Below are 125,666 nucleotides of genomic sequence, written 5' to 3' on the forward strand. Positions count from 1 at the left end.
GAATACAATAGATTTGGTTATAGTATTGTGCCTTCGGGTTAATAATAAAAAGTTATTAGTCTCCTTTTTTTTTCTTCTCCGAGTTGAGTGCACCATAGACGAATCACACAGGAGGGAAGTCACAACTTCTCCAAAGATATTTCCATATGTGAATGGATGCCTTTAACAATTCACCAGAAACAGGAAGGTCGGCTCTTGCAGGACGGAGATGCCGCCGACCTCTCATCACACCCTGCAACTCACAACATATTCTAAAATGCATTAACCCTTCGATTGTCTACACCCGTCTGAAATAAGCGGGTCACAACCACATGATGCCTTTTGGACAATCAGGAAAGAGATACTTCGTTCTACACAGCCCACATGGGGTCTTATGTCCCCCTAATTGGGACCACCCGGTATCGGGTCATCTGCACCAGATAATGCCTTTCCGTGAGAAGGAAATAAGAATGTGTCACCCCTGTGATCCATGGTTAAAAATTGGTGTTCATTTTCCCAGCAGCGCCCCTACAGGCGAAAGGAGGCATGACACAATGGCCATGAAAATCAGCTGCCTATGAAATGGATACACATGCTGAGTCATTTTAAGGGTTCATGTTGTCAGCCTTTAAAAAGGGATTGAACCGAGGGGTAGTTTTGCTTACTTAAAGGAACGTTCCACTTTTATTTGGTAAAGCAGTTCTGAAGATACAGGGCTATTTAAAGGGGGGTGTATGATGAAGACCACCCCTGTCTATATGCCCTATTAGGCATGTGAACATGATAGAGGGGGACCCCAACGTAAGACCTCCCTGAGCCATAAACTATCCTGTAATTACAGGGACATGGATTCATCTGAATGGTTGACAGATATCCGCAGGATAGATGATGACTGCTAGATCCGTAAGGGTCCGACCGCTGGGGTCCATCTCCAGGGCAGGGTCCTGCCTATTTGAGAATCTATGGGATTAATATAAACTGAATGGAGTGCATCAATCATTGGTGGTCCCAGCGGTCGGACCCCTCCATTCTAGCTATTATTACTAAACCATGTGGATAGATAATAACTTGTTATAGCCGGAATCCCCCTTTAAAGAGTTTGTATTACATTAGAAATAGGAATAGTATTTTCTTCAGCAACAGCGCCACTCTGGTCCGTGGCCTTGTCTGGTATTGCAGCCAATCCCTATTCACTTGAATATTGCAAATAACAGAACAGACGCGAGCGCCGCCGGTCAGAGAGGGAGCGTTTCTCTAAAACTGAAGAATGTATTGGCTGAATGACAAGTGAAAGGTCCTCGTGCGCCCCAAGCGAAGAGTCACAACGTAACAATGGCCTCTGGCATCCTCTGTCCTTAATGGGAGGAGGGGGGGGCTTTAAATTTCGCACATATCTGTGAACCCTGATTAGAGAGGATTCAGGAGCACAAGGCCGGCGACCTTCACTATAGACTGCGCCGATTGTTCTCTCCAGATACATCTGTCTATGATTTGCCCTTCCCCCATCTGTGAATCACAGGGAAGATATCGTGTTATCGTCTATTATGGAATCCAGAACGGCTCCGTCATCGCCCCAGCACCTGTTCACACCGGGCGTTTGTCACCATCGACCCATAATCATGTGATCGCCTGTATAGAGCTTCCATTTTTATCTTCTGCATCATTTTCTTCATTGTTGACCATTTTCTCCTTCTTGTATCACTCTCCGCATTCCGTTCTTACATTTAAAGGGCAAGGCCGCCATTTTTTTTCGGCATGTGAATGCCTACTTTTTCACAGCACCCATGATGTTTTGCAGCGACGAGGAAGCCTTGCCCAGGTGAAACTTTTCTCTACAGACCATTTACTTTGGTCCCTTTCTCCGACAATGATGCGGCAGCTAGATATCATCATTAGGTCCTCTTTGACCCCCGTGTCTGGAGGTATGAGATGTTGGTTGCTTCCCCACTTGTAAATACATAACATTACCGTATACTATGATCTCGATTTACGGTCTGGACTATAGACCGGAGCTGCATTATAATACTGCAACCTTCAGAGCAGCACCCTCTCAGGACTCCTTAGGGGCTCTGGCTCGAGAGGGAGCAGATCCGTTTTTTTCTAACTCTGGACAATATATTGGTTCAGTGCCGTCATGTGAAAGGTCCCGGAGCCAAGAGTCGGAGCGATGCCGTGACCGAACGCGCGCCGCCTGCAATCTGCTAATCCCGCTGGATTATATTGTTTGGCTCTTGCACTGGAGCGGCAGGTTTGAGAATATGGATAAACCTGAAGATTCATCGCCTGTCGCAGTTTTCCATGGTGATAAATCAACATATTTATTCAATGTTAAAGGGACAGTGCGCCTAAATTCTATGTCCTCACCAATGGTAGCATTATTAGCTGCATGTATTGTTCCCCGTTATCAGCCAGACAGACATTAAACTCTGTTATTCCCACTTGTAGCGTGTTTTCTAGCACTCTCTGTTATCTGAAGTCTGTTATCTCTACCTTATAGCGTTTTTTAGCTGCAGTCTATTGCTCTCTGTTGTCAGCCAGACTGGGAAATAGCAGAATATAACGCTCTTTAACCTCGATTTGATATTTTCTGTACCAATTCCTCAGTTGTCACAGTCCCATCTTGCGGTCCTCGGCCCTGGTGGAGCGGTGCGCGGCGTGGCATGGGACGGGTACTAGCGCCGGGTGCTTGTGAGGCGGTATTCTATACTGGCACGGTCCAGGAATGGCAGAGGCGCGCTCCAGCGAGGCTCATATACAGGGCCCAGGCGTGCCACGGGGCCCTGCCAGTTGCTTTATCACCATTCCATGGCAGGGGTGTAATTAACATGACGGTGCCATTACCGCACACATTCTACAGGCCGGATTCACGAGGACCCATTTCCTCGGCTTCCATTGCAGTGAGTGTGCGGCGCAGACCTGCCTCGTCAGAGCGTCCTAAGATCGGATATTAAAGGGGGCATCCTTGGGACGTCATGGACGCGGATAAGGGAAACAAACTGTTGCAGATTGGTAGGGAGCAGGCTACTGGGACCCCAATTCATTCCTATTGCCCCCAGTGTAACATCAAGCCCCCAATGTATAAGCTCCGGCCCCCCGCCATGCCGTCTGCCTGTACTAGCATGTGACAGAACGGCCACTGATACCAGAGGGGTCCTGTATTGGGGGAACAAGTCCGTGCATGACATTTCTTCCTCCTGAATCTTCCACCATCACCTCTGAGTGATATTATTGAGAAGTGGATGGAACCGCAGCCACGAAATGGAGACCCCACAACATTACGGAGCAGAGGGCACAAAAGTCACCAACGCCCTGCTGACCTCATAACTGAAGAGTCCAGACCTCCTCTGGTATAACATCAGCACAGACACTGCGCCCTGCCGGGAGCTTAATGGTTGAGTAGATTCATACAGCCGTACATCACCAAGCACAATGCCGAGCGTCGGCTGGAGTGGTGTAAAGCCGCCACCATTGGACTCTGGAGGAAACGTGTTCTGTGCAGTGACGGATCACACGTCTCTATCTGATGGAGGAGGCTGGCTTTGGTGACACCAGGGGGACGTTACCCATCAGTGAATGAAATACCCGCCCTGATCCCATAACTGCAGAGTCCAGACCTCTTCTAGTATATCAGCACAGACACTGTGCCCCGCCGGGAGCTTCATGGTTGAGTAGATTCATACAGCCGTACATCACCAAGCACAATGCCGAGCGTCGGCTGGAGTGGTGTAAAGCCGCCACCATTGGACTCTGGAGGAAACGTGTTCTGTGCAGTGACGGATCACACGTCTCTATCTGATGGAGGAGGCTGGCTTTGGTGACACCAGGGGGACGTTACCCATCAGTAAATTAAATACCCGCCCTGATCCCACCGCTACAAGAATCCGTAGTCTTCACCCTCTCAATGTTTTCTTTCCCTCCTCTGACTACAAGCAAATTTCTTGAACAATGTGAGCCCGACACAGCGCATCCAATCCGCAGAAATGTCCGTGATACATTTACAAACCTCCTTCCCTTCGGTGACGAAATGAATGAACGCGGACGGACTTTTCATTTTATTTTTTTTTTATCCAAAACTGTATTTGTAAAACTAATCGTTAATCTATTTCGCTCTGTTCAAACCAAAACGATGCAAAATACAGTGGAATTTATTTGTACAAATTAATTGAAAAGCAGAGATCCTTTTTTTTTTTTTTTTTTCAAGTCTCTCAAGGTCACAGCATATTTCTGTCTCCAGGTCAAAAATGCAGGAAATACTGCAAAACATACACTTTATAAATATATATTTAGATATAAAACTATAACCAGTAGTCGCTCATGTCAGGATGGGGGAAGGGCGCGCTCTGCTCTCCCAGTGCTACAAGTATTGCTTTGCTCGGTCTGCGGCGGATTTCGGAGCGGATGGTCCTTGATTGTCACATGGAGGGGGGCAGTAAAGTGACGGTGGGAATCTATGGAGTAAGGCACTATTGACTGTAAGGGACACGTCTAATGACCCCCAAAGAGATACAGTAATTAATACAATGACAGGGAGGCAGGCATTTCTAGAGTTAATCTATATTAATCACTTTTTTTTTTACTATCCCATTGCCAGGACATATATTTGCAGAGAGCCTGCAGTACCACTTGTGGCCACTACAGCACCTATGGCGCTGTTGCATTTCTTCTGCACAACAATGCACTGATCGGTGGGAGTGTGAAGCGGTGAGCTGTAATACCAGGCACGACCACTACTAAAAGCATGGCGCTGTAAACAATGAAAGGTACACACTGGATCGTCACAACCCCCTACAGCCAAGCTCATCAACGGGAAAGGGGGGGCCGCCAAGAATCACACCACCACCCTAAAGTCCCAGAAAATCCCTTTAAGCCTTTGTATACTTTGTAACACTAGTTTTTAAACCACTGATTTGCTCCAAAGTGTCAAAAAATAAAAATAACGCAACTTTGCATAGTGCATCATAAAAATGATCTGACCGGTATACGTCTGCAGCGGCTATACAGACCTCTGTCACCATGGTTACAGACTACAAACAAACCCTTTGTAGTCAGAGAGCGACATTCCGTCCACTCCGGTCTGTTCTACTGTCTGTAGGATAGCCAGTGATGAACACAGGTCTGCATAGGAGCTGTATACACAAAACGGTATTGGAACTTCTTTTTTTTAAAGTCTCCTTATACTTTGGATGCATGATAAAATAAAAAAATAAAAACATACAAAGCCTTAAAAGGTGGGACTATTGGACTGGGATCTATTGGGGCTGGCAGAGAAGGGAAATGGGCGGCCGGGGTGGATTCCTTCCAGTCTATACCCCGATAGCGCTCATCCACCGTATCTCCGCAGTAATGGCGTATACGTCCTGCCGTGCAGAAAGGGCAAGTTATTAGGGAATTGTCCAACACTAGATGTCACCTAGGAAGAGGATATTCTCCTCCAGCACAGGGGGCCCCGTCTCCCCTAACCGTGAGGGTCTTTAGGGCGCAGTATCCATGTGCGGTCACATCCTATCCCTTCTACGTAGTGGTATGTTATATGTAGTGTTCTTTGGCGTGGTCCCGTGTCCTTCGTTGTATGAAGAGTTAGGAGACGTAGGAGGAAAGGAAGGGAAGCGTCACGCCTGCGGTATATGGCGAGAGTTCTGTCTAGTAGGTCATGGATGGCTCGTGGTCATCACTACATCATGAACGGCAATGGATTCTGGGGTCTTACCATCCACATTGCACTTCACGTAGTTGGGGGGGGGGGGGGTCTAAGATCTGGGATCCTCCCCCAAAAAATAAAAAAGGGGTTACTCTGCTACTACAGCTCTCTGCTGTGGTTCCCCTGCACTGTGGGGGGCCAGGGGGCCGCAGTGCGGTGAAAAACGTAAGGTCACCACTGCCCATAGACTATTTGATGCCACTGTAGAAGAAATCCACCATGACAACAAGCACATAAATCTGCAGATGAGGAAGAGGGGCAGCTTTACATCACCTACGCATTCAGGATCGATGGGGGTTCCACCGATAATAAAGTGGTATAAGATAGGAATACCCTTTAGTGGGGTCTGGGCGCCGTTCATAGACACATCGCCACTGCTCTGCCTCCGCGGCTTCTGAACGTACCCTGAACTGTGCAAACTACAGAGAAATGCAATGAAGCAAGTGGGGCAGTCACGTTGTCGGACCCTCGCCTTCTCCGGCCCCTTGAGAAACGCCAAAATGCTTACAAATGGCCTGAATGAGATGGGGGCAGGCGATGGGTTTGATTCCGCGGTCTGCCGGTCACACATCACATGTCCCGGCCTCGGCCCACCCTACGTTATTCCAGTTTTCTCCGACCACAGTCTGTTTTCCAGTGTTACGTCCCAGGTAATGAGTGCGGGGCCATCTTGTGCCTGTCCAAGTGCTTACTGGTGGTCCCAGAAGAACACAGCAGGTTACCCGGTCCCCCCAGCTTCCTTCTGGACTGCTCCCCGCTTCTCAAGGTCCCGTTACATATAAACTACCTGAGCAGTCCGAGGCCGGCGAGATGATGGCAGAAGAGTGCAGAGACAGGAGCCTTCAGGGGATCCGGGAGAGGGTCAGTAGTTTCTATCCAGGGACCCTGGTCCAATACTGAACAGATGGCAGAGATGCCACCTTCATGTCCTCGCTCCTCCAGGTTAGGTCAGTCTTTGGTGGGCTTTGTGAAGGGATAAGCAAGACCCCCTTGTCCGTAGCTCATCTCATGCGGTTCTGCCTCATCAGCGGTACAATGCACGATGGCGGCCCAGCCTTGGTCAGGAAGGGGTGTTTCAGCAGCTCGCTAGCAGTGGCTCGTTGGCTCGGGTCTCGCACCAGAAGCCGGTCAATGAATCCCTTTAATAGGGGAGATACCTGAAAGACAGATGCAGATCAGGTCAGGAATCGCCCACCAGTCCCCATGTCATCACCATCTTACAGCCATTAGAGACTTGCTTTACAGCAGCCAAAACCAGCGACTGATCTGCTCTAGGGGTGTGAGAGACATCGTTGTGCAGGAGTTATCAGTCATTGTACAGGAGGGGGAGGAGGTGAGCTGTGATATCACCTATTGTGAATGGTGGATCCTGTTATCTACTGTATATAGAGGTGTTATCAGTCATCGTACAGGAGGAGGTGAGCTGTGATATCACCTATTGTGAATGGTGGATCCTGTTATCTACGGTATATAGAGGTGTTATCAGTCATTGTACAGGAGGAGGAGGTGAGCTGTGATATCACCTATTGTGAATGGTGGATCCTGTGTTATCTACTGTATATAGAGGTGTTATCAGTCATTGTACAGGAGGAGGAGGAGGTGGGCTGTAACATCACCTAATGTGAATGGTGGATCCTGTGTTATCTACTGTATATAGAGGTGTAATCAGTCATTGTACAGGAGGAGGAGGTAAGCTGTGACATCCTCTATTGTGAATGGTGGATCCTGTGTTATCTGCTGTATATAGAGGTGTTATCAGTCATTGTACAGGAGGAGGAGGTGAGCTGTGACATCACCTATTGTGAATGGTGGATCCTGTGTGATCTACTGTATATAGAGGTGTTATCAGTCATTGTACAGGAGGGGGAGGTGAGCTATGATATCACCTATTGTGAATGGTGGATCCTGTGTTATCTGCTGTATATAGAGGTGTTATCAGTCATTGTACAGGAGGAGGAGGTGAGCTGTGATATCACCTATTGTGAATGGTGGATCCTGTGTTATCTGCTGTATATAGAGGTGTTATCAGTCATTGTACAGGAGGAGGAGGTGAGCTGTGATATCACCTATTGTGAATGGTGGATCCTGTGTTTTCAGTCAGTGTGATCCTGCCTGTGGTGATGAGATAACTGTGGAGGAGTGGAGTGATCTCTTCCTACCAGGATTATGCAGTTACCGTTCCATAGAAGAGATGTGATCGGTATGTGATGGTGAGTGTAATCCTGTGGATCTGATGGTGGATCTTGTACTATGTAATAACACATGATTCATGTTCTCCATTAGAGATGATGAACCGGTTGGACTACAATGGTCGCTATTCAGCATACAAGCTCCTGTGATCAGCAATGACATGTAAGCGCAGGGAAGAGGCAGCTATAAGCCCTGGTGGGCACCGAGCCCCCGCCGCCCTGTATTACACAGCTACGTACAGTACATGGAGCCGTGATGGATGGGAGCCTGCAAGTTAGGGGATGAGATGGGCCGGATTCTGACGATTCAGAGAACTTGTAGCCTCGCGCTTGCTTATTGCTTTTCCATAAAGGATGCAATTCTGGTTATAAATATATATTTGAGAAATGGTAATAACTCTTAAAATATTATTGTAGTTTTTCCGATTCCTTTGAGCAGGCCATCAATGTCACATTGGCGACAGTCGGTCTCTCGGCACAGACTGGCAGATTAAAGGGCTCTGGCGCGTCCCTTTCATTGTTCTCTAGGAATAGCGCCACACCTTTCATAGTGGCTGTGCATGGAATTACAGCTCAATCTAATGAATGGGATGATGAGCTGCAATACCTGGCATAGCCACTAGTAGACGTCCGTTTCTGGTACAGCGCCATATACTATGTGACCTAATTACGTCTCGTTGAACCGGTTTCTGTATCCAGCATGGATGTGAATGGTGATGCAATGGATGTGGTGCCTGCAGTGTCATAAACCACATGTGATCACGTGTGCAGGCACAGATCTGCTCCTGGACGCCGGGCAGCTGCCCATGAAATCATCTCTGACTCACATCCTGCATATTTTATTTATCAGGACAGCAGCTCAGAAAAGTTGATGGAAATGGACCAAAAATGTAAAAAAAAAAAAAAGACAGCAAAGGCGGCTGCAAAAACCCCAAATCACAGGGTGACAAGTCCTACACATGTCAGTGTGGGGTCACCCAATAATTGTCTCTCTAGCGCCACCTACAGGAGACATGAGGCATGCGCTTACTGATGGCCGACTCTGGTTTCCTGTCACTACTTTTGGGGCCACCAACATGTCCTTAGGTCACTGGGGTTTTGGGGTCTGAACCTGCCCCATAGTTATCAGTGTTATAAATCTGATGCTAGTTATCCTCAGCTATGAGTTGGCTTACTCTATGCCTGAAATTTGCACCAAATATTGGCACATTCTTGGCACATCGTGCTCCATTTAGGAAAATGTGAGACCCCCAGAAGTACGCAGGAAATTTACCTACAGATGCAAGGTTCTTAATAAATGTGAGGCCTGTTATGGCAGTGTGCAGAGGGTTAATGACTCAGTATATACCTATGGTATCGCCAATCACTGCTCTTACCTTTTGCACATTTTTCAGTTTTGGTGGCAAATTGTCCCTAATCATCTTCATGGCCTTCAGCGGAGGCTCGTTAAAATAGGGCGGCTCTCCGTCCACCATCTCTATCACCATGATTCCCAGGGACCAGATATCCACCTGAGATGGGAGAATACAAGAGGGCAATCACACAGGGAAGTCGCTAGAATTAAAACCCTGAGCCCGCAAGAATTATTCCTCACCTCCGGACCATAGGGTAACCTTGAGATGAGCTCTGGAGCCATCCAGTAAGGAGTTCCTACCAGGGACTTACGACGAGGGACGTCTCTGTTTACCTGGGCACAGAAGCCAAAGTCTGAGAGCTTCACCTGCAAACACAAAAAGGTGTCCAACGCTATGGAATATAGTCACGATTACACAGGTTTTGTTCTAAATGGCCCGTTGTCGACACACCTGACCCGAGGCGGACATCGTCGATCCACCTGACCCAAGCCGGACGTCGTCGACCCACCTGACCCGAGGCGGACGTCGTCGACCCACCTGACCCGAGGCGGACGTCGTCGACCCACCTGACCCGAGGCGGACGTCGTCGACCCACCTGACCAGAGGCGGACGTCGTCGACCCACCTGACCAGAGGCGGACGTCGTCGACCCACCTGACCAGAGGCGGACGTCGTCGACCCACCTGACCGGAGGCGGACGTCGTCGACCCACCTGACCGGAGGCGGACGTCGTCGACCCACCTGACCAGAGGCGGACGTCGTCGACCCACCTGACCAGAGGCGGACGTCGTCGACCCACCTGACCAGAGGCGGACGTCGTCGACCCACCTGACCAGAGGCGGACGTCGTCGACCCACCTGACCAGAGGCGGACGTCGTCGACCCACCTGACCAGAGGCGGACGTCGTCGACCCACCTGACCAGAGGCGGACGTCGTCGACCCACCTGACCAGAGGCGGACGTCGTCGACCCACCTGACCAGAGGCGGACGTCGTCGACCCACCTGACCCGAGGCAGACGTCGTCGATCCACCTGACCCAAGGCGGACGTCGTCACCCCAACACACCCAGAGGCGGACGTCGTCGACCCACCTGACCCAGAGGCGGACGTCGTCAACCCGCCTGACCAGAGGTGGACATCGTCGACCCATCAGACCAAGAGGCAGACGTCGTTAACCCACTGGAGGCTGACGTCGTCGACCCACAAGACCCAAATCAAGATGGTTTGATAGATACCCCAGATCTTGCACTACATTTATTACAACAGATGATTACCCGTCCATCGTGGGTCAGCAGTATGGAGTCGCTCTTGATGTCCCGGTGAATGACCCCCTGGACGTGAAGCACAGACAGCGCTTTCAGTACGGAGACGCACACAGCAGCAATCTGCTCCTCATTCATCCTGAAAGCAAACAACACAAAGTCATCAGTGACAAGTCCGGAGACGAGGATAAATGGAAACAGTCACAGATCTCCTGATAAATGTGAGTAATAACGGGAAGACAAGAAAAACGACTGGAACTTAAAAAACAGCAGAGAACGTGATGGAGAACACGAATCTCTGACCGACAAATCGGCTAAAATGTGATGTGTACGGCGCAGCTTCACTCAGACCAATAATTTATTTCCCATCATTTATAAGAGTTGTAAGAAGAAAACAACGTGACAATTCACCATGGGAAAAAAAAGGTCATAATTTCCAAGCGCACGGCTGCCGCATGGGACACGGGCTATAACGTAGCTAGAGATTATTATATTGGTTGTCAGCAGAGTCGGTGCCAATCAGTGGCTGGAGCGGGTCCATTGGGCACGTCTGTAATCTGCTGGACAGGAGCCTTGAGAACTTCCGACCTCCCGGCCTCTGCAGCTCTTCTAATCTTAGCGCCATTGTACGTGATGTCACTCAAAGAGAAGAGTCGCGGATGGCGAGAGGTAAGAGGCGGCACCGAATAATGACGTGACCGATGGACCCGGCCCGGCAAATCAATTCTCACCAACCCTATGTATCAGATCTGTCTCTCACCAAGCTAAAAAAAAAAAAAAAAAAAAATCACAATAAAATGGCAATAAGGACTTAAAAATAAAAGACGGAAGAACGTACCTGGTGTGCGTCACAATGTCCGTTAGGGCCCCTCCTTCCAGAAACTCCATCACAACCCACAGTTCATCTCCGACCAAGTAACTGTTGTACATCTCCACCACGTTCTCGTGCTGGTAATCCCTCATGATCACCACCTGCCGAGCACAGAAAGCGTCAGCCACCCGAGACCCTACAGATCGGGGCCCCGGGAGGCACAAGAACGGTTATGGGGTCACTATGGGACATGCAGAGAATACTCGGCTGTAGTACCCGACTCCAGCACTAGAGGTCACTGTTTCCAGGGGAGTGAACTGGTTTATGCTGTATATTAACCAACTAGGTTTCTTCTGTTTTGTTTTTTTTTCCACTCCCTGTTCCAAAAGCCGGAATTTTTAGTTTTTTTCCCCAGCGACAAAACCACATGGGGACGAGTTGTATTTTTGACTGACGCCATTCACTTTTATATAAAGTACTGAATATAAAGGGGGGTGGGGGGATTAAAAATGCAGCAAAATTTGCGAGAAAAAAAAAAATAATAATAATGTAATTCCACCATTGTTTTTACATTGTTCACGGAGTGGTAAATAATGACCTGGAAACATGATTCTTCAGATCAGTAAGATCACTGCAATATCCAACGTGTATAGTATTTTTATGGTGTGGCAAAAAAAAAAAAAAAAAAATTATGTTAAAAAAAATGTATATTTTATAAATATATAATACATATTATTAAACGGCACACTAATGCCAGAAATAAATAAAAAAAAAAGGATACAGACCAAGTAAATAAATATATATATTTTTTATTATTTATTTATTTATATATTATTTATATTTACTTGGTCTGTATCTTTTTTTTTTTTTTTGGCATTAATGTGCAGTTGTGCAGCTAAATAATTTTATATTATGACAGGCTGGACTTATTTGGACACAATACCAATTTTTTTTTTATTAACAAGTGGTGATTTAAAAAACTTTTAAACATTTTTAATTTTTTTTTTTAATATTATTTTAAAAACATTTTTTCTTTTATCTTTAATTTTTTTTAGTCCACTTGAGCCGGCTATCATTGGATCCCTTATACTTTATACTGTAATTCCATAGTATGGCAGTACATAGTTATAAGGACCCGCCCCCAGAGAATAATATGTGCCCCGCCCCCTTGACAAAAACCATAGAAATTACCAGTAAGTAAAGAGGAGCATATCTCTTGAGACATACAGGTCCTTCTCAAAAAATTAGCATATAGTGTTAAATTTCATTATTTACCATAATGTAATGATTACAATTAAACTTTCATATATTATAGATTCATTATCCACCAACTGAAATTTGTCAGGTCTTTTATTGTTTTAATACTGATGATTTTGGCATACAACTCCTGATAACCCAAAAAACCTGTCTCAATAAATTAGCATATTTCACCCATCCAATCAAATAAAAGTGTTTTTTAATAACAAACAAAAAAACCAACAAATAATAATGTTCAGTTATGCACTCAATACTTGGTCGGGAATCCTTTGGCAGAAATGACTGCTTCAATGCGGCGTGGCATGGAGGCAATCAGCCTGTGACACTGCTGAGATGTTATGGAGGCCCAGGATGCTTCAATAGCGGCCTTAAGCTCATCCAGAGTGTTGGGTCTTGCGTCTCTCAACTTTCTCTTCACAATATCCCACAGATTCTCTATGGGGTTCAGGTCAGGAGAGTTGGCAGGCCAATTGAGCACAGTAATACCATGGTCAGTAAACCATTTACCAGTGGTTTTGGCACTGTGAGCAGGTGCCAGGTCGTGCTGAAAATGAAATCTTCATCTCCATAAAGCATTTCAGCCGATGGAAGCATGAAGTGCTCCAAAATCTCCTGATAGCTAGCTGCATTGACCCTGCCCTTGATGAAACACAGTGGACCAACACCAGCAGCTGACATGGCACCCCACACCATCACTGACTGTGGGTACTTGACACTGGACTTCAGGCATTTTGGCATTTCCTTCTCCCCAGTCTTCCTCCAGACTCTGGCACCTTGATTTCCGAATGACATGCAAAATTTGCTTTCATCAGAAAAAAGTACTTGGGACCACTTAGCAACAGTCCAGTGCTGCTTCTCTGTAGCCCAGGTCAGGCGCCTCTGCCGCTGTTTATGGTTCAAAAGTGGCTTTACCTGGGGAATGCGGCACCTGTAGCCCATTTCCTGCACACGCCTGTGCACGGTGGCTCTGGATGTTTCCACACCAGACTCAGTCCACTGCTTCCTCAGGTTCCCCAAGGTCTGGAATCGGTCCTTCTCCACAATCTTCCTCAGGGTCCGGTCTCCTCTTCTCGTTGTACAGCGTTTTCTGCCACATTGTTTCCTTCCAACAGACTTACCATTGAGGTGCCTTGATACAGCACTCTGGGAACAGCCTATTTGTTGAGAAATTTCTTTCTGGGTCTTACCCTCTTGCTTGAGGGTGTCAATGATGGCCTTCTTGACATCTGTCAGGTCGCTAGTCTTACCCATGATGGGGGTTTTGAGTAATGAACCAGGCAGGGAGTTTATAAAAGCCTCAGGTATCTTTTGCATGTGTTTAGAGTTAATTAGTTGATTCAGAAGATTAGGGTAATAGGTCGTTTAGAGAACCTTTTCTTGATATGCTAATTTATTGAGACAGGTTTTTTGGGTTATCAGGAGTTGTATGCCAAAATCATCAGTATTAAAACAATAAAAGACCTGACAAATTTCAGTTGGTGGATAATGAATCTATAATATATGAAAGTTTAATTGTAATCATTACATTATGGTAAATAATGAAATTTAACACTATATGCTAATTTTTTGAGAAGGACCTGTATGGCGGCAGCAGCAGGAATAAAATAAAATTTTTTAAACAAATTGGACACTTAATCTTCTTCAACAACTTAAATGGTTAATCTGCAGCGATCTGAGCAAGCTCCGGTTGCTGCACTTGCTGGCAGATGTAGATTTACCATAAAAAGTGTTGAAAATCGGGGGAAAAAAACCCCAACAATTCCAAGCGATGTGAAGCTGTGAAGGAAAACACAATTCCGCCATTGATTTGGGGTTTTATTTCGACAGCGTTAGTTGTGCAGTAAAGAGAACCTGGTGAGTTGATTTTTATTTAAGTGGTTAAAAATAAATACATTTAAAATGTTTAAAAACTGAAAATAAATCAAATAAATCTTGTGATCTGCTTTGTGTCACCGTGGTAAGTGATCCATAATGATTTCCCTTTTCAGCACGGCGAGCTTTAGTTTTTATCGATACTATTATGAGGAGCGTATGACATTTCAATCACTATGTTGAATTTTTTGAGGGACGTAATAAAAATAAAAAACAGCAATTCTGGCATTTTTTTTTTTTATTTTTTTTTTACATTTTTCTTTATGCCATTACCGTATAGATTGAATCATTTTATACTTGGACGGATCAGATTTTTACGCACCTGGCGGTACCGAATTGATTTTATTTCTTTATTTTAAAGGGGGAAAAGATTTAGACTTTTACATATTTGGGGGTCATTTTTGTTATTTATCATTTTTGTAATCTCCTTTACGGTCTGGGATCGTCTGATCGCTTGTTTTAGGCGGGACCTCCGTATATGAGTAGAGGGGGTCCGTCCTTACCTCGTTGAACAGAAGCTCCCTCCTCTGCTGTTTGCGGAGATCCATCTTTTTCACGGCGACCAGTTTCCCGGAACTCTTGATGGTAGCGATGCACACGATCCCAGTAGATCCCTCTCCGATCTTGATGAAATTATCCAGGTAGGATCTGGGGTCGCCGGGATCCACCACCATCTGCAGAGCCGCCCTGAACTGCTCGTGTGACACCCGCTGAGGCTCTCTCTGCGGGGACCGCGGCTGGGGAGGCTGTGGGGTCTGTGATGGGCGAGAGAGCTGGGGGTCCGAGCTGTGCTGGGAGAGGATGGCAGGAGATGGCTTTTCTGGAAGTTTAGGTTTGGGATGGGGCGGCGGCGGAGGCCGAGAACTGCTTTTGCTTGAAGGATTTTTGGGGGTGAGAGGGTTGGCTGAACGGGAATCCGGTACCTGGAATAAAAATAAATTTAGAATTCCTGCTGTTACAGTAAAGAATCCGTAACAAAGGTTCTAATACTCTGCCCACCTGGTGAGGAGCCCCCCTGCCGGGGTCAGTGTCTGCTCGGGGGTAGGTATTGAACGGTCGCCCCGTCTGCTGTGTTGGCTTTACTGCTCCCTCGGCTGCCGGATTAGCTGGTGTACGGATATTGGGCCCGGAGAGTGGCCTCTTCTCTCGAGGTGACTGTGGGCTCCCCTGTCCTCCGGTGTAGGCCGATTTTGGCCTTTTGTCTTCCTTTTCTCTCCGGACCACCCTATCAGCAGGCTCGCTGTAGTCCCCATCCGTCACGGGATGGTCTCGCCTTCCATCTGTTCTCTCATGAGAGCGCGTGGACTTGTTTTCCGATGACTTGGGGTAATCAGGGGGTGGAAGTCGCTGTTTGCTGCCGGGCTCTTGCCCCCGTGGTTGTTGGGGGGCTGCTCTTTGATCTTCTCTTGGCCGGTCCCTTCCAGGCTCTGCCCTGCTCCTCTCCGGGACCCTACTTCCATCTTCACGGATTTTCCGGAGGCGGCCGTCGCTCACACCGTTTTCCATAGGGACCTTCTGCTCTCTCGGGGGACATGGTGGGCTCTCTCTACGCAGCGAGTTGGAGCGACAGACGGACATGTTCTCAAACTCATCCAGGAGCCACGTCAGCGAGCCGTCTCGTGACATCTTGTTGCCACGTACAATGGTCTACGGTGGAGAAAAATGCAGAAATTAATGTGAAATAAATCTGTGGGAAACACTGGCCCAAGCAGCTTAGATGAGTAAGGAATATCCCCCCATATACTGAACGATGCGGCCCACCCTGTGCTGCCAGGGACAGAGATGCACCGTTCTCTTCCCCCACGTTACATGGATGTGCCCAGATGGGAGCACCCCACTGAGAAGCCACAGACCACCTTGTCCCATAGTATCAGCCACAATACAGGGCGGTTTCCTAATTATTACTGCTCCTACAAATGAAGGATGACGACAAATATGTCACCCAGGATTCCCAACGTGTCTGGATGATGGCGCCTCTCAGAACGGCTACAGGAGCAATGATGGGGGTTCTACTTTCTGATTATTATAGGGAAAAGTCACTGCGATATTAAAAGGGTTGTACAAGATTCAAGAACAAGGGTTGTGTCTTCTGTGTAACGGTTGTATCTGTCATTGCAAGTACCACACACAACCTGAGGAGGAAGGGGGCAGAGCTGCAGCACCACACACAACCTGAGGAGGAAGGGGGCAGAGCTGCAGTACCGCACACAACCTGAGGAGGAAGGGGGCAGAGCTGCAGTACCGCACACAACCTGAGGAGGAAGGGGGCAGAGCTGCAGTACCGCACACAACCTGAGGAGGAAGGGGGCAGAGCTGCAGTACCGCACACAACCTGAGGAGGAAGGGGGCAGAGCTGCAGCACCGCACACAACCTGAGGAGGAAGGGGGCAGAGCTGCAGTACCGCACACAACCTGAGGAGGAAGGGGGCAGAGCTGCAGCACCGCACACAACCTGAGGAGGAAGGGGGCAGAGCTGCAGCACCACACACAACCTGAGGAGGAAGGGGGCAGAGCTGCAGCACCGCACACAACCTGAGGAGGAAGGGGGCAGAGCTGCAGCACCGCACACAACCTGAGGAGGAAGGGGGCAGAGCTGCAGCACCGCACACAACCTGAGGAGGAAGGGGGCAGAGCTGCAGCACCGCACACAACCTGAGGAGGAAGGGGGCAGAGCTGCAGAACCGCACACAACCTGAGGAGGAAGGGGGCAGAGCTGCAGTACCACACACAACCTGAGGAGGAAGGGGGCAGAGCTGCAGTACCGCACACAACCTGAAAAGGAAGGGGGCAGAGCTGCAGTACCGCACACAACCTGAGGAGGAAGGGGGCAGAGCTGCAGCACCGCACACAACCTGAGGAGGAAGGGGGCAGAGCTGCAGTACCGCACACAACCTGAAAAGGAAGGGGGCAGAGCTGCAGTACCGCACACAACCTGAGGAGGAAGGGGGCAGAGCTGCAGTACAGCACACAACCTGAGGAGGAAGGGGGCAGAGCTGCAGTACCGCACACAACCTGAGGAGGAAGGGGGCAGAGCTGCAGCACCGCACACAACCTGAGGAGGAAGGGGGCAGAGCTGCAGCACCGCACACAACCTGAGGAGGAAGGGGGCAGAGCTGCAGCACCGCACACAACCTGAGGAGGAAGGGGGCAGAGCTGCAGTACCACACACAACCTGAGGAGGAAGGGGGCAGAGCTGCAGAACCGCACACAACCTGAGGAGGAAGGGGGCAGAGCTGCAGCACCGCACACAACCTGAGGAGGAAGGGGGCAGAGCTGCAGTACCGCACACAACCTGAAAAGGAAGGGGGCAGAGCTGCAGTACTGCACACAACCTGAGGAGGAAGGGGGCAGAGCTGCAGTACAGCACACAACCTGAGGAGGAAGGGGGCAGAGCTGCAGTACCGCACACAACCTGAGGAGGAAGGGGGCAGAGCTGCAGCACCGCACACAACCTGAGGAGGAAGGGGGCAGAGCTGCAGCACCGCACACAACCTGAGGAGGAAGGGGGCAGAGCTGCAGCACCGCACACAACCTGAGGAGGAAGGGGGCAGAGCTGCAGTACCGCACACAACCTGAAAAGGAAGGGGGCAGAGCTGCAGTACAGCACACAACCTGAGGAGGAAGGGGGCAGAGCTGCAGTACCGCACACAACCTGAGGAGGAAGGGGACAGAGCTGCAGTACCGCACACAACCTGAGGAGGAAGGGGGCAGAGCTGCAGTACCACACACAACCTGAGGAGGAAGGAGGCAGAGCTGCAGCACCGCACACAACCTGAAAAGGAAGGGGGCAGAGCTGCAGTACCGCACACAACCTGAGGAGGAAGGGGGCAGAGCTGCAGTACCGCACACAACCTGAGGAGGAAGGGGGCAGAGCTGCATTACCGCACACAACCTGTGGGTGGAGGGGGGTCAGTACCGCACACAACCTGTGGGTGGAGGAGGGGGGGGGGGGTCAGTACCGCACACAACCTGTGGGTGGAGGAGGGGGGGGGTCAGTACCGCACACAACCTGTGGGTGGAGGAGGGGGGGGGTCAGTACCGCACACAACCTGTGGGTGGAGGAGGGGGGGGTCAGTACCGCACACAACCTGTGGGTGGAGGAGGGGGGTCAGTACCGCACACAACCTGTGGGTGGAGGAGGGGGGGTCAGTACCGCACACAACCTGTGGGTGGAGGAGGGGGGGTCGGTACCGCACACAACCTGTGGGTGGAGGAGGGGGGGGGGGGGGGGTCAGTACCGCACACAACCTGTGGGTGGAGGAGGGGGGTCAGTACCGCACACAACCTGTGGGTGGAGGAGGGGGGTTAGTACCGCACACAACCTGTGGATGGAGGAGGGGGGGTCGGTACCGCACACAACCTGTGGGTGGAGGAGGGGGGGGTCAGTACCGCACACAACCTGTGGGTGGAGGAGGGGGGGTCAGTACCGCACACAACCTGTGGGTGGAGGAGGGGGGTCAGTACCGCACACAACCTGTGGGTGGAGGAGGAGGGTCAGTACCGCACACAACCTGTGGGTGGAGGAGGGGGGGGGGTCAGTACCGCACACAACCTGTGGGTGGAGGAGGGGGGTCAGTACCGCACACAACCTGTGGGTGGAGGAGGGGGTAAGTACCGCACACAACCTGTGGATGGAGGAGGGGGGGGTCGGTACCGCACACAACCTGTGGGTGGAGGAGGGGGGGTCAGTACCGCACACAACCTGTGGGTGGAGGAGGGGGGGTCAGTACCGCACACAACGGTCAGTACCGCACACAACCTGTGGGTGGAGGAGGGGGGGTCAGTACTGCACACAACCTGTGGGTGGAGGAGGAGGGGTCGGTACCGCACACAATCTGTGGATAGAGGAGGGGGGGGGTCGGTACCGCACACAACCTGTGGATGGAGGAGGGGGGGGTCAGTACCGCACACAACCTGTGGGTGGAGGAGGGGGGTCAGTACCGCACACAACCTGTGGGTGGAGGAGGGGGGGTCAGTACCGCACACAACCTGTGGGTGGAGGAGGGGGGGGGGGTCAGTACCGCACACAACCTGTGGGTGGAGGAGGGGGGTCAGTACCGCACACAACCTGTGGGTGGAGGAGGGGGGGTCAGTACCGCACACAACCTGTGGGTGGAGGAGGGGGGGGGGGGTCAGTACCGCACACAACCTGTGGGTGGAGGAGGGGGGTCAGTACCGCACACAACCTGTGGGTGGAGGAGGGGGGGTCAGTACTGCACACAACCTGTGGGTGGAGGAGGGGGGGGGGTCAGTACCGCACACAACCTGTGGGTGGAGGAGGGGGGTCAGTACCGCACACAACCTGTGGGTGGAGGAGGGGGGTCAGTACCGCACACAACCTGTGGGTGGAGGAGGGGGGTCAGTACCGCACACAACCTGTGGGTGGAGGAGGGGGGGGGGGGTCAGTACCGCACACAACCTGTGGGTGGAGGAGGGGGGGGGGGTCAGTACCGCACACAACCTGTGGGTGGAGGAGGGGGGTCAGTACCGCACACAACCTGTGGGTGGAGGAGGGGGGTCAGTACCGCACACAACCTGTGGGTGGAGGAGGGGGGGGTCAGTACCGCACACAACCTGTGGGTGGAGGAGGGGGGGTCAGTAGCGCACACAACCTGTGGGTGGAGGAGGGGGGGTCAGTACCGCACACAACCTGTGGGTGGAGGAGGGGGGGTCAGTACCGCACACAACCTGTGGGTGGGGGAGCAGAGCAGCCACGTTTTCTAATCCTGTACGGTCCCTTTAATTAACAATGCCACCACTTGTAAAATGTCTCATCTTTCAGAAGACGATGTGCGGAGGGGCCCAGGGGCCTCATGTAACCACCACCCCTTTGGTGAGGACCCAGAGTCCTGGCAGCGGGGCACAGCCGTCTTGTGAGTCTTTTGATCTGTGGATGTAAATAACTGCTGGAGGCCACAAATCATTCTGACAGCCGCTCATCACTTGCAGAGTTCAGCTATGAGCTCTAAGGCTATGTTCACACTCTGCGGATTTTGCTGCGGATTTTTCCGCAGCGGAATTCCAAAATCCGTAGTGAAAACCCGTTGCGGTTTTTACTGCGGATTTATCGCGGTTTTTACTGCGGTTTCTTATGCGGATTTTCATCTGCAGTTTCCTATTGGAGCAGGTGAAAATCCGCAGAAAAGAAGTGACATGCTGCGGAATGTAATCCGCAGAAAAGAAGTGACATGCTGCGGAATGTAATCCGCAGAAAAGAAGTGACATGCTGCGGAATGTAATCCGCAGAAAAGAAGTGACATGCTGCGGAATGTAATCCGCAGAAAAGAAGTGACATGCTGCGGAATGTAATCCGCAGCGTTTCCGCGCGTTTTTTTCCGCAGCATGTGCACAGCGTTTTTTGTTTCCCATAGGTTTACATTGTACTGTAAACTCATGGGAAACTGCTGCGGATCCGCAGCGGTCAAATCCGCTGCGGATCCGCAGCAAAATCCGCAAAGTGTGAACATAGCCTTAAAGGGGCTTTCTACTTAAAAGATACTGATCGCCCATCTCTCAGGTGACCCACACCCGGCAGCCCCAGGAGCACTTGATACCGGCTCCAGTGTACAGGCCAGACCTGGACAGATGTATTGTATACGCTGATGATCAGCTGCTCCTACCGATGTGAGTAGGGCCTGATCTGCTGTACCCGGCAGTGGCCGCTACACAGGGTACGGAGCTGTGCTGTACTGGCTCTGTATACAGCCAGAGTGGGAGACAGCTGATCGGGGTGTGGGGGGGTTGCAGATATGTCATCAAAGTTATGGAGAACCCCTTTAATTTTTGAAGAAGGCTCCTGTAATCTAGCGTTGTGCCGGTTGCAGGTCCCGAGGGCCGGGCATAAGAGCCATACTATTGGGGGTCCCATCAGGTCGTGATCAGAGCTTTCCCTCTCCTGTAGTCATGTCTGCCCCTATACAGCAGCATCCAGTGACCCTGGAGGTGAAGAGGACGGACACAGGGGCTTTTCTTCCTGTTATCGCCCCCATTGCTGTGAACGGTCACCTTCAGTGGGGGAGAGGGTCTCCTATCACTATGGCTGCGCATTACCTTGTTTATCCTCTTCCATACAGTGCCCCCTCGCGGGCCGGTTACTCACCTTTTGCAGCCCGTGCCCGATGGTGGTAATACATCCCGGGTCCACCAGCGGCTTGGGCCTCTTGGCGGACTCTTCTATGAGGCTCTGCCATTGTCGCGGGAGCCCTGTGAACTTTTGTTCTTGCTCGTCGTAGCCGGTGTGCACCCGATGTTCAAAGTTAGACGGGGCGGAGATCTCGACGCGCTTCTTCTTCTTACTGAACATGGCAGCTAGCTGACCTGGGGGAGAAGCGGGGACAGTGAGTAAGGAGGGGGCGACACATATGGATCGGTAATGTCCGCCTACAGCTCATTGGGCCGTGATCGGCCCTCGTTCCTGGGTCTATTGATGCCCTAATGATGCAGTGAGCAGCTTCCCACAAAGAGTTTATTTCATATAAAGAGGAAGCGCGGCCGTTGCCATGGTGACCGCACGCTCGCTCGAGCATCCGCTAAATATAACCAACGCCCCAGATCAAAAGGAGACGAGCGCTCTCTAATTTGGGCGCATTGGTCACAGCCCGATACACGGTGCACTGACGACAGCGAACCCCCTACTGTGAGCCAAGCAATCACTCGCCCCTCAAGTTAAGGGGGTTCTCCGACATATAAACTGATAATACACAGGCAAAGCGCACCCCCATCCATCACTTATCCTGTGTAGAGGGGATAGTAGAGGGAGAACCCCTTTAATCAGCATTTGGGGGTCCGACATCTGGGGATATCACCTACCTTCAAATAAGGCTCATTTCAAGTCAAGGCCACCTGCAGACCCTTAGGGTAGGTCACCAGTATTGGTTTTGTTACCATCTGGCACCCCCACTGACCACCCCCCACTGTCAGTGGCTGAAAGTACAGTATAAGCCCCCAACTCCACAGCGCTATACACCGTGCAGTGGCCGTATTCAGGTACTGCAACTCAGCTCCTATTGAAGTGACTGGGCTGCAATACCTGAGAACGGCCACTACACAGGGTATGGCACTGCAGAGTCACAACTCCAGTGTGTGCATCAAGCATCAGCAGTTCATGGGGGTCCCTGGGGTCGACCCACCACCAATCTGATACTGGACACCTGCCCTAAGGATCATTATCTTCTTTCAGATGTTGTGACACTTTCATTTTACTAACTACCAGTATTCTTCATTAATGTTGGGGAGTCTTTTCTGAGAAATTGGTATTGTGTTCCTCCTGGCAGTGCCGGGTGTTACCGCGCTACTATGCTCCTATAAATTAAGATCTGAATGAACAGTGGAAGGACGCAACGGGGATCGAGTCGGCTGATAAATGTTTGGTTGGTGAGACCTTCAGACTGGATTCAGAAGTTGCCTGATACGACTGGAATATTCCTTCAAGCGATACTACTCCTTTTTACAATATGTGACAGTGCTGGGAAAAGACATGACACAGGAAAGCTAATAACTTATCCCTCCACCCATAATAAATATTCTGAAGGACGGCACAACAAGGCAATGTCTGATCTCATATGTGAGGTTGAAAATAATTTCCATGCAAAAAAGTGAAAAAGTTATATACCACACACGATCTTTAATAAAAAGAAAGAAAAATGACATCTTGCAATTTTCACACAGAGTTTTTTTTCGGCTCTTACTTCCTATCCTTCCAGAGTTTTCAGCAGCCTCCTTATCAGCAGAGGCAGGATTACACTGACTGATATCACCTCTATATACAGTAGATAACACAGGATCCACCATCAACAATAGGTGATGTCACAGCTCACCTCCTCCTCCTGTACAATGACTGATAACACCTCTATATACAGTAGATAACAAAGGATCCACCATTCACAATAGGTGATGTCACAGCTCACCTTCTCCTCCTATACAATGACTGATAACACCTCTATATACAGTAGATAACACAGGATCCACCATTCACAATAGGTGATGTCACAGCTCACCTCCTCCTCCTCCTGTACAATGACTGATAACACCTCTATATACAGCAGATAACACAGGATCCACCATTCACAATAGGTGATATCACAGCTCACCTCCTCCTGTACAATGACTGATAACTCCTCTATATACAGTAGATAACAGTATCCACCATTCACAATAGGTGATATCACAGCTCACCTCCTCCCCCTCCTGTACAATGACTGATAACACCTCTATATACAGTAGATAACACAGGATCCACTATACACAATAGGTGATGTCACAGCTCACCTCCTCCTCCTGTACAATGACTGATAACACCTCTATATACAGTAGATAACACAGGATCCACCATCAACAATAGGTGATGTCACAGCTCACCTCCTCCTCCTGTACAATGACTGATAACACCTCTATATACAGTAGATAACAAAGGATCCACCATTCACAATAGGTGATGTCACAGCTCACCTTCTCCTCCTGTACAATGACTGATAACACCTCTATATACAGTAGATAACACAGGATCCACCATTCACAATAGGTGATGTCACAGCTCACCTCCTCCTCCTCCTGTACAATGACTGATAACACCTCTATATACAGCAGATAACACAGGATCCACCATTCACAATAGGTGATATCACAGCTCACCTCCTCCTGTACAATGACTGATAACTCCTCTATATACAGTAGATAACAGTATCCACCATTCACAATAGGTGATATCACAGCTCACCTCCTCCTCCTCCTGTACAATGACTGATAACACCTCTATATACAGTAGATAATACAGGATCCACTATACACAATAGGTGATGTCACAGCTCACCTCCTCCTCCTCCTGTACAATTACTGGCTATGTAATGAATGCTCCCGGACACTTTCCCTGCACGTCTCTCACCAGTCAGCAGACTGGGCTTTGTGAATTCACACCATACTCATAGATAGGAACTGAAGCCAGGAGGATCGGCTCTCATCAGACCGTACACAGCTCCTGGTAATGCAGCGCACGCTGTTCGCCCACTTGCCGTCACATGACAGATACACACGGGCGATACACTGGTTATTCCAGATTACTAGTCTATAGATCCGTCACTCACAAAGTCACACCCCAGACGCAGGGCGACAGCGAAAGTCTGCCAAATATACACATCTGACGGTCACAGTACAGGGGAAAGCAATGAGACAAAAGGAAACGATCAGAGTTAGTAGCCATGTGCAGAGCCGAGTGGGCAGAGTAATGTCACAAGTGTTTATATCACTCTCACAGCACACGAAGGTCTCAGAAAAGAGAGCCCGAAGCATACTACAATCCTATCCATAGTCCCGGAGCGTCACATTTGCCTTCTGCAGAAGTTCCCAATATTTTTTTACATATATACACACACTATTAGAGCCATGAAGGTACAGCGAGAAATCCTCCTGAACCGTGGCAGGACGGCGCCCTTTACCTATTCGGCATTGCACGGCTGCCTAGTACAGAGCAGGACACGGAGGAAAGCCCCAGAAATATGGAGGCTTCGATTTCATGTTAAAAAAATAAATAAAATAAAGTGCATGTGTGCCCGAGGCCCTGGTGATATTACTGCGCTCACTTCCTGATAAACACAAGCTGGAAGTTCAATCATCTCAGTGTGTTGTAATTCAAAGGGAATGTCAGGAACTTTAACCCTCGGCCATGTGTAAAGTGTGTACCGGGCAGTGATGATTTCACTGTCTCTCTAAACATTACACAAGTGAAATCTATAAGTAAGACTAATAGGATCTTAGATAACGGTAACAGTCCAATAGTCAGAGGCTGTACCTATCCATAGGATAGCAGATAACTTGCTGATCTGTGAGGGTCCGGCCATGGGGTCCCTACCCACCCCAAGAAAGTGGCTCTGGAATGCTCTGCCTGACTACAACCTCACTTCTTTCATTTTCTCTGTTACAGTCTTTCCAGCAGTGCCATAAAGAATAAACGTAGAAACGTAGAGGTGAGCGTGCCTGCGCACCACTGCAACCAAGTAAGGCTCTGCAGAGCCCCGTTCTCAGGATACCTGGGTGTCCTAGTAGTCAGACCCCTTAGCTTATGAAGTTATTACCTATAGCACGGACAGGAGCTAACTTACAAAGGGGGAATAATCTGAAAGGCACACCACAAATGCTGACCAATGAAAAAAAAATAAACACCAGAATAAAAGCCAAACTAAAATCAGCATTGAAAAAAATCCACAACCCCCCAAACATTGTATATAGGATGTTTTACATTGTGCTACTGACGTTATAGAGATTTTCAGGAGCGTCCAGCTCTCGATTCCTGTGCGGGTGTACTGTGGACGCTGCGTATACAGTACCAGCAAAGTGAATGTGATTTCTGAAATCTCACGCACACGCTGCCTATTTTTTCCATGCGCAAGTGAACCATTAAATCTTTCTTTCAGATCTGCAGCGTCAATTCTTTCACCCATTCTAATAAAAATGCAGGCAAGAAACATGGCAAAAAAGCAAGTATTTTACGCAGTGTTTTACCTTCCAACACACTGGCTTTTGCTGTAGAAAAAAAAAACATGCTGCAAAAACAGCGTGTGTGAACGTACTCGTACAGTGCTCGGCTCTATCAGCGGTCCCATAGATAATAAATGGAGCGGACGCTATTCCATTCTAACGGAGCTTCAGTGCCCAGTTCTGGGGATCGGTGGGGAATAAACAGCAGTACGGGGGGAAGGCAACCAACACAACGCTCAGCGCACCCACAAAGCCGGGAGAACGTAAAATGATAATATCACAAGGGTGGAGACGGCAAATAACAGGTTACAAGGCAGTCCCCGCTACGGCTCATCATAGGGAACCTTAGCTGCTCCCCGTCTGGTACCTCCAGGCGAGGTCGGATGGACCTGCGGCTGCTGTGAGAACAGAGGCAGAGCCCCCCACACTCCCCCGCACAGCGGCTGCTCTCCTCCTAATTAGTAACTCATTACCCCAGACCAGCCATGCGGAACTGAGCAGCTCCCTCACAGCCATGGACATTCATTACATGGAAAGCTCCATCCTGAGGGCTCCGTTCACACATGGAAGGTTTGTAGATGAAATCTCTCACGCTGAAGATCCCTTCCCTGCATGGTTTCCGCAGCGCGGGCATGGAGACCAATGCTGGAGACTGTGCGCTGCCCAGTCTACATGCCGCACGTCCACACTCACTGACCCTATAGTGATGGCAGAGACCCCACAGTTGGTAAGTATCGGTAAGTATCAGTGATTGAGCTCCAGATCTGCTAGAGATGGCGGTCCCATCAATCATCAACTTCTCCTGAATATCCCCCATCCTCTGGCATTCCACGCCTCAACACGTCCAATTATCCACCACCCTCGGAACCTGAAAACCCATCTCTTCAGAAAAGCCTACAGCCTGAGTAACCATTCTGCCGCCTCACCACCACCAGAGCTGCCGCCTCACCACCACCACCAGAGCTGCCGCCTCACCAACCACCACCAGAGCTGCCGCCTCACCAACCACCAGAGCTGCCGCCTCACCACCACCAGAGCTGCCGCCTCACCACCACCAGAGCTGCCGCCTCACCAACCACCACCAGAGCTGCCGCCTCACCAACCACCACCAGAGCTGCCGCCTCACCACCACCAGAGCTGCCGCCTCACCACCAGAGCTGCCGCCTCACCACCACCAGAGCTGCCGCCTCACCACCACCAGAGCTGCCGCCTCACCACCTGCCAGAACTGCCGCCTCACCAACTGCCAGAGCTGCCGCCTCACCAACTGCCAGAGCTGCCGCCTCACCAACCACCAGAGCTGCCGCCTCACCAACCACCAGACCTGCCACCTCACCACCACCAGAGCTGCCGCCTCACCACCACCACCACCAGAGCTGCCGCCTCACCAACTGCCAGAGCTGCCGCCTCACCAACCACCAGAGCTGCCGCCTCACCAACCACCAGAACTGCCGCCTCACCAACCACCAGAACTGCCGCCTCACCAACCGCCAGAGCTGCCGCCTCACCAACCGCCAGAGCTGCCGCCTCACCAACCACCAGTGCTGCCGCACCCCCGACCTTCTGTCTCTTCCCCATTATCCTGAAGAATGTAAGTGGCAAGGACAGGGTCCTCTCCCCTCTGTACCAGGCTGTCATTGTAAATTTGTTTACTGTAAGTGATATCTATAACCCTGTACGTAACCCCTTCTCATGTACAGCACCATGGAATTAATTGTGCTATATAAATATTATTATTATTATTATTAATCACCTAATCTGTGGATTGCTGCGGGACATGCTGGGAGTTGTAGTGAAGGTTGCAGACCATAACTCTAGTAAGCCTGCATGTAATGTGTCCCCCAGATAGGGACGCATTACTGGCGGTAGAAATGACGGAGGCAGTGTCTTAAGTGCTTGGCTTTCCTCCTGTTACTACAGGGGCCCCCGATCCCACACCCAGAAACCTCCTTGGATCTTTTATTTATTTGGTTACACAGAGAAAATAGAAAGTGATTCAGCCGAACAATCTTCACACACAGCGAGCAGCGCCGCTTCCTTCCTGAGGAGCGAGCCAGCGGCAAAACATGAGCTCAGCAGGATGCACGGAGGCGTCCACAGACTGCGGCTCTGTGCGTCTCCCCGCAGGCTCGGCTCCCAGCCATCTGTACCCCAGAAACATCGCCCGAGACTCGGACTTTTGCCACTTGATTGGAATTGGTCACCTACTGGCTCCAATTGTGAAAAAAAGGTTTATGCTGGTGCGTGCTCAGAATTTGGGGATCGCCATCACACGCAAGGGCCGGTAGAGCTGCGGCCAGTCCGTGTGCAGAAGGATCGGGACAGACGAGCCCTAAATCAGTTCCCCAATTATCAACCAAAAGTGCAAAAAAACAAACCCAAAAAACTGAAATTAATAAAGTGGCTACGAAAAATTCCTATAAACAAGAACCTGTTGCCAGTCTGATCCGATTATTTGGGATCTCTAAATATGAGAACCGCCACAGCCAGGTGCTCATCCTACAAAATCCCGCACCCGTCACATTAGGCATTAGGAGAATCTTACCGAAAATAAAAAATATTAATAGTAATAAAAGGACATAAAAAAGAAAGAAAATTAAAAAAAACAGCCATCTATAAAGATTAATCACTTGTGTCGTAAAAATCCTGATTTTACAAGATGGGAAAGAAGTTGTCAATAAAGAGCGTAACAAACTTTTTGCCTCTAGAGTCTTCCTTCTTTGCAGACCACCTCTGGGTGGGGGTACTGAAATATTGCTCCTATAATAAACGTTTGGTGCGTTTTTCCCTACTCTCTGCACTGATAGATGAGGATAGGACCACGACGCACGGCGTGGCGGCTCCGGTCATACAATGCCATCTGCTCCGATTGCTGGTCTCCTTCCTTGCGTGCGACGGTTGTCGTCCATCCCGGTGTAGTATTATGTCCAGGTTACGGGAGGCTACACGGCCGGTACGCCTCTCTCGGCATCATTAATAACACAGACATAGGAGGACATGCTCTGCATCAATAATTGGCTCCATTCAGAAAGTCACCCCCCCGGGTGGACACCAAAACCAGGGCAGTGCACCGGGCACACCAGCGTGGGGGGAGGAGGGAGTGTAGCCTCCATCTTCAGGAGGACATGACCCCGGCAGATACTTGATCGCCCATGTAGCCAAGACTAGATCCCCAGATGGTCTGGACCAATAATGACCATGTCACTGGCAGCCCCAGGAGCGGTGTGGTGCCACGGACACGATTTGCCCTGCAGTCGTGTCCTATCTCTACACTCTGTGCACCAGAGATGAGCACCTCCAGCCGTTGTGAAACTGTGGCTGTAAAGGAATGCTGAGAGTTGTAGTGTCACAACAGCTGGAACACTGAAGTTTGGGGAACGGAGAACAATTTCTAAGAACAGAAAAATTGTCCCCTCTGAATGGGGCTAAAAAGGGTCAATCAGGATCAACCTCCAGACCCCCCAAACAAGCAAAGCCCCCCCCCCCCAGTATATGTTCACTTTTGAGCGGGGGGGGGGGGGTTAATAAGGCAAAGGAGCGGTGCAACCCAATGCAGAGGAGACAATGGTCAGCCACTCTGCCCAGATTCACACGAAGCCCCCGAGTGACGGACTGTCACCACCGTAGGACTTTGCCACACGTGACGGACATCACTCTCCTCCGCAGGTGGCTCCGGTGTAACAATGGGTGAGGCACGATGGCACCAACGTCCGGGGCAGGGACGTGACACTACAATCCCCAACAGTCAGGACTCACCCTTGGCATCGCTCTGGGCTCCGGACACCATAGAGACCGAGGAGGAGAGGGCACAGGCTGCGGCAGAGAATTCCTGGAGCTGACTGATGGGAAGTTTCAGGCCCTCTCGCTGTCCCAGCTAGTTTCATGACGTGAAAGATCAGCTCCTCCCCGGCCCATGGGAGGAGGAAGGAGGAGAAGAAAAGACGGAGGGGTGCCAGGAGTGGTCGGGAACACAATGCACTGACATGACTGTGCTCTGTGATACTGGAGAAGCCTCAAAACTCACACCAAGGACTGTACATACGGAGGGCATGTAAGGCTGGCACCGCCACCACCCTGCGGCACCGCCACCGTCCTGAAGCACCGCCACCACCCTGCGGCACCGCCACCGTCCTGAAGCACCGCCACCGTCCTGAAGCACCACCACTAGCCTGCGGTACCGCCACCAGCCTGAAGCACCACCACCCTGCGGCACCGCCACATCCTGCGGCATTGCCACTAACCTAAGGCACCGCCACCACCCTGCGGCACCACCACTAGCCTGCGGCACCACTACCACCACCACCCTGCGGCACCGCCACCAGCTCTGCGGCACCGCCACTAGCCTGCGGCACCGCCACCAGCCTGCGGCACCGCCACTAACCTAGGGCACCGCCACCAGCCTGCGGCAACGCCACCAGCTCTGCGGCATCGCCACTAGCCTGCAGCACCGCCACCACCACCCTGCGGCATCGCCACTAGCCTGCGGCACCACCACCCTGCGGCACCGCCACCATCCTACGGCATCGCCACTAGCCTGCGGTACCGCCACCACCACCCTGCGGCACCACCATCCTACGGCATCGCCACTAACCTGCAGCACCGCCACCACCACCCTGCGGCATCGCCACTAGCCTGCGGCACCACCACCACCACCCTGCGGCACCGCCACCATCCTACGGCATCGCCACTAGCCTGCAGCACCGCCACCAGCCTGCGGCACCGCCACTAACCTAGGGCACCGCCACCAGCCTGCGGCAACGCCACCAGCTCTGCGGCATCGCCACTAGCCTGCAGCACCGCCACCACCACCCTGCGGCATCGCCACTAGCCTGCGGCACCACCACCCTGCGGCACCGCCACCATCCTACGGCATCGCCACTAGCCTGCGGTACCGCCACCACCACCCTGCGGCACCACCATCCTACGGCATCGCCACTAACCTGCAGCACCGCCACCACCACCCTGCGGCATCGCCACTAGCCTGCGGCACCACCACCACCACCCTGCGGCACCGCCACCATCCTACGGCATCGCCACTAGCCTGCAGCACCGCCACCACCACCCTGCGGCACCGCCACCATCCTACGGCATCACCACTAGCCTGCGGTACCGCCACCATCCTACGGCACCGCCACATCCTGCGGCATTGCCACTAGCCTGCGGTACCGCCACCATCCTACGGCACCGCCACATCCTGCGGCATTGCCACTAGCCTGCGGCACCGCCACGCTGCGGCACCGCCACCAGCCTGCGGCACCGCCACCACCCTGCGGCACCGCCACATCCTGCGGCATTGCCACTAACCTAAGGCACCGCCACCACCCTGCGGCACCACCACTAGCCTGCGGCACCACTACCACCACCACCCTGTGGCACCGCCACCAGCTCTGCGGCACCGCCACCAGCCTGAAGCACCACCACCACCCTGCGGCACCGCCACATCCTGCGGCATTGCCACTAACCTAAGGCACCGCCACCACCCTGCGGCACCACCACTAGCCTGCGGCACCGCTACCACCACCACCCTGCGGCACCGCCACCAGCTCTGCGGCACCGCCACTAGCCTGCGGCACCGCCACCAGCCTGCGGCACCGCCACTAACCTAGGGCACCGCCATCAGCCTGCGGCAACGCCACCAGCTCTGCGGCATCGCCACTAGCCTGCAGCACCGCCACCACCACCCTGCGGCATCGCCACTAGCCTGCGGCACCACCACCACCACCCTGCGGCACCGCCACCATCCTACGGCATCGCCACTAGCCTGCGGTACCGCCACCACCACCCTGCGGCACCACCACCACCACCCTGCGGCACCGTCACCATCCTACGGCATCGCCACTAACCTGCAGCACCGCCACCACCACCCTGCGGCATCGCCACTAGCCTGCGGCACCACCACCACCACCCTGCGGCACCGCCACCATCCTACGGCATCGCCACTAGCCTGCAGCACCGCCACCACCACCCTGCGGCACCACCACCCTGCGGCACCGCCACCATCCTACGGCATCGCCACTAGCCTGCGGTACCGCCACCATCCTACGGCACCGCCACATCCTGCGGCATTGCCACTAGCCTGTGGCACCGCCACCATCCTACGGCATCGCCACTAGCCTGCGGTACCGCCACCATCCTACGGCACCGCCACATCCTGCGGCACCGCCACATCCTGCGGCATTGCCACTAGCCTGCGGCACCACCACTCTGCGGCACCGCCACCAGCTCTGCGGCATCGCCACTAGCCTGCGGCACCGCCACGAGCCTGCGGGACCTCCACCATCCTGCGGCACCGCCACCAGCCTGCGGCATCGCCACTAGACTGCAGCACCGCCACCACCACCCTGCGGCATCGCCACTAGCCTGCAGCACCACCACCACCACCACCCTGCGGCACCGCCACCATCCTACGGCATCGCCACTAGCCTGCGGTACCGCCACCATCCTACGGCACCGCCACATCCTGCGGCATTGCCACTAGCCTGCGGCACCGCCACCACCCTGCGGCACCGCCACCAGCTCTGCGGCATCGCCACCAGCCTGCGGTACCGCCACTAGCCTGCGGCACCGCCATATCCTGCGGCATTGCCACTAACCTAGGGCACCGCCACCACCCTGCGGCACCGCTACCACCACCACCCTGCGGCACCGCCACCAGCTCTGTGGCATCACCACCAGCCTGCGGCACCGCCACCAGCCTGCGGCACCGCCACCAGCCTGCGGAAACGCCAACCAGACTGCGGCACCGCCACAATCCTGCGACACCGCCACCACCCTGCGGCACCGCCACCACCCTGCGGCAACGCCAATAGCCCGCGGCACCGCCACTATCCTGCAGCACCACCACTATCCTGCAGCACCACCACCGTCATGCATCCTGCTATTTGGGGATTTATCCTACAAGCCGGGTTTCAGGATAAAATACCCAATAAAGAATATGTCTCACCTATCCAACACTTTCAAGTACTTGTAATACTTTCCTCAATGGGCAGAAATACGGACAAAGTGCAAGTTTGTAATATACAGTAACCTCCTTCCCATAAGGGTCTGCAGAGGAGCTATTAGGGGCACTTCCTAAACATCGCACGATGCCCAGGTATGCGCAGCACCTATTCTATAACACAGGCGTCCTTGGATCCAGACGTCCAGGACTTGCTCTAATAAATCCCCATGGCTGCACCCCAGTAACACCCTCAATACATGGATGCAGCATTGGACTGGGGTCGTTCCTTGTGCACCGGCCGTGTGAAATCCTGAACTTTCTCAGCGGCATATTCTGGCCCAGAAGTGTCACCTAGCCTTCTAGAAATACAGGCGGAGCGAGTTTTGTCTGGCACCAGAGCCGCTCGGAGGTGCTGGTGGCGGGGGTGTTGTGCACATGTGAATGTGTATCAGCTTTCACTGCTTGTACGCACTAAGTATTAATAATGAGAGGTGGCGAGCTCCCGGGCGCTGTGACCCGGCTCCTCTGGCTGGTCACAAGCCGCACGGCCTGGGATTATATCACAAAACCGATCCAAGACTCTGCTCTCATCACATTTTAGGTGGTCGTCCATTATCAGAAAACTAAAAAAATATATATATATATAATTATTTGGCTGAGGGCGACATCGCTGCAGACAATCAGTGAGTTTTGCAGCTCTGCTTGTGTAGGCTGCTCATAGCTACTGATGTCAGCGACAGGCGGCAGCGTTGACCGTATGACGTCACTACTGCAGCCAATGAATGAAAATCGGGATAGGAACAGAAACTCAGCGCTGGACAATGGGAGTTTGTTTTTGCTTTTTTTAATGGGAGGGGGGGGTATCTACCCACAAAAATCAGACCATCTACAAGCAACATGCACAAAGAACTCCTATTAATTGATCGGTGTAATACTCCGGTCCACCTGCGGAGGCGCTGCAAAAACTCACTGCCTCTTACGCCCATAGGTGGTGCCAGCCTTGGTCAGCTCACTCCCGGCTACTTCTAACAATTCCTTTACCCTTTTTCCAAAGTAAAGGTGTCCACAATCTCACTAAGTATGGGTACAGCAGTGTTCTGGGGGCCCAAAATCACCGGTATGGGAAACCAGAACCCACAAGGCGCCTGTTGGATTCCTCTTCAGACTGTAACATTACAATCAAATCTGACCAGGAACAAACTAGGATGGAAACATGCAAAAATAAAAACACCCTGGAGGTGATGACAGCCAGGAAACGGCTTAGAATAATCCTGCAGAGAGGGATGTGAAGGATCGCAGATGAAAAGCAGGAGATAGTTTCATGACCAAGAGGTCAGAAGTCTTGACCTCCACGTGACTGCGGAGTCTCCAGAAGAAACAGACTCATGAACGTGGACATTGTCTGCAGGGCGCTTCCCACTTTATCCACATAATCCGATGCACAGCTACCAATGAGATTATTAATGGCCATCGGGAAAAATGTTCTGCAGCTCTGAATGTACTTGGGAAATCATCAAGAACCGTCGCTGGCAGCTTCCTTTGCAATTGCTGACCAATAGCATCCCAGATGTCCTTGATGGGCGACAAGTCCAGAGACGCTGCAGCCATGGTAGCATGTTTAGGTCGCAGGCTGCTCACAGTAACACGAGCAACATGAAGCCTGGTGGTGCCGTGTTTAAAAACGGCTCCTGGGACACGTTGGAGAAATGGCTGTACTACTGGTTATACCATGCAATCATTGTAATGCAGGGATGTCAGTGTACCTGGCACAGAGACTATAGGGGTCTGCCTACCAGACATTATGCCACCCAGCACCATGATCTCCAGGAGTAGGACTGGTGCAACGCTCCCTTATGAAGGCCTCCTCATGGTGCTGCCTTCATGGTCTTCTGATGGAAACCAGAAGTTTATCCTCTTAAGTGATGGTCCAACAATAGCTGGAGATGAGAGGAGCGGACCTCAACTTAACAGATTGGGGTTCGTACCGGACAGTTAGTATCCGATGCCACGCACCGTACACGGACTACTTCTGGAAGTCCTCTGTGATGTTCGGAGTTCCAGGGAAAGTCCTTTGAGGGAGTGAATGGGTGTGAGAATATTTTCCAACACAAAAGTTTGGGTCCCCATTGTTTTCAATGTGGTTCAGGTTCTGGATCAAGTTCGGGTACAGTTCTAGTGCCTGAACCGAACTTTGGAATAAAGTTTGGGTCCGATACCTGAACCCCAAATTCCATGGGTGGATGATCACTACTGGAGATTAGTCTGGAGACCATGAGCTGCCGCGGTCTTCAGCGTCTCTGGACCGGTCTCCCCTTCCTATTGATGGCATGCACAGCCCATAGTCACTGATGCCAATAACGGGCGACAGCGGACACATGACGCATGGATGGGACGTCACCACTTACAGTATCAGTCATGGTGGATCAAAGAGGTAAGTAATGCTTCATTATTTGGAGCGTTCCCTGCCCAACTTTGGAAAAAAAAAAAAACTTTCCAAGAGGGGCTACATTATTCGATATGGAGGGCGGGAATGACAAAGCTTTGTTATACCCGAGGAACCCCAACAACCAATGCTGTGGATCCTCGCAGCGAGCAACAGCTGTGCCCGTGGCCGGCATAAGCCATACACAAAGCTTGCCCTGTGCACATGGCAGGACATACTGCGGGAGGCCATGTACAGATTCTTAAGACGTGCTCGGGGTGAAGGGGTTACTGACAAGGGGGATGGGACAGCTATGTGAGGAATGTAGGAGACATGGAGACCATCTCCAGGCTGCCCCCCCTGAGCATCCAGACACATGCTTGGGTCTAGTGGGTAGTAAAGTAACACGACCCCTACAAATGACTATTCACATTACTGCCCCGCTGATGCCAATGGATCCTGCGCCCGTCCTGGTAAGCGCCTGTGTCACTAAGCTGTGCCCTGCATGTACAATATGGGCACGGCGTGGCATTATCCTTACACTTGTTACCAGAGACAGCTGCGACTTACAGTACACAACCACCAGCGAGACACATGCTGGGGGGGAAGCAGGCGATCAGACCGCAGAAAGCTCAGCAATCCAAATAATGCGAATGATGGGAGTTATCAGCGCCCAGGAATGGCACCTGGACAGCGTCCAATGCACCAGCCACCCCCGCCCGACCGATGCCTGTCCTCTGCCTTCCACCTACAGCTGTGATATAGGCCCCATTGCATACTGTCTTATGTCTCTATTACTGCAGTGCTTCCTTGTCCATCCAGAGCTACCTGCTTCATGAATAGAACAATGCATTCTCCGCCATTATTGGTAGGGGTCTGACCGCGGAGGCCTTCTCCGATCACAAGAACAGGGGTGGCTAGAGTGCTCGTATGACCACTGCTCCATTCACTGTCTACAGGGCTGGTGGTCCCTACTGCGCCAATCACATGAGGACGCTGTGATGGGTAGGGGGGCTCAGCAGCCCTATCCTACAGATATAGGTACTTAATAAATGTTTCTGGGAGCATCTCCCCATCTTATACACTGATGGAATATTGCTAGGATTTGCCACCACTTTATGATGGAGGACCACCACTATTCAGGAGACTTACCAGCCTAGTGATGCTGCAATGGTCACCCCTTTCTCAGGAAAGTGGCCCGCGCCCTCTGATCAGACAGGGATTGACTGTCCTAGCACTCAGGATGGGAGCGCCCCTCTAACCCTGAATGCCCCCTGCTTGTGGCCTATAGGTGCTCAGCTCCCCTGGTGTCTAAGTACAGCACCGCAGGCTCCTGCACGGTCTGTCCGGCACAGTATAGAGCGCCCCCTTAGGCTGGGAGGCTCGGCGTTCCCTGGCAGCCTCAGTGATGTTCAGCCGGGCAGAATGAAGGCCACAGACACATAGGAGCGTCCCACATGATTCATTAGCTCCAGCACATCGCCTTACATAATGTCTAAATTACATTTCTACTCTGTGCTCCTTCTAGTGGGCAATTAGATTTGCATAATTACAAGCCTCACACGATACATATGAAGACAAGAATGACATTTTTGGAAATGGGGAAACAACTAAATAATTTAAGCAAAGTTTCATATAAGGAGTATGCAGGAGCTTGGAGAGGGGGAGGAGGGCAAGGGTCTTACCCAAGAGCCTCCAGAATTAGGGAGGGGAGAGGACCTCTCCACAGAGTCTCCAGAACTAGGGTGGTGGGGTGGAGCAGGGGCCTCTCCCCAGAACTAGTTTGTTGGGGTGGAGCAGCCCCCTTTCATCAGAGCCTCCAGAACTAGGGTGGTGGGGTGGGAAGAGGACCTCTCCCCAGAGTCTCTAGAACTAGGGTGGAGGGATGGAGCAAGGGCCTCTCCCCAGAGTCTCCAGAACTAGGGTGGTGGGGTGGAGCAGAGGCCTCTCCCCAGAACTAGGTTGTTGGGGTAGAGCAGCCCCCTTTCATCAGAGCCTCCAGAACTAGGGTGGTGGGGTGGGAAGAGGACCTCTCCCCAGAGTCTCCAGAACTAGGGTGGTGGGATGGAGGATGGGCCTCTCCCCAGAGTCTCCAAACTAGGGTGGTGGGGTGGAGCAAGGGCCTCTCTCAAGAGTCTCCAGAACTAGGGTGGAGCAGGGGCCTCTCCCAAGAGTCTCCAGAACTAGGGTGGAGCAGGGGCCTCTCTGCAGAACCCTAGGGTGGGGAGAGGGCCTCTCTACAGAACCAGGGTAGAGCGGGTGAAGTGGTGACTTCTCCCCAGAGTCTCCAGATCTAGGGTAGTGGGGGCGGGTTGAGGGCCTCTCCCCAGAGTCTCCAGAACTAGGGAGGGGAGAGGACCTCTCCCCAGAGTCTCCAGAACTAGGGTGGTGGGGTGGAGCAGGGGCCTCTCCCCAGAGTCTTCAGAACTAGGTTGGTGGGGTGGAGCAGGGGCCTCTCCCCAGAATCTCCAGAACTAGGTTGGTGGGGTGGAGCAGGGGCCTCTCCCCAGAGTCTCCAGAACTAGGGAGGGGAGAGGACCTCTCCCCAGAGTCTCCAGAACTAAGGTAGTGGGGTGGAGCAGGGGCCTCTCCCCAGAGTCTCCAGAACTAGGTTGGTGGGGAGGAGCAGGGGCCTCTCCCCAGAGTCTCCAGAACTAGGTTGGTGGGGTGGAGCAGGGGCCTCTCCCCAGAGTCTCCAGAACTAGGGAGGGGAGAGGACCTCTCCCCAGAGTCTCCAGAACTAAGGTAGTGGGGTGGAGCAGGGGCCTCTCCCAAGAGTCTCCAGAACTAGGTTGGTGGGGAGGAGCAGGGGCCTCTCCCCAGAGTCTCCAGAACTAGGTTGGTGGGGTGGAGCAGGGGCCTCTCCACAGAGTCTCCAGAACTAGGTTGGTGGGGTGGAGCAGGGGCCTCTCCACAGAGTCTCCAGAACTAGGGTGGTGGGGTGGAGCAGGGGCCTCTCCCCAGAGTCTCCAGAACTAGGTTGGTGGGGTGGAGCAGGGGCCTCACCCCAGAGTCTCCAGAACTAGGTTGGTGGGGGTGGAGCAGGGGCCTCTCCCCAGAGTCTCCAGAACTGGGGTGGTGGGGCGGAGCAGGGGCCTCTCCACAGAGTCTCCAGAACTAGGGTGGTGGGGTGGAGCAGGGGCCTCTCCACAGAGTCTCCAGAACTAGGGTGGTGGGGCGGAGCAGGGGCCTCTCCCCAGAGTCTCCAGAACTGGGGTGGTGGGGCGGAGCAGGGGCCTCTCCACAGAGTCTCCAGAACTAGGGTGGTGGGGCGGAGCAGGGGCCTCTCCCCAGAGTCTCCAGAACTGGGGTGGTGGGGTGGAGTAGGGGCCTCTCCCCAGAATCTCCAGAACTAGGGAGGGAAGAGGACCTCTCTCCAGAGTCTCCAGAACTAGGTTGGTGGGGTGGAGCAGGGACCTCTCCCCAGAGTCTCCAGAACTAGGGTGGTGGGGCGGAGCAGGGGCCTCTCCCCAGAACCAGGGTAGAGGGGGTGAAGTGGGGACTTCTCCCCAGATCTAGAGTAGTGGGGGCGGGGCGAGGGCCTTTCCCCAGACTCTACAGAGATGGGGGGTGGGGGACAGGACGTCTCCACAGCAATATTCCCACCACAGCACATGCAGATATTGCTCATAGTGATCTGCAGATACATATGATTGAGGAGTAGGGTTTTGACTGCTGTGATTCTTGCCTAATACCAACCTTCTACAATACCATGCTGAGAACTGTAGTTCCCCATCTGCTGAGGACATGCCTTCTGTATGAAGATGAAGCCATCAGCAGCAGACGGAGGAGCTCTAGTAATGACGGGTGTGGAGGAGGATGCACTTGTTCTTGCAGCAGGTCACAGCTTGTCTGGTAGGGAAGGTGGATGACTGCTCACAGCGATACACCTGTCTCGTCCTGTCACTCAGCGCTGTCTGACTGCGCCTGGACAGTAGGGGGCACCATTTCACGACATCACATAACTACAGCCATGCAACAACTCACTTTTTGATCAAGTACAGCACACAATAATGCTTCCGGGGCGCAAGCAGAAAGCACCGGGGTCTAAGTGACGAGCTAAATCCGCACAAGCCATAAATGTGAAAGCCCCGGCACATTGTCCTGTTCACAGCACCGCACCCAATCCTTAAAGCAGCCGTCCTGTGCCAGTGGCAGAGCTGCCACACCTTTGTCCTGCCAGCGATTATTGCTGTAACCCTTCCCCGTCCAGGGTCAGTAAGTCACTGGGCAGAACAGGAATGTCCATAAGAAGCGAGAGGAAATAACAGCGAGGAGACTCGCCCAGCGCAGAGGCGCAGCACAATGGTGCAACACAGGCGGGAAGTTCATTGCTCCTGGTGAAAGTGCAGCGATCCGCACATGTATTACCTGAAATAATAAACATTTATTATGTGTTGTCAATAATCCAGGATGATAAATCATCTATATAAGGCTCCCCATTACTGTGGGCGACGCTGATGACGTATCTCATCGGGATATTCTTATCTTCTGATGCTATACTTTATAGTTACCATGTGTCAGCACTTTATGGTCAGTGGTGGTCAATGCCCTGCGAAAGAAGGGGCGCATCGTTATTTTACCGCTTCTTCCTGCAGAAGGCTCTCGATCCCCAAATGCCATGGTGGGTGAGAAGGCTCTCGATCCCCAAGGGTCGGGGGGCTATGGTGCCAATGCCATGTATATGCATTTAGCATTTGTAGCATATTTTTTGCTACAAAAACCAGTGTTGGCAGGAAAAAAGTGCATTTTGGTGCATTTGTTAGTTAGTCAATTGAATTAGGTGAAATATTCTGCCAAAAAAAAAACACTAAAAGAACTGACGCTGCAGATCTGAAAAACACAGGAGGTTGAAATTTTCAAGGAAAAAAAAAAACGAAAAAAAAAAACAACCAAAACAGCGTGTTCATGACATTTCAGAAATCTAATTCACTTTGGTGCGAATTTTCCGTAAGTTTCCAATGTGTGAACAAGCCCTTATTCGGACTCTTCATAGAGTAAGTCGGTAATAAAAGGGTTAATGCCAACACTAGCAGGAGCTGGGTGATAACTATGCGGGCTCTGAAATACGGGAATTGTGACCCATAAATAGAACAGACCTTGTAGTGTGGCAGAAATGTACACAGACCTCATAGATCCGGCTCCGAAATCCACAGCCAGGGAGGGAGCGGTCCGTTATCAGTGTGCACTGAGGGTCTCATGTCACAGCTGGGGGGGACAGGCCAGGACCCTTGTCGGTTGTGTGACATTGTTGTGCAGGGTAAGTCACAGAGAGGAGTAGTGATGGGGTCTAAAAGTTTGCACCTGACTTCTTTTCTGTGCCTCTTATCCCCCTTCAATATGGAAGCCCCCACAGTGATCAAGCGCAGGGCTCTTTTTTTGCTGGATTCTGCTGCGGATTTCACCATGTGCATTGCAAACTCTGCAAGAAAAGCAAAACCCGAGCCGTGTCTGCATCACAATCTGGATACACTGCAGCAGAAATATGCACCTCACGTCATTCTCCACAGCCACAGGGTTAGTAGTTTATCTTTAATGGTAGGCACTGGCCAAGTCTCAGGGTCAGGGCCGCCATCAGGGAATTACTGCCCATACTGGCGTATGGGGCCAGGTGAGCAGAGGGGGCCCGCAGCAGGAACCCTCTCTTTTGCTCACCGGGCCCCAGCGGTACAATGCTGCCGCTTCAGTAACTGATCGTGTGCCCTCAGAGGTACGATCAGCTAAAATCTGTTGCCGTCCGGGAGATGCCGCAATGGGAATACTACCACAGGGTGCGTTATACCGCTATTGGGGGGGCAACTTCAACTACAGACGTTACCACTGTGTTACCTGTACACTGACATTATATACCCTATACTATATGCAGAGCTCCTGTGTATAATGTCACCAGCGATCACTGTATTGTCTATACACTGACACTATATAAAGAGCAGAGCTCCTGTGTATAATGTCACTGGTGATCACTGTACTACCTGTACACTGACACTATATACAGAGCTCCTGTGCATAATGTCACTGGTGAGCACTGTATTACCTGTACACTGACACTATATACAGAGCTCCTGTGTATAATGTCACTGGTGATCTCTGTATTACCTGTACACTGACACTATATACAGAGCTCCTGTCTCCTGTGTATAATGTCACTGGTGATCACTATATTACCTGTACACTGACACTATATACAAAACTCCTGTGTATATGTCACTGGTGATCACTATATTACCTGTACACTGACACTATATACAAAGCTCCTGTGTATAATGTCACTGGTAATCACTATATTACCTGTTTACTGACACTATATACAGAGCTCCTGTGTATATGTCACTGGTGATCTCTGTATTACCTGTACACTGACACTATATACAGAGCTCCTGTCTCCTGTGTATAATGTCACTGGTGATCACTATATTACCTGTACACTGACACTATATACAGAGCTCCTGTGTATATGTCACTGGTGATCACTATATTACCTGTATACTGACACTATATACAGAGCTCCTGTGTATATGTCACTGGTGACCACTATATTACCTGTACACTGACACTATATACAGAGCTCCTGGGTATAATGTCACTGATGGTCACTGTATTACCTGTACACTATACACTATATACAGAGCTCCTGTGTATAATGTCACTGGCGATCACTGTATTACTTGTACACTATATACAGAGCTCCTGTGTATAATGTCACTGGCGATCACTGTATTACTTGTACACTATATACAGAGCTCCTGTGTATAATGTCACTGGCGATCACTGTATTACCTGTACACTGTATACAGAGCTCCTGTGTATAATGTCACTGGCGATCACTGTATTACAGTACATCGTAACATAGTTAGTAAGGCCGAAAAAAGACATTTGTCCATCCAGTTCAGCCTATATTCCATCATAATAAATCCCCAGATCTACGTCCTTCTACAGAACCTAATTGTATGATACAATATTGTTCTGCTCCAGGAAGACATCCAGGCCTCTCTTGAACCCCTCGACTGAGTTCGCCATCACCACCTCCTCAGGCAAGCAATTCCAGATTCTCACTGCCCTAACAGTGAGATGTCACTGATGATCACTGTATACCTGTACACTGACACTAAAAACTATGTACTTTATACAAAGCTTCTGTGTATAATGGCGCTTAGGGTAAACTTAGTATTTTTTTTTTATTAATGATCAGTATTGTAGTAATCAGTCACTATGTGGTTGTAATATGTGGTCTGGCCGTGGTGTGGCAGTACTTGTCCCTTGTATGTGATATTATTCGGTCACTATGTGGTCTGGTCATGGTGTGACGGTATTTGTCCCTTGTATGTGGTAATACTGTTCATTTTAAAAACTAAGTGACACATTCCGTTAAAGAAACACACCGGTAAATAAAAATCTAAACTAAAAAAAAGTATTGGATATTTTAACAAATATTTAATAGCTACCTTGTCATGGTGGTGGCTTAAAAAACAATATCTTTCTTTCAAATCAAAAGCTGCTGGCTATGTATGTGATCCGGTGTTAGATGGGAACTGGTAATCTGTGGTTGGTGAGGACGTGGCGCAGAAGTGGAGTTTTTCTATGAGTGAGCGGTGGGACTGTAAAAGGTTGGAGGGTTGGAGGCGGAGCTGGGGTGGAGACTGGGCAGAGCTTCAAGGGGGCCCGAAAATGTTGTCAGTATGGGGCCCTGAAATTCCTGGTGGCAGCCCTGCTCAGGGTAGACGGGGTACCTTAGTGACCAGATGCTAACTGTTACTGACATGTCACAGAGGTCGTCATTCAAAAAGGTCGTATTTTAGGACCATCCCGCATTGTGGCGGGGATCCTGCTCATCATAGGGAAAAAAAGAAGACATGCTTCAGCGCCATCATTCCAACATTGCCTATTTTGCAATAGAACGGACTTCAGATTTTCTACCCATAATGCACTGCAAGGAGGATCTACACCCCTGGCACCAGGACTGGCATCTTCACATGTAAAAGTAGGTAAACTATGCCTGCAGTCAGATTCCGGGACAGCGGCACCAAGGAGCCATTCTAACCCGAGCCTGCACTGCAATTATCCCCCGCATATACACAGATTGTGTAAGCTCTGCGTGTACAGAGGCGCCCGCGCAGCCGGCAGAGCGTTACTGCTCCGATCACAGCAGTTTAACCTCTTACACGCCGCTGTCAATCATGATAGCGGCACTTAGGTTGGAAATGGCGTCTTTTTAAGAATTGATCTCCCCACATGCTTGTGCCTTCCCAATGGCACGGTCACAGCAACTGGGAGCTCAGTGAAGGCCCTCGCCTCTGCCATGCTTGCCTCTCACCCGGCTCCTCCATGTCAGCTCCCCTTCTCCCAAATCATAGATGTAAATAATAAATGGAACTGTCGTGCGCCTTAAGTCCAGACTAATAAAATAACCCAATTTCTGTCTCGTATGGTGAATATTTGCAAAAAAAAAAAAAAAAAAAGTTTACTGTCACTTTGCCTCCTCCCCAAAAAAAATGGAATAAAAAGACCAATAAGCCAAAAGAACCCCAAACATGGTGCCAGTAACCACAGCTCGGGCTGCACAGCACACACCACCGGGACATGGAAGGATGGTACTTCTTGGAATGTGAGGAAGAAGAAATATGAAGGTGAAGAGGAGGCAGACGCCGCGCACGGCCCCCGGAAGAGGTGGCCCCGGGGCACCGCCACAGAGGAGGCGGACGCCCGCACACGGCCCCCGGAAGGGGCGGCCCCGGGGCACCTCCACAGAGGAGGCGGACGCCACGCACGGCCCCCGGAAGGGGCGGCCCCGGGGCACCGCCACAGAGGAGGCAGACGGCCCCCGCGCACCGCCCCCGTAAGAGGAGGCCGGCGGCCCCCGCGCACCGCCCCGGAGGAGGAGGCCGGCGGCCCCCGCGCACCGCCCCGGAGGAGGAGGCCGGCGGCCCCCGCGCACCGCCCCGGAGGAGGAGGCCGGCGGCCCCCGCGCACCGCCCCGGAGGAGGAGGCCGGCGGCCCCCGCGCACCGCCCCGGAGGAGGAGGCCGGCGGCCCCCGCGCACCGCCCCGGAGGAGGAGGCCGGCGGCCCCCGCGCACCGCCCCGGAGGAGGAGGCCGGCGGCCCCCGCGCACCGCCCCGGAGGAGGAGGCCGGCGGCCCCCGCGCACCGCCCCGGAGGAGGAGGCAGGCGGCCCCCGCGCACCGCCCCGGAGGAGGAGGCAGGCGGCCCCCGCGCACCGCCCCGGAGGAGGAGGCAGGCGGCCCCCGCGCACCGCCCCGGAGGAGGAGGCAGGCGGCCCCCGCGCACCGCCCCGGAGGAGGAGGCCGGCGGCCCCCGCGCACCGCCCCGGAGGAGGAGGCCGGCGGCCCCCGCGCACCGCCCCGGAGGAGGAGGCCGGCGGCCCCCGCCCACCGCCCCGGAGGAGGAGGCCGGCGGCCCCCGCGCACCGCCCCGGAGGAGGAGGCAGACGGCCCCCGCGCACCGCCCCGGAGGAGGAGGCAGACGGCCCCCGCGCACCGCCCCGGAGGAGGAGGCAGACGGCCCCCGCGCACCGCCCCGGAGGAGGTGGCCCCCGCGCACCGCCCCGGAGGAGGAGGCAGACGGCCCCCGCGCACCGCCCCGGAGGAGGAGGCCGGCGGCCCCCGCGCACCGCCCCGGAGGAGGAGGCAGACGGCCCCCGCGCACCGCCCCGGAGGAGGAGGCAGACGGCCCCCGCGCACCGCCCCGGAGGAGGAGGCAGACGGCCCCCGCGCACCGCCCCGGAGGAGGAGGCAGACGGCCCCCGCGCACCGCCCCGGAGGAGGTGGCCCCCGCGCACCGCCCCGGAGGAGGAGGCAGACGGCCCCCGCGCACCGCCCCGGAGGAGGTGGCCCCCGCGCACCGCCCCGGAGGAGGAGGCAGACGGCCCCCGCGCACCGCCCCGGAGGAGGTGGCCCCCGCGCACCGCCCCGGAGGAGGTGGCCCCCGCACACGACCCCAGAGAAAGAGGTCACAGAGCACCGCCCTGGAAGAGGCAGCCCACCAGTAATGGTGCCGCATATGGCTGGGTGCAGTGCTGGGTCCCACCTCCAGGGGGCAGCAGAGCAGTCAGCAGCCCTCACACCCTGGATTAAGGGGCACTTACAGTTTCCCCCACTGTCACGACGCCCTGTAACCGGCGCACACCTCTCTGACTGACAGCAGATACAATCTCACTCAAATCGGGCGATTTATATCGCACACTTCACAAGTCTGCATACATAGTAACGACTGAACCACCGATTACTATAAAGCCCCCAACAAAGTACTTTGTATGTGCCCCCGCCAGCTTCTCCGTCCTTACCGGGAGCCCAGGCTCTTCTCCCCTCACTGTCCTCCGGCCCCGGGCGCCATGTTGTCCTACGAGCTTCAACATCCGGGGACTCCTGGCTCCCACAGCGCCTGCTGCCCAGCAACGCCGTACGCCGTAAACGGCTCCGCCTACTGAATGAAGAGTCGCGTTCTCATTGGTGGGAACAGCTGTCACTCTGCATATTGGCGCTCCTTGATTGGGTGGCCTGACACTGTCAGTCATGTAGATGGAGATTGATGATTGGCTGAGGAAGGATTCGTAGCTCGCACGTTGCTTTGCCGTTCTCGGCTGTAGAGGGTGAAAGTAGAAGGTGAGTTCTGTCTGCAGCGCGGCGGACATGTTGGCGGAGCCTGTGCCCTCAGCAGGGCCTATGTGGGCCCTCTTTACTTTCCCTTTTACCCCGTCGTCTTCCAAGAGCTGTAGTTTTTTGTCTATACAGTGGTATGAAGGCTGCGGATTTTTAAAACTTATTTTTTTCATTTCATTATTTTGGGGGGAAGCAAAATGACCCTTTTGGTCCTGAAGAAAATGGTACTGGCAAAAGTGTCCCAATTTTTTACTAGAAAAAAGTAATCTGTAAATCCCGGGAGTTTTCCTGATTACACTGGTCAACGCAATTGTTCTGGCAAAAGGTTTTAAAACATATTTTAACCCCTTCATGACCTTGGGATTTTCCATTTTTCCGTGTTCGTTTTTCACTCCCCTCCTTCCCAGAGCCATAACTTTTTTATTTTTCCGTCAATTTGGCCATGTGAGGGCTTATTTTTTGCGGGACGAGTTGTACTTTTGAACGACATCATTGGTTTTAGCATGTCATGTACTAGAAAACAGGAAAAAAAATTCCAAGTGAAGTGAAATTGCAAAAAAAAGTGCAGTCCCACACTTGTTTTTTGTTTGGCTTTTTTGCTAGGTTCACTAAATGCTAAAACTGACCTGCCATTATGATTATCCAGGTCAGTACGAGTTCGTAGACACCTAACATGACTAGGTTATTTTTTACCTAAGTGGTGAAAAAAAATTCCAAACTTTTTGCTAAAAAAAAAAAAAAAAAAATTGCGCCATTTTCCGAAACTCGTAGCGTCTCCATTTTTCATGATCTGGGGTCGGTCGACAGCTTATTTTTTGTGTGCCGAGCTGGCGTTTTTAATGATTCCAATTAGGTGCAGATATGTTCATGTGATCGCCCGTTATTGCATTTTAATGCAATGTCGCGGCGACCAAAAAAACGTAATTCTGGCGTTTCGATTTTTTTTTCTCGTTACGCCGTTTAGCGATCAGGTTAATGCTTTTTTTTTATTGATAGATCGGGCGATTCTGAGCGCGGCGATACCAAATATGCGTAGGTTTGATTTTTTTTTTATTGATTTATTTTGATTGGGTCGAAAGGGGGGTGATTTAAACTTTTATATTTTTTTTATTTTTTTCACATTTTTTTTTACTTTTTTTTTTTTTACTTTTGCCATGCTTCAATAGCCTCCATGGGAGGCTAGAAGCAGGCACAGCACGATCGGCTCTGCTACATGGCAGCGATCTGCTGTTCGCTGCTATGTAGCAGAAAATCAGGTGTGCTGTGAGCGCCGACCACAAGGTGGCGCGCACAGCTACCGGCGATCAGTAACCATAGAGGTCTCAAAGACCTCTATGGTTACAATGGAGAAGCATCGCCGTACTCCGATCATGTGACGGGGGTCGGCGATGCGCTCATATCCGGCCGCCCGGACGGAAGCACCGGTTAAATGCTGCTGTCTGCGTTTGACAGCGGCATTTAACTAGTTAATAGCGGCGGGAGAATCGCGATTGCACCCACCGCTATTGCGGGCACATGTCAGCTGTTCAAAACAGCTGACATGTCCCGGCTTTGATGCGGGCTCACCGCGGAGCACTGCATGAAAGCCGGGGAGCTGACCTCGGACGCACTATCCCGTCCGAGGTCAGAAAGGGGTTAAGTCAATTGTTGCTGCTGATTACGAATATGAACTCCGTTTTTTGCTATCACATCAGGATTTCGAGATATTTTCAATTTTTGATGAAAATTACTCCTAATGTTTTATGATAAAAACATGATTTTTGGTACTACAATTTGTATATTTTTAATCAAGGAATAACGAAGATTACAAAGTCTATGTACAGCAAATCAAATATACTTACAGAATTAAACTACAGAATATAATAACACATAATATATGGCGCACAGATGAATGACAAATGGCCGTTATTTGCACTTTCTTTTCTTGGCTGATCTGTGATGTTCGGCTTCTGGGTTGTCTCTCATCAAACTCCAGCAATAGTCGCCATCATATGTGAGTCCCACCGGCCTTGATATCGTTATTCCATTGTTTTAATGTCCTGATGAAAACGCTCCCCTTGTTCCTCGCTCACATCCCCAAGGTTCTCTGGAAAAAAGTCCCATTGTCTGTGTAAATAGTGAATCTTGATCCTCATTCTCCATCCAAGATTTCGCAGACTCATTAGTAGCTCTTCCACAATCTCTTCATAGTTGTCTGCTTTCTTCTTCCCTAGAACATTCCGCACCACATTACAAAATGCCTCCAAGCTCTTTCTTCTGTCTCATTCATTGATGTGATAACATTTGGGTCTCTCATAATTGTTCTTATTTGAGGTCCATCAAATATTCCAGCCTTGTTCTTCTCTTCACTAAGACCAGGAAAAGTTGAACATGTATAGATAAAGCATTCTCCACTGTGATTGAGAGCTTTGACGAACTGCTTCATCAATGCAAGTTTTATGTGTAAGGGAGGAAAGACAATGTCCTTCCTGTCCACTAGAGGATCATGGATGACATTCTTATCGCCAGATGCCAAACTCGGTCGCTGAGGCCGTTCAGTTTTCACCCAATGCTCTGCTGTAGCTCTACTGTCCCAGTAGCACAGAAAACAAGGGTGTTATCAGAACAAATGGGAATTATGCATGTTCAAAGAAAACAAAGATATTCTCACATTTATTGGGAGACTAAATGAAAACTAAGTTTACCTTAGTGACATGTATAAACCGGCACTTTTCATACACTACTTATATTTATCATGGAATTCATGAAAATGGGTAATATACCTATAGCGCAAAAATGTGAAAGAAACTTGTTGCGAAACGCGGATTGGGGCGAGGTGGTACGCTCTGCTGACTGTAGGTAGATATTATTATAAAGTCTGGATTTTGTGCACTGGTATTTTGAATATTACAGGCAGCTGGAGGTGTACCGGACAATATGAGATTATGGAACTACTACCGTGCACTTGATGTTACTGAATGATGTACTACACTCAGCCTTCCACCTTATGTTAGGGTGCTTGGGCATTTTATGCATTTTAACAATTTTTCCAATAAAAGCTTTAATTCACTTTATTATGGATCTCTTCATTTTGGCTACATATATATTGCCAGGTCCGGCCCGAAGTCTCCGCGGCTCAGGGGTCTGTTATTGTCTGCAGCATCGCCGCCGCCGTGACATTGGTGGCGCTGCAGTCAATGACTGCGTTCAGTCATGTGCGGAGGCTGTAACACTCACACAATACCATTATAGGAGCAGAGTCGGGGGCGCTGGTGTTATTTATAAAAATCTGTGGAGCCGGATGTCGACTTTAAGGAACGTGTCATGAGAAAATTGCCTATCATAAAAATCAAGTTTTTGCAGTAAATTTATCTTTAATGGGGATAGGAAAGAATAGAAAAAAAATCTCAAATCGTACAATTTTTATACTGGCCTCATGCTAAACTTACAGTTTTTCTTCTGTACAGGTTACTTTTCAGCATCATCATTACAAAGAAGTTCACAGTCACTGATAACACAGGATCCACCATTCACAATAGCTAATGTTACAGCTCACCTCCTCCTCCTCCTCCTCCTCCTCCTGTACAATGACTGATAACATCTCTATATACAGTAGATAACACAGGATCCACCATTCACAATAGGTGATGTCACAGCTCACCTCCTCCTCCTGTACAATGGCTGATAACACCTCTATGTACAGTAGATAACACAGGATCCACCAATCACAATAGGTGATGTCACAGCTCACCTCCTCTTCCTGTACAATGACTGATAACACCTCTATATACAGTAGATAACACAGGATCCACCATTCACAATAGGTGATGTCACAGCTCACCCACCTCCTCCTGTACAATGGCCGATAACACCTCTATATACAGCAGATAACACAGGATCTACCATTCACAATAGGTGATATCACAGCTCACCGCCTCCTCCTGTACAATGACTAATAACTCCTCTATATACAGTAGATAACACAGGATCCACCATTCACAATAGATTTCACAGCTCACCTCCTCCTCCTGTACAATGACTAATAACACCTCTATATACAGTAGATAACACAGGATCCACCATTCACAATAGGTGATATCACAGCTCACCTCCTCCTCCTGTACAATGACTGATAACACCTCTATATACAGCAGATAACACAGGATCCACCACTCACAATAGGTGATGTCACAGCTCACCTCCTCCTCCTGTACAATGACTGATAACACCTCTATATACAGTAGATAACACAGGATCCACCATTCACAATAGGTGATGTCACAGCTCACCTCCTCCTCCTGTACCGATTAGATAACGCTATCATACACATTATATTAAGCCTAGAGGGCAGTAGAAAAATTGCAAAATGTGAATAGTTTTTTAATTAAACATCCAAATTGTGACATTTTAAATACATTTAACACAAAATCCTGCTGCAAACAATAAGTCCTTTTCTCCGGACACATTCCCTGTACGATGGCTCAGAAAGGACAATGGAGGGAGCATCACAGTTGTAAATAATAGAGCGAAATCAATTTTTAGGTTGAAATCTCCTTTAATATTGACACTTTCACCCCAGTCCGGGGGTCCCGCTTCTTACAAGTTTACTGTTGCCCCTTTAAGAGGAAAAAAAATAAGAATACGGTTTTGTGTTCTGGGTATAATTAATTGCTTATAGGGCAGAGTTGGATGTTGGGTGTCCGAGACCACCGGTGCTGGTCGGTTCCTCTGTGTTCTTCATGGGGCTCATTGTGTTCTGTGCAGGACTAGTCTCACGGATCCAACATGGACGGCGAGAGAAAGAAATCATCAGGTAGAAGTGTAGTACTACATGGCGGCAAATAACACGAGGACGACTCGAGTCCACCGCCACAGAGACCCCTACTACATAGCGGCTCAGGGGAAGCCGCAGACCCCCCTCTATGATATACATGTGCCCTAAAAGGGTTGACATCATGAGACATCCCCTTTAAGTGCTCATTCAGTGCAAGAGATCAGCAGAGTCAGAGGGATCACTCCAGACATACACAGAAGACTTCATTCCTGAGATCGAGAAAGAAGGACACAAATCCGGAGAAGATTCTGATTCCAAGTCATTAAATCTCATCCAGAAAAAAAAAGTATCTCAGTGTTCATCGCTCGTCTTTAATCAGCCAGATCTCATCCACGATCTCCCCGTCCTGTGGAAGGAAAGCCGATGTCACTATGTAGAATTTAATGTCTTCCTTATCAGCAATTTCCTACCGTTTTGTGTATACAGCTTTTATGCACGGCTATTTGTCTCTAAGCTTAGAAAAAATGCAACAAACCCCGCTGAGTCTGAACAGTCGTGAAAAAGCGGCCAAACACGTCACATAGCTGGAAGCGAACAGTTCTCTCTCCTGAACCTCTCATACACAGGCACGCCCTGCTCAACTGACTGTGCACTTGTATTGGTGAGGATGGAGTGAGCCAGGCGAGAAATAAGAGCCAGGCGCTGTCATTCATCAGTGAGAACTGTCAGTGCACCGGAATAATCAGGTAGTTGACATCAATGCCATTACCGTGGACCATTCCCTAGTTCTTAGATTTCATAAACTGCTCAGCTCTGCTATATCGTGGAAGTAGTCTGCCACAGTGCCGACCAGTCCTGCCTGGACACTGCCACAAAGCCAGGTCTACTGTATCACCTCTACAACACCACCTCTATATACAGTAGATAACACAGGATCCACCATTCACAACAGGTGATGTCACAGCTCACCTCCTCCTCCTGTACAATGACTGATAACACCTCTATATACAGTAGATAACACGGGATCCACCATTCACAACAGGTGATGTCACAGCTCACCTCCTCCTCCTGTACAATGACTGATAACACCTCTATATACAGTAGATAACACAGGATCCACCATACACAATAGGTGATGTCACAGCTCACCTCCTCCTCCTGTACAATGACTGATAACACCTCTATATACAGTAGATAACACGGGATCCACCATTCACAATAGGTGATGTCACAGCTCACCTCCTCCTCCTGTACAATGACTGATAACACCTCTATATACAGTAGATAACACAGGATCCACCATTCACAATAGGTGATGTCACAGCTCACCTCCTCCTCCTGTACAATGACTGATAACACCTATATATACAGTAGATAACACAGGATCCACCATTCACAATAGGGGATATCACAGCTCACCTCCTCCTGTACAATGACCGATAACACCTCTATATACAGTAGATAACACGGGATCCACCATCCACAATAGGTGATGTCACAGCTCACCTCCTCCTCCTGTACAATGACTGATAACACCTCTATATACAGTAGATAACACAGGATCCACCATTCACAATAGGTGATGTCACAGCTCACCTCCTCCTCCTGTACAATGACTGATAACACCTATATATACAGTAGATAACACAGGATCCACCATTCACAATAGGTGATATCACAGCTCACCTCCTCCTGTACAATGACCGATAACACCTCTATATACAGTAGATAACACAGGATCCACCATTCACAATAGGTGATGTCACAGCTCACCCCCTCCTGTACAATGACCGATAACACCTCTATAAACAGTAGATAACACAGGATCCACCATTCACAATACGTGATGTCACAGCTCACCTCCTCCTCCTGTACAATGACTGATAACACCTCTATATACAGTAGATCACACAGGATCCATCACTCACAATAGGTGATGTCACAGCTCACCTCCTCCTCCTGTACAATGACTGAGAACACCTCTATATACAGTAGATCACACAGGATCCATCACTCACAATAGGTGATGTCACAGCTCACCTCCTCCTCCTGTACAATGACTGATAACACCTCTATATACAGTAGATAGCACAGGATCCACCATTCACAATAGGTGATGTCACAGCTCACCTCCTCCTCCTGTACAATGACTGATAACACCTCTATATACAGTAGATCACACAGGATCCATCACTCACAATAGGTGACGTCACAGCTCACCTCCTCCCTTCCCTTCACAATGACCTCTGTCCAGTCATGTCCAGACTACACTTCCATGGAAACAATCTGGGTGCGAGTCTGTCTATTGCTGCCAATGTCCATGTGAGGTCAGGAAGTTGGGGTCTAGTATTCAGCCTGGTGGTCAGTAAGAAAATAGTATTTTTTTTTCTTTTCTTTTTTAAATAATAATATGAAAAATACAAATAAAACTTTAGGGAAAAAAAGTGGGCTGAAACCAGTGCTGGCCATGCGATGCTTACACAGGAGCGTGGCTGTCCCAGCCGTCAGGGCTTTGTCAGTAAGGAGTTGTGACAATCCCCTGTGAGTTATTACACCAGATGTCTGGCTGATAGAAGTTACCTGCACTGACACATTGTAACAAACAATGCGCTGAGGAGCGAGAAATCTGCAGCTGGTGCGTTTGGCTCACAGAGGATTGTCACTATGGAAAATAAAGTGTCCTACGAATGACTCCATGGACGTACGAGCCCCCGATACTCCCCATGTGTCAGTCATGAGACCCACGCGCTCCGTATATATATATATACATGCACTCACCCGGTCATCTGACACCTGCTGGATGTGTACGTGGGTCTTGTTTGCTATGTGGATCCGCGTGTAGCCGTAATCTTCTATCCTTACAGCGCTCCACTCCCGGTGCAGGGGGAAGAAAGGGTCCAGCCTCTCCCTACATCCCTGCCACAAATAATCATCATTCACATGAGGTTTCCTATAAAATCCCCCGCGTGCCTACATATCGCAGCCTGTCACTGTGCAGCCCAGGACTCTGCACTCACTGATTTCATGTCACCTTTATGGTGTTTGGAGCTTTGCTGTACTGATACACAGTGCCAAATCTGCTGCTTCTTATAAGTCATTGACTTAAAGGGAATCTATCAGCATATTTTTCTACGTAATCTGAGAACTGCATGATGTAGATGCAGAGACCCTGATTCCAGCGATGTGCCACTTACTGGGCTGCTTCCTGCAGTTTTGATAAAATCATTGCTTCATCAGCTGTAGATCTCGCAGTGCTCGGAATGCAGAGCTATGTATAACCCCGCCCACACCACTGATTGGCTGCTTTACATGTACACTGTGCATAGGCAGAAAGTTGCCAATCAGTGGTGGGAGTCGGAACTCAGAGCAGGAGGACTAAACTGGACAAGACACCTGGTCCTCTAGTGATAATCTTCTGCTGATAAAAGTGATTTTTACATACACTGCATCACACTGCTCTCAGAAAAGGCAGCAAAAATCTGCTGACAGATTCTCTTTAAGGCTATGTGCACACGTCTGGATTTCTTACAGAAATTTCCTGAACAAAACCTGACATTTTCTGCAAGAAATCCGCATACGTTTTTTGTGCTGTTTTTTTTTTGCGGATTTTTGGTGGATTTTTCCAGAGGTTCCAAATGCAATAATATAGTGGGAAATCCGCAAAATTAATGAACATGCAGCGGTTTTTACCGCGATGCGCTTTTTTTCGCGTAAAAAACGCAACATATGCACAAAAATTGTGGAATACATTCTAAATGATGGGATGCATATGTATGCGTTTTTTATGCGTTTCTTTAGCGAAAAAACGCAAAAAAAAACGAGAAAAAAGCAACGTGTGCACACAGCCTAAGGCTGCCGTCACACTAGCAGTATTTGGTCAGTATTTTACATCAGTATTTGTAGCCAAAACCAGGAGTGGAACAAATAGAGGAAAGTATAATAGAAACATATGCAAACTCGGCTTTGGGAAAATGGCCGCCGCGATCTCTAATGCGCACGCGCGGCATCCCGCGGCCATTTTCCTGAAGCCCCGTGCAGCAGAGCACTCGATCTGCGCACGCGCGGCCCCAGGAAGATGGCCGCCCCCACCGACGAAAGGGATGACAGCGCAGATCGCGCGCTGCTTGTTCACGTGCCCACAGTGGATTAGTCACCTCAACATGCGGACACCACTACGCCACCAACGTAAAGCTGAGGAAGAACCAGCGATGTCACCACGCCCACCTGACCTGACCAGCCTGATTGACAGGCGAAAACGGCGACTTTGGTAAGTTATTTCTCAGCATAGGTGGGGAATCGGGGTACACTACATACACTATTGTAACACCCAGCGCAGGCCCTATTTAACAGTATTTATATCGCAATCTCAAAAAACGGGGTGACAGGTTCCCTTTAAATGCCGCTGTCAGAAATTGGCAGTATCATTTAAGTGGTTACACAGCTGCAATTACTGCTGTTAGAGGCAGGTGCTGGCTGTATAACACAGCTGGTACCAGCCCTGCATGGAGGGGGCTCCACACACCCGCACCCTCCCCTATATGGAGGGGGCTCCACACTCCCGCACCCTCCCCTATATGGAGAAGGCTCCACACTCCCGCACCCTCCCCTATATGGAGAAGGCTCCACACTCCCGCACCCTCCCCTATATGGAGAAGGCTCCACACACCCGCACCCTCCCCTATATGGAGAAGGCTCCACACACCCGCACCCTCCCCTATATGGAGCAGGCTCCACACATCCGCACCCTCCCCTATATGGAGAAGGCTCCACACTCCCGCACCCTCCCCTATATGGAGAAGGCTCCACACTCCCGCACCCTCCCCTATATGGAGAAGACTCCACACTCCCGCACCCTCCCCTATATGGAGAAGGCTCCACACACCCGCACCCTCCCCTATATGGAGAAGGCTCCACACACCCGCACCCTCCCCTATATGGAGAAGGCTCCACACACCCGCACCCTCCCCTATATGGAGAAGGCTCCACACACCCGCACCCTCCCCTATATAGAGCAGGCTCCACACACCCGCACCCTCCCCTATATGGAGAAGGCTCCACACACCCGCACCCTCCCCTATATGGAGCAGGCTCCACACACCCGCACCCTCCCCTATATAGAGAAGGCTCCACACTCCCGCACCCTCCCCTATATGGAGAAGGCTCCACACACCCGCACCCTCCCCTATATAGAGAAGGCTCCACACACCCGCACCCTCCCCTATATGGAGAAGGCTCCACACTCCCGCACCCTCCCCTATATGGAGAAGGCTCCACACACCCGCACCCTCCCCTATATAGAGCAGGCTCCACACACCCGCACCCTCCCCTATATGGAGAAGGCTCCACACACCCGCACCCTCCCCTATATGGAGCAGGCTCCACACACCCGCACCCTCCCCTATATGGAGAAGGCTCCACACTCCCGCACCCTCCCCTATATGGAGAAGGCTCCACACTCCCGCACCCTCCCCTATATGGAGAAGGCTCCACACTCCCGCACCCTCCCCTATATGGAGAAGGCTCCACACACCCGCACCCTCCCCTATATGGAGAAGGCTCCACACTCCCGCACCCTCCCCTATATGGAGAAGGCTCCACACACCCGCACCCTCCCCTATATAGAGCAGGCTCCACACACCCGCACCCTCCCCTATATGGAGAAGGCTCCACACACCCGCACCCTCCCCTATATGGAGGGGGCTCCACACACCCGCACCCTCCCCTATATAGAGCAGGCTCCACACACCCGCACCCTCCCCTATATGGAGAAGGCTCCACACACCCGCACCCTCCCCTATATGGAGAAGGCTCCACACTCCCGCACCCTCCCCTATATGGAGAAGGCTCCACACACCCGCACCCTCCCCTATATGGAGAAGGCTCCACACACCCGCACCCTCCCCTATATGGAGAAGGCTCCACACTCCCGCACCCTCCCCTATATGGAGAAGGCTCCACACACCCGCACCCTCCCCTATATAGAGCAGGCTCCACACACCCGCACCCTCCCCTATATGGAGAAGGCTCCACACACCCGCACCCTCCCCTATATGGAGCAGGCTCCACACACCCGCACCCTCCCCTATATGGAGAAGGCTCCACACTCCCGCACCCTCCCCTATATGGAGAAGGCTCCACACTCCCGCACCCTCCCCTATATGGAGAAGGCTCCACACTCCCGCACCCTCCCCTATATGGAGAAGGCTCCACACACCCGCACCCTCCCCTATATGGAGAAGGCTCCACACTCCCGCACCCTCCCCTATATGGAGAAGGCTCCACACACCCGCACCCTCCCCTATATAGAGCAGGCTCCACACACCCGCACCCTCCCCTATATGGAGAAGGCTCCACACACCCGCACCCTCCCCTATATGGAGAAGGCTCCACACACCCGCACCCTCCCCTATATGGAGGGGGCTCCACACACCCGCACCCTCCCCTATATGGAGAAGGCTCCACACACCCACACCCTCCCCTATATGGAGAAGGCTCCACACACCCGCACCCTCCCCTATATGGAGGGGGCTCCATACACCCACACCCTCCCCTATATGGAGGAGGGGGCTCCACACACCCGCACCCTCCCCTATATGGAGCAGGCTCCACACACCCGCACCCTCCCCTATATAGAGAAGGCTCCACACACCCGCACCCTTCTTTATATAGAGAAGGCTCCACACACCCGCACCCTCCCCTATATGGAGCAGGCTCCACACACCCGCACCCTCCCCTATATGGAGGGGGCTCCACACACCCACACCCTCCCCTATATGGAGGAGGGGGCTCCACACTCCCGCACCCTCCCCTATATGGAGAAGGCTCCACACTCCCGCACCCTCCCCTATATGGAGAAGGCTCCACACTCCCGCACCCTCCCCTATATAGAGCAGGCTCCACACACCCGCACCCTCCCCTATATGGAGCAGGCTCCACACACCCGCACCCTCCCCTATATGGAGAAGGCTCCACACACCCGCACCCTCCCCTATATAGAGCAGGCTCCACACACCCGCACCCTCCCCTATATGGAGAAGGCTCCACACACCCGCACCCTCCCCTATATGGAGGGGGCTCCACACACCCGCACCCTCCCCTATATGGAGAAGGCTCCACACACCCGCACCCTCCCCTATATGGAGAAGGCTCCACACACCCGCACCCTCCCCTATATGGAGGGGGCTCCACACACCCACACCCTCCCCTATATGGAGGAGGGGGCTCCACACACCCGCACCCTCCCCTATATGGAGCAGGCTCCACACACCCGCACACTCCCCTATATAGAGAAGGCTCCACACACCCGCACCCTTCTTTATATAGAGAAGGCTCCACACACCCGCACCCTCCCCTATATGGAGGGGGCTCCACACACCCACACCCTCCCCTATATGGAGGAGGGGGCTCCACACACCCGCACCCTCCCCTATATGGAGCAGGCTCCACACACCCGCACCCTCCCCTATATGGAGCAGGCTCCACACACCCGCACCCTCCCCTATATAGAGAAGGCTCCACACACCCGCACCCTCCCCTATATGGAGCAGGCTCCACACTCCCGCACCCTCCCCTATATAGAGCAGGCTCCACACACCCACACCCTCCCCTATATGGAGCAGGCTCCACACACCCGCACCCTCCCCTATATGGAGGGGGCTCCACACACCCACACCCTCCCCTATATGGAGGAGGGGGCTCCACACACCCGCACCCTCCCCTATATAGAGAAGGCTCCACACACCCACACCCTCCCCTATATGGAGGAGGGGGCTCCACACACCCGCACCCTCCCCTATATAGAGAAGGCTCCACACACCAGCACCCTCCCCTATATGGAGCAGGCTCCACACTCCCGCACCCTCCCCTATATAGAGCAGGCTCCACACACCCACACCCTCCCCTATATGGAGCAGGCTCCACACACCCGCACCCTCCCCTATATGGAGGGGGCTCCACACACCCACACCCTCCCCTATATGGAGGAGGGGGCTCCACACACCCGCACCCTCCCCTATATAGAGAAGGCTCCACACACCCGCACACTCCCCTATATGGAGAAGGCTCCACACACCCACACCCTCCCCTATATGGAGCAGGCTCCACACACCCGCACCCTCCCCTATATAGAGCAGGCTCCACACACCCGCACCCTCCCCTATATAGAGAAGGCTCCACACACCCGCACTCTCCCCTATATGGAGCAGGCTCCACACACCCGCACCCTCCCCTATATGGAGCAGGCTCCACACTCCCGCACCCTCCCCTATATGGAGAAGGCTCCACACACGCGCACCCTCCCCTATATAGAGAAGGCTCCACACACCCGCACCCTCCCCTATATGGAGCAGGCTCCACACTCCCGCACCCTCCCCTATATGGAGAAGGCTCCACACACCCGCACCCTCCCCTATATAGAGAAGGCTCCACACACCCGCACCCTCCCCTATATGGAGCAGGCTCCACACTCCCGCACCCTCCCCTATATAGAGCAGGCTCCACACACCCGCACCCTCCCCTATATGGAGAACGCTCCACACACCCGCACCCTCCCCTATATGGAGAAGGCTCCACACACCCGCACCCTCCCCTATATGGAGAAGGCTCCACACTCCCGCACCCTCCCCTATATGGAGAAGGCTCCACACACCCGCACCATCCCCTATATGGAGCAGGCTCCACACTCCCGCACCCTCCCCTATATGGAGAAGGCTCCACACACCCGCACCCTCCCCTATATGGAGGGGGCTCCACACTCCCGCACCCTCCCCTATATAGAGCGGGCTCCAAACACCCGCACCCTCCCCTATATGGAGAAGGCTCCACAAACCCGCACCCTCCCCTATATGGAGAAGGCTCCACACACCCGCACCCACCCCTATATGGAGCAGGCTCCACACTCCCACACCCTCCCCTATATAGAGAAGGCTCCACACACCGACACCCTCCCCTATATGGAGAAGGCTCCACACACCCGCACCCTCCCCTATATGGAGAAGGCTCCACACACCCACACCCTCCCCTATATGGAGCAGGCTCCACACACCCGCACCCTCCCCTATATGGAGCAGGCTCCACACTCCCGCACCCTCCCCTATATAGAGCAGGCTCCACACACCCGCACCCTCCCCTATATGGAGCAGGCTCCACAAACCCACACCCTCCCCTATATGGAGAAGGCTCCACACACCCGCACCCTCCCCTATATGGAGCAGGCTCCACACACCCGCACCCTCCCCTATATAGAGCAGGCTCCACACACCCGCACCCTCCCCTATATGGAGCAGGCTCCACACACCCGCACCCTCCCCTATATGGAGCAGGCTCCACACACCCGCACCCTCCCCTATATGGAGAAGGCTCCACACACCCGCACCCTCCCCTATATGGAGCAGGCTCCACACACCCGCACCCTCCCCTATATGGAGCAGGCTCCACACACCCGCACCCTCCCCTATATGCAGGGGGCTCCACACACCCGCACCCTCCCCTATATGGAGCAGGCTCCACACACCCGCACCCTCCCCTATATGGAGGAGGGGGCTCCACACACCCGCACCCTCCCCTATATGGAGCAGGCTCCACACACCCGCACCCTCCCCTATATAGAGAAGGCTCCACACACCCGCACCCTCCCCTATATGGAGAAGGCTCCACACTCCCGCACCCTCCCCTATATGGAGAAGGCTCCACACACCCGCACCCTCCCCTATATAGAGCAGGCTCCACACACCCGCACCCTCCCCTATATGGAGAAGGCTCCACACACCCGCACCCTCCCCTATATGGAGCAGGCTCCACACACCCGCACCCTCCCCTATATGGAGAAGGCTCCACACTCCCGCACCCTCCCCTATATGGAGAAGGCTCCACACTCCCGCACCCTCCCCTATATGGAGAAGGCTCCACACTCCCGCACCCTCCCCTATATGGAGAAGGCTCCACACTCCCGCACCCTCCCCTATATGGAGAAGGCTCCACACACCCGCACCCTCCCCTATATAGAGCAGGCTCCACACACCCGCACCCTCCCCTATATGGAGAAGGCTCCACACACCCGCACCCTCCCCTATATGGAGGGGGCTCCACACACCCGCACCCTCCCCTATATAGAGCAGGCTCCACACACCCGCACCCTCCCCTATATGGAGAAGGCTCCACACACCCGCACCCTCCCCTATATGGAGAAGGCTCCACACACCCGCACCCTCCCCTATATGGAGAAGGCTCCACACACCCGCACCCTCCCCTATATGGAGAAGGCTCCACACACCCGCACCCTCCCCTATATGGAGGGGGCTCCACACACCCGCACCCTCCCCTATATGGAGAAGGCTCCACACACCCGCACCCTCCTCTATATGGAGAAGGCTCCAAATACCCGCACCCTCCCCTATATGGAGGGGGCTCCATACACCCACACCCTCCCCTATATGGAGGAGGGGGCTCCACACACCCGCACCCTCCCCTATATGGAGCAGGCTCCACACACCCGCACCCTCCCCTATATAGAGAAGGCTCCACACACCCGCACCCTTCTTTATATAGAGAAGGCTCAACACACCCGCACCCTCCCCTATATGGAGCAGGCTCCACACACCCGCACCCTCCCCTATATGGAGGGGGCTCCACACACCCACACCCTCCCCTATATGGAGGAGGGGGCTCCACACTCCCGCACCCTCCCCTATATGGAGAAGGCTCCACACTCCCGCACCCTCCCCTATATAGAGCAGGCTCCACACACCCGCACCCTCCCCTATATGGAGCAGGCTCCACACACCCGCACCCTCCCCTATATGGAGCAGGCTCCACACACCCGCACCCTCCCCTATATAGAGAAGGCTCCACACACCCGCACCCTCCCCTATATAGAGCAGGCTCCACACACCCACACCCTCCCCTATATGGAGCAGGCTCCACACACCCGCACCCTCCCCTATATGGAGGGGGCTCCACACACCCACACCATCCCCTATATGGAGGAGGGGGCTCCACACACCCGCACCCTCCCCTATATAGAGAAGGCTCCACACACCCACACCCTCCCCTATATGGAGCAGGCTCCACACACCTGCACCCTCCCCTATATGGAGAAGGCTCCACACACCCGCACCCTCCCCTATATGGAGCAGGCTCCACACACCCGCACCCTCCCCTATATAGAGCAGGCTCCACACACCCGCACCCTCCCCTATATAGAGAAGGCTCCACACACCCGCACCCTCCCCTATATGGAGGAGGGGGCTCCACACACCCGCACCCTCCCCTATATGGAGCAGGCTCCACACTCCCGCACCCTCCCCTATATGGAGAAGGCTCCACACACCCGCACCCTCCCCTACATAGAGAAGGCTCCACACACCCGCACCCTCCCCTATATGGACCAGGCTCCACACTCCCGCACCCTCCCCTATATGGAGAAGGCTCCACACACCCGCAACCTCCCCTATATAGAGAAGGCTCCACACACCCGCACCCTCCCCTATATGGAGCAGGCTCCACACTCCCGCACCCTCCCCTATATAGAGCAGGCTCCACACACCCGCACCCTCCCCTATATGGAGAAGGCTCCACACACCCGCACCCTCCCCTATATGGAGAAGGCTCCACACACCCGCACCCTCCCCTATATGGAGAAGGCTCCACACTCCCGCACCCTCCCCTATATGGAGAAGGCTCCACACACCCGCACCCTCCCCTATATGGAGCAGGCTCCACACTCCCGCACCCTCCCCTATATGGAGAAGGCTCCACACACCCGCACCCTCCCCTATATGGAGCAGGCTCCACACACCCGCACCCTCCCCTATATGGAGGGGGCTCCACACACCCGCACCCTCCCCTATATGGAGCAGGCTCCACACTCCCGCACCCTCCCCTATATGGAGAAGGCTCCACACACCCGCACCCTCCCCTATATGGAGCAGGCTCCACACACCCGCACCCTCCCCTATATAGAGCAGGCTCCACACACCCGCACCCTCCCCTATATAGAGAAGGCTCCACACACCCGCACCCTCCCCTATATGGAGGAGGGGGCTCCACACACCCGCACCCTCCCCTATATGGAGCAGGCTCCACACTCCCGCACCCTCCCCTATATGGAGAAGGCTCCACACACCCGCACCCTCCCCTATATAGAGAAGGCTCCACACACCCGCACCCTCCCCTATATGGAGCAGGCTCCACACTCCCGCACCCTCCCCTATATGGAGAAGGCTCCACACACCCGCACCCTCCCCTATATAGAGAAGGCTCCACACACCCGCACCCTCCCCTATATGGAGCAGGCTCCACACTCCCGCACCCTCCCCTATATAGAGGAGGCTCCACACACCCGCACCCTCCCCTATATGGAGAAGGCTCCACACACCCGCACCCTCCCCTATATGGAGAAGGCTCCACACACCCGCACCCTCCCCTATATGGAGAAGGCTCCACACTCCCGCACCCTCCCCTATATGGAGAAGGCTCCACACACCCGCACCCTCCCCTATATGGAGCAGGCTCCACACTCCCGCACCCTCCCCTATATGGAGAAGGCTCCACACACCCGCACCCTCCCCTATATGGAGCAGGCTCCACACACCCGCACCATCCCCTATATGGAGGGGGCTCCACACACCCGCACCCTCCCCTATATGGAGCAGGCTCCACACTCCCGCACCCTCCCCTATATGGAGAAGGCTCCACACACCCGCACCCTCCCCTATATGGAGCAGGCTCCACACACCCGCACCCTCCCCTATATGGAGAAGGCTCCACACTCCCGCACCCTCCCCTATATGGAGGGGGCTCCACACACCCACACCCTCCCCTATATGGAGGAGGGGGCTCCACACACCCGCACCCTCCCCTATATAGAGAAGGCTCCACACACCCGCACACTCCCCTATATGGAGAAGGCTACACACACCTGCACCCTCCCCTATATGGAGAAGGCTCCACACACCCACACCCTCCCCTATATGGAGCAGGCTCCACACACCCGCACCCTCCCCTATATAGAGCAGGCTCCACACACCCGCACCCTCCCCTATATAGAGAAGGCTCCACACACCCGCACTCTCCCCTATATGGAGCAGGCTCCACACACCCGCACCCTCCCCTATATGGAGCAGGCTCCACACTCCCGCACCCTCCCCTATATGGAGAAGGCTCCACACACGCGCACCCTCCCCTATATAGAGAAGGCTCCACACACCCGCACCCTCCCCTATATGGAGCAGGCTCCACACTCCCGCACCCTCCCCTATATGGAGAAGGCTCCACACACCCGCACCCTCCCCTATATAGAGAAGGCTCCACACACCCGCACCCTCCCCTATATGGAGCAGGCTCCACACTCCCGCACCCTCCCCTATATAGAGCAGGCTCCACACACCCGCACCCTCCCCTATATGGAGAAGGCTCCACACACCCGCACCCTCCCCTATATGGAGAAGGCTCCACACACCCGCACCCTCCCCTATATGGAGAAGGCTCCACACTCCCGCACCCTCCCCTATATGGAGAAGGCTCCACACACCCGCACCATCCCCTATATGGAGCAGGCTCCACACTCCCGCACCCTCCCCTATATGGAGAAGGCTCCACACACCCGCACCCTCCCCTATATGGAGGGGGCTCCACACTCCCGCACCCTCCCCTATATAGAGCGGGCTCCAAACACCCGCACCCTCCCCTATATGGAGAAGGCTCCACACACCCGCACCCTCCCCTATAAGGAGAAGGCTCCACACACCCGCACCCTCCCCTATATGGAGCAGGCTCCACACTCCCACACCCTCCCCTATATAGAGAAGGTTCCACACACCCACACCCTCCCCTATATGGAGAAGGCTCCACACACCCGCACCCTCCCCTATATGGAGAAGGCTCCACACACCCACACCCTCCCCTATATGGAGCAGGCTCCACACACCCGCACCCTCCCCTATATGGAGCAGGCTCCACACACCCGCACCCTCCCCTATATGGAGCAGGCTCCACACACCCGCACCCTCCCCTATATGGAGCAGGCTCCACACACCCGCACCCTCCCCTATATGGAGAAGGCTCCACACACCCGCACCCTCCCCTATATGGAGCAGGCTCCACACACCCGCACCCTCCCCTATATGGAGGGGGCTCCACACACCCGCACCCTCCCCTATATGGAGCAGGCTCCACACACCCGCACCCTCCCCTATATGGAGGAGGGGGCTCCACACACCCGCACCCTCCCCTATATGGAGAAGGCTCCACACTCCCGCACCCTCCCCTATATGGAGCAGGCTCCACACACCCGCACCCTCCCCTATATAGAGAAGGCTCCACACTCCCGCACCCTCCCCTATATGGAGAAGGCTCCACACACCCGCACCCTCCCCTATATAGAGAAGGCTCCACACACCCGCACCCTCCCCTATATGGAGAAGGCTCCACACTCCCGCACCCTCCCCTATATGGAGAAGGCTCCACACACCCGCACCCTCCCCTATATAGAGCAGGCTCCACACACCCGCACCCTCCCCTATATGGAGAAGGCTCCACACACCCGCACCCTCCCCTATATGGAGCAGGCTCCACACACCCGCACCCTCCCCTATATGGAGAAGGCTCCACACTCCCGCACCCTCCCCTATATGGAGAAGGCTCCACACTCCCGCACCCTCCCCTATATGGAGAAGGCTCCACACTCCCGCACCCTCCCCTATATGGAGAAGGCTCCACACACCCGCACCCTCCCCTATATGGAGAAGGCTCCACACTCCCGCACCCTCCCCTATATGGAGAAGGCTCCACACACCCGCACCCTCCCCTATATAGAGCAGGCTCCACACACCCGCACCCTCCCCTATATGGAGAAGGCTCCACACACCCGCACCCTCCCCTATATGGAGGGGGCTCCACACACCCGCACCCTCCCCTATATAGAGCTGGCTCCACACACCCGCACCCTCCCCTATATGGAGAAGGCTCCACACACCCGCACCCTCCCCTATATGGAGAAGGCTCCACACTCCCGCACCCTCCCCTATATGGAGAAGGCTCCACACACCCGCACCCTCCCCTATATGGAGAAGGCTCCACACACCCGCACCCTCCCCTATATGGAGAAGGCTCCACACTCCCGCACCCTCCCCTATATGGAGAAGGCTCCACACACCCGCACCCTCCCCTATATAGAGCAGGCTCCACACACCCGCACCCTCCCCTATATGGAGAAGGCTCCACACACCCGCACCCTCCCCTATATGGAGCAGGCTCCACACACCCGCACCCTCCCCTATATGGAGAAGGCTCCACACTCCCGCACCCTCCCCTATATGGAGAAGGCTCCACACTCCCGCACCCTCCCCTATATGGAGAAGGCTCCACACTCCCGCACCCTCCCCTATATGGAGAAGGCTCCACACACCCGCACCCTCCCCTATATGGAGAAGGCTCCACACTCCCGCACCCTCCCCTATATGGAGAAGGCTCCACACACCCGCACCCTCCCCTATATAGAGCAGGCTCCACACACCCGCACCCTCCCCTATATGGAGAAGGCTCCACACACCCGCACCCTCCCCTATATGGAGGGGGCTCCACACACCCGCACCCTCCCCTATATAGAGCAGGCTCCACACACCCGCACCCTCCCCTATATGGAGAAGGCTCCACACACCCGCACCCTCCCCTATATGGAGGGGGCTCCACACACCCGCACCCTCCCCTATATGGAGAAGGCTCCACACACCCGCACCCTCCTCTATTTGGAGAAGGCTCCAAACACCCGCACCCTCCCCTATATGGAGGGGGCTCCATACACCCACACCCTCCCCTATATGGAGGAGGGGGCTCCACACACCCGCACCCTCCCCTATATGGAGCAGGCTCCACACACCCGCACCCTCCCCTATATAGAGAAGGCTCCACACACCCGCACCCTTCTTTATATAGAGAAGGCTCCACACACCCGCACCCTCCCCTATATGGAGCAGGCTCCACACACCCGCACCCTCCCCTATATGGAGGGGGCTCCACACACCCACACCCTCCCCTATATGGAGGAGGGGGCTCCACACTCCCGCACCCTCCCCTATATGGAGAAGGCTCCACACTCCCGCACCCTCCCCTATATGGAGAAGGCTCCACACTCCCGCACCCTCCCCTATATAGAGCAGGCTCCACACACCCGCACCCTCCCCTATATGGAGCAGGCTCCACACACCCGCACCCTCCCCTATATGGAGCAGGCTCCACACACCCGCACCCTCCCCTATATAGAGAAGGCTCCACACACCCGCACCCTCCCCTATATAGAGCAGGCTCCACACACCCACACCCTCCCCTATATGGAGCAGGCTCCACACACCCGCACCCTCCCCTATATGGAGGGGGCTCCACACACCCACACCATCCCCTATATGGAGGAGGGGGCTCCACACACCCGCACCCTCCCCTATATAGAGAAGGCTCCACACACCCGCACACTCCCCTATATAGAGAAGGCTCCACACACCTGCACCCTCCCCTATATGGAGAAGGCTCCACACACGCGCACCCTCCCCTATATGGAGCAGGCTCCACACACCCGCACCCTCCCCTATATAGAGCAGGCTCCACACACCCGCACCCTCCCCTATATAGAGAAGGCTCCACACACCCGCACCCTCCCCTATATGGAGGAGGGGGCTCCACACACCCGCACCCTCCCCTATATGGAGCAGGCTCCACACTCCCGCACCCTCCCCTATATGGAGAAGGCTCCACACACCCGCACCCTCCCCTACATAGAGAAGGCTCCACACACCCGCACCCTCCCCTATATGGACCAGGCTCCACACTCCCGCACCCTCCCCTATATGGAGAAGGCTCCACACACCCGCACCCTCCCCTATATAGAGAAGGCTCCACACACCCGCACCCTCCCCTATATGGAGCAGGCTCCACACTCCCGCACCCTCCCCTATATAGAGCAGGCTCCACACACCCGCACCCTCCCCTATATGGAGAAGGCTCCACACACCCGCACCCTCCCCTATATGGAGAAGGCTCCACACTCCCGCACCCTCCCCTATATGGAGAAGGCTCCACACACCCGCACCCTCCCCTATATGGAGCAGGCTCCACACTCCCGCACCCTCCCCTATATAGAGCAGGCTCCACACACCCGCACCCTCCCCTATATAGAGAAGGCTCCACACACCCGCACCCTCCCCTATATGGAGGAGGGGGCTCCACACACCCGCACCCTCCCCTATATGGAGCAGGCTCCACACTCCCGCACCCTCCCCTATATGGAGAAGGCTCCACACACCCGCACCCTCCCCTATATAGAGAAGGCTCCACACACCCGCACCCTCCCCTATATGGAGCAGGCTCCACACTCCCGCACCCTCCCCTATATGGAGAAGGCTCCACACACCCGCACCCTCCCCTATATAGAGAAGGCTCCACACACCCGCACCCTCCCCTATATGGAGCAGGCTCCACACTCCCGCACCCTCCCCTATATAGAGCAGGCTCCACACACCCGCACCCTCCCCTATATGGAGAAGGCTCCACACACCCGCACCCTCCCCTATATGGAGAAGGCTCCACACACCCGCACCCTCCCCTATATGGAGAAGGCTCCACACTCCCGCACCCTCCCCTATATGGAGAAGGCTCCACACACCCGCACCCTCCCCTATATGGAGCAGGCTCCACACTCCCGCACCCTCCCCTATATGGAGAAGGCTCCACACACCCGCACCCTCCCCTATATGGAGCAGGCTCCACACACCCGCACCATCCCCTATATGGAGGGGGCTCCACACACCCGCACCCTCCCCTATATGGAGCAGGCTCCACACTTCCGCACCCTCCCCTATATGGAGAAGGCTCCACACACCCGCACCCTCCCCTATATGGAGCAGGCTCCACACACCCGCACCCTCCCCTATATGGAGAAGGCTCCACACTCCCGCACCCTCCCCTATATGGAGAAGGCTCCACACTCCCGCACCCTCCCCTATATGGAGAAGGCTCCACACTCCCGCACCCTCCCCTATATGGAGAAGGCTCCACACACCCGCACCCTCCCCTATATGGAGAAGGCTCCACACTCCCGCACCCTCCCCTATATGGAGAAGGCTCCACACTCCCGCACCCTCCCCTATATGGAGAAGGCTCCACACACCCGCACCCTCCCCTATATGGAGCGGGCTCCACACACCCGCACCCTCCCCTATATGGAGAAGGCTCCACACACCCGCACCCTCCCCTATATGGAGAAGGCTCCACACACCCGCACCCTCCCCTATATGGAGGGGGCTCCACACACCCACACCCTCCCCTATATGGAGGAGGGGGCTCCACACACCCGCACCCTCCCCTATATGGAGCAGGCTCCACACACCCGCACCCTCCCCTATATAGAGAAGGCTCCACACACCCGCACCCTTCTTTATATAGAGAAGGCTCCACACACCCGCACCCTCCCCTATATGGAGGGGGCTCCACACACCCACACCCTCCCCTATATGGAGGAGGGGGCTCCACACACCCGCACCCTCCCCTATATGGAGCAGGCTCCACACACCCGCACCCTCCCCTATATGGAGCAGGCTCCACACACCCGCACCCTCCCCTATATAGAGAAGGCTCCACACACCCGCACCCTCCCCTATATGGAGCAGGCTCCACACTCCCGCACCCTCCCCTATATAGAGCAGGCTCCACACACCCACACCCTCCCCTATATGGAGCAGGCTCCACACACCCGCACCCTCCCCTATATGGAGGGGGCTCCACACACCCACACCCTCCCCTATATGGAGGAGGGGGCTCCACACACCCGCACCCTCCCCTATATAGAGAAGGCTCCACACACCCGCACACTCCCCTATATGGAGAAGGCTACACACACCTGCACCCTCCCCTATATGGAGAAGGCTCCACACACCCGCACCCTCCCCTATATGGAGCAGGCTCCACACACCCGCACCCTCCCCTATATAGAGAAGGCTCCACACACACGCACCCTCCCCTATATGGAGCAGGCTCCACACACCCGCACCCTCCCCTATATGGAGCAGGCTCCACACTCCCGCACCCTCCCCTATATGGAGCAGGCTCCACACACACGCACCCTCCCCTATTTAGAGCAGGCTCCACACACCCGCACCCTCCCCTATATAGAGAAGGCTCCACACACACGCACCCTCCCCTATATGGAGCAGGCTCCACACACCCGCACCCTCCCCTATATGGAGCAGGCTCCACACTCCCGCACCCTCCCCTATATGGAGAAGGCTCCACACACGCGCACCCTCCCCTATATAGAGAAGGCTCCACACACCCGCACCCTCCCCTATATGGAGCAGGCTCCACACTCCCGCACCCTCCCCTATATGGAGAAGGCTCCACACACCCGCACCCTCCCCTATATAGAGAAGGCTCCACACACCCGCACCCTCCCCTATATGGAGCAGGCTCCACACTCCCGCACCCTCCCCTATATAGAGCAGGCTCCACACACCCGCACCCTCCCCTATATGGAGAAGGCTCCACACACCCGCACCCTCCCCTATATGGAGAAGGCTCCACACACCCGCACCCTCCCCTATATGGAGAAGGCTCCACACTCCCGCACCCTCCCCTATATGGAGAAGGCTCCACACACCCGCACCATCCCCTATATGGAGCAGGCTCCACACTCCCGCACCCTCCCCTATATGGAGAAGGCTCCACACACCCGCACCCTCCCCTATATGGAGGGGGCTCCACACTCCCGCACCCTCCCCTATATAGAGCGGGCTCCAAACACCCGCACCCTCCCCCATATGGAGAAGGCTCCACACACCCGCACCCTCCCCTATATGGAGAAGGCTCCACACACCCGCACCCTCCCCTATATGGAGCAGGCTCCACACTCCCACACCCTCCCCTATATAGAGAAGGCTCCACACACCCACACCCTCCCCTATATGGAGAAGGCTCCACACACCCGCACCCTCCCCTATATGGAGAAGGCTCCACACACCCACCCCCTCCCCTATATAGAGCAGGCTCCACACACCCGCACCCTCCCCTATATGGAGCAGGCTCCACACACCCACACCCTCCCCTATATGGAGAAGGCTCCACACACCCGCACCCTCCCCTATATGGAGCAGGCTCCACACACCCGCACCCTCCCCTATATAGAGCAGGCTCCACACACCCGCACCCTCCCCTATATGGAGCAGGCTCCACACACCCACACCCTCCCCTATATGGAGCAGGCTCCACACACCCGCACCCTCCCCTATATGGAGGGGGCTCCACACACCCACACCATCCCCTATATGGAGGAGGGGGCTCCACACACCCGCACCCTCCCCTATATAGAGAAGGCTCCACACACCCGCACACTCCCCTATATGGAGAAGGCTACACACACCTGCACCCTCCCCTATATGGAGAAGGCTCCACACACCCGCACCCTCCCCTATATGGAGCAGGCTCCACACACCCACACCCTCCCCTATATGGAGCAGGCTCCACACACCCGCACCCTCCCCTATATGGAGGGGGCTCCACACACCCACACCATCCCCTATATGGAGGAGGGGGCTCCACACACCCGCACCCTCCCCTATATAGAGAAGGCTCCACACACCCGCACACTCCCCTATATGGAGAAGGCTACACACACCTGCACCCTCCCCTATATGGAGAAGGCTCCACACACCCGCACCCTCCCCTATATGGAGCAGGCTCCACACACCCGCACCCTCCCCTTTATAGAGCAGGCTCCACACACCCGCACCCTCCCCTATATGGAGGAGGGGGCTCCACACACCCGCACCCTCCCATATATGGAGCAGGCTCCACACTCCCGCACCCTCCCCTATATGGAGAAGGCTCCACACACCCGCACCCTCCCCTATATAGAGAAGGCTCCACACACCCGCACCCTCCCCTATATGGAGCAGGCTCCACACTCCCGCACCCTCCCCTATATAGAGCAGGCTCCACACACCCGCACCCTCCCCTATATGGAGAAGGCTCCACACACCCGCACCCTCCCCTATATGGAGAAGGCTCCACACACCCGCACCCTTCCCTATATGGAGAAGGCTCCACACTCCCGCACCCTCCCCTATATGGAGAAGGCTCCACACACCCGCACCCTCCCCTATATGGAGCAGGCTCCACACTCCCGCACCCTCCCCTATATGGAGAAGGCTCCACACACCCGCACCCTCCCCTATATGGAGCAGGCTCCACACACCCGCACCCTCCCCTATATGGAGGGGGCTCCACACACCCGCACCCTCCCCTATATGGAGCAGGCTCCACACTCCCGCACCCTCCCCTATATGGAGAAGGCTCCACACACCCGCACCCTCCCCTATATGCAGCAGGCTCCACACACCCGCACCCTCCCCTATATGGAGAAGGCTCCACACTCCCGCACCCTCCCCTATATGGAGAAGGCTCCACACTCCCGCACCCTCCCCTATATGGAGAAGGCTCCACACTCCCGCACCCTCCCCTATATGGAGAAGGCTCCACACACCCGCACCCTCCCCTATATGGAGAAGGCTCCACACACCCGCACCCTCCCCTATATAGAGCAGGCTCCACACACCCGCACCCTCCCCTATATGGAGAAGGCTCCACACTCCCGCACCCTCCCCTATATGGAGAAGGCTCCACACACCCGCACCCTCCCCTATATAGAGCAGGCTCCACACACCCGCACCCTCCCCTATATGGAGAAGGCTCCACACACCCGCACCCTCCCCTATATGGAGGGGGCTCCACACACCCGCACCCTCCCCTATATGGAGAAGGCTCCACACACCCGCACCCTCCCCTATATGGAGAAGGCTCCACACACCCGCACCCTCCCCTATATGGAGGGGGCTCCACACACCCACACCCTCCCCTATATGGAGGAGGGGGCTCCACACACCCGCACCCTCCCCTATATGGAGCAGGCTCCACACACCCGCACCCTCCCCTATATGGAGCAGGCTCCACACACCCGCACCCTCCCCTATATAGAGAAGGCTCCACACACCCGAACCCTCCCCTATATGGAGCAGGCTCCACACTCCCGCACCCTCCCCTATATAGAGCAGGCTCCACACACCCACACCCTCCCCTATATGGAGCAGGCTCCACACACCCGCACCTTCCCCTATATGGAGGGGGCTCCACACACCCACACCCTCCCCTATATGGAGGAGGGGGCTCCACACACCCGCACCCTCCCCTATATAGAGAAGGCTCCACACACCCGCACACTCCCCTATATGGAGAAGGCTACACACACCTGCACCCTCCCCTATATGGAGAAGGCTCCACACACCCGCACCCTCCCCTATATGGAGCAGGCTCCACACACCCGCACCCTCCCCTATATAGAGCAGGCTCCACACACCCGCACCCTCCCCTATATAGAGAAGGCTCCACACACCCGCACCCTCCCCTATATGGAGCAGGCTCCACACACCCGCACCCTCCCCTATATGGAGCAGGCTCCACACTCCCGCACCCTCCCCTATATGGAGAAGGCTCCACACACGCGCACCCTCCCCTATATAGAGAAGGCTCCACACACCCGCACCCTCCCCTATATGGAGCAGGCTCCACACTCCCGCACCCTCCCCTATATGGAGAAGGCTCCACACACCCGCACCCTCCCCTATATGGAGGGGGCTCCACACACCCGCACCCTCCCCTATATAGAGAAGGCTCCACACACCCGCACCCTCCCCTATATGGAGCAGGCTTCACACTCCCGCACCCTCCCCTATATAGAGCAGGCTCCACACACCCGCACCCTCCCCTATATGGAGAAGGCTCCACACACCCGCAACCTCCCCTATATGGAGAAGGCTCCACACACCCGCACCCTCCCCTATATGGAGAAGGCTCCACACTCCCGCACCCTCCCTTATATGGAGAAGGCTCCACACACCCGCACCATCCCCTATATGGAGCAGGCTCCACACTCCCGCACCCTCCCCTATATGGAGAAGGCTCCACACACCCGCACCCTCCCCTATATGGAGGGGGCTCCACACTCCCGCACCCTCCCCTATATAGAGCGGGCTCCACACACCCGCACCCTCCCCTATATGGAGAAGGCTCCACACACCCGCACCCTCCCCTATATGGAGAAGGCTCCACACACCCGCACCCTCCCCTATATGGAGCAGGCTCCACACTCCCACACCCTCCCCTATATAGAGAAGGCTCCACACACCCACACCCTCCCCTATATGGAGAAGGCTCCACACACCCGCACCCTCCCCTATATGGAGAAGGCTCCACACACCCGCACCCTCCCCTATATGGAGCAGGCTCCACACACCCGCACCCTCCCCTATATGGAGCAGGCTCCACACACCCGCACCCTCCCCTATATAGAGCAGGCTCCACACACCCGCACCCTCCCCTATATGGAGCAGGCTCCACACACCCACACCCTCCCCTATATGGAGAAGGCTCCACACACCCGCACCCTCCCCTATATGGAGCAGGCTCCACACACCCGCACCCTCCCCTATATAGAGCAGGCTCCACACACCCGCACCCTCCCCTATATGGAGCAGGCTCCACACACCCGCACCCTCCCCTATATGGAGAAGGCTCCACACACCCGCACCCTCCCCTATATGGAGCAGGCTCCACACACCCGCACCCTCCCCTATATGGAGGGGGCTCCACACACCCGCACCCTCCCCTATATGGAGCAGGCTCCACACACCCGCACCCTCCCCTATATGGAGGAGAGGGCTCCACACACCCGCACCCTCACCTATATGGAGAAGGCTCCACACTCCCGCACCCTCCCCTATATGGAGAAGGCTCCACACTCCCGCACCCTCCCCTATATGGAGCAGGCTCCACACACCCGCACCCTCCCCTATATGGAGCAGGCTCCACACACCCGCACCCTCCCCTATATGGAGGAGGGGGCTCCACACACCCGCACCCTCCCCTATATGGAGGGGGCTCCACACACCCGCACCCTCCTCTATATGGAGAAGGCTCCACACACCCGCACCCTCCCCTATATGGAGCAGGCTCCACACTCCCGCACCCTCCCCTATATGGAGCAGACTCCACACACCCGCACCCTCCCCTATATAGAGCAGGCTCCACACACCCACACCCTCCCCTATATGGAGGAGGGGGCTCCACACACCCGCACCCTCCCCTATATGGAGAAGGCTCCACACTCCCGCACCCTCCCCTATATGGAGAAGGCTCCACACTCCCGCACCTTCCCCTATATGGAGCAGGCTCCACACTCCCGCACCCTCCCCTATATGGAGCAGGCTCCACACACCCGCACCCTCCCCTATATGGAGCAGGCTCCACACACCCGCACCCTCCCCTATATGGAGAAGGCTCCACACTCCCGCACCCTCCCCTATATGGAGGAGGGGGCTCCACACTCCCGCACCCTCCCCTATATGGAGAAGGCTCCACACTCCCGCACCCTCCCCTATATGGAGCAGGCTCCACACACCCGCACCCTCCCCTATATGGAGGAGGGGGCTCCACACACCCGCACCCTCCCCTATATGGAGCAGGCTCCACACACCCGCACCCTCCCCTATATAGAGCAGGCTCCACACACCCGCACCCTCCCCTATATGGAGAAGGCTCCACACACCCGCACCCTCCCCTATATGGAGGGGGCTCCACACACCCGCACCCTCCCCTATATGGAGCAGGCTCCACACACCCGCACCCTCCCCTATATAGAGCAGGCTCCACACACCCGCACCCTCCCCTATATGCAGTGGGCTCCACACACCCGCACCCTCCCCTATATGGAGAAGGCTCCACACACCCGCACCCTCCGCTATATAGAGCAGGCTCCACACACCCGCACCCTCCCCTATATAGAGCAGGCTCCACACACCCGCACCCTCCCCTATATGGAGGGGGCTCCACACACCCGCACCCTCCCCTATATGGAGGAGGGGGCTCCACACATCCGCACCCTCCCCTAAATGCAGCGGGCTCCACACACCGGCACCCTCTCCTATATGCAGCGGGCTCCACACACCCGCACTCTTCCCTATATGCAGCGGGCTCCACACACCAGCACCCTCCCCTATATGCAGCGGGCTCCACACACCCTCGCCATGATGTAGGATTAGGTGGGGGTCCAAGTCCTGACACCACCATCAATCAGCTGATTGTCCAGAAGTGTAACAGCGCCGTATACTGTATAGTGGCCATAAATGGTACTGCATGCTCACTCCTATTCACTTACAAAGGAGAGAACTTGCAGTACCAATCACAACCACTACACAGTGTATGGCGCTGTTCCAGCAGTCTGACTCCCATAGATATGATATTGATGATAGATCATCAACTATGACGTCCCAGAAAACCCTTTTAAAGCTTTCTGGACTTTAAAACAACATCTCTGTATAGACTATAACACATACCCAGACAGTGACTATATACATATCACAACTAGTCTCACATAATTATACGTGAGAAGAGATCCCGAATAACATTTTAAAAAAATATTTATTAATAAATATTAAAAATAACATGATTAAAAAGCAAAGAATACTGTAGGGGACACCTAAGTACAAGGAGATATATATGTACACACTCAATCAGATATATATTAGTTGGTACTGGAGAATAACTCCATTAGGAAAATGGCCACAAACACATAACAAATCAACATGGCACTGATTCCAAAAGGTAGCATCCACAACAAGGCAGTTTTGCATCAAATGGTCACATAATATGGCCGACAATCAATACCCTAATAACACTACTATGACCATAAAGAGGTAATTATGCGGCACAGTGGCCTCTATTTACTCTAGCAAATTGCTGATCAATAAACCTGTGATCCAAAACAACCACCTCTAGTGCACAAGTGTGGGAACATGATATCATAATACAGTAAACGAGTATATTACCTTGTGCTCGTAGTGTCCCCTCACCCCGACGTGCGTTTCGCCTTCTGCTTCTTCCGGGGCGTGCTGAGGTGAGGGGCAACCGTGCTTATACAGTGGGGCAAAAAAGTATTTAGTCAGTCAGCAATAGTGCAAGTTCCACCACTTAAAAAGATGAGAGGCGTCTGTAATTTACATCATAGGTAGACCTCAACTATGGGAGACAAACTGAGAAAAAAAAATCCAGAAAATCACATTGTCTGTTTTTTTAACATTTTATTTGCATATTATGGTGGAAAATAAGTATTTGGTCAGAAACAAAATTTCATCTCAATACTTTGTAATATATCCTTTGTTGGCAATGACAGAGGTCAAACGTTTTCTGTAAAGGTACCGTCACACTAGACGATATCGCTAGCGATCCGTGACGTTGCAGCGTCCTGGCTAGCGATATCGTCCAGTGTGACAGGCAGCAGCGATCAGGCCCCTGCTGTGCTGTCGCTGGTCGGGGAAGAAAGTCCAGAACTTTATTTGGTCGCTGGACTCCCCGCAGACATCGCTGAATCGGCGTGTGTGACACCGATTCAGCGATGTCTTCACTGGTAACCAGGGTAAACATCGGGTAACTAAGCGCAGGGCCGCGCTTAGTAACCCGATGTTTACCCTGGTTACCATCCTAAAAGTAAAAAAAACAAACACTACATACTTACCTACAGCCGTCTGTCCTCCAGCGCTGTGCTCTGCACTCCTCCTGTACTGGCTGTGAGCGTCGGTCAGCCGGAAAGCAGAGGGGTGACGTCACCGCTCTGCTTTCCGGCCGCTGTGCTCACAGCCAGTACAGGAGGAGTGCAGAGCACAGCGCTGGAGGACAGACGGCTGTAGGTAAGTATGTACTGTTTGCTTTTTTTACTTTTAGGATGGTAACCAGGGTAAACATCGGGTTACTAAGCGCGGCCCTGCGCTTAGTTACCCGATGTTTACCCTGGTTACCGGCATCGTCGGTCGCTGGAGAGCTGTCTGTGTGACAGCTCTCCAGCGACCAAACAGCGACGCTGCAGCGATCCGGATCGTTGTCGGTATCGCTGCAGCGTCGCTAAGTGTGACGGTACCTTAAGTCTTCACAAGGTTGCCACACACTGTTGTTGGTATGTTGGCCCATTCCTCCATGCAGATCTCCTCTAGAGCAGTGATGTTTTTGGCTTTTCGCTTGGCAACACGGACTTTCAACTCCCTCCAAAGGTTTTCTATAGGGTTGAGATCTGGAGACTGGCTAGGCCACTCCAGGACCTTGAAATGCTTCTTCGTTGCCCTGGCGGTGTGCTTTGGATCATTGTCATGTTGAAAGACCCAGCCACGTTTCATCTTCAATGCCCTTGCTGATGGAAGGAGGTTTGCACTCAAAATCTCACAATACATGGCCCCATTCATTCTTTCATGTACCCGGATCAGTCGTCCTGGCCCCTTTGCAGAGAAACAGCCCCAAAGCATGATGTTTCCACCACCATGCTTTACAGTAGGTATGGTGTTTGATGGATGCAACTCAGTATTCTTTTTCCTCCAAACACGACAAGTTGTGTTTCTACCAAACAGTTCCAGTTTGGTTTCATCAGACCATAGGACATTCTTCCAAAACTCCTCTGGATCATCCAAATGCTCTCTAGCAAACTTCAGACGGGCCCGGACATGTACTGGCTTAAGCAGTGCGACACGTCTGGCACTGCAGGATCTGAGTCCATGGTGGCGTAGTGTGTTACTTATGGTAGGCCTTGTTACATTGGTCCCAGCTCTCTGCAGTTCATTCACTAGGTCCCCCCGCGTGGTTCTGGGATTTTTGCTCACCGTTCTTGTGATCATTCTGACCCCACGGGGTGGGATTTTGCGTGGAGCCCCAGATCGAGGGAGATTATCAGTGGTCTTGTATGTCTTCCATTTTCTAATTATTGCTCCCACTGTTGATTTCTTCATTCCAAGCTGGTTGGCTATTGCAGATTCAGTCTTCCCAGCCTGGTGCAGGGCTACAATTTTGTTTCTGGTGTCCTTTGACAGCTCTTTGGTCTTCGCCATAGTGGAGTTTGGAGTCAGACTGTTGGAGGGTGTGCACAGGTGTCTTTTTATACTGATAACAAGTTTAAACAGGTGCCATTACTACAGGTAATGAGTGGAGGAAAGAGGAGACTCTTAAAGAAGAAGTTACAGGTCTGTGAGAGCCAGAAATCTTGATTGTTTGTTTCTGACCAAATACTTATTTTCCACCATAATATGCAAATAAATTGTTAAAAAAACAGACAATGTGATTTTCTGGATTTTTTTTCTCAGTTTGTCTCCCATAGTTGAGGTCTACCTATGATGTAAATTACAGACGCCTCTCATCTTTTTAAGTGGTGGAACTTGCACTATTGCTGACTGACTAAATACTTTTTTGCCCCACTGTATATGAGTGGTGATTACTGAGCATACCGGTAATTGCGGCACATCACGTGTGACTCCGCCTCCTTTCTCTGAGACACTTCCTGCCGATGCTCAATGACACGCAAGCCAAAGCTATGCGTGTCAGAGCTTCACAGGAAGCGACCGAGGGCAGGATCACACTCACCGGATGGCCGTGGAAAAGAAAAGGGATACAAAGAAAACCCGGTAAAGGAAGAAGTATGTACCGTGGAGACGGTACCTTCAATGGAAACCCAAAAATATTGCTTTGTGCCTTTTTCTTACATCTAAAAAGTGCTATTTTATTATTATATTATGTGCGCATTACAACTTAATATTAATAAATATATGTGTGCCTAGGCACAGTTGTAATGCGCACATAAGCGTGCGCGTGACAGGAAGCGTGTCAGAGAAAGGGGGCGGAGTCACACACGATGCACCGCAATTATCGGTATGCTCAGTAATCACCACTCATATATAAGCACAGTTGCCCCTCACCTTGGCATGCCCCCGGAAAAAGCAGGAGGCGAAACGCGCGTCGGGGTGAGGGGACACCACGAGCACAAGGTAATATACTCGCTTATTGTATTATATGATATCATGTTCCACACTTGTCCACTAGAGGTGGTTGTTTTGGATCACAGGTTTATTGATCAGCAATTTGCCAGAGTAAATAGAGGCCACTGTGCCGCACAATATTACCTCTTCATGGTCATGTTATGTGACCATTTGATGCAAAACTGCCTTGTTGTGGATGCTACCTTTTGGAATTAGTTCCATGTTGATTTGTTATGTGTTTGTGGGCATTTTCCTAATGTGGTACAGTTATTCTCCAGTACCAACTATTATATATCAGATTGAGTATATATATATATATATATATATATATCCTTGTACTTAGGTGTCCCCTACGGTATTCTTTGCTTTTAAATCATGCTATTTTTAATATTTATTAATAAATATTGGTTTTAAATGTTATTCGGGATCTCTTCCTCTTCTCGTATAATTATGTGCGATTAGTTGTGACATTGCTGTGAAGTGCCCTGGGATTACAGGAGACATATGTTAAATTAGTGACTATATACATGTATACCTGTGCTCTCCCCGGGGTGTAACTCACCGCAGATCCTGTGGTTATGTGGACTGGAGCCCTGGGATTTGTGTAAGGAGCCTGGAGGGATCCATTATAAACCTGCAATGAGCGAGGGTCTGAATAGGAAATCTTTGCACAGCTGAACAAACAGCGCCGATCCTGACACTCATCACCGTCTGATGGGGTCTCCGGGAGGGTCAGCTCTACAAATATTTGCTCATGAAATATTTCTCACGTATGAAACTGATGAAGATGTGGTAGTAGGAAGAGTATAGACAACGTAACACTCGGGGGCCCCTGTTCCAGGTCAGGATGTCTGATGGTACATCATTATTGGTGATGTCACTGCTGAAATCTACCGGGATGTCATAGTAGCCTACCTGCCTGAAACCTACCGTGATGTCATAGTAGCCTACCTGCCTGAACCCTACCGTGATGTCATAGTAGCCTACCTGCCTGAACCCTACCGGGATGTCATAGTAGCCTACCTGCCTGAAACCTACCGTGATGTCATAGTAGCCTACCAGCCTGAACCCTACCGTGATGTCATAGTAGCCTACCTGCCTGAACCCTACCGTGATGTCATAGTAGCCTACCTGCCTGAAATCTACTGTGATGTCATAGTAGCCTACCTGCCTGAAACCTACCGTGATGTCATAGTAGCCTACCTGCCGGAAATCTACTGTGATGTTATAGTAGCCTACCTGCCTGAACCCTACCATGATGTCATAGTAGCCTACCTGCCTGAACCCTACCATGATGTCATAGTAGCCTACCTGCCTGAAAACTAACGTGATGTCATAGTAGCCTACCTGCCTGATCCCAACCGTGATGTCATAGTAGCGTACCTGCCTGAAAACTAACGTGATGTCATAGTAGCCTACCTGCCTGAACCCTACTGTGATGTCATAGTAGCCTACCTGCCTGAACCCTACTGTGATGTCATAGTACCCTACCTGCCTGAAATCTACTGTGATGTCATAGTACCCTACCTGCCTGAACCCTACTGTGATGTCATAGTACCCTACCTGCCTGAAATCTACTGTGATGTCATAGTACCCTACCTGCCTGAACCCTACTGTGATGTCATAGTACCCTACCTGCCTGAAATCTACCGTGATGTCATAGTAGCCTACCTGCCTGAAATCTACTGTGATGTCATAGTACCCTACCTGCCTGAAATCTACTGTGATGTCATAGTAGCCTACCTGCCTGAAATCTACTGTGATGTCATAGTAGCCTACCTGCCTGAAATCTACTGTGATGTCATAGTACCCTACCTGCCTGAACCCTACCGTGATGTCATAGTACCCTACCTGCCTGAAACCTACCGTGATGTCATAGTAGCCTACCTGCCTGAAATATGCTGTGATGTCATTGTAGCCTACCTGCCTGAACCCTACTGTGATGTCATAGTAGCCTACCTGCCTGAAAACGAACGTGATGTCATAGTAGCCTACCTGCCTGAACCCTACCGTGATGTCATAGTAGCCTACCTGCCTGAACCCTACCGTGATGTCATAGTAGCCTACCTGCCTGAACCCTACTGTGATGTCATAGTAGCCTACCTGCCTGAAAACTAACGTGATGTCATAGTAGCCTACCTGCCTGAACCCTACCGTGATGTCATAGTAGCCTACCTGCCTGAAATCTACTGTGATGTCATAGTAGCCTACCTGCCTGAACCCTACTGTGATGTCATAGTAGCCTACCTGCCTGAAAACTAACGTGATGTCATAGTAGCCTACCTGCCTGAACCCTACCGTGATGTCATAGTAGCCTACCTGCCTGAAAACTAACGTGATGTCATAGTAGCCTACCTGCCTGAACCCTACTGTGATGTCATAGTAGCCTACCTGCCTGAAATCTGCTGTGATGTCATAGTAGCCTACCTGCCTGAAATCTACTGTGATGTTATAGTAGCCTACCTGCCTGAACCCTACTGTGATGTCATAGTAGCCTACCTGCCTGAACCCTACCGTGATGTCAGAGTACCCTACCTGCCTGAACCCTACCGTGATGTCATAGTACCCTACCTGCACCCTACTGTGATGTCATAGTAGCCTACCTGCCTGAAAACAAACGTGATGTCATAGTAGCCTACCTGCCTGAACCCTACCGTGATGTCATAGTAGCCTACCTGCCTGAAATCTACTGTGATGTCATAGTAGCCTACCTGCCTGAAAACTAACGTGATGTCATAGTAGCCTACCTGCCTGAACCCTACTGTGATGTCATAGTACCCTACCTGCCTGAAACCTACCGTGATGTCATAGTAGCCTACCTGCCTGAAATCTACTGTGATGTCATAGTACCCTACCTGCCTGAACCCTACTGTGATGTCATAGTAGCCTACCTGCCTGAAATCTACTGTGATGTCATAGTAGCCTACCTGCCTGAAATCTAACGTGATGTCATAGTAGCCTACCTGCCTGAACCCTACTGTGATGTCATAGTAGCCTACCTGCCTGAAATCTGCTGTGATGTCATAGTAGCCTACCTGCCTGAAACCTACTGTGATGTCATAGTAGCCTACCTGCCTGAACCCTACCGTGATGTCATAGTAGCCTACCTGCCTGAACCCTACTGTGATGTCATAGTACCCTACCTGCCTGAAATCTGCTCTGATGTTATAGTAGCCTACCTGCCTGAAATCTACTGTGATGTCATAGTAGCCTACCTGCCTGAACCCTACTGTGATGTCATAGTAGCCTACCTGCCTGAAATATGCTGTGATGTCATAGTAGCCTACCTGCCTGAAATCTACTGTGATGTCATTGTAGCCTACCTGCCTGAACCCTACTGTGATGTCATAGTAGCCTACCTGCCTGAAATCTACTGTGATGTCATAGTAGCCTACCTGCCTGAACCCTACCGTGATGTCATAGTACCCTACCTGCCTGAAACCTACCGTGATGTCATAGTATGGAAACAGGAACACATGGGCTACTTGCACAGTGAACAAGTCTGTATGATCATGTTCACACACCACCAAGAAACCTGAAGACACAAAAGAGAATAGTAAAACCAAAAACACTCAGTTTGAAAAAATGTTGCAGTAATCCGCAAGTGCTAGTAAAAGATGTAAAAAACAGGGTATTTGGTTGATACGTTTTTTGCAAAAAATGTATACTAAGCTGCTCTACCAATCTTCACGGTATACCCTTATCAGAGCAGTCCTAACTAATGTATGCAATCCCTATCTGATGTATTTAAAAACCTGATCATCTGTATATAACCTGTGTGAACAGGGTTCAGAGAGGAAAAATCCATGTGTGCATACAGGGTAGAACAGCTTTTGTGCAGATAGCCCAAGAGGAGTGGTGGAACTCCCCAGTCTTGTAGACACAAGAGAACAATTATGGAAACAGGAACACATGGGCTACTTGCACAGTGAACAAGTCTGTATGATCATGTTCACACACCACCAAGAAACCTGAAGACACAAAAGAGAATAGTAAAACCAAAAACACTCAGTTTGAAAAAATGTTGCAGTAATCCGCAAGTGCCAGTAAAAGATGTAAAAAACAGGGTACTTGGTTGATACGTTTTTTGCAAAAAATGTATACTAAGCTGCTCTACCAATCTTCACGGTATACCCTTATCAGAGCAGTCCTAACTAATGTATGCAATCCCTATCTGATGTATTTAAAAACCTGATCATCTGTATATAACCTGTGTGAACAGGGTTCAGAGAGGAAAAATCCATGTGTGCATACAGGGCAGAACAGCTTTTGTGCAGCTAGCCCAAGAGGAGTGGTGGAACTCCCCAGTCTTGTAGACACAAGAGAACAATTATGGAAACAGGAACACATGGGCTACTTGCACAGTGAACAAGTCTGTATGATCATGTTCACACACCACCAAGAAACCTGAAGACACAAAAGAGAATAGTAAAACCAAAAACACTCAGTTTGAAAAAATGTTGCAGTAATCCGCAAGTGCTAGTAAAAGATGTAAAAAACAGGGTATTTGGTTGATACGTTTTTTGCAAAAAATGTATACTAAGCTGCTCTACCAATCTTCACGGTATACCCTTATCAGAGCAGTCCTAACTAATGTATGCAATCCCTATCTGATGTATTTAAAAACCTGATCATCTGTATATAACCTGTGTGAACAGGGTTCAGAGAGGAAAAATCCATGTGTGCATACAGGGTAGAACAGCTTTTGTGCAGATAGCCCAAGAAGAGTGGTGGAACTCCCCAGTCTTGTAGACACAAGAGAACAATTATGGAAACAGGAACACATGGGCTACTTGCACAGTGAACAAGTTATATACAGATGATCAGGTTTTTAAATACATCAGATAGGGATTGCATACATTAGTTAGGACTGCTCTGATAAGGGTATACCGTGAAGATTGGTAGAGCAGCTTAGTATACATTTTTTGCAAAAAACGTATCAACCAAATACCCTGTTTTTTACATCTTTTACTAGCACTTGCGGATTACTGCAACATTTTTTCAAACTGAGTGTTTTTGGTTTTACTATTCTCTTTTGTGTCTTCAGGTTTCTTGGTGGTGTGTGAACATGATCATACAGACTTGTTCACTGTGCAAGTAGCCCATGTGTTCCTGTTTCCATAATTGTTCTCTTGTGTCTACAAGACTGGGGAGTTCCACCACTCCTCTTGGGCTATCTGCACAAAAGCTGTTCTACCCTGTATGCACACATGGATTTTTCCTCTCTGAACCCTGTTCACACAGGTTATATACAGATGATCAGGTTTTTAAATACATCAGATAGGGATTGCATACATTAGTTAGGACTGCTCTGATAAGGGTATACCGTGAAGATTGGTAGAGCAGCTTAGTATACATTTTTTGCAAAAAACGTATCAACCAAATACCCTGTTTTTTACATCTTTTACTAGCACTTGCGGATTACTGCAACATTTTTTCAAACTGAGTGTTTTTGGTTTTACTATTCTCTTTTGTGTCTTCGTGATGTCATAGTAGCCTACCTGCCTGAAATATGCTGTGATGTCATAGTAGCCTACCTGCCTGAAATCTACTGTGATGTCATTGTAGCCTACCTGCCTGAACCCTACTGTGATGTCATAGTAGCCTACCTGCCTGAAATCTACTGTGATGTCATAGTACCCTACCTGCCTGAACCCTACCGTGATGTCATTGTAGCCTACCTGCCTGAAACCTACCGTGATGTCATAGTAGCTTACCTGCCTGAAATCTACTGTGATGTCATAGTAGCCTACCTGCCTGAACCCTACCGTGATGTCATAGTACCCTACCTGCCTGAAACCTACCATGATGTCATAGTTACCTACCAGAGTAGACTTGTGATATCACAGTTGGTTACCTAGGGGCATATACAAGCAAGAAATGGCCGCCAAATAAAAACAATATATGAACAGATGACAGGAGGGAGCTGGCGGTGCCTCTCCAGAAAATGCCTCTGTGCTGGACCAAACCCCCTGTACTTGTGAGCTATGGAGAGGAGGGGACCTCTTACATGAGATCCAACAGACCGCAGTGACCGCAGCTGGCGCTGATGGTATGTCCGCCTCGGGTAACAGTAGTACATCATGCTATCATGTGTAGTCTACTCACTGTGCAGTTGTATACCGGCCACATACGCTCGTAGGAATGCTCATGCGCCCAGATTTCCAAGTCCACCCCTAGAACATATGTGTGGAGATAGTATAAGTACTGACGTACAGATGCCTCCTGATTATGTATGGACTGATTTTTGCATGAGTAACGCTGAACACGGATGAGCAAGAGGAAAAGTTGATAGGCGCCAAGATCAGCTGATTGTGCTGGCGGATGATCCAGCTGGCTATGCATTTTTCCTGCAGTGGCCACTACAGGAGAAGTGTAGTATTACATGCTGGCTTTGTGTTCAGTGTCTGAAGCTTGTGTCTCTATGTTTTTCTAGACATCTCAATAGAGAAAGCTGCTCACAAAATAATATCAGAACTCTACGGATTGTAGACGCTCGCTATCACTATACCATATTTATAGAACAGTTCCTCCAACGCGTACTGTCCACCAGGGAGCCCCGTCCTTATCTACAAAAGAGATCAAAGGATATGTCAGTGAGTGAGTGAACGATACCCACAGGAGACATCTCTGTACCTGGAAGCAGAGAACAAGTCAGACACATTCTCCAAAAATATCACCACACGGCCCAATAGAGAGGTTGGGCCAAGAACTGGCGTATGAAGGGCTCTGATATTAGGAAGACATCTCACCATACTTGGCCAGGACCTATGGATGTGGTACAGGGGTGCTGCCCAAGACCCCTCTGTTAGCCTGTGCAGGGCACCACTAACAAATGTTTGATCCAGAAAGATCTCCCAGAAGAACTAAAGGAACAGATGTTAAAATTCAACATCAATGACCCTAATAGATGATGTCACGGGAAAGTGGGCCGGCCCCCGTATGTGGTCCTTCCGAAATTGGCAGATTTCGCCAACTTATCTCTATGATATATGAGGGTGTTTCGTCTTAAGACGAATGTGATTTGGCCAATTTCGGTAGGATCGGCCAACTATCTGATATGTATGGGGGTCTTCCGATGGTTGCCAGATAGATGATGTCAGGGGAGAGTAGGATCGGCAAGTTTCATTTTTTTCAGAGGAGATAATCCACTGCCAGAGGAGTCTGGCAGCGACTTTCTCCTCTCTCCCCATTGGATACAGATGAACACTTAGCTAAGCCGAGCACTCATGTGTATGGAGGTGTCAGGAGAGGTAGTGGTCAGCCGAAGGAGCATTGGGCCAACTTTATGCTATCCTCAGCCACAATCACATCCCTTCTACTCCTTTCCACCTTTGTCTCTCCTCAGGCCCCCATTGCTTTTTCTTACCGTACTGTCGTGCTTGACGCAATCATCACTGTCGAAGTTGGTGCAGTACATGGGTCGGTGAGCCATCGTGATGACCCATGGCCGCTCAGAACGATGCGCCGAGCTGGTGGCCTCCTGCAGACAATAAAATGCATAATAAAACTTGTGCGAAATCATGAACCTGTATGAAGTATCCAGGGGTGGTCTCTGAGTGCTGTAGACCCTACCAGGGACTATGGGGTACCTAACGAGGACTGGGATGACGTCACACGAATACAAGACTAATGTTCCCAAAATTCTGCATGGCAGGGGACTATTATTCCAAATTACAGTATCTTTGAATAACTTAATATGAATTTCCGCCTTTTACCCTCATGATGTTCTTAGGTCCAATAAACTTTGTTAATTAACCACTTGCTGACATCTGCCTTATACATATAGTATATAGCACTGTTGCAAGTACTCCCCCATATTATGGCATATATGTACTGTGGAGTGGGCACTGGAGCTGTATTCACCCCAAAATGGTACTAATCCAGCCAGCATGGAGATCATAGGAGAAAGAAAGTGATCTTGCATCTAACCTGAAGATCTTTCTGCAGCCAGCGATACTGCTCGGCCACCAGTTCTTGGCCATACTTGAGATAGAAATACACCTCGGTGGAGAAGGAGATGATGTGAGCAGGTCCTAGGTCCCAGCTGGTAAAACACCACATTAATATTTCGTATCCACATGTCACCATATGGTTGGATGACAGCACAACCACTGCCAGCTCACCTGTACCACAGACCTTCTGTATTTCCCGGCATGGAAAACCGGTTTCGGTAATTGGAGAAGTTACTACAATACAAAAATGGGGAGAGGGGGATGTAACAATGGCAAAAACTGAATGTTTGCTACCATAAAGGTCCTCATGCCATGTACAGCCATAGAGCTCAATGATAAATTCTGCCTGCCTACGGTCACTAGTGGGGGGAGCCACTGCATACTGTTTCTACATTGAACTTAAAAAAGATCCATTTGCTAAAAAAAAATAAATAATGTAATAATTGTAAAAATTTCTGAGTTCTCATGATTCTGACACTTTTTTCCATTTTGTGTTGCGTTGTTCCTTTGCAGAGATATTCACATTTGTTGGTTTTGGATGTGAAATCTCTGCTTGTAGTGCAACTGGGCGTTTCTTCAGAGTCTTCTCTGGGTGTATGTGCGTTAACCCCTCTCTCCCAGAGGCTGTTAATCAGATCTCGTTAGTTGAGCTATAAGTCTCAGACATTGCCAATTGGCAGCATCGCAGAGAAGACTCTGAAGAAGACTCTGAAGAAACGTCCAGTTGCACTATAGGAAAGACTAAGTGCAACACAAAGGGATGAGGGGAAGGGAGCCCAACACTAGGGAAGGGGGAAGGAGACCCCTAGGCAGATCTAAAGTCACCCTGTCTGCCCTAAACGTCCCTATATAGGTTCTGCACCTATCGCCGAGCAGGAACCTAATCCCTGCCTTACCTTGGCAATAATCCCTACTTAGGGAATGGTGTGGTATGCACTTGTCGATCCCCACTACCACTAAAGACAGCTGGGATAGAAAAACAAAGGGAACACTTATCTTAAGTAGACTCCGAGATGTAATACAGACGTCCTCCCGCAACACCAAAGAGGAAGATAGCTGACTGCTATAGCTCCAAGTCTCAACAGGGGGAAATGGAAATATCACCGGCAACTTCCAGCAGCAGGCTGGGAATTTATAAACACCCAGGTCCAGGTGTGTCAATTAGAGCCGGAGAAAGGTTGCCACTGGGTCAAAGAGTCAGAAGGGTTAAGAAGATGTCTGCAAAGTCAAACGTAGAGACCTTCTGGAGCTAGATGCATTGCGACTGTCTGCAGCTTCTAACATACCCGTGACAACAAGCAGAGATTTCACATACTGCGCTCCAAAAGAAACAAATGTGAATATCTCTGCAATGGAGTTACACAACACAAAACGTAAAAAAGCATTTTGAATCATCAGAATCATGAGAACTCAGGAATAAACAAGAGCGAGAACAAAAAAAGGGGTTAATAAAAACACAGTATGTGGTAAGCTCTTGAGCTCCCCCTAGTGGTGGGTGCAGGCAGAAAGATTTTTTTTTCATGTAACTCTTCATCTATGCAGGGGATTTGGAGCTCTGCATTATTATATTATAAAAATGGAAAAAGAATAATCAACACAGAATGTTAGATCAGAGGGGGATCCAGCGAAGACATCAGTATTATTGATGGCCTAGCCTATGGCATGAGGGGGTCCTTGGTAAGAATTTTCTTTGAGGTCCAAGAGATGAAAATCAATAACTGATTTATAAAGGGAATGATAAGTCACAACTCACTATTTCTCTTCGTGGTTTCCAGGACATGTCATGTAGGGAACGTAAGCTGCCACCGACTCTATCTGTCGCATAAACTCATCGCCTACTTGAGCGTCATCCTAGAAGAGAGGTGAGGATGTGATCCTGCTAGAACAGGCATCAGCCCGATATCCATGGTTGCAATACCATACACCGCCTATCGACAAAAGGGCGCTGTTCCTCGAAGAAATCAGCTATGCTTTAGCGTGTTAGCAGGATAGAAAGGGAATTTACCTCATCCATATCATAGGCAAAATCACCTGCAAGAAATAGAAGCAGAAAGTGTTGAGGGAGGATCTGGAGTGACCCAACACGGTTGACTCAGTGATTTTCAAATAGAACCACAGAGCGTTGCCAGCAACTGAAAATGACCAGACGGAGACGTGTGTCTCTGGGAGGATCGAGTAGATCTCTAAACCCCCGTTTATTGTGTCGCACTTTTCATAATCTTAGCAAGTTATACTTCAACCAATCAACATAAGAACACGCTCACAGTTCTTAACCTATAAGAATGCAGGAACAGCCTGTACGTCAAGGTCTCGTAGAACAATACACCTTCAGTCTCATGCTCTTGTTCAAACTAGAACAATAAAGGTCTCATAACAGCTATGAACTTTTGCCTAGTAACAGAATTTATCTCAAAACAGCAAGATGGAGTCGAAAAGCACAAAATGAAGCCTGCTTTAATTTTTCTTAGTTTAGCCCTTCACAAAAGGACTCTACTTTGTATAAGAGACCTGTACCCTAAACTCTCCCCATTTATGCCCCTTCCTGGCTTGATTGACACCTCCCTGGCCGCGCCATCAGTATGTGCTGTAAGCGCAGTGAAGTGAGCTGTTCTGGCCTCCGATTCTTGCACTGGATGCCACCCCATAACTGGCTTGTGATGATACATAAGAGCCAAAGGGACATCAATCAATGCAGGAAGGGTTCGGAGAACAGGTATCACCATGATTTTCGGGGTAGTTTACATGTGGCGATGTACATGACCAGTGGCGTAACTTGAAACTCATGGGCCCCGATGCAAAAGCTCCAACGGGGCCCCCGAATCTTTTAAATCTTTAATAGCAATAGTCTTTTTCTATAAACCAAAGGGACTTTTAGGGCCCCCTAGGCTCCAGGGCCCAGGTGCGATTGCAACCCCTGCACCTGTTGGAGTTACACCCCTGTACATGACCCCAGTAACACTAATGTGGGAAATTAGTATTTAAGCAAATCCCAATTTCTGAAAGAGAAACCCTAGATGGTAACCCTAAAAACACTCATACTTACCAACATGGAGTATGGCATCGTACATTTCCATTTGTGTTTCCTTCTGGAGCCTCGATAAGGACTGAGCGTTCTCGTTTCCCATATCCCCATAGACGGCCAAGCGGGGTCCCCACGATGAACCAGCCTGCAGGGCCCGGAAGGAAAACTCAGGGCTCCAACCGAGGGAACTGCCGCAGTGATAAACTAAGGGAAGTGCAAAAATAAGTGTAAAATAAAACACTGACCAAGTATATAAAGCTCAGCTCTATTATCTCGTGGAGTCTGGAGTAGGCCGAAATCCCCCTCATGCCTCATTGGAGGCTCACGCTGCTGCTCTTATCCTCCACTATGCTTTATACTGCAGCTCTTCTTTTTCAGATAGGCTGCTGTGTATAAGCACAAGCCCTCCTGAAGGTGAAGTCGCTGCATGGAGCCATAACTGCCATTACAGCAAGGACGCAATGATTATGGCCTGACAACAAATAAATCATCACTGAGAAAAACAAGGTTATCAGTGATCTACTGAGACAAACGAGCCGCAATATGGCAGGTGCCCCGGAGATTGGCTATTAATCACTGTCAGACCAATGAGACTGTCAGGCAACGAGTAGGTGGAGGATGGATATATGGCACCGCCCGGGGTATATGGCTTCTGTCTGTGGAGAACGCATTCGCATATTTCAGGGCTATAAACTACACCCATGGATTACTTCCTTATGATCGCCATGAAATATGCAGGCATTGCAGGACCTTATGTATCCATGGTTACGACCACTAGCAACTGTCACTATATCAATGGTCATAACCATGGATACCTAAGGTCCTGCAATGCCGGCACATGAGGAAAGAGACAGAAGAACTATACTATATTTCTAATATTATTATTACACCTACAACATATTGGGATAGGATTTTGGAGATGGGAACACCCCTTTAATCTCCATTGGATTGGAAGTGCACGTGTGTGACCACCGCTCCCTTAAACAGTGAATGGAGCAGTAGTCGGCCCATGTGCGCTACCGCAAGCGGGAAGCACAGGTCCCCCTATTCTCCAGATAGATGGGAATCTGTCCCAAAACAGTCATACATTGGTGATGTAAAACTAGCTTGGTTGCCTGTAGCAACCAATCACAGCCCAGCTTTCATTTTACCTGAGCAGTTTAAGAAATCTAAGCTTTGTTCTGATTGGTTGCTAAGGACAACAAAGATAGATTGAGGCCTATTATAAACTATTATTGTAGGCCAAATAAAAGGGTTTTCTTTTGTTGCCCATAGCAACCAATTACAGCCCAGCTTTCATTGTTTTTAATCCTGATGTAATAGTATGCCACGCTCAGGGTGTGCATTCATGTAGCGGGTTAAGGAGCTTCCGGCTGTGTCATGGCAGCGAGGAGTTGCCATGGCTGCTGGCGGCTAATGAAGGCGGCCATTGACCGCCTATGAAACCCAGCTCGTGGCCAGGCTCCATGGAAAATCACAGTACTAAAATTAGAAATTTTATTTTAAAAATATTAAAATATTATTTTTTTTCCATTATTTCACCCAACTTGTGTTTTTCCGGCCCTACAGTAAATCTGTACATTATAGGACTGTGGCCCTTTTAAACTTTTCGGACCCCCTACCCAATCTAGTACCGATGGCCTGTCCTGAGGAGGGTTTTTAAGAACTGGGTATCCCCATTAACATCTGGCTGATGAGATTTTATGCAATAAAAACTCTGGCACCAGAGCGCGGCTTAAAGCAAAAGTAAATGCTATAAAAAGCTTACAGATTAGAAGAAGAGGAGAACAGCTTGTTTTGCTCAATTTAAGCCTACAATACTAAAGTACATAATCCCAATTCCCAAGTACAGATGTTACAAAACTTTCTTTAGTGGTTTGAAACCCGCAGAGTTCAGGACATGCACTAGATTGTGGCAAAGTGACAGCCCCAATTATGCTACAACTCTATAATATTTAATTGCTTTAAATATGTCATTTTTTTTTAACCCGGTGTAAATGCCGCTGTTCTCCTGAATCCGGCGATGTTTTTCTTTTCTTCCTGCGCTCCTCCGTTCGTGAGATATGGCCCTCTACTTCCTGCATATAAATGTAATCTTGTTACTGAGTGGGTGTGGTCAAAGGAAACACCTCCAGAGAAGAGTTCAGGACCACACCCACTTTGCAACAAGACTAGATTTAAATACAGAAAAGAGAGGGCCATATCTCAGGAACAGAGAGGCGCAGGAACAAAACAAAAACATCGCTGGATTCAGGAGAACAGCGGCATTTACATCAGATTAAAAAATGACATATTTATGGAAAATGTTAAGTTCCCTTTAAAGAAGCTACATATAAATACTTATAGCATTCAACAATGTGAGTAGTCTGGTATGAAACATAAAGCTATAGCACAAAATACAAACAAAGCCCACATGAGATATGAGAGGAGGCCAACCTGACCATTCCACCCCTCCCGTCATTCCTGATCACATCTTACCATATTTCTGACCAGGCTCCAGATTCTCCACAGTAACCCGATGGATAAACATCTTTCTACGTTTTGGTCCTCCATCTACAAAGATGCTGACACTGCCATAAGCAGTGAGATTGAAGGAAGGACGTCCAGGCAGAGGATTATATTCTACTACCGATGGGGTCCAGCTGAAGGTGGTCCAGGTCACAGTCATGGTTGTCGGATGACCTGAATGGGAAATAATTCAATTGAACTGTTCTATAAATTATATGGAGTAGTATGTAGATGCAATGATGGATGCACCCAGCAGAGGAAGGAACTATCCATAGGGGAAACCATCAATATCAGATGGTGGGGGTCCAAACCCAAGCAGCTGATTGAAGGAGGCATGTGGCTCCAGAACTGGCACAGCATTGTGGTTGTAGCAGAGGGAACCGCAATCTCACGGTAGCTTTCATGACCAGTGCACAACGTAAGACTTCCGGCAGTGAGCCATGGCACCGTCAATCATCAGGTCAGTGGGAGTGCACTTTAAAGAGGACCTGTCACCTGGTCGCCAGTTTTCCTCTTGTTTTTTTCCCTGTTCTTCCCTTATCCAATTTTTGTTTGTTTGTTTTTAAATCCCCCATACGGTTCCAGAAATATGGGCCTTTTTGTTTGGTGCTATTTTATGGTCTTTTCCAAGAGGGCGTGGCTTACAGCCTAATTATGGAGAGCAGCATAAAGACACGCCCCAGAGGATCTTTAGGCTGCTCTTCATAATTATCCTTTAACCAACCCCACCTGCACTAAAAAAAACATATCTCTAGAATGGCATAATGGATTAAAAAAAATAAAAAATAGTGGAAGAACAGAAATAAAACAAAAACAAAAATTGTCCACTCTTCACCCAGGCTCCCTTTAACAATTTTTTTATATACTACATTACAGAATACAAAGCTAAAATTGTGTGGCGGGTAGGTGGCTTTGCTTTTTCAGGATCCTCATCTCTTTGCCAAAGTGTAGAGCAGTTTACAAAAACCGCCTGTGTAGGACCCGTCCTGTCCTGTATTACCCAAACATCCTACTGACTTAAATGAATAGAGTGTAATACTTAATTTTACCTGTGGAGGCGCTGCAGGGAAACAAACATGTTTAATAAGCATGATAATTACTGGTAACAAGAGAAGAGTCCCAGCGGGGGGGGAGGGAGGGGGGGCATTTTTATTTGCTTTTTGTCAATGGCAATATCAAAGCAGATACCTTTATTAGATTTGGGGAGGGCTGTCCGAAATCACAGTCCACTTTATGGCGAAGGCTTACCTGTATATGAGAGGTGCACCTGCTCGGGCCGGTACCAGCCAAGGTTGGCACTGCTTACGGACATGATGGCGCACAAGGGAAGGATAGACGTCCACATCCTGCCTGGTGAAAGTATTAGCACTAAACAGTCACAAGGAACATTAAAGACCGGTTTTAATTTTGCGTCAAATTCTTAAAATGTATCTAAGCCAATTCCACCATCTCTGCATGTTCGGTATCCATCCGTCACCTGCAGCATTCTTCCTGTCTGGGTCATATGGCGGAGTCACGGCACAGCGCAGTGGTCAGTGGTCTGGGGTTTAGCAGAATAGTGAGTAAAAGAAGGAGGTTATTTCCCAGAAATGTCATATTGTGCAATATGCTCAGCCCTGCGGGCGCCCACATGTACATCTCTGTGTAAGACAAGCTCATTTTCGGTCCGTAAGCTAAACAGACCAGCGGTCGTCAGTGTGTAAGGCTTCTTTTACACCTACCGTGTTTTTTGCAGGTCGTTATTTCGGGCCTTTTTTGCAGGCTGTATCGCCGCAATTTTCACAGTCTGCCGCAATAATGGACCGCAAAAAACTTGCGGACCGCCATTTTTCAGGTTCCCAATACTTTAGCAAAAGTATTGGAGGAAAAAAAAACGGCGGTCCGCAAAACCGGAAGTGATGGCGCACATTGATTTTCAATGGGGGCCGTGTCCGTAAGCCGTGAAAAATATCTTTTTTCACAACCGTAAATACGGCCCTCACGTCCATGAGGCGCACCCTGGAATTATTGCGGCCCCTTTTTAGAAATCTATTGGGGCTGCAAAAACGGGCCACAAAATCACAGCAAGTGTAAAACCAGCCTAAGCGCACATTTATGATTCTCTCGTTCTGTACATGCAGCTCCGGCACAGTGTGCACAAGTCCATGGAGGTATACGCTGGTCCAGAAAGGGCCCACATCAGCACCAGGCTAACCCAGGCAACATTCGAGGGTGCACCGGGTCCCAGATTTCCATTAGTGACATCCATTGTACATGTACGGAGCGAGTGGTGCAGGCTGTGTTATACAGCCAGCACCCGAGTAACTGCTGCGCTCGGCGTTAGCTTCAATTGCAGCACTTCAACCCCCTTAGATGACTATATTAAACGTGACAGCAGCACTTAAGAAGTTTAAAATTGGAAGAAGGTGTCCTCATGACCCCGATGATATTGCCGTGTGAGATGGAATCCTCCTTAAAGGGGTTGTCTGGCCTTAGGCTACAAGTCTTCAATCCTTATGTGTGACTTCAGACTTGTGAATCCTCACAGCGCACAGTGAAGTGTCTCCGATGCAGGCAGTCACATGCCAACTAGACGTGCACAGTCATGCTCAATGCAAGTGTATCGACACGTCTAGTTGGAATGTGGCCATGAGTATGCAAATCACATACTTGGGGACACGCTCCCGGCGCCAGAGAATCCTCTCTGTGCGCATAACCGTCCAAACTAATAAAATATTACTTAAACCACACAAATTTGGTATAACCATAGCCTTAGTGATCTGTAGGACAAAGACACGGGACAGTTTTACAGCAAAGTGAAGTTCGGTAAAAAGAAAACCGCCAAATTGTGGTGGAATGTAGTATAAAGGTGTACATAAGAGGTTAGTACTGAAACCTACAGTATGTCGTCACCATATATTAGGTGAATGAGGCACGTACCTGGGAAGTCCTCGCACCTGGGAAGTCCTCGCACCTAGGAAGTCCTCGTGGTAAAATCCTCCCTCTTAGGGTTAGCAGCACAGCAAGTGATATCTGCTGGACAGAGTCTTGGAAAAGCCGGAAACAAAACAAAAGGGCCGTCCTATAGGGAGCGTCCTGTGCGGCACACAACTGCCCTCTGGTGTACAAAACCACCACTGCATCTAGCATGACATTCTGAGAGTATATGCACACGTTCAGGTTTTTTCGCTTTTTTTTTTCGCTTTTTTTTGCTATAAAAACGCTATAAAAACTCATTAAAAACGCATACATTATGCATACTATCACTTAGAATACATTCTGCAATTTTTGTGCACATCATGCGTTTTTTTTCGCGAAAAAAACGCATCGCGGTAAAAAAAGCATAAAAAAAAAAGCATCAAAAACACATAAAAACGCGCAAAAAACACATCAAAACTGCGAGAAAAAAAGCGAAAAAACGCATGCGGATTTCTGGCAGAAAAAAAAAAAAGAGCTTAAAGGGGTTGTGCGGACTACCTCCTATAAAAAAAAATAAATAAATAAAGGCCCAATTCGTTATTGCATTTGCTTTTGGTCTACATTTTGCATGTTTTTAATTTGCGCCTAATTCTTCTTTTCATTTGAGCCTTTTTTTTTTAAATCTACTTTATAACATAGAGCAGAGGTGTATCTAGGGGTATTGCACATACGGGATTTGCACACTTAGGGTATGTGCCCACGCTGTGGATTTTCCTGCGGATTTTTCCGCAGCGGATTTGGAAAATCCACAGTGCAAAACCACTGCGGTTTTCACTGCGGATTTTCTTGCGGTTTCTTCTGCGGATTCTTCTGTGGTTTTTCACCAGCACTTTCCTATTGGTGCTGGTTGCAAACCGCTGCGGAATCTGCACAAACAATTGACATGCTGCGGAAAATAATCCGCAGCTTTTCCGCGCGGCATTTTCCACAGCATGTGCACAGCGTTTTTTTTTCCCCTTAGGTTTACATGGTACTGTAAACTTTGGGAAACAGCAAAAACCGCAGCGTGTGCACACAGCCTTAGTCACGTGCCGACGAGCTGCTCATCCTACTCTCTCAATGTTCAGTGAAAAACTGAGAGAAGCTGAAGAGCAGATCGTTGTCACAGGACCAGAAGTGTGAAAATCCCCTATGAGTGAAGTTGCAATGTGATGACTGCTGAAACCTGCAGAGCTGAATCCTGACACTGAGGATATTAGGTAACGTTCACATTTGCGTTGTTGGGCGCAGCGTCGGCAACGCAACCAACAACGCATGTACACAATGCAGCGTTTTGCGATGCATGCGTTGCCATAAGATCGTGCAGAGCAGGAATTTCGGCGCAGGGAAAACGCTACAAGTAGCGTCCTCTGTGCCATGTCTGTGCGTCAATATGACACATGCGTCGTAAAACGCAATACAACGCATACCGGCGCATGTCCATGTGCCCCCCATGTTAAAGATAGGGGCGCATGACGCATGCGTCGGTATGCGTCGACGACGCTGCGCCCAACAACGCAAATGTGAACGTATCCTTACACGCTGTTAGGATTGGCTGCAGGCCTTCATTTTCTAATTAAAGGGCTCATCCAGGTTTCTGATGAAAGTCTGCAGACACTCTAGGTGACTGCAGGCTTTGGAATTCTCACAGTACATGCACTGCACACTTTTAAGATTCTCCCTTGCACAAGTCTACGATTTGTATACTTCTGGGCACATTCCGACTAGACGTGCCCGGCCTCGCTCAATTCATTTTCATTAAGTGAGGCCACACATGTCTAGTCGGTCCGTGACCGCATATATGTAAATCGCCAGCACGACAGAATCCTGACAGTATGCAGGGCGCACTGTGAGAAATCAGGAGTCTGCAGTCACATAGAATGAATGCAGGCTCATCACAAACCTGGACATCCCCTTTAATGCTCCTAACATAATTAAAACATGAGAATTAGTATCACAAATAACATTTACATCCAGGTACCTGATAGATGACGTCGTCTCTGGGGTCGTTCTCTTTATTTTCTTTTTCATCAGACCCCATGATGAGTTTTCTCATCCACCAGTCTCTGCAGAACTCCATCTTCTCCGGTCTCCTGCAGCACATCCCCACACGACGCCCTTAAAGATACAAGTGTCATTATAATTCTTCTGAATAAAAATATCTGCCTTACACCGAGCCCCTGAACAAATGATTGCTCCTTACTATGTTCTCTGCCAAAAATATGACCTCCACACTGCCCCTCTTATGTACATGTTCTCCACACTGCTCCCCCTCTTCACACTGTCCTCACACACTGGGTCATCCCTATGGCATTTACCCTCCCACTTTCCATACTGCCTCCTCACACATCCCCCAATTCCCCATACTATGTCCGCTTCTATTTTCCCCTCACTCCTCATACTGTATCCGCACCCATCCCCCCCCCCACTCACCATACTGTGTCTGCACCTACTGTCCTCCTTGCTCCCCCAAATTGTGTGCGAAAAACTTTTCTCCATTACACTAAATTTCCCCCACACAGTAAATAACCTCATACAGTAAATACCCCCACACAGAGAATATACCTGCCCCCCCACACAAAACCAGAGGTTATACAATGGGGCCTGAGGAGGTTATACATTGGGGCAAGAGACGGAATATGTGGAAGGACGGTAAGGAGCCGTGAGAGGATATGAGGTGAGCGGCCCCGGACCACCACGTCCACACTGTGTGCTGCACATATGTTCTGTGTCTGCCGGTGACTCATTATTGCATTTCTGCCTGATTTTATTGAGGTTTTTTAGTGTTTTGCGCCTTTTTTTTTTTGTTTTGTTTCCATCAAATTGTTCCTTTCATTTGCGCCTTATCTGAAGCCCGTGTTATGTTCTCACCACTGGGGGGGCAGAGTTTGGGGGTAACGTGGGGTTTCCAGCCCGATTCATTATTTGCAACTTTACAAAAGTTGAAAAATGTGTCGCAAAAGAGGGACGGACTAAACTGCATATTGGGATGATGGGATGATGGGCTGCAATACTAGACTCCACCACTAGATGGCAGCACATTTTACAAATGCAGCCCAGGAAATGACTTCTTGTAATATAGGAAGAAGGGAATTCAATGGAAATACTTAAATGAATCAGAACATCCACAGGGCTGGATTAAAGTTTAATAATAGAATTAGGGAAAAAAGATTGTAACTATATGGGATTATGTGTAGAATATCGGGTTACACACGCCTGGTGATATATCTCATCAACATTTCATAGGAATATGGGTATAATTATTGTTCTGTATGGGGATTATGGGTGAAATATCACAAATACACATGCCCAGGAACATATCTCATCTACTTCTGATAGGAATATGGGTATAATGGTTCTTTGTGGGTATTATAGGTGATAGAGGATGATAGTGGCAGCACAGAAACAGCCACACAAAAAAAAAAAAAAATCTGCCCTGTATAGCGGGGATCAATATGAAAGTTTCCATTCCCATTCAAGTGAACCTGGATGGAAAACAGGCACATAAGACTCAATTATGCCTTGCCTACTGACGAAGAAGCAATACCGAGTCCTATATCAGACATGTGAACGTAAGCAGGATCATTTATTGTTCCATGAAAGCTATTTTGTTGGATTTGTTATGATGGCCTTCGTATTAACCTAGAGACCAGTATACACTAAAATACATGTTCCATTTCCAAATATTTTTGTTAAGATAAAACCTATTATTTTATTAAAAGTTATTTTTAAAAAATTCTATATATCTCCATTAAAAGTTATTGATGTCAACAAACCTAAGTAACCAATAAAATCCTGCAAAAGATCCAACATCCTATAAAGAACAATGTATATAATATAGGTATATAAGCAAGAAGTATGGTGCAAGACTGCTCATCTCTATGACATGGCCGGCCTAATAAGGAGGTGGGAACACTGGGTCAAAGACCTATGATGCCAGGGGTGGGAGAAGTCAATGGACATGTAGTCCTGTCAGATGCAAATAGGTTACAGGATCTGTATATCCATAGCATTCTGACCATAACCCCATATAGAATAATAAATATACCCATATTCTTACCGGAAGTTAATGAAATGTTTCATCATATTTTACCAATAATCAACATATAAAACAATAATTGTACACATACGTGTTCTTACCAGGAATTGATCGAATATGACACTGGGCATGTGTATTCATGATATATCACCTATAATCCCCATACAGATCAATAATTATACCCATAATCCTATCAGAAGTAGATGAAATATGTTCCTGGGCATGTGTATTTGTGATATTTCACCTATAATCCCCATACAGATCAATAATTATACCCATATTCCTATCAGAAGTAGATGAAATATGTTCCTGGGCATGTGTATTCATGATATATCACCTATAATCCCCATACAGATCAATAATTATACCCATAATCCTATCAGAAGTAGATGAAATATGTTCCTGGGCATGTGTATTTGTGATATTTCACCCATAATCCCCATACAGATCAATAATTATACCCATATTCCTATGAAATGTTGATGAGATATATCACCAGGCGTGTGTAACCCGATATTCTACACATAATCCCATATAGTTACAATCTTTTTTCCCTAATTCTATTATTAAACTTTAATCCAGCCCTGTGGATGTTCTGATTCATTTAAGTATTTCCATTGAATTCCCTTCTTCCTATATTACAAGAAGTCATTTCGTGGGCTGCATTTGTAAAATGTGCTGCCATCTAGTGGTGGAGTCTAGTATTGCAGCCCATCATCCCATCATCCCAATATGCAGTTTAGTCCGTCCCCGCAAAGGATAAATGAGTCGTTCTCCGGGGGAATGTCCTCTGCCCCAGACATGTTTGGGCAACTTTTGGGGGCAAAAAAGTTGCAAAAGAAGGTTAAACACAAAGATAAAAAAAAAAAAACATTCTTGCCTTTGCAGAAAATTCATGAATCTCTTGCGCCATTTTTTTTTTTAATAAATATGCGTCAAGGAATGCAGCAAGACTATGACCGCCAAAATTCCTGACCAGAATGCAGACCCCCCTCCCCCCCCCAAGGGTAGACCACCACTAAGTGCAGACCCCCCAAGTAAGTGCAGACCCCCCCCCCCCCAAGTGCAGAGTAGACCCCAAAAGTTTGGTTCCATTGCGCAAAAGTTGGAAGAACTTCAGAAACTACAACTCCCACAATTCCCTGCTTCCACTCACACAAGCGCGTCTCCCTGTGCCCTGACGTCATTAGCGCCGCGGCGCCCCTCACTTTCCGGTCACAAGACGGTATCCGTGTTTACAGTGTACACGGCGTGTCTGATCCCTGCAGGTAACGGTCACCGGTGCGCGGCCCGGAGCCCGGGGCGTGACCGCTTCTTCTCAGGCACCTGCTGCGTTTGATGTCATAGAACACGTATGTATCTAGCGCTGACGGGCAGGCGCAGCTGTTACCATGGCAACGGTTCCCAGGATGTGACGCTTTTACAGTTTTTGCCTATTTTCCCTGTTCCAGACAGCAGCTCTATATTGTACGCATGCGCCCTGTATTCACATGGCCACAACAGCATGTGACCGCTGCAGGCAATCGCACGCTTCCGCTGGACACCCGTATACGGAGACTCACCAGTGTGGAGGGAGAGTGAGCCCGTTGCCGGCGTCTTGTCACAGAGGGGGCATCACCAGCCGACGTCTTGTCATGGGGGGACGTGTGTGGCCGGCGTCTTGTCACAGAGGGGACATCACCAGCCTGCGTCTTGTCATGGGGGGACGTGTGTGGCCGGCGTCTTGTCACAGAGGGGGCATCACCAGCCAGCATCTTGTCACAGGGGGGTGTGTGTGGCCGGCGTCTTGTCACAGAGGGGACATCACCAGCCTACGTCTTGTCATGGGGGGACGTGTGTGGCCGGCGTCTTGTCACAGAGGGGGCTTCACCAGCCAACGTCTTGTCATGGGGGGACGTGTGTGGCCGGCATCTTGTCACAGAGGGGGCTTCACCAGCCAACGTCTTGTCACGGGGAGGTGTGTGTGGCCGGCGTCTTGTCACAGAGGGGGCATCACCAGCCAGCATCTTGTCACAGGGGGGTGTGTGTGGCCGGCGTCTTGTCACAGAGGGGACATCACCAGCCAGCATCTTGTCACAGGGGGGTGTGTGTGGCCGGCGTCTTGTCACAGAGGGGACATCACCAGCCAGCGTCTTGTCACAGGGGGGTGTGTGTGGCCGGCGTCTTGTCACAGAGGGGGCTTCACCAGCCAACGTCTTGTCATGGGGGGACGTGTGTGGCCGGCATCTTGTCACAGAGGGGGCTTCACCAGCCAACGTCTTGTCATGGGGGGATGTGTGTGGCCGGCGTCTTGTCACAGAGAGGGCATCACCAGCCTACGTCTTGTCATGGGGGGACGTGTGTGGCCGGCGTCTTGTCACAGAGGGGACATCACCAGCCAACGTCTTGTCATTGGGGGACGTGTGTGGCCGGCGTCTTGTCACAGAGGGGACATCACCAGCCTACGTCTTGTCATGGGGGGACGTGTGTGGCCGGCGTCTTGTCACAGAGGGGACATCACCAGCCTGCGTCTTGTCATGGGGGGACGTGTGTGGCCGGCGTCTTGTCACAGAGGGGGCATCACCAGGCAAGATCTTGTCACGGGGAGGTGTGTGTGGCCAGCGTCTTGTCACAGAGGGGGCATCACCAGCCAACATCTTGTCACAGGGGGGTGTGTGTGGCCGGCGTCTTGTCACAGAGGGGACATCACCAGCCAGCATCTTGTCACAGGGGGGTGTGTGTGGCCGGCGTCTTGTCACAGAGAGGGCATCACCAGCCTACATCTTGTCATGGGGGACGTGTGTGGCCGGCGTCTTGTCACAGAGGGGACATCACCAGCCTACGTCTTGTCATGGGGGGACGTGTGTGGCCGGCGTCTTGTCACAGAGGGGACATCACCAGCCAGCGTCTTGTCATGGGGGGACGTGTGTGGCCGGCGTCTTGTCACAGAGGGGACATCACCAGCCTACGTCTTGTCATGGGGGGACGTGTGTGGCCGGCGTCTTGTCACAGAGGGGACATCACCAGCCAGCGTCTTGTCATGGGGGGACGTGTGTGGCCGGCGTCTTGTCACAGAGGGGGCATCACCAGGCAATATCTTGTCACGGGGTGGTGTGTGTGGCCAGCGTCTTGTCACAGAGGGGACATCACCAGCCAACATCTTGTCACAGGGGGGGGGTGTGGCCAGCGTCTTGTCACAGAGGGGACATCACCAGCCAGCGTCTTGTCACAGGGGGGTGTGTGTGGCCGGCGTCTTGTCACAGAGGGGAAATCACCAGCCAGCATCTTGTCACAGGGGGGTGTGTGTGGCCGGCGTCTTGTCACAGAGGGGACATCACCAGCCTACGTCTTGTCATGGGGGGACGTGTGTGGCCGGCGTCTTGTCACAGAGGGGACATCACCAGCCTACGTCTTGTCATGGGGGGACGTGTGTGGCCGGCGTCTTGTCACAGAGGGGACATCACCAGCCAGCGTGGTGTCACGGGGGGGGTGTGTGTGGCCGGCGTCTTGTCACAGAGGGGACATCACCAGCCAGCGTCTTGTCATGGGGGGACGTGTGTGGCCGGCGTCTTGTCACAGAGGGGGCATCGCCAGGCAACATCTTGTCACGGGGAGGTGTGTGTGGCCGGCGTCTTGTCACAGAGGGGACATCACCAGCCAGCGTGGTGTCACGGGGGGGGGGGTGTGTGGCCGGCGTCTTGTCACAGAGGGGACATCACCAGCCAGCGTCTTGTCATGGGGGGACGTGTGTGGCCGGCGTCTTGTCACAGAGGGGGCATCGCCAGGCAACATCTTGTCACGGGGAGGTGTGTGTGGCCGGCGTCTTGTCACAGAGGGGGCATCGCCAGGCAACATCTTGTCACGGGGAGGTGTGTGTGGCCGGCGTCTTGTCACAGAGGGGGCATCACCGGCCCTCGTCTTGTCATGGGGGGACGTGTGTGGCCGGCGTCTTGTCATGGGGGGACGCGTGTGGCCGGTGTCTTGTCATGGGGGGATGTGTGTGGCCGGCGTCTTGTCACGGGTGGGTATTGTGAAGGTCTATTGGTGGCATCCCCCAGTTTATAGGTTGTGTTCACACGTTGCGTTTTCAGTGTCTTTTTCTGCAGGACGTCCTGCTCTGGGCAGTAAAGAAACTACCGTACTCACAAATAGCCGCTTTTACTGCCTTTTTTTTTTGCTTCTGTTTTTTGTGTGCGGATGATGTCGCTTGTCAGCAGCACATGTTTATTAAAGTTAGTTTTCACCGAAAACAGTTTTTACTGTGTTTTTTTTTCTTTTTTCATTTATTGCTTTCTATGAGTAAAAAAGAAAAAATGCTGCAAAAACACTGAAAGCATTGACACGTGGTAGCTTTCCAATTTAGTCAGGAAAAATAAAAATAAGTGTCTGCAAGAGATCTGTGAAATCTGAGATTTAGCTTTTACACGAAAAAAAGCTTTTAATTTGCATAAAAAAGCTACAAAAACTCATGGTGTGACCATAGTCTTACAGCGGCGTTTTGAGACTTCAGACTCCTCTATGGGGTTGTCCACTACTAGGACACGTGAAGCCTATCCTCGCCTCCCGTGCCAGCGCCATTGCCACGGTGTCGCCAGTCCCTTTAAGGCCTCATTCAGACGTGTGTGTTTCATGTACGTGTTGTAACCATTTTCTTTTTTCCTCTCTTTTTCGGTAGGCGCTGATCACTTTACGATGGGTCAGGGCGGATCCCAGGAATTGCCACCAGATCAGGCCACATCGGCCCGGGAGGAGCCGCCAGCTAAGCTCACATCGTACCAGGGAGGTAAATCCACGTCCTCGGCTTACAGTGCCGTACAAAGACCACAACATGTGGCATTCTTCATGGACCTGGAGCCTTTCCCGGAGGAGATCCTCCTCTTGATCCTCAGCTTCGTACGGGCGCGGGACCTGGTCCTCCGCTGTAGACTCGTGAGCCGGCGCTGGAGACGTCTGGTGGACTCGCCCTCCATGTGGAGGATAAAGTGTGAGCGAGATCATAGAAGAGAGCTTCTCCTCGCAGCTGAAATGTGTCCCGACATCTCCTGGCCGAGGGTTTATCTGAAGACGCCGTTTTCAAGGAACCTGCTGCGAAACCCCTTTGGTGCAGGTGAGGCTGAGATTTGGCCACTTTCTCGTACGGAACTGTATTAACCCCCTCTCGTTGGAGCCGCTTGTCTTGTCTGCACTTTTTTTTCCTCCCCTTCTACGTAGCCATATGAGGGCTTGTATTTAAATAGTGGAAATAGTTGAATGACACAATTTACTTTACCAGATAATACTGGGAAAAAACCAGCTCTGCACCGCGTGCCATATATACTCAGGGGAGACCCCGCTCTGCACCGCGTGCCATATATACTCAGGGGAGACCCCGCTCTGCACCGCGTGCCATATATACTCAGGGGAGACCCCGCTCTGCACCGCGTGCCATATATACTCAGGGGAGACCCCGCTCTGCACCGCGTGCCATATATACTCAGGGGAGACCCCGCTCTGCACCGCGTGCCATATATACTCAGGGGAGACCCCGCTCTGCACCGCGTGCCATATATACTCAGGGGAGACCCCGCTCTGCACCGCGTGCCATATATACTCAGGGGAGACCCCGCTCTGCACCGCGTGCCATATATACTCAGGGGAGACCCCGCTCTGCACCGCGTGCCATATATACTCAGGGGAGACCCACTCTGCACCGCGTGCCATATATACTCGGGGGAGACCCCGCTCTGCACCGCGTGCCATATATACTCGGGGGAGACCCCGCTCTGCACCGCGTGCCATATATACTCGGGGGAGACCCCGCTCTGCACCGCGTGCCATATATACTCGGGGGAGACCCCGCTCTGCACCGCGTGCCATATATACTCGGGGGAGACCCCGCTCTGCACCGCGTGCCATATATACTCGGGGGAGACCCCGCTCTGCACCGCGTGCCATATATACTCGGGGGAGACCCCGCTCTGCACCGCGTGCCATATATACTCGGGGGAGACCCACTCAGCACCGCGTGCCATATATACTCGGGGGAGACCCCGCTCTGCACCGCGTGCCATATATACTCGGGGGAGACCCACTCAGCACCGCGTGCCATATATACTCGGGGGAGACCCACTCAGCACCGCGTGCCATATATACTCGGGGGAGACCCGCTCTGCAAAGCGTGCCATATATACTCGGGGGAGACCCGCTCTGCACCGAGTGCCATATATACTCGGGGGAGACCCCGCTCTGCACCGCGTGCCATATATACTCAGGGGAGACCCGCTCTGCACCGTGTGCCAAACCGTCACCAGGGATGGCACAGGCTCAAACAGAACATCATCATCTCGGTCAGATTAGGGTCCGGTCTGTGTCTGGCACGTCTGCGCCGTTCCGCTTCTCTGAGGAACGCCCCGTCCACTCATCCCCTTCCCATCCTAACAGATTGCTGGGGTCTGTGCTGTCAGAGCCCCCCGGACGAGGCCATCTCTGCGTGTGATGATTAGAGCTCAGTCATGGTGGACACTGACCGGCCCCGGAGACGGTCTCCACCAGAAGAAACGGCGCCACCTTAGACCGACATGGGAGAGTACGCGGCGCTACAGACTTATGCCTCAATGCAGCTAAAACTGGGACAGACTGATGGATTCGTGGGCACCGTGCTCCGCATGTTGTATAAATCTGATTTCCTGTCTCCTGCAGAACAACTGAAATACTGGGACGTTACAAATGGAGGGGACGGATGGAAGGTGGAGGCCAACTGTTCAGAACTAGAAGGTGCCGAGAGACCAACCTGCTTTGTCTCCTCATTCGGGTGAGTAATCACTTGGCCTTCTGCTGACAGTTTGGGAACTAAATACTGATCTACGTGACCCGATAATTGGGAGTTGAGCGTTCGTAGCCATGTACGATCCCGATCATTGGCCGGTGTAATCCGTCCAGCCATTAAATCTCACAGTGCCCTATGTAGACGGGGGCCGTGCTGCAGACACCATGCGTGCCGTACGGGGGCTGAAGGATCGTTCTGCTCCCATACAGTGTGGACGGGTCATAAACCAGCGCTGCTCGTATGTAGACAGTCGCTGCTTGTCTATAGGCAGGAGTCCGAGCGTCGTAACGCACGTTAACCGTATACCTCCCTACAGGTGGTGCAAGAAGAGTCAGACCATAGACCTGTTACAGGAGGGACTGTCGGAGCATTTCCTGGACGTGCACCAGCCCAGCATCTGCATCTCGGACTGGTGGGTCATTATATTCCCGTTACACGCCGACGTAGGAACAGCTGTTTGCATGGAGTAAATGCTCCGTCCAGTGAGCGGCAGCTGCGCTGTACAGCCAGCACCAAAGAAAATCAGCGGGGGCTTACTGAAGCCCCCTAGTAATGTCCTATGTGGCAACATTTTATACGAGGTCAACAATTTACCAATAAACTCCTCCCCTAAGGAAAATAATTACATATATTAAAAATTATTATTATTTATTTATTTATTATTATACATTTTTATAGCGCCATTTATTCCATGGCGCTTTACATGTGAATACGGGGCAAATATAGACAAATACATTAAACATGAGCAGATAACAAGGCACACGAGTACATAAGGAGGGAGGACCCTGCCCGCGAGGGCTCACAGTCTGCAGGGGGTGGGTGAGGATACACTAGGAGAGGGAAGAGCTGGCTGTACGGCTGTTCAGTAGGTTGAGGATCACAAAAATAAATTAAATCGCCATCACCTTCTCCAAAAATGTAATAAAATACCCAAGATAATTAAAAAATCTACATACCATATTTATTCTATAAGATGAAGGTGAGAATTTTTCTTTGCATTTTTTCCATAATAAAATGCAATAAAAAGTAATAAAAAAATCTTTAAAAGTTTGGAATAATAATAATGAAAAAAAAAAAACAGTGGTGGATTTATGTTTTGTATTTTTATTCACCATTTTTGTCCCTCTTTGTTTTTGATTAATTAATACTTTATATGGTAACGTGAACATTAATGGGTTACCGCCGCTGAAGCCTGGATGCTTTCCTGCAGGTACGCCGGACGGCATGACTGCGGCTGTGTCTATCGGATAAATGTGGAACTGTTGGCGGCAAATAAAAATACTGTACTAAAGGAGTTTTCTTTGGCCCCCGAACCCATCCCCCAGTGGAACGACACACGTTATCACCAGGTAGGATACAGTCAGATCATATATAGTGAAGGGTGCTGACCGCTCATTGGAATCGCTAAGCCAGACCCCTTTCACGGCTGATGAATAAATGGACCAGCCTTCCGATTCAAATGAGGCGATCAGCCAGCCCCCTACACTGCAGACCCCAATACTAGGTCATCTTCTATGGGCGACTTCTTTCTGTTATGTTTAGTAATATCCAGTTACTTGTGATTCTTTCTCTTCAGGTTTCCTACGAATTCCGACACTATGGACCCAGCGTCCGATACGTGAAATTTAAACACAAAGGTAAAGACACAAAATTCTGGAAAGGATGGTACGGAGCTCGGATCACAAACTCATCCGTCACCGTGAAGTGTCACAACCTCGAACCCTGTACATGAGCCCCGAATTGTCACCTGGAGCCGGATTATGCTGTTTTTAACGCTGAAAATATATATGATAATAATTCTCTGTATTTTTTAGTATTATTATTATTATAGCGCCATTTGTTCCATGGCACTTTACATGTGAGGAGGGGTATACATAATAAAAACAAGTGCAGTAATCTTAAACAATACAAGTCACGACTGGTCCAGGAGGAGAGAGGACCCTGCCCGCGAGGGCTCACAGTCTACAAATGAGAATTTTTTCGTAAATAGAAGTGCTAATGGTTTATTCTTACCAATTACCAAAATGCAAAGTGAATGAACGAAAAAGAACTGGGCAGGAGGTTGTTCCAAACATTATAGAGAACCAACCACTGATCTTCTATGGATGTCGCTGGGCAGGAGGTTGTTCCAAACATTATAGAGAACCAACCACAGATCTTCTATGGATGTCGCTTGTGTAGATCCTTCATGTGATCCCAGACAGCAAACGGAGTTGGGGATCTGGTCAGGCTAGGGAGACATCTGAAACCATTAGGGAGACGTAATGGTTTAGTCCTTACTGGGGCTGAGATGCACATGTGCTTACTCTACTATGCCATTATGGCAGGAGATAATCTCGGTAACCAATTATCCCAGCATTAAGAGTCAGTGCTACATTGTACTCATGTGTGGGGTTTCAACATAGACAAACTACTATATGAATATATGCAAAAAAAAAAGTTTTATTGCAACTGTTCACGTTTTTACTTGATTGATTCATTGTGTATATATATATCTTCTTTATCACTTTAATATATGGATATTGTTGGATTTCCTGAAATGTCCTTTTTTATTGGCCTTTGGTCTCATTACCTTGCAGTGTTTTTTCATTGAGCTCCTCATGATTTTGTCCACATGTTTTACTATGAAAACACAAAAGCGCACAGAGAGGTAAAAAATACTCTGTTGTAAAAAAGTCACAGTAAATAAGCAAGTGCTAGACAAAAAATGAAAAAATACAGGGTGTTTAGTTACTTTTTTTTTTGCAAAAAAACATATGTTAAGCTGCTCCACCAATCACCAAGGTATACCCATAATAGAGCAGTCCTATCTAATGTATATGATCCCTATCTGATGTATTTAAAAACCTGATCATCTGTATAGTACCTGTATGAACAGGGCTCAGAGAGAAAATATCCATGTGGAACATGCGAGATGGAACAGCTACAATGCAAATGACCCACAGAGGAGTGGTGAACTCCCCAGTCTTGTAGAAACAAGTGAACAATTATAGAACCAGAAACACATGGGCCACCTGCATAGCGAACAAGTCTGTAGAAACCCGTTCACACCACCAAAGAACTTGAAGACACTGTTTTACTATGTAGCAATCATTAACTTTTCAGTGCCTTGTCCCTCCTTTTCCTTTTGCACATTTCTTGAATCTTAATTACGTATTTTTATTATGTCATTAATAAAATAAAATTACTTTATATTCATTTTGCTCTCTTAGCCGCTCCCTTTTCCTGAGGTGACAGTCATACCTGGGATTCTGAAAATGTGTATCTTGTATCAGGGAGGGTGCACCTAGTGTTATATAAGAGTATCACATCAAATAGGACTTTACATTGGATATTATTATCAGTGCAGGGTCAGTAATGTATGTACACAGTGACTGCACCAGCTGTTATGAAAGGCAATTCAGTACCACAATGGACATAGCGGTCAGAGCACATACAGTGATCTGACAATAACCCAAAATCATAGAACGAGCTCTGAGACGTGGGAACTCTGCAGACCGCAATCCCTAATCCTCTCCAAACAACACTAGAGGCAGCCGTGGATTGCGCCTAACTCTGCCTATGCAACTCGGCACAGCCTGAGAAACTAACTAGCCTGAAGATAGAAAATAAGCCTACCTTGCCTCAGAGAAATACCCCAAAGGAAAAGGCAGCCCCCCACATATAATGACTGTGAGTTAAGATGAAAAGACAAACGTAGAGATGAAATAGATTCAGCAAAGTGAGGCCCGACTTTCTTAACAGAGCGAGGATAGAAAAGGTAACTTTGCGGTCTACACAAAACCCTAAAGAAAACCACGCAAAGGGGGCAAAAAGACCCTCCGTACCGAACTAACGGCACGGAGGTACACCCTTTGCGTCCCAGAGCTTCCAGCAACAAAATAGACAAGCTGGACAGAAAAAATAGCAAACAAATAGCAAAGAAGAACTTAGCTATGCAGAGCAGCAGGCCACAGGAATGATCCAGGGAAAAGCAAGTCCAACACTGGAACATTGACAGGAAGCCAGGATCAAAGCATTAGGTGGAGTTAAGTAGAGAAGCACCTAACGACCTCACCAGATCACCTGAGGGAGGAAACTCAGAAGCCGCAGCACCACTTCCCTCCACCAACAGAAGCTCACAGAGAGAACCAGCCGAAGTACCACCTGTGACCACAGGAGGGAGCTCTGCCACAGAACTCACAACAACCAGCAGAATAGTGAGTGCAGCTCTGGGGTATAATACAGGAGCAGTAATGTATGTACACAGTGACTGCACCAGCAGAATAGTGAGTGCAGCTCTGGGGTATAATACAGGAGCAGTAATGTATGTACACAGTGACTGCACCAGCAGAATAGTGAGTGCAGCTCTGGGGTATAATACAGGAGCAGTAATGTATGTACACAGTGACTGCACCAGCAGAATAGTGAGTGCAGCTCTGGGGTATAATACAGGAGCAGTAATGTATGTACACAGTGATTGCACCAGCAGAATAGTGAGTGCAGCTCTAGGGTATAATACAGTATGTAACTCAGGATCAGTAATGCATTGTATGTACACAGTGACTGCACCAGCAGAATAGTGAGTGCAGCTCTAGGGTATAATACAGGATGTATATCAGGATCAGTAATGTAATGTATGTACACAGTGACTGCACCAGCAGAATAGTGAGTGCAGCTCTGGAGTATAATACAGGATGTAACTCGGGATCAGTAATGTAATGTATGTACACAGTGACTGCACCAGCAGAATAGTGAGTGCAGCTCTGGGGTATAATACAGTATGTAACTCAGGATCAGTAATGCATTGTATGTACACAGTGACTGCACCAGCAGAATAGTGAGTGCAGCTCTAGGGTATAATACAGGATGTATATCAGGATCAGTAATGTAATGTATGTACACAGTGACTGCACCAGCAGAATAGTGAGTGCAGCTCTGGAGTATAATACAGGATGTAACTCGGGATCAGTAATGTAATGTATGTACACAGTGACTGCACCAGCAGAATAGTGAGTGCAGCTCTGGGGTATAATACAGGATGTAACTCAGGATCAGTAATGTAATGTATGTACAGAGTGACTGCACCAGCAGAATAGCGAGTGCAGCTCTGGGGTATAATACAGGATGTAACTCAGGATCAGTAATGTAATATATGTACACAGTGACTGCACCAGCAGAATAGTGAGTGCAGCTCTGGGGTATAATACAGGATGTAACTCAGGATCAGTAATGTATGTACACAGTGACTGCACCAGCAGAATAGTGAGTGCAGCTCTGGAGTATAATACAGGATCAGTAATGTAATATACACAGTGACTGCACCAGCAGAATAGTGAGTGCAGCTCTGGAGTATGATACAGTATTTAACTCAGGATCAGTAATGTATGTACACAGTGACTGCACCAGCAGAATAGTGAGTGCAGCTCTGGGGTATAATACAGGATCAGTAATGTAATGTATGTACACAGTGACTGCACCAGCAGAATAGTGAGTGCGGCTCTGGGGTATAATACAGGATGTAACTCAGGATCAGTAATGTATGTACATAGTGACTGTGCCAGAAGAATAGTGAGTGCAGCTCTGGGGTATAATACAGGATGTAACTCCGGATCAGTAATGTAATGTATGTACACAGTGACCGCACCAGCAGAATAGTGAGTGCAGCTCTGGGGTATAATACAGGATGTAACTCCGGATCAGTAATGTAATGTATGTACACAGTGACTGCACCAGCAGAATAGTGAGTGCAGCTCTGGGGTATAATACAGGATGTAACTCAGGATCAGTAATGTAATGTATGTTCACAGTGACTGCACCAGCAGAGTAGTGAGTGCAGCTCTAGAGGATAATACAAAATGTTGATATGTTTAGTACAAATATACATTTCTCAAAACCATGGAGAAAGCCTTGCACACCTCCTCAAGATGGACCTGTAACTCTTGCTATGACCAACCTTCATAGTGTACAGTTTGCTGCTGACAATCAGGGCGCACACAAGCAATGATAACCTCAGTGATGGCCGCCATTACTACTTCACAAGGTTACAGTAATAGGTTTCACTGACTATTTTCAGTGTGACCCCCGGGAGATCCTGTGTGCGGCCGCCCTCCACCAGGACTACGTTATGTTCCTGTAGATTGGGTCCATCTCCTGGTATAAAGCATATCACCTCCTTGCCGTTGCAGACACGTACACTGGCGGTGCGTCCAGTGGAGGGTTTTAGGCTTACGAATCAAAACAACGCCCTTAAAACGAGGGGCTCCAGCCAAAGCTCCCAGTTGGGGTGGTTGGGTCTTGGGACAGTCATCTCAGGCTAGACAATATCATGCTGGTGGCACACGGCTAGGATCTGTCACTGCTCACCGATCGGCAGTGGTCTGATTGATGCGACCACTAAAGATTCCTACAGTGAAGCGGTGGGAAAACCGTGTCCTTTTTGGGGTCTCTGCCCGGCTTTCTACAATCAGCCACGTCTCGGAGGAGAAGCAAGCTACTTCCTCCTCATTGATAATAACAGGATGCTGGGAAGTGGATTCCAGTGTGGTTATCTTACTGAACTCCTGTCACTTACAGGAGATGATGGCAGACAGATCCTGATGTAGAAACTAAACTGAGCAAGACCACGCACGGAAAAAAAAAAATCCACCTACCCCATCTCCAAGGGAAGAAGACGAGGCTCCGATTTCCTTCAAAAGACATGTCAGGTCAGAGAGACATCACGTCAGTGTGAATAATCCCCAGACCCCAACACACGGCAAAATCTGGAGCTCCCCTACAATATAAGAGTAGGATTATTTCTCCTGCACAGTAAGCTATGCTATGGTCACTGATCTGACCTGAGAGCGGAGACCCCTTCCTGACATCGGACGTCCTGGTGGACCTGGTTGGGTCAGCAATGTCTGGAGCCGTCACATACCCGGCACTTGCTGCTAACTGCAGCGACCAGAGCTTGCTCCGATCGATGCCGATTTAAATGCCGCTGTCGATCACAGCTTCTTTGGTGCAATCATTCTGGCGCTCATGAAATCGCAGGGGCTGCTGAAGGGTCGGCGTGCCTGTGACGAGGCTACGTGTCAGATTAGTCATTTTTCCTATATACTGTGGGCAGCACGGTGGCTCAGTGGTTAGCACAGCAGTCCTGCAGCGCTGGAGTCCTGGGTTCAAACCCCACCAAGCACAACATCTGTAAAGAGTTTGTATGTTCTCTCCGTGTTTGCCTGGGTTTCCTCCGGGTTCTCCAGCTTCCTCCCACATTCCAAAGACATACTGATAGGGAATTTAGATTGCGACAGCGATGATAATGTGTGCAAACTGTAAAGCGCTGCAGAATATGTTAGCGCTATATAAAAAAAAAAGAAGAAAGAAAATAAAGAATACTCATATTACCCTATAGGACTACAGGAAACAACAGCAAAAAAAAAAGTTTTAAGCAAAATATTAAAGTTTGTAATCACCGCTTTTCCCAAATCAAAAAATAAACAGGAAAAAAATATTTATCCTAATTTTACATTATTTTATAAATATATATATTCCAGAATGGCAAAACAATTTCAATAAAAAGTAATCAAAACATCAAGTGTAGCCCAAAACAGTAGTAATAAAACTACAGCTCGGCGGGAAAAAAAGCTCCATCCACAGAAAAATTGCAGGATCAGAATATGGAGTAAAAATAAATAAATATTTCCTACACAAACTCCGGATTATTTTTTTTTTACCACTAACCATAAATGTTTACTTTTTAATTTTAGGTCAATATATAACAATTGATTATTGTACAATCATATTTTTTTTTTTTTAAATTTCAGAGTTTTTCTTAACCACTAAACATATATATATATATATATATATATATATATATATATATACAGTGTGTGTGTGTGTATATATATATATATATATATATATACATAAATAATAATTGGTATATGCATTACTATAAAAAAAATCCAAACAATTTTGCAAAAATGGGAAACTATCTGGTGATGAAGGAACAAGCAGGTGCACCCAGTTTTTTGCTGGGCAGGTTATTTGTGGGGTGAGTGGGGGACCCAGCAGTGAGACATTTGATGACTTTTCATTTGGAAGCCAATTCAGTATGTGATTTTCAAAAAAAAAAAACTTTCAGTATTTTTATTGAACAAACTAAAAGCTCGCCCGTGCCTACACCACACCACCCTGAGCATCACCAGTGGCCCCTGAGTCCTGGTCCTCTGCATTGGTTTTGATCCTCCTAGCTTTTGCAGCTGCGATCACTAATTATGGGAAGCTTGATCCCTACCCAGATTCTCAGGCCTCACTCCTAGCAGAGGGCCGTGAAGGAGGATGTCACAGCAAGGGGGAGAGCCGCCATCTTTCTACGGAGCGCATAACAGGAGGCCGCGGTGCGGGTGTACCGGTGAGGTGGAGACTAGAATGGCGTCACCATAAGGCAGCCCGTAATGTGCAGACTGGAGCTGCTCCTGCTAGTCAGTTGACTTATTAAATTAATAATATTTTGATTAGAATTACTCAAATTAAGTTTTCTACCTGCTCCAAAACGGCAGATTATTGATTCCTCCCAACAACGCCAATCTAGAAGGCGCCGTGCAGCATCCGCAAGACTGGAGTTGGGGGAGAGGAGCTGTGTTTCTTTTTTTTACAAGCCTTTTTAAATAAGGAAAATTCTAAATTAGGAAAGTGTTCTACCGGTACTTTTATTAACTATTTTTTTTTTTTTTCTTTACATTGATGATCTGGAAGCTTTACCCCCCCCCCCCCACACCACACTCATTCTATTAGCATATACCAAATATTTGTGAAGGTGCAATTGCTGTGGTTTTCTAATATTTTTGCAAAATTTAAAAAAAAAAAAAAAATGCAGATTTTTTTTTTTTTTTACAATTTCAGAAAATAAAAGAAGCAAAAAAAATCCAAACGGCAACTCTAAAAAATGGTGCAAAACACAGACTAAGGCACAAATAGTACAGCCCCCCCAAAAAAGCAAATTGCTGTAGAAAAGTGAAGAATAAACCATGATCAGCAGGGTATCCCAGTGTCCCAAAAAAGTGATTGCAGGTGCTGACAGACTCCATTTAAAAGGAGCTCCAGTTTTCTTAGAGGGAGCTCAGAGGTGGGGAATCCTTCAGGCTACGGAGGACATTCCACGTCCTGCAGAGTCTGTGGGAAAACGGCCATAAGTTTAATGGTCTACACACAAACTGGTGGCAGCATTTTGTGATCAAGGAATTACTTTTGAATTTTTTTGCCAATTCATCTGATTACTCTCCGTTACTATCTAGAGTTAATGCACGTTGATGCTATAAAACTGAAGCGGCAAACTGTATGAAAACCAACATTTGTCAGTCTGAAAACTTTTGGCCACAACTGTTCTTGCTTTTAAACATGCCACAATTACACACATCCTGAAGAAGACATCCCTCGACCTGAACTCCACATCCAACTATTGACCAATATCACTTCTCCCGTTTGCCACAAATCTACTTGAAAAGCTCATCCACACTTTACTTCAATCTCTCATCCAACCTACTCTTTGATGACCTTCAATCCGGCTTCTGCCCCCACCATTCCACCAAAACATACTTAGCCAAAATTACCAACAACTTACTGCCAAAGGGACCAGAAATTTCTCTATATTCCTCCTTCTAGACCTGCCCTCTGCCTTCATCACAGTCAACCATGAACTCCTACTACAGATCCTCTCTTCTATCGGTATCGCAGACCGTGCCCTCTTCTGGATCTCCTCATACCTCTCCACATGACTTCATCCCACCCTCTCTCTATCGGGGTTCCTCAAGGCTCTGTCTTTGGACCCCTACTCTTCTCCATCTACGTCTTTGGCCTAGGACAACTCATTAAGTCCCATGACTTCAAGTGCCATCTATGTGCTGATGACCCTCAGATCTACCTCTCTGGCCCAGATGTCACCTCTCTGCTGTCCAGAATCCCAGAGTACTTCTCCTCTCGCTTCCTAAAGCTCGGCATAGACAAAACTGAGCTCATCCTCTTTCCTCCATCTCGCGGATCTTCTCTACCTGATCTGTCGATCTCAATAAATGATACCATGCTTTCCCCTGTGCCAGAAATCTGCTGCCTTGGAACAACCCTTGACTCTGCCCTGTCTTTCAAACCGCACATCCAAGCCCATGCCGCCACCTGCCGATAACATTTCCAGAATTCATCCTTTCCTAAATCTAGTAAGATACTAGTGCATGCCTCTGTGGCCTTCCTGCCTCTTCATTCTGTCCTTAAGGTTCCTTCACACTGACCAACTTAACAACGATATCGCCAGCGATCCGTGACGTTGCAGCGTCCTGGCTAGCGATATCATTGTGTTTGACAGGCAGCAGCGATCTGGATCCTGCTGTGACATCGTTGGTCGGAGCAGAAAGTCCAGAACTTTATTTTGTCGCTGAATCGGCGTGTGTGACGCCGAATCGGCGTGTGTGACGCCGATTCAGCGATGTCTTCACTGGTAACCAGGGTAAACATCGGGTTACTAAGCGCAGGGCCGCGCTTAGTGACCCGATGTTTACCTTGGTTACCAGTGTAAATGTAAAAAAAAAAACACTACATACTTACATTCCGGTGTCTGTCGCGTTTTTCGGCGTTCTGCTTCCCTGCACTGTCAGCGCCGGCTGGCCGTAAAGCAGAGCGGTGATGTCACCGCTCTGCTTTCCGGCCGGCGCTCACAGTCAGTGCAGAGAAGCACAGCGCCGGGGGACAGACACCGGAATGTAAGTACAGTATGTAGTGTTTTTTTTTTTTTTTTACATTTACACTGGTAACCAGGGTAAACATCGGGTTACTAAGCGCGGCCCTGCGCTTAGTAACCCGATGTTTACCCTGGTTACCCGGGGACTTCACATAGTTGGTCGCTGGAGAGCTGTCTGTGTGACAGCTCCCCAGCGACCACACAGCGACGCTGCAGCGATCGGGATCGTTGTCTAGATCGCTGCAGCGTCGCTAAATGTGACGGTACCTTAACTCTGCTGCCCGACTATTCCACCTCTCTCCTCGCTATTCCTCCTCTCCCATCTGTAGATCCCTTCATTGGCTCCCAATTCCCCAACGTATCCACTTCAAGCTATGAACCCTGACCTACAAAGCCGTCCATAATCTGTCTCCCCCATACATCTGTGAACTAATCTCCCACCATGTAACCCCTGTTCCTCCCAAGACCTCCTTCTTCCCTCAACTCTCGTATGTTCCTCATCCAATTGCCTGCAAGAGTTCTCCCGAGTATCCCCCATCCTCTGGCATTCTGTGCCCCAACACCTCCGAATATCTTCTATACTTGGAGCTTTCAAGCAGAAAACCCATCTCTTCAGAACAGATTACAACCTTCAATGACCATGCTGCTGCCTCACCAACACCACAGCGGCGGAGACCCCCAAACTTACTGTCTCCTTTCCCATTATGCTGTAGAATGAATGGCCGCAAGATTAGGGTCCTCTTCCCTTTGTACCTGTCTCACTATTAGTTTAATTGTAATTTCTATTTGTGTATTGTATGTTACCCCTTCACATGTACAGCACCATGGAATCAATGGTGCTATAAAAATAAATATATAGATGAGGACTGGTGTACTGCCGGATGGGGCTGTGCATAGAGGGACTGTATATACAGGTCCTTCTCAAAAAATTAGCATATAGTGTTAAATTTCATTATTTACCATAATGTAATGATTACAATTAAACTTTCATATATTATAGATTCATTATCCACCAACTGAAATTTGTCACGTCTTTTATTATTTTAATACTGATGATTTTGGCATACAACTCCTGATAACCCAAAAAACCTGTCTCAATAAATTAGCATATTTCACCCCTCCAATCAAATAAAAGTGTTTTTTAATAACAAACAAAAAAACCATCAAATAATAATGTTCAGTTATGCACTCAATACTTGGTCGGGAATCCTTTGGCAGAAATGACTGCTTCAATGCGGCGTGGCATGGAGGCAATCAGCCTGTGACACTGCTGAGATGTTATGGAGGCCCAGGATGCTTCAATAGCGGCCTTAAGCTCATCCAGAGTGTTGGGTCTTGCGTCTCTCAACTTTCTCTTCACAATATCCCACAGATTCTCTATGGGGTTCAGGTCAGGAGAGTTGGCAGGCCAATTGAGCACAGTAATACCATGGTCAGTAAACCATTTACCAGTGGTTTTGGCACTGTGAGCAGGTGCCAGGTTGTGCTGAAAAATGAAATCTTCATCTCCATAAAGCATTTCAGCCGATGGAAGCATGAAGTGCTCCAAAATCTCCTGATAGCTAGCTGCATTGACCCTGCCCTTGATGAAACACAGTGGACCAACACCAGCAGCTGGCATGGCACCCCACACCATCACTGACTGTGGGTACTTGACACTGGACTTCAGGCATTTTGGCATTTCCTTCTCCCCAGTCTTCCTCCAGACTCTGGCACCTTGATTTCCGAATGACATGTAAAATTTGCTTTCATCAGAAAAAGCCGGATTACGTACCGGTAATGCTCTTTTAATGAGTCCACGACAGCACCCCACATGAGAGAGAGGGATCCGCCCATAGGAACAGGAAACCTACAGAATAAAAGGAGGCGGTCCCCTCTCCTCCTCAGTTTAGTTACAGAGTATAAAAAGGGGAACCGCAAAAGTGTTAGTATTCATTCTTATTCAGTCACATAAATTTCTTAACTCTATACAACCATTATTTGTGACCTTAAAGGAAAGAGCTGTGCATAATTTAGGGAGGGTAATACATGGGTGCTGTCGTGGACTCATTAAAAGAGCATTACCGGTACGTAATCCGGCTTTTTACCCTTCGCCACGACAGCACCCCACATGAGAGATTTTCAGAGAGTCATTATTTGGGTGGGATTACTGTATTAAGAACAGCTCTACCAAAGGTCAGATCAGAAGACGTGGACAGATCAAGTCTATAATGGTTGTAGAAGGTAGAAGGTGTAGACCAAGTTGCAGCCTTACATATTAAATGGATCGGTACATCTGCTTGTTCCGCCCAGGAGGAAGCCATGGCTCGTGTTGAGTGCGCTTTTATACCCACTGGAGGAATCTCGCCTTTTGACGTATAGGCCAAGCAGATAGCCTCTCTGATCCACCGAGATATGGTAGCTCTCGTGACCCCATGTCCTTTCTTGTGGCCCTGAAAGGAGATAAACAGAGCCCTACTCTCCCTCCATGTCTGACACCTTTCTATATAAGTCAGGATGGCTCTTCTGACATCTAAGGTGTGGAACTTATGATGTTCTGGAGTTACAGGTGAATCAAAAAAGGAAGGGAGAAATATTTCTTGTGACCTGTGGTAGGTGGACGCTACCTTAGGGAGGTATGAGGGGTCTGGTTTCAAGACTATCCGATCATGAAATATCAGTAAGAAAGGTGGGTCTACTGATAGGGCCTGGATGTCACTAACCCGTCTAGCTGAGGTTAGGGCTACTAGTAAGGCTACTTTATATGTTAGGATTTTTAAAGGTATTGAATTTAATGGTTCAAATGGAGAGCTTGTTAAGGCCTCTAATACTAGATTTAAATCCCACGGAGGTAGACGGGGAATATGGACCGGTTTACTACGTTCACAAGATTTTATGAATCTGGAGATCCACCTATTAGCTGCTATATTGCATCCATATAGGGCTCCTAATGCCGAGACCTGAACTCTTAAGGTATTTACAGATAGTCCTAACTCTCGGCCTTTTTGCAAGAACTCTAGGATAGGTGTGAGTGGAACTTGCTTAGTGAACGGTACCGTGTAGAAGTCTAAAAATTTATTCCATACCCTACTATATATTAGGGTGGTAGATCTTTTCCTGCTCAATAAGAGGGTGTTTACTAGTTCTGTTGAGAACCCTCTGGAACTTAATAGTTGCCTCTCAAATTCCACGCCGTCAAGTGAAGACCTTTCACTTGCGGGTGGAAAAAGGGGCCTTGGTACAGCAGCTCCTTGTCTGATGGGAGGATCCAAGGATCGCATAGGCACATGGTCTGGAGACAAGAGAACCATGGTCTTTTCGGCCAGAATGGTGCAATGAGGATTACTCTTGCCTGTTCCCTCCTGATCTTTCTGATCACTAGAGGAATCAGAGACATTGGAGGAAAGGCATATGCCAGTCTGAACCGCCAAGGATGGTGGAGAGAGTCCAACATATCTGGGTGATCCCTGGTGTTCAGGGAAGCGAACCTTTGTACTTGCCGGTTGTCTCTTGTGGCAAATAGGTCGATTTGTGGTATCCCCCATGCTTCTGTTATCCTTCTGAATATGGATTTGTTTAAGGTCCATTCTCCTTGACGCAACTCGTTTCTGCTGAGGTAGTCTGCCCTGATGTTCTCTACACCTTTGATGTGCAGGGCTGTTAAGGATGTTAGATGAGCCTCTGCCAGCTGAAAGATGTTTGCAGCTATGGTCATCAGACTTCCTGACTTTGTACCACCCTGACGGTTCAAGTATGCCACTGCGGTGGAATTGTCTGAGTAAATTCTTACATTTGTTCCATGAATCTGCGGAAGAAAATGATATAAGGCACATTCTATTGCTTTTAACTCCTTCCAGTTGGAGGAACATATTAATTCTGTCTGATCCCAAGTATTTTGGGCCAGATTGTCTTCCATATGTGCTCCCCACCCAATAGGGCTGGCGTCGGTGGTAATTATTTTAGACGGGTCTATTATCCATGGCACACCTCGTGATAGGTGGTCCATGTCTAGCCACCAGGATAGCGATTCTAAGACATTACTGGAAAGAGTTATTCTACTTTCTAGATAACCGTCTTTCCCCTGAGCCGACAATACTTCGTACTGCAATTGACGGGTATGGAATTGTGCCCAAGGTACAGCAGGGATACATGATGATAATGACCCCAGTAAGGACATGGCCTTCCTTAGTGTCATGTAGGGTTTGCGTATTGCGTCTGATACCTTTGATTGTATAGTCAACCTCTTTGACTGAGGAAGAAAGCATTTCTGACTTACGGAGTCTAGCTGGATTCCTAGAAATGTCTGAACGGTTTCTGGATTCAGCCGAGATTTTTCGAAGTTGACGATCCAACCTAACTCCTGTAGGGACGAGATCGTATTAGATAAACGAGTTTTACATTGAAGTGCAGAGCTTCCTACCACTAGAAAGTCATCTAGGTAGGGTATTATCAAGGTATCTCGTTGGCGTAGATGAGCCATCACTTCTAGTATCACCTTAGTGAAGACGCGGGGAGCCATAGAAAGCCCAAATGGCATTGCAACATATTGAAAGTGACGAACCTTTCCCTCCAGGGTGACTGCTACCCTTAGGTACTGCTGATGTTCGGCATGTATGGGAAGATGGTAATAGGCGTCCTTTAAGTCTATTCCGGCCATGACACACCTAGGGAATAAGAGTTTTATGGTAGAACTAATGGATTCCATTTTGAAGGTATGATTACGCAGGAAAGAATTTAATTTTTTAAGATTTATGATGGTTCTAAATGAACCATCTGGTTTATTAATCAGGAATAAAGGGGAGTAGAACCCTTTCCCTTTTTGATCCTGGGGAACTTCAATCAGGACTTTCTTAGATAGAAGAGATAGGATCTCTATTTCTAGAGCCCTCTGTTGGTCCTGACCTTTTGGAGATGTTATTATGAAGGAATCCCAAGGGATTCGATCAAATTCTAATTTAAGGCCGTATTGCACAATGTCCAGAATCCACTGGCTGGATGTTATCTGTTCCCATTGGGGAAGAAAAAATTTTAATCTGCCGCCTACTTCCTGGTTAGCGGTATTTACGTCTCGGATTATGGGACCCGCTAAAAAAGGCACCTTTTTGCTTTGGGTCCTTCGACTCCCATCGCTCTCTTTGTTCAAGCGGCTTGTTCCTAGTAAAGGGGCGTCTCCTGAAGGCTCTCCTGTAGGATGGAAGATACTGGTTAGGGAAGCCTTTCTTCCTTTCACCTGCTTTATTCAGGAGTTCATCCAGCGTCTTCCCAAAAAGGAACTCACCCTGACAGGGAATCGCACAAAGTTTTGCTTTAGCTTGTGCGTCCCCCTTCCAATTCTTTAGCCAGAGTGCACGCCGGGCTGTGTTGACTAGGCCGGCTGACCTGGCTGCAAGACGTAGCGAGTCCACTGAGGCATCAGCTAGGAATGCTACTGCTTCTTTAATTTGAGGCAATTTCAGCAGGATAGATTCCCTCGAAGTTTTGCCTCTAATCTGTTCCTCCAATTGCTCCGTCCATACTAGTAGAGATCTTGCAGTACAGGTACTAGATATGGCGGGCCTGAACGCCCCCGTATTGACTTCCCATGACCTCTTTAGTAAAGCTTCTGCTTTACGGTCCAGCGGGTCTGTCAGGACCCCTGAATCCTCCACTGGTAGGACCGACTGTTTGGTTGTGGAGGCTACCGCAGCATCAACTTTTGGCACCTTTGACCAGGTGTTTAGGTCTTCATCGCTGAAGGGATAGCGCCTTTTAGAGGATGATGGTAAAAACCCTCTATTCTGCTTGTCCCACTCCTTTTTGACAATATCTTTGATGGTTTGTATGACGGGGAAGGACCTACGTTTCTTCTGTCCTAACCCCGCAAACATTATGTCCTGTGCTGATTTCTTTTCTTTCCCATCTGGGCACCCCATCGTGCTCCTGACAGATTTTATTAAATTGTCCACATTACTGTTGGGAAGACAAAGTCCCCCTTCAGTCTCGGATGAGCTCGGCTGAGATCCCTCTTCGTCTGAAGAAATACATACACCCTCTGACTCCGAACTAACCGGAGACCGGGACCTGCTAGGCTGACGGGTACTGGCGCTACTTGTCTGCGCCAAACCCTGCATCTCTTCTCGGATAATAGCTCTGACATCTGAGGGAGTCATGATATTTTCCTGCCGTAGAGTTTGCATGATACACTCTGCACACAGTTTTTTGGCATAATCATCCGGGAGGGGCTGCGTACATAAAGCACACTCTTTATGCTTAGATTTGTGTGTCCTTTTCTTAGTCTAGAGGAAGGATACAGGAGGAACATATATCAGCATATAGGAAGAGACTCTTTCAAAAACTCACCCAGTGAAGCTGACAGGTACCGGTTCTGGAGGCGGAATTCGTTTGGTGGTAGAACTCTTCTCTGGAGGTCGGCCACCACTCTTTGTGCTGCTCCTCGTGCTTCTCTCCCTGCTGGGAGAGCGCTGTTGCACTGCGGGCAGGTGCGCTTCGTCGGCCGGTGAAGCCATTTCACACACACCGGCCCGACGCTAGCGCTGCATTTTTAAACTTGCCGCCCATTCTCCTGCCTCCCCGGACCAACCCGGAAGTGCTCCCGCGACTTCCGGGTTAGACGCGCCGCTCTCACTCACCATGCGGCCGCCAGAGGCTATTAAGCCGGCCGCTGCAGCGCGCGCGTCCTCACAGTGCCGGCCGGACCTACGGTGACCGGACCCGGACCGTGGATGTTTGGCCAGACGAGGGGGGAGGCTGCAAGCAGGGGCTCCCCCGCCGCTGCTTCTGGTACCGCAGCCCCTGCCGTTCCCACAGAAACCGACGCAGGCGGGTGCATGGCCCAGGGATCCTCTTCATCTGTAGGTAAGCCGGGTCCCTGTAGGAACAGGAAACCTAAACTGAGGAGGAGAGGGGACCGCCTCCTTTTATTCTGTAGGTTTCCTGTTCCTATGGGCGGATCCCTCTCTCTCATGTGGGGTGCTGTCGTGGCGAAGGGTAAAAAAGTACTTGGGACCACTTAGCAACAGTCCAGTGCTGCTTCTCTGTAGCCCAGGTCAGGCGCCTCTGCCGCTGTTTATGGTTCAAAAGTGGCTTTACCTGGGGAATGCGGCACCTGTAGCCCATTTCCTGCACACGCCTGTGCACGGTGGCTCTGGATGTTTCCACACCAGACTCAGTCCACTGCTTCCTCAGGTTCCCCAAGGTCTGGAATCGGTCCTTCTCCACAATCTTCCTCAGGGTCCGGTCTCCTCTTCTCGTTGTACAGCGTTTTCTGCCACATTGTTTCCTTCCAACAGACTTACCATTGAGGTGCCTTGATACAGCACTCTGGGAACAGCCTATTTGTTGAGAAATTTCTTTCTGGGTCTTACCCTCTTGCTTGAGGGTGTCAATGATGGCCTTCTTGACATCTGTCAGGTCGCTAGTCTTAAGGTACCGTCACACATAGCGACGCTGCAGCGATACCGACAACAATCCGGATCGCTGCAGCGTCGCTGTTTGGTCGCTGGAGAGCTGTCACACAGACAGCTCTCCAGCGACCAACGATCCCGAGGTCCCCGGTAACCAGGGTAAACATCGGGTAACTAAGCGCAGGGCCGCGCTTAGTAACCCGATGTTTACCCTGGTTACCATCCTAAAAAGTAAAAAAACAAACGCTACATACTTACCTTCCGCTGTCTGTCCTCGGCGCTCTGCTTCTCTGGTCTGGCTGTGAGCGCCAGGCAGCCAGAAAGCAGAGCGGTGACGTCACCGCTCTGCTTTCCGGCTGACCGACGCTCACAGCCAGAGCAGGAGGAGAGCAGAGCACAGCGCTGGAGGACAGAGAGCGGTAGGTAAGTATGTAGTGTTTGTTTTTTTACTTTTAGGATGGTAACCAGGGTAAACATTGGGTTACTAAGCGCGGCCCTGCGCTTAGTAACCCGATGTTTACCCTGGTTACCAGCAAAGACATCGCTGAATCGGTGTCACACACGCCGATTCAGCGATGTCTACGGGGAGTCCAGCGACGAAATAAAGTTCTGGACTTTCTTCCCCGACCAGCGATCTCCCAGCAGGGGCCTGATCGCTGCTGCCTGTCACACTGGACGATATCGCTAGCGAGGACGCTGCAACGTCACGGATCGCTAGCGATATCGTCTAGTGTGACAGTACCTTTACCCATGATGGGGGTTTTGAGTAATGAACCAGGCAGGGAGTTTATAAAAGCCTCAGGTATCTTTTGCATGTGTTTAGAGTTAATTAGTTGATTCAGAAGATTAGGG

At 50.8% G+C, this 125,666-nt stretch overlaps 3 protein-coding genes across 8 annotated transcripts; 1 reads left to right on the forward strand and 2 right to left on the reverse strand.

The window, feature by feature from the left end:
• Nucleotides 1-4,108: 4,108 nt before the first annotated feature.
• On the reverse strand, nucleotides 4,109-45,648 carry PAK4 (p21 (RAC1) activated kinase 4). 2 transcript variants are annotated; one of them, XM_069746532.1, is made up of 9 exons: nucleotides 45,549-45,648; nucleotides 21,521-21,738; nucleotides 15,421-16,068; nucleotides 14,925-15,344; nucleotides 11,320-11,453; nucleotides 10,494-10,620; nucleotides 9,461-9,586; nucleotides 9,243-9,377; nucleotides 4,109-6,834 (listed from the first exon to the last, which is right to left on the reverse strand). In XM_069746532.1, exons 2-9 carry the CDS (start codon nucleotides 21,722-21,724, stop codon nucleotides 6,679-6,681), a joined length of 1,950 nt encoding a protein of 649 aa, XP_069602633.1. In that variant the 5' UTR covers nucleotides 21,725-21,738; nucleotides 45,549-45,648; the 3' UTR covers nucleotides 4,109-6,678. The 2 variants fall into 2 exon arrangements, with proteins under 2 accessions (XP_069602633.1, XP_069602632.1); XM_069746531.1 differs by lacking the exon at nucleotides 45,549-45,648 and adding an exon at nucleotides 29,646-29,770.
• Nucleotides 45,649-50,378: 4,730 nt separating this feature from the next.
• Nucleotides 50,379-101,249, reverse strand: ACP7 (acid phosphatase 7, tartrate resistant (putative)). 4 transcript variants are annotated; one of them, XM_069746540.1, is made up of 16 exons: nucleotides 101,112-101,249; nucleotides 97,898-98,034; nucleotides 95,899-96,005; nucleotides 94,228-94,329; nucleotides 92,950-93,153; nucleotides 90,493-90,675; nucleotides 89,455-89,480; nucleotides 89,203-89,300; nucleotides 87,621-87,683; nucleotides 87,427-87,541; nucleotides 86,864-86,977; nucleotides 86,006-86,063; nucleotides 85,603-85,670; nucleotides 80,057-80,128; nucleotides 53,396-53,533; nucleotides 50,379-51,023 (listed from the first exon to the last, which is right to left on the reverse strand). In XM_069746540.1, the coding sequence occupies exons 4-16, from the start codon at nucleotides 94,322-94,324 to the stop codon at nucleotides 50,976-50,978; spliced, it is 1,284 nt and encodes a 427-aa protein (XP_069602641.1). In that variant the 5' UTR covers nucleotides 94,325-94,329; nucleotides 95,899-96,005; nucleotides 97,898-98,034; nucleotides 101,112-101,249; the 3' UTR covers nucleotides 50,379-50,975. The 4 variants fall into 4 exon arrangements, with proteins under 4 accessions (XP_069602641.1, XP_069602639.1, XP_069602640.1 ...); XM_069746538.1 differs by lacking the exons at nucleotides 97,898-98,034; nucleotides 101,112-101,249 and adding an exon at nucleotides 94,457-94,519 and having other exon boundaries at nucleotides 94,228-94,347; nucleotides 95,899-96,007; XM_069746539.1 differs by lacking the exons at nucleotides 97,898-98,034; nucleotides 101,112-101,249 and having other exon boundaries at nucleotides 94,228-94,325; nucleotides 95,899-96,010.
• Nucleotides 101,170-109,937, forward strand: LOC138661688 (F-box only protein 27-like). Of its 2 annotated transcripts, XM_069746542.1 has the most exons (7): nucleotides 101,170-101,307; nucleotides 104,610-105,041; nucleotides 106,613-106,724; nucleotides 107,056-107,151; nucleotides 107,950-108,088; nucleotides 108,316-108,376; nucleotides 109,618-109,937. In XM_069746542.1, exons 2-7 carry the CDS (start codon nucleotides 104,627-104,629, stop codon nucleotides 109,710-109,712), a joined length of 918 nt encoding a protein of 305 aa, XP_069602643.1. In that variant the 5' UTR covers nucleotides 101,170-101,307; nucleotides 104,610-104,626; the 3' UTR covers nucleotides 109,713-109,937. The 2 variants fall into 2 exon arrangements, with proteins under 2 accessions (XP_069602643.1, XP_069602642.1); XM_069746541.1 differs by lacking the exon at nucleotides 109,618-109,937 and having other exon boundaries at nucleotides 108,316-109,275.
• Nucleotides 109,938-125,666: the final 15,729 nt, after the last annotated feature.

Source organism: Ranitomeya imitator, chromosome 2 (genome assembly GCF_032444005.1).
Source record: "Ranitomeya imitator isolate aRanImi1 chromosome 2, aRanImi1.pri, whole genome shotgun sequence".
Classification (NCBI taxonomy): Eukaryota; Metazoa; Chordata; class Amphibia; order Anura; family Dendrobatidae; genus Ranitomeya; species Ranitomeya imitator.

Excerpts from the sequence above, each read along its gene's own strand:
- LOC138661688 (XM_069746542.1), top strand. The coding sequence starts at position 104,627 with ATGGGTCAGGGCGGATCCCAGGAATTGCCACCAGATCAGGCCACATCG. Across the intron at positions 106,725-107,055 it reads TGCTTTGTCTCCTCATTCGG|GTGGTGCAAGAAGAGTCAGA; the intron begins GTGAGTAATCAC and ends ACCTCCCTACAG. Across the intron at positions 107,152-107,949 it reads AGCATCTGCATCTCGGACTG|GTACGCCGGACGGCATGACT; the intron begins GTGGGTCATTAT and ends GCTTTCCTGCAG.
- ACP7 (XM_069746540.1), bottom strand. The coding sequence starts at position 94,324 with ATGTGGACGTCTATCCTTCCCTTGTGCGCCATCATGTCCGTAAGCAGT. Across the intron at positions 89,301-89,454 it reads TTGCCTATGATATGGATGAG|GATGACGCTCAAGTAGGCGA; the intron begins GTAAATTCCCTT and ends CCTCTCTTCTAG. Across the intron at positions 53,534-80,056 it reads ACATAACCACAGGATCTGCG|GGATGTAGGGAGAGGCTGGA; the intron begins GTGAGTTACACC and ends TATTTGTGGCAG.
- PAK4 (XM_069746531.1), bottom strand. The coding sequence starts at position 29,676 with ATGGTGTCCGGAGCCCAGAGCGATGCCAAGG. Across the intron at positions 11,454-14,924 it reads GGGAGCTTCTGTTCAACGAG|GTGGTGATCATGAGGGATTA; the intron begins GTAAGGACGGAC and ends TGTGCTCGGCAG. Across the intron at positions 10,621-11,319 it reads GACATTGTGACGCACACCAG|GATGAATGAGGAGCAGATTG; the intron begins GTACGTTCTTCC and ends GTTTGCTTTCAG.